Raw genomic sequence first — 144,179 nt, 5'->3', positions numbered from 1 at the left:
GTGCAGCTGTTCCTTGCAGCTGGACAGCATTTTGGGCATGAGGAAACAGCACTGCAGAGCTGCTGGTCTTGGAAGGATGATACCTAAAAATTAATGAGAATTGGTACAAAAGTCTGGAGGATTTAACCATGGCACTAGAGGGACCTGTGAGCATTTTACACTGAGTTACTTTTCCCCAAATGTAAGGGGTAAGAAGGCACCACAGAAACAAGTCCAGTACAAATATTCACTTGTCAGTGCAGGAAACCCTCCCCAAGTGCAGAGGCTCTTCCCAAGGATTTTATCGCATATCAGAGGCAATAACAATTTATTTCAGTGTCTTTACTGTTAGATATAATAGCCAAACAGAGGTAAGAAAGACCCAAGCTGACACTCTGGTTAAAATCTATTGCTCTGCCTAATCATTGTACAGCTGAACAACAAATCACCAGTGTGGCTATAAATCGTGTATTTGCATAAATAAATAAACCTAGTCTTGTGGAGCCAGGTTTCCCATTGCATAATGTGGTTTCTCTAAGACCCTTTTGGGGGCCTCTGAGTATTGCTTCTCAAGCTCCCAATTCTTCAGTTCATCAGGAATGTCAGTTTTCCTTCTGGCTGAAAAGCATGAATATTTTCTTTTACCTGGTCCAGGGAACATCTGTGTGCATTTGGGCTGATCCATTTTAGAGAAAGGAATTCAAACTTTACAGAAGAGGAAGGGTTTTGGACAAAAAAAAAAAAAAAAAAAGAAGAGATATCCTGGAAATTTGTGGACATGAAATAATCAATTACTCTCCTTACAAATTTAGAAGGACTCACTGGGCCCTGCCCCATCCTGCCTCCCATCTAAAATCTCCCCTGTAGCTTTTCTGTGGTACAAGGTTAAAAAGTTCCTGCTTTCCAGCCCACTGTGGAGGTAATTATTGCTATATATTCTCATTTTAGCACAGTTTGGTATGTTTGGGAAACAAAAGTCAGCAAGTGCATGTGGTGATTATCCACAGAGTTCATATTTTCTGGATAAGCAGAGGGAGCAGTGAGCTACTGATCACCTCTGTGTGAACCTTTCCATTCTGTTTGCTCTCTCTCAGTCTCTTTGGTGTTCATTATTGCTTTCTCTCTCTCCTGTTTGATAGAGTGAAGCAGACCTGGATATTCTGTAGTTCTTTAATAAGCTCAGTGCAGCAAAGTGCCTTCAGTTCACATACACTTCTCTTGATTTCAGGGGAGGAAAAGCAAAGTTAAGGGCATTTTTATTAGTGACTGTTTGCTGACTCAGTCCTTCCTAATTTTGCTCCAAATCCTTATAAGAGTTTATTAAATAGTTTTTAGTGTAGCTGAGTAATCACGTCCTCATCTCAAAAATTGTCCTTTGCCACAATGTGTATCTACAGAGGGTGAAGCTGCTTTTCCCCACACTCAGTGCCAGGATCTGCACTTTAGGTGAAAAGTACAGAACAGAGAAAAACAGGCTTGGCAGGGCACCATGAGAAAGATAATAGGACAAAGGGACGAAAGATTTGACAAACCTAAATCCCTTTTTTATTATTATTTAATATTTCAAATCTGATCATCTTGACTCTGTTTAGGTGTATGTGTGCATACTACACAGGTGTTTTGTTTTTTCATATTGTTCACAACATTAAACATCAATTGCCAAGTATCCATCCATAATAATGAAATTTATCATTTAAAAGACATCTCATTTATTATTCTATTTCTGTGGACACCATATGGCCCAAAAAGTAGACTCAATTTGTCTTCCTAGTTTAGAAATGGGTTTTTCAGACTGTCCAGCCCTCTGATCTGTGCCTGTTGTTCCAGCTCCTCCAATGCCAGGAGTCACAAGTCACAAAAGCCCTGAAGACCTTCAAAGCCAGTGTTGAGGAAAATAAGTGAGGGTGTTTCTTGTCTCAGGTTAAAGATACATTTGTGTGCTAAGCCTTGGATGTCGTGATGGAAATTTCAGGAGTAAAAGTGATTTTCAGCTGTTATTTTTAAGATTTCCTAAATAATTTACCATAGCGAGTTTTTCTGTGGAGCTCTGGGTAGGTGCTGCCTTGCAGAAGTGTGACATCCACAGCAAAATCCTGCCTCACCCATGACTAACCTTAATAATAATAGCATTAATAGCCCCCAGCAGGCCTCTGCAGAGGTATTAGCAATTAAAATACCAAAGCAATAATTTGTCCAATCATTGGTAAAAGCCAAAATAAGGTCTTGGGTCAGCTTCTCAGCCTCATCACATTGTGCTTTCCTGATGATCCTCTCCAAGGCTGTTTGCTGACAGATTGTTCCAGGTCTCTTTGCCAGCACTGGAGAGGTTGGATTCTGATCTCATTTTAACTGCCCAGCATACCTTCTCCCAACACAGATAGAAAAATCTCATCCTATTTCTTCTAATTTCAGAAAAGGACTCCACTAGCAACTGTGTCAGACCATGCCTTCTCTCAACCGGTCTCATTTTGACTTTATTTCCACCCCTGTGTCTACCAGATGTGGTCTGATGCTGGTTTAAGGAAGCCTTTCTATCACAGTCCAGCTTATTAATTCCAGCAGAAAAACTCAGGAAGTAATGCCAAACCAGTTCTGCCTGAGCTGGCCATGAGTCCCTAGGTCTCCTGCTGCCCTTTAACTCTGAGCTGTCCTCATTTCTCCCCACACAACTCCTTCCAACAGAGGCCAATCACCAAACAAGACCGACCAACCTTCAGTCCAGGTCCTCACAGGAGGAGATCACCTGCAATAAACAAGCTGGCCAACAAAAACCTCTACACTTACTGACTCTTATTGATGGTGATGCGGTTTTTGTTGGGGCTTTGAGTCATTTCATTGCTCACTTAAACAAGGCATCTCATCATTAGTGCTTTTGCTGGCATCTTAAGCCCCAGCTTGGCTACAGCTGTGGAATATTTTATTGACCTCTGCATTCTTTGGCCACATAGACATTTTTGCTTTGGGCAAAGTCAAAGGCTTTGTGCAAAGTCAGAGGCTTTGTTTTTTTCTACATTACTCCCCTTTCTTGGTAGTCCAAATCATGCATGAGAAATAGGGGTTTCAGCATAACTGCATGCCTAATGATGCTTGAAATTATTGGTGATGTCCACTGATGAATGAATAGTGGACATTGACCCAAATCATGGAGTTCAAGCCTTTTTAGTTCAGCAATTCATTAGCAGCAATTAGCACAGAGCATGTGGAAGCCCAGGTGTTCTCTGCTGCAGCAATCAGACAACTCCTGTGATGCCAAACACCTGGTCCCAGAGAGCAGCTCTGCCAGCACAGGTGGGGACAGCTCCTGGCCCAGACCAAGGAGCCGAGGAGGAGAGGGCACCTGCAAGAACCTGATCCTGCATTAATGAGATCTGCACATCTGTACTCAGTGATGAGTCTGCATCTAACCCAGGGCATCCTGGACTTGTCTTTCCTTGCTCTGTTCTTTACCTACTGAGTGAGGCTCTACTGAGTGAGGAGGTAACCCCACAGACATCCTAAGGCTTTCTGTGTGGGGTCTCAGTGCAGATGTCTGGCTGTGCTTTGATCTTCAGCAGATGTGTCCCCCTGTCCTGGTTTAGGGCAAATTTGGGAGAAAACCTCCAAAGGGGGCCCCTCCAGAAAGCAAACCCACACAGCCCCTCCTCCCTCGGGTTCGGGAAGGATTCCTCGGAGAGAAGTTGAAAGAACCTGTTTATTTAACAGGCACAGCACCCCCCAGCACACAAAATGAACAATACCAGATGACACCACTCTTGCAGCACTCTGAAAAAGATGACAAATTCAGAAAGTCTCTCTTGGGGATGGTCGCTCTGTTATCAGTCCCTCTGGTGCTGGGGCAGCTGCTGCCCAGAGTAGGCCCCGCTAGGCCACAAGGGGCAAACTCTCGGTGTTTGCCAGGTCCCAGTCTGGAGCAGGTTCGAGTAGGTCCAAAAAAGGGAAAGGAAGAGCAGTCCAGGGAAAAATTTGGACTGCTTAGCTAAACTAGCTAATGAGCAGAAGCAAAAAGCAAGAGCAAAGCAGCAGCAAAGAAGCAAAAAGCAAAAGCAACACCATGTACTGCCCCATCTCTGTGTCCCACCAGCCATGGGGGAGCAGCTGATAAGAAGCCAAAACAAAACATACACTCTTCAGAGCCAGTGTGGAAGGCACAGAACATGATATCCAGCAAAAACAGAACACACCAATGGGGATACAAGCATCACAACATCACCCTAGGACACTACCCACACCCACAGCTCAGCACAGCATCATTTCCATGCCATTGCCAAAGCTGGAAAAATAAGAGGACTCATCTTTTCTTTAGTTCTACAGGTATGAGAGCAACTATTTCCCAAAATGTTTCAACAGTGCTGTAGCATTTGAGATGCACACACCAAGCAATGTGCCAGTGTTTTTTCCAAGCTTTTTCCCAGCCCTTTCCTGGCCTTTAACCAGCCTCTATGAATCTTGCTGTCCTCTTGCATGAACAGCTTGCTCTGTTGGAAATGGATACCTGAATTTTGTTTCACAGAATGCTTATTCTCAGTTAGCTAATGGCTTGGTTCAGGCCTGGCAAATGCCTATTTGTAAAGTTTACACCAAGTTATCTGAAACAGAGCTCTTCTCACAAAGCAAACATTATCAAGAACCTCAAAACAGGAGATTAGAGGAATTTAATTGACCACACATGAAATACAGAAATCTGGGTGTGAAAAGTAGTTCTTTGTTCCCTCTGCAAAGGAACCACTAATTTCTCTCTGAAATTAGAGAAAGATAACCAAGCAGAAATGGCCAGCTGGTTTCCTGTGCCTGCCCACAACTCCTTCTCCAGACCCTTCTCCTTCCTCTTGTCCCTCTCCATTCACTTCTCACATCCTACAGCAGCTGGAACTGGGCCATGCCAGGTGTCCCAAGCCAGATCCACACGTTTTTCCTGGCCAAGGGGAGTGCTGAGGTTCAGGGACAGAACCCAGCTCCAGCCAAACTCAGTTAATCAATTCTTGTCTGCAGCATCCATTGTTCTGGATCATTCATTAGTGGGAGCATGCAAATCTCACAGCTTCAGCCTAAAATACCCCCAGACAACCTCTGTCAATATTAAACATTCTGCAGGAGGTTTATCTTAGAGCACATCAAAGTTGTAAAATAATGTCCAACACAGAAACAACACCTTTTTTTTTTTTATAAATCTATGGGAATTAATTAATTTAGAGTGGGGTTAATTCAATGATATTGGAGGCTGGTCAGACCCAGCCTATGGGAGAATATTTTTGCTTCACTGTGACGGTGTTCACAGGGGTTTTCAGGTGAGGGAAGAGATGAGAATGTTTGACTCCATGTTCAGAATGCTTGATTTATTATTTTATGATATACATTACATTAAAACTGTACTAAAAAGAATAGAAGGAAAAGGTTTCATCTCAGAAGGCCAGCTAAGCTAAGAACAGAAAAGACAAGAATGATAACAAAGGCAGCTGCCTCAGACTCTCTGTCCGAGCTAGCTCCACTGTGGTTGGCCATTAATTACAAACAAGCACATGAGCCCAATCCCAGATGCACCTGTTGCATTCCACAGCAGCAGATAACCATTGTTTACATTTTGTTCCTGAAGCCTCTCAGCTTCTCAGGAAGAAAAAAATCCCAAGAAAAGGATTTTCATAAAAAGATGTCTGCGACACTTCAGGATGGTGCATGTCACGGATGGGGGGGACTCAGGTAAGAAATGCCCCCAGACCATTTCTGTGTTTATAGATTGTTGTCCAGTAGAAGCTTTGAAAGCACAAGTTCCCAGAGATTGCCCAAGAGAGAAAAATTCATCAGATCTTTCAAAAGACACAAATATTGCTGAAATTCTTGTGGCATTAGAAGCTGGGATGGTTTTTAAAAGTAATGGTGCAATTTTGGGTTTCAATATTTTTTATGTGATTTGGCTTTGAGCAAGAGCTGAGTTGGGGAGTTTGAATATGTTAGTGTAACTGGAGAGCAGGGAGAAAAAAGGAAGCAAAGAGATAAACATCATGTCTGTTAATGTTGAAAATATTAATTTGAGCTTGAAGTCCAGGAGAGTTGTTAAAGATCCAGTTTTGCTTTTCTGGTGCCAGCTAAGCAGCAAGGAAGATGCTGGTGCTTTTATTGTATTTTAAATCCTCATCATAAAGCCCCATTCCTTATCCTTATCCAAAGAACTGTCTGGTCCTGGGCTGGGGGACATCTGTCACAGCTGAGAAGTGACCCATCAGGAAAGCAAATGCCCTGGCTTTTCCAGGCTGTCAGAGGTGGCATGGGGCTGGGGGAGAGCCTGCCCAGCAGGAGGGGAGGTCACCCCAGCTCAGCTGTTTTCCTTGGAAAGGCTTCCCCATGTGGTTTTGGGCATGCCACAGGCTGCCCTCCTATGAGGGGCAGTGCCCTCCTTGCTCGCCCCTCATGAAATTGCATCCCTAAGGAGTCTGCTCAGGAGGGAGGGGTGGAGATGGTCTAATCCATCCCTGATGGATTAGAAATTAGTCAGGAAACAGCCCCCACCAAATCAGCCTGATGAAAGTTGTGAGAGGAGCAGAGAGGAAGAGCAAAGGGGAGATTCCAAAGGTGCTGGTGCCAGAGGAGTCACTGAGTCTTGGGGAGGAGCAGCTGTCAGGGTGGGAAGGGGAAGCTGCAGAGGAGCAGGGGCAGCACTTACCCCTGCTGGAGGGGTGAAAGTCTACTGCAAATCACAGACAGGCTACATAAACTAGAAAGTAGCTCTGGGAAACTAAGAGGGAATGACAGGCAAGCGCTGAGGCTGGGGAAATCATCTAAAATATTGTCTTTCCACTTTGTACCTCAGAGAGTGAAATGCTCAACAACAACAAAAAAAATTGATCCTTTACTTTCCCATAGTGCTTTTTTTTCCTTTTAATTTTACTGCTTTTGAAAAGAAAGCACCTGACTTGAAAAAATAGGTGGCATCTTTTACTTCTCCAGAGGTATTCAGTGTTAACAGAGCTGGCATCTGCTTTCCATGTCTATCCCTGGGCAAGCAGGGCAATCCCAGGATAGGATTGAGTACCCACCAAACTGGAGAATCACACAGTCCAGATTGATCACAGAATTGTTTGGGTTGGAAGGGATCTTTACAGGGCACCTAGTCCCACCCCCTGCAGTGAGAAGAGACATCTTTAATTAGACCAGGTTGCTCAGCTCCCTGTCCAACCTGACCTTGACTGTCTGGGCAACTGGTTCCAGTGTTTCACCACCTTCATCATAAGGAATTTCTTTCCTATAGCTAACCTGAATTTACCCCCTTTTAGTTTAGAACCATTTCCTCTCGTCCTATCACAACAGACCCTGCTGAAAAATCTGTCTCCACATGTGGGAGTCAAGTACCAGAAGCTGGAGAGAAGGAGGCAGTGGAGACACAGCCTGCTACTGTGTGACTCTGTTGTCACAGTTTAGGCCCAGAGACCTTCTTTACTTTTAATTGGCAGCTGGGGATTACCACCCAGTCTTTCATTTGTGTTTGGAAGCAGAATAAATTCAAGCCAGCTGTGTGGGACCGCAGGAATGTTATTTTTCTTAGCCTGTGAAATATCAAGTAGTAATCCACTACTTGAGGTCTGTTGCAAGGAGTTCCTACAGCCCCTGATGTTAATTCTTTAGGTTAAGCTTACCCAGCTTACAGTTTTATCTCTGAATATCTACATGTAAGCCACTGCTGTCTGAGCTGCAATGGTGGCTGTCACAGGGGAACACATCCTCTCCCCTTTCTCTGTCCAGATAAAACTGAGATTGTAAACTCCCTTGGGAAACGTCATGATCTGGGCTAAATCTTTGCAGATACAGCCCTTTATGGCATGGTTAAGAATATGAAGTCTGCCACATTCCTGATCATGGCCATGTTTTCAGCATGTCTCTGTTAAATGTCACTGAAGTGAAGGAGCTGAACATCATTATTTCAATTAACAACTCATGCAAAGGACCAGCAATGCTGTGCTGCCAGTGAGCTCAGAAATTCCACTTCTGTGGCTCAGAGTTCAATGAATTCAAACAGAAACAGATAGGGAACTCCACCTCTGGATCACTTTCCCCAGCATCTCTTCTCCTGTGCCTGGGCCACCACCTCTGTCCTGGACGCTGGAGCACACAGAGGAGGAGATGCTGGTGGCTCTGGGACTTTCCTGCTCTGGTCTGTGAAGAGCTCAGGAGGCTTGGGAAGAGGAATCCACACCAGAGTGGGACCAAACTCATGGCAGTAGCACTTCATGTAGTAATATCAGTGTAGGTGGACCTGTCCTCCATGCCTGTCCTTGTCTCCACCATGGTGCCTGGGCAGAGGAGTGGCAGGGTGGTCTCAGGTTTTGTGTTGCTGAAATGGCTCCTGAGGTATTAAAGAATCTTTTTTCGCAGCCCCGTGACTGAAGAAGTCGAGATTCCTCAGCTCTGGTTCTCAAGGTTGTTTATTTTCTCTTATCTAATACATTCTTTCTCTGACCTGCTGATTTGTCAGGCAGGTTGGTTCGTGGCACACTGACTGCCCTTGGGGTCATGTTATCTTTTTTATACTAAAAACTACGTGTACTTTATTTATAATAATTTTCCAATACCTATCATCTGTGTTAGACAGTCTGTCTCTACTCTAAACCAATCCTAAAGTGCCACCATCAAACAGAAGATGGAGGACAAGAAGAAGAAGAAGAGCAGGACACGTCCAGATTCCTCCAGCTTGCCTCTTGAACCCCCATTCAAAAACCCCAAAATTCTACTTTTTTCACCCTGTGAAAAATAACTATCATCTACTCAAACTCTTGGGGCTTGTAAATCTTCACACAAAGTTGGTAATTGTTTCCATGGGTTAAAATCGAAGGCACAGGTGTCTTTAACTCCATGCCAAGGTCTCTGAGCCCCCTGCCAGAGTCTTGAGGCATACAAGACATTCAGAGGAATGTTCTGAGTTCTGACAGGGTGGCACTGGCAGGCTTCTGTCCCCCAGCACTGAGCAAGTAGCAGGTAAGAGACAAGGAGATAAATGAACGCAGTGACAAATTCAGCATCCAGAGGGCCTGGCAGCCTCATCTTGCTGGGGCACAACCTGCTGTCTGTCAGGAAAGCAGCACCTGATTTACACCACATCTTACACTGCCAACACTGTGTGTTAACTGGATTTTGCATAACTTATTTGCAAACGTTGTACAAATACTTCATGTCACCCAGCCTGTGTTTTGGTGTGGAAAGAGAGGGAAAGCACTTATTGCAGGAGAGTATTGGTACAAGCAGTATGTAGGTGTGGAAGGAGATCTGTGTTTCTAATTGTTATAAAACATTTTGTCTCCAGAAGCTTGTTCCTGAGAGTGCCATACGTTTTTACATAAACCATCATGCTTGGACAGAAATCATCAATACACTACTGGAATTGCTGTAGGTTTGTGCCAGCTGTCCAGGCCTGACTGCAGAGAAACAAGAGTAAGGAAAACAACCATTGAAAGCCCTGGATTTCTTTTCCTAGAGTCATGCCCAAAACTTCTGTGCTTTTCTCAAAGTTACCACAACTGTTGGATTTTCCATACAACTGAGATGCAAAACTACCAATTCTTCTGCCTCCACCAAAAACCCCACAGTTATGATATTTTGTCTTTAAAACTTTGGATTGCAGGTCCTTAAGATTTATGGAAATCTTGGATTGTGCTGGCTTTAAAGGAGTGAGCTTCTGCTGTCCAGAGCTGCGGAGAAGAAACTGCACCTGTAACTTCTCTAACACAGCAAAAGAAATAGCACAAATGCCCTTTCTCCTTTCTTTGGTTCTCCTTTGTTCCAAACAGTTTTAAGCCAATTTTTCTTTTTAACAGGGCCTGTCTGATGGTGCTTGGCCATCTGCCACCCCCAGTCCTGGAAGCTGGGAGAATGTGTACCCTGTGATTTGGGGGTAACCACTGCTCACGTTGTTCCCTTCTGTCACCTGCCTGCACTTCTGGTCACCAGGCATAAACATCAGCAGATGGCTTCAGCCTTGCCCTCCTGGGCAGCTGGAGAGGGGCTGCTGAGCCATGGAGAGGTCACTTCCCAGGGGTTTCAAAATGTCAGATGGACTGGAATGTTTGGGTAAGGAGAATGTCACACACACTGGGCTTCAGAAATGCTCCTGACATCACTCCCAGAGCATGATGAGGAGGAGGTAAAGAGGATGCTGAGTCCCTCTGAGCCATCAGGTGTCTCTGATGGCCACCCCCCATCCTCCTCCTCCTCACCAAACCCAGTGCTTGGAACTGCCACACCTCTTGGGGGAAAAAGTGGATGCTGGTTCCTGTGAGAGGAGCCATCCTTGTAGTATCTCAGCTTTATATCCCATCCTTATCTGATGGACTGTGGCCAGAGATGCATGAAAATGCAAAGTAATGAGGGACAGCTATGGCCTTTATTGATGGCAAAGGTTGAAACTGTAATAAAGCCTGACTTTGTGTCAGTTTGATGGATTCACCAGCAGCATTTCACTCCCATCAGAGCTGTACATCTGCTTCTGCAGCAGCTGCTGCCAGGGCACAGCACTGGCCATGGGCTGTCCCCAAATCATTCCTGTCCTTCCTACAGGATCAAACCTATGTATTTTAGGTTGGAAATGGGGGGGTGTATTCTATTGCCATCTGTCAGAGGTGGGGCAGTTATCTTCTGTTAATTGAGCAGTTTTCTTTATCTCTTCCACCACTCACCCTCCCTTCTTTTACCTGCTGGAGGTTTTGTGTTTGCAGGTGTTGAAGTTTACACAGTGATGAATCAGGGAGTGCTTTGAAAGAACTTTGAAAGAAGGAAATATCTTCTGTCCATGGCCACTGAGTGTCCCTGCATGGCTGATCCAATCCCATCATCCCATGGGGAGATGCTGCGCCCAGGGGAGGAGCCAAGCATTCCTACCTGGATCCAATCTGAGGTGCTGGAACAGGCCAGCAGCCTTTGCCCAGTGCATTGCCAGAGGAGCAGCTTCTGCTGCCCTGCATTGCCAGAGGGAGCCCAGGCCCATCTCCAGCAGCCCTGGAGCTGCAGAGGAAAACTCCCCCCTTGTGCAGGATCCCTGCTCCAGCAGAGCCACAGCTGGCACTGCAGGAGGGCTGAGCCCCCATGGGATGGGGCTGTGCCACCCCCTGACACACAGGGGAACAGGGCATGGTCTGACTGTCAGTGGAGTTTTTTGTGTACTGTTGCATTTTTAATTTTCCTGTTAAAGAGCTGTTATTCCTATTCCCATATCTTTGCCTGAGAGCCTTTTAATTTAAAAATTATAACAATTCACAGGGAAGGGGTTTACATTTTCCATTTCAAGGGAGGCTCATTCCTTCCTTAGCAGACCTGTCTCTTCAAACCAAGACACTGTGCCATGGCAAACTGTGTTTGCCAAACTGCACAGGAAACCATGCTGGCCTATGGCAGTGCATCATGTGGATTGCAGTTTTGAATAACCCACTCCATAACTAGATTTTAGCCCTGTCCATCCTATGCAATCTTCAGAAACAAGAAATGTATGAGAAGACTATTTTTTTCCCTGCTTGCCTGCTTTTGCAGTAGGTGTTGCCGGCACCTACCTGCTATTCATGGAAAGAAAAAAAAGTTCAACTAACTGTTACATTAACTGTACTAAAAAAAGTACATCAACTGCTAAAAAATTCATGAAATTCAGAAATTACTTTAAGAAAATTAAGTTATCAGTTAATGATTAACAGGTATTCCAGGATTTTGAGGTTTTCTATATTTATGCCACCATAGCTACAATCCTATTCAACTGAAAACATTCTTTTTTTTTCTATTTCTTTCACAAGTACTTAAAGATACCTGCTGCCTTCTGGAATGAATTGCTGCTAGATAGTCAGAAAACACATTTATTAACTACCTGAATATTCTCTTTGTTGATGCATTAGTTAATTTTTAACAGGTTTTTCATTTTCTGAATTAGCATTTTCATTTTAAAGGCTTTGCCAGCCTTGGTGTAAAGGATTGTGGAAGTAGCCTCAGCACCTGAACTGTGTTTATTCTAAATTCCTGCTGAGCAGAGGCTGAGGTGTGCTTGAGCCTTTGGGATTCTGAGTGCTGATAAATGTACACATGTGCATGAATTTAAAAAAGTAAATTACATGGACACAATTCCTCTGTTAAAGGATCTGTGAATGAGAAGGAAATTTTGGCTGCAGTCAGCACTGTCAAGAGCTCACTGCACCCACTCCTGTCTGAGAGGTTTTGTGCTGCAATTTTAGCAGATTGATGGCAACCATCAAAATGCAGGTCAGAATAGGAACATGAGAGCTGGATCGTCTCCTGAGCTGTCCACATGTCTCAGACTAAAATCCAGATGATCTTTTTTCATTTAGACAAACTTAGTGATGGGCTCAGGAGGAAATTTCCCAGAGGGAACAAATGCAGTCAGTACATCTGTCTTGAGGGTGATAGAATGGGAAATTTTTCTCTTGGGATCCCAGCAATTCCCTTTGCAAGACTCAGCTACGCCAAAGAAGCACTGAAGTGCATAAAAACATAAGTAGGAGCCTTGATCCTGTCTCTTGTGCTCATGCATCTCATCACTCTACATTCTGCAGTGAACCTGGGGACAGCAGCCCTGTGTGCTGTGCAGGAACTCATCTGGTCCATGTCATTTCCTTCCCAGTTACAGTTTTCTCCAATGCAAAGTTTTATTTTTTTCTGTATTTTTGTGTGCTTATATTGCCTACACTGCCACATTTTTCCTCGAAATGCAATTTTAGGCAGAATGAATTCTGCCTGTGAAATGCACCCCACTCCCTGAACTATAATAACTTAAATGTCTTCTCATTAGATGAATCAGGAGAGCTGCATTGTACTCAGAGCCACTCCCTGCTTACTTGGCCTGACAATAGGGATGCATTTGGTTATGGGTGTCCTAGAAATAAATTAGTCATGTATTTTCATGTACAGGAGGCTAAAGCCATGCAAGAAGAAGATCCAGCTTTTTCTCCAGGCTTGGGAAGGAAGAACCTGGAAGCCAGAACATCCTGTGGGTCAGCACCTGCTCTGTTAGGAAGGATCAACTCTGTCACATTTGCCTGCAACCTGCTTTGCTTGCCCTTGGCTACTGCACTGTGGCTTTTTTCCCCCAGCAAAAGGAAAACTCCATGAAAACAAACAAACAAACAAATAAACATACAGATAATCAATGTTTTACTCCACAAGTATCTAAATTACGTGGTGTAACACATGAACAGATATTTTTCTTCTGTGGAAAATAAGATAAAAAGATCTAGCAGAGTCTTGATAGAAGAATATTTAATCAATGGGGTTATTTCCCATCAGATTTGTCACTAAGAGATCTGGATGTGATCAGCACACCTCAGACACACAAAGACTTTGAGGAAATGGCAAACATACACTAGAAAAGAGGAGCTATTAAAATTACAAGCATGTGTCACAAGCTGGTGGTTTAAATAGGCATAGAAAAAACATAGAAAACATACAACAAAGTTTTCTGGGAGTGGTTCACACTAATACCCATGTCCTAGCCCACAAATACACAGGAATTGTATACCTAATACTTTATTGTACCTTTGCTTATTCATTCTCTTTTCAGAAATCTCTTGTTGGTAGTCATTCCCCCACCACAGAAATGTTTTCTTAGGAAAAAAAAATGTATCTAGATATTGTTTCTTTAAAAATGTATTTGAAAGCCACTCAACTTGCAGAAGAGTTAAAATTCTCCTTTCAAAGAACTCTGTGATTCATCACTGTGTAAACTCCAACACCTGCAAACACAAAACCTCCTGCAGATAAAAGGTTCAGGCAGATATGAAATCTTACACACAGGAGGTTCCCACAGTTCAGAAAGTGTACTTTCACACTGGAGAGCAGCCACAATGAATTGTTTATTGCTGTAGGTTCCTTCTGATAGCTCTATGATGTTCAAGATTGTAAAATTCAAACCTGCCAGAAGTCAAAATCCAAAGAGCACCAATAAGATACTTGCTTACTTAGCACTGTACAGTTGATATATAGAAATAATCTTTACACTGAGGCATTGCATCAGGCAAAGCAAGCACCCCCAGTTGTTAGAGGCTGGGGAAGCTGCAGGAACTTGTCTCAGCTGGCTCTGTCATGTAGAAAAGAGGAAAAGTCCAGAAAGGGAAATCAGAGCACAGAAAAATATGAAGTGAGATCCACAGTCAGAATTCTTGCTGATGGTGCTTTCACCTTGTGTCTTGGCTGAGCAGTTCAGCCTGTGCTGCATCCCCCAGACTCTGCAGCAGGTGGAGTAGTCCCAAATTTGCTCAGGAGGCGCAGAAAGCAGCTCTTGGAGACACTGATTTCCTCCAGCCCCTGTTGAGTGCATGGCAGACACACGAGAAAAGGTGCTGTGAATCACTTCTCTAAGCCAGATGCCTCCACTCCCAAAGGCCAGGGTAGAAATCGTGTCACCCTGGGCTGGCTGCTGTCCCCTGTCCCTGCTGCCCCCGTGGCACTGGCTGTACCGACTGGTGGGCAGAGGGAGAGCAGCCCTGGTGGACACTGCTGATGGAGCCATGCCTGTCCACACTGGCATCAGGTGGCTTCAGTCCTGCCAACACAAAGTCAATGTACGCTCCCATGAGTGTTTTGTCCCTCAGTCCTCTTCTCACAGGTGTAAGGTGAGGTTTGAACTCAATGACACCAGTGGCTCATAACACTGCTCACGAGATTGAGAACAACCTTTACAGTTCCTTCAGAAATACCTCAAAAAAATTGGGAAAATTGCACTGATCACCCTGTCTCTTAAATGACTCATTAGGAGGAGAGAGCCAATGTATTTTTCTAATGTATTTTTCTAATGACTCAGGAGCACAAGGAACCTGCAAACCTGCCTGCTGCTGCTCCCCGCACTCCCAGCTCTGTGGAGGAACAAGCAGCTTCAAGAGCTGGTAACACCAAGGACTTTGCCATGGGCACCTGTGCTGGCAGCAGAAGGGCAGCCCTGTCCTGGAGTGTGTGCCAAAGGCAGGGCACAAACACAGCTGCCTCCCTCTGCTGCAAATCTCCCTTCCATGTGTGCTGGGAGTTTTGGCTGGAGATGAATCACTGAGGCAAGAAGCAGCAGCTCAGGCTGAGAGCAGCTCTCCTGCCCTCCCTCCTGCTGCCCTGGCACTACAAATTCAACTCTGATTGCTTTGCTCTGCTCATATTGGGGATAACCTTTTGGGACCCTGCAGACTCACCCTGCCTGCTCTCTGCAGGTGAATGCTGCATCCACTTTTATTATTCAAGAAATTATGTGTAGGCAGGTGTGACAAATGCCAATCACTTGTTTTTAAAATTTTAAAAGTTTAATAGTAATAAAATGGTTATAAAAATAGTAATACAATTAGAGTAATAATAATTGGGACAATTTGGATTAGGACAATATGAGACAACAGAAACAAAGAGTTATGGACAGTCTCTGGTACCTTTTTCTGGGCAGCATAAGCCTGAAAAAGGACACACGTTAACAGAGGATTAACCCTTAAAAGCAATGGCCTGTTGCATATTCATACACCTCATACATGATGCATAAATTCCATTCAAACAAAGGATTCTGTCTGGTCAGTGTCAGCTTCTTCCTCTGGATCCTGATGGTGTCTTCATGGCTGACCAAGGCAGGAAGAAGTTCGTTTCTCCTGATAATGGAGCAATAAATTCTCTTTCTCTGAAAGATTTAGGTGTCCTGTGGCTGCTATCTTGGTATGAGTCCTTTCTTTAAAAAAAGTATCTTACATAGCATAGTTTCTATTTTAACCTTATGTTATAACCTAAAACTATATTTAACACACTACTTAAGAAAATTAATACAGCATAACTTTCTAACATAACACATAATATTCATTTTAATATTTGCAAAAAGCCAATCATAAAATATGCATTTTTCACACAGGGATTTCCATTTCCCTTCTGCTGGGAGTGGTTTGGGTTTTTGGTTTGTTGGTTTGGTTTTTGTTTTGTTTTGTTTTGCTTTGTTTGTTTGTTTTTGTGTTAGCTGGTAGTGACTGCTGCTACACAGAGCTCTGAGAAACTGCATAAGATGGTGCTGATGGATTTCATCACAGGATGCCCTCAGCTGTTTTTCTTTTGCAGCAAGCACATTGACAGACTTGATCCGAGATTATTTTTGGTTTCAGGGAGTTTTTAAATGGAGATGCAGATTAAGACATTTTTTTCTCTGAAGCAGTCAAAAAGTTTAATATGTTACATTAAACATATGTTACATATGTTAATAAGTTGCATGAAGCAGAAGTAATCAATATTATTTTAGAGAACGTTTGATATCACCAGATAGCAATAGTCACTATCATAAATACTGCTGAGACACTATAGTTACACCAGAGCTCAATGCACTTACTAACAATTCTCATGAATTTAACTTCAACCAATTTATTTACAGTTCCTAATTACAAAATCTGCTCATTCATTGCTCTGGCCAATTTCTAATAATTTATTATCCAAATTTGAGTGAGTGTGTGAGCAGAAAGGATGCACACCCCTCTAAGTTAGTTTAGGAATGAGCACAGTGTTGGGATCTGGGATCCTCTGTTTGGGTTTGCAAAAAGAAAAATAAGTAATTAACATTATTTACTTATTACAAGAATGTGATTCCTTGGGTCACACTAGAAAATGTCCTGCACCTAAAGGGTGACATCATTGAAAGACTTTAAAGAAAAGAAGGAATGGCACCTTAGAAATGACTTTTCTGTTCTTCTCAGCTCTTCTACCTGGCAGAGGTAGGAGTGGTGTCTGTGTGACTGATTTCTGCCTGGTGGAACTGAGGGGTTGCTGCAGGGAGAGGAGGGCTGGCAGAAAGGGTTGTTCAGCTCCCAAACCCCTGCACTAAATTTGCTTCTCAGGAGGAGGGCTGAGGGTTTTAGGTGTTTAGTGAAGCAGCCAATTATCCAGGAGAGAGATGAAATTGTGCTCATGGCTTCAGTCTACTGTGTCCTGTTCAGGATTTGCAGTGGAGAACAGCTTTTATTTCTTTTTGGATGCTTCTTTTTGGATGTAGATTCCCAGTGCTGTTTTACCTGATAGACAGTGAGAGGGCATGACAAATTTCTCTGATCTAGTTATAGCAAAGCTTTTTGATGCTTTGTTTGGTTTTGGGTTTTGGTTTTTTTTTTGTTATTGGCTGGAGTTTGATGTCTGTAAGTGCATTATTTATTCCTGCTAGTGTTTCTACCATGCTTTTTGCTCTTCCAGACCAAATCTTCTTTGCTATTTTGATGTCTACACTAATGATGTCCACTCATCTCCCCATATGCCTATAATGGCAGTTCTGCTTCTAAAATCCTGTCCAAGCTGCAGCCAGGCTTTGTGATCTATAACAAATCCTTGTTCTCCAAAGGTAGTATTATGTTCAGATTGTTGTTATCTCTTACACAAGCTTTGATCTAACCTCAAATGATAGCAGCAATCCATGAGCTATATCCAAGCCACTCTTTTATGGAGCTGGCAATTAAGGGGACATTTAGTTAATACCACTGAAAGTTCATTTTAAAACCTGATGCATAATTTTTTTTTTTTATAGTGGTGGTGAAGGGCATGGAGAAAACTTGATAGCAGCAATGACATTGCAGAGTAGAAATCTGCCTCAAGTGCTTTAAACAACAGAGCAAAGTCCAGCCCTTCACACAAAGTCCCATTCTCTGGCTGGGTCACACATTGTGCAACACCAACCCTTCCCCCCAAAGGTCACAGGGGTCCAAAACCTGAAAAGGGAGTCTGGGCAAATCAACAGGAGCTGCTGAACTAAGAATGGAACTAAGTCAATTTAACATGTCCAAAGAAAGAGCAGAGGTAATTCTGGTGCACAGGGACAGTCAGAGACCTGAAATGTGCAGGTTGAGTGTTAAACCCAAAGTGTTAAACCCATTGCTGCTGAGGGGCAGGGTCCAGCAGAGATGACACAGAAATTTCTCCCATTTCCCCGAGCTCAGGCAGCTCTGCCATGGCTGCTCCCTGCAGTCACCTGTTCCCCTTCTTGGGGTCTTTACGTGACTTTTGGACAAAAATCTTGCAGACATCTGCTGGAAGCATGAAAGCACCACGTGTCCTGCCCAGCAAGGTCTTCCTCCCCCATCAAGATGGGATGAAGGAGTTCCAGAGGTTTGAGGAGTGCCTGGAGCCCTTCTTCTGGACCTCCCTTGCAGGGTCTCCCCTACTGACTTCATATTGGAGCTGAAAGTGTCAGTGAAACAAAAGTTCCTGAAAGATTTATTTAATTTAACCTTGTTGAAAACATCTCAGGGCTTCTTTAACTTGAAAACAAATATATAGACATATACATATTTTTAAATCCTTATTACTCCAGTCAGTAACTATATTTTATCCCATAGTTATAACAATAAACTCCTTTTGAAGGCAAATGAGTCATGAAATAAATTAGAGAGAATGGGAAAGACTTCATCTGCATTGACACTGGCATTTGAACTAATGCACATAATTAAAGACAAAAAAGTAGAGAGCTAAAGAGATTAAAAATGAGTTACCAGCATAATCTTTTTTGTCACACATGCTAACTTTAACTTGAATTACCTCTATTTATTTTGTTAGCAGGAGATGTATCTGCAGCTATGTTTCTTTCACATCTTCTGAAAAAAAACCCACTCCCACACAGAGGGATTGTACATTTTCAAAGGCAACAATTGTATTTTATGATCATTTTGCCTTCAGAAGATGTTTGTCAAGAAGCAGTCTGAAATCTGTTGTTGCCACTGTAATGGAACCATGAAATTTTACAGGCATCTAAGAATCGTTGTTTTCTTTCAGGGAGGCTGTGTGTGGGAGAAGGCTGAGTCTGGAGAGAAAATGGGCTTGTTGCACTTCACCTGCTACTTCCTGGAGCATTGTGTTTGTGTCTGCTAACACCAGGAACAGAGCTCTCCTCACTCTGAACCAAACAGCTTCTCTGTATGAGACCTGCCTGGGCACATCTGGCTTCTGATACCTGAAAAATTGTGCTGTATTTCACCCACTGATGAAGCCTGCCTAATGCTCATCAGGAGGATGCTCAAATTTTGAAGAAAGTTTAGACATTTTTTTCATTTAAAAGTATTTGAAAATTCTGAGACACACAAGGGTGCTCAAATATTGAAGAAAATTGAAACATTTTATTCATTTAAAAGTACTTGACAATTCTGAGACATACAAACAGGAGTGTCTGATGCTGTTAAAAGATCAATAATTGTTTTAGTCAGACTGCACAACCATGTAGAGAAGTTACTTTAAAAATTTGCATGAGGTAATTCTGTCTCCTCAAAATTTCTTCTGAATTTTTGTACCCCACATGCCTAATTCTGTGGTATTACACAATTAAATAAAGAGTAGGAAATATTTTGCAAAATTAAATTATGGATGCTATCCTAGCAAAGAAAGAAAACATGTACCTAATTCTTTGATGGCTAAAAAGTACTTAAAATTTTATTCCACATTTCTGTAGAGCCAAAATACCTTTTGGCATCCTGAGGTAGCAAAACTTCATGCAGTGAGTACACAACAGGTTTCTCTGGGGGAACAGAAAGTTTCACTGCGTGTAGCTGAGGGCACTGCTCTTGAGGGAGCAAATCTCAAGCTTGTGTTTTGTTTTTTCTGTTCCCAGGTGTAGAGGAGCACTTTGAAATTTGAATTAATGTTTTAAACATATTCTAGTTTATTTACCTAAAGGCACTGAAGTCATAGTAGCTGACCTTTTCTTTATGGCTTTAAGAAAACTCCTGACATGCAGTTGCCTGTTTCTCCACTGCAGAATCACAGGATGGGTCAGGCTGGAAGGGACCACCATGGGCCATCTGGTCCCACCTCCCACAGCACAAGGCACAGGATTGTGTCCAGAGGGTTCTGGAATATCCCCAGTGAAGGAGACTCTAACCCTTCTCTGGACAGCCAGTTCCAGTGCTCGGTCACTGCACAGGAAATAAATTCTTCCTCATGTTCAGGTGAAACTTCTTTCCTTTTCTTCATTGTCTCCTGTCCTTGGCACCACCAAGAAGAGCCTGGATCTGTCTTCATGGCACTCCCTTTTCAATATTTATACCCCTATTTAAAGTTCCCAGGCCCTCAAATGCAGTCCAGTCACATAATGATCCCTTTTGCATCCAGTGGGGAGGAACTGAGAGCTTTGGAGCTGTGTAGGGGATGGAGAAGGGATAGGAAGGTCCTGCATCAATCAGGTGCTGAAGAGCAGGAGCTCTGCCAGTGCTGGGGGCTGACTCAGAGCATCCCACTCCCCTCATCCCTTCCATGTCCCACTGCACTCAGGACAGGCACTGCACCAGGAGGTTTGTGGGATGCTCTGTAAATGAGCCAGAGGGAAACATGGGTCAAGGAGAGGGTGGACAGTGAATTTTTGTTGTCTGTGTTTATGCATCAGAAGATTCCTGGTTGTGATTGTAAGGCAAAATGAACTAAACCAAATGCTGATAGCCATGACTGATGATAATTTTCTTCAAGGTGCTTATTCATTGATTAGAGTTCGGCACAGTGCCTGAAAAAGAGCTGGTCAGGAAGCATGAGATCACTAGCACTGTTGAAAACAGGCCAATAAAAATGAACACTGATGAATAAATATGCCACAGCCATCTTTGTGTACAAACCCATTTTTCATACCAGTGAAGATTGTTCTGCAACATCAGATTGGTGATGGTTTTCAGATGGTTTTGAATACACATCTAAGGAAGAAAATGATCTTGAAAAACTAAGAATATACATCCTAGTCTATAAAAACAAAGATTAATACTCAACCATGCCATCCACAGTTTACCAATTTGATTCTAACCAATTTTTGCCAACGTGTTGAACAATCTGTGACTCCCCAGCTGGGACCATTCCAGAGGATCTAGATAACTCTGTATTTAGGGGACCAGAGAGAGGTGAAAGGATTGTAGGAATGTTCCCTAAGGGACCTCACTGAGGACATGGTATCATGATGTTTTACTTTCAAAACCTACTTGGCAGTGCCATGGTTTTAATGCTTCTTGAAATGCCTCCAACAGGAGAAGTTCCAAAACACAAAAGTGCCCCAAGCACCCTGTGATGGAACAGGGCAGCAAGCACAGCCTGGAGGCACAGGCAGTGGGAAATCAATATAAGGAAAATAGGATTCACTCCGAGGGCGGCCAGACCCTGAAACCCACAGAGCTCATGGTTTTTCCATCCTTCACTGCATTCAAACTACACAAGCCCTGGATCTGCTTTGGGCAGAAGGCTAGGTTACCCTTTGCTATTAGTGAACATACATTTTCTCTCCTTCCTCTTGCACAAAACCCTTGGAGACAACGATCTGCTGCTGTTTGTTTGGAGTTTGTTTCAGAGGAAAATACTCTGAAAGCCTGGAACATTTTATGTAACTTCTTTTCCCCCTACTTATAGTGTGCAACATTGTCCAAATACCATGGTATTTTATGATCTCCCTTACTGTTAACTTGAGCAGGGAGAGGAGAAGGGGAAGGGGAAGAAAACCAAAATCTATAAGCATCATTAGCCATATAAATTACCTGTTGACCCTAAATTTAGCTTAAGATAGCCTAAGATACTGTTCCAAAATAGAAAAGTGTTATTAAAAATTACAGCATCACCTACAGCTGAGTTCTGCTCCACACCACGTGCCCTGTTGCCCTACAAAAGGGCTGCCAAAAGAACTACTTTGTCTGATTTCTGGGAGAGTTTATTTTTCACATTTTTTCACATTTCAGCTTGATGCAATCCACACTGCTAACCCTATAATTACCAGAATTAAAATGTGTGCAAATGCAAATTTCTGTGATTTAGGCTTTGCAAAAGGCTCTGGTGCTCCCTGGAAAGCTCATCTGAAGAGTAGAGTGCTAATCAACACAGATGATGAGTTAATGGCAAAAATTTCAGCTGACAGTAACAGTGAAGATGACAGGTTCTTGGGTACTTTAGAGGAGCTCTGTTGGTATCATTAAGATACAAGAATTACATGACTTTAGAAGTGGTTAAGTGGTGGTAATTATGACCTTGGTAATGGCAATCAGTCTTCCAGGGATAATGCACTCTTCACTTACAGCATTTAGGTTCTATTTACCTTTCAAAATACACTCATAAAAGAAGTAAAAACTAAAAAAAAAACTGTACAATATACATTTACAGATATTTAAAATATACAATTGTATATTTACAATATACAATTACAGATAGCATACTTTATTTTTTACAAAACCAATTTATTTTAATGCTTGAGATTTCCCCTATGCTTATGTTCTAATTTTTGGATGCATTGGCAAAATAAGTAACATTGAAATCAGGAACGAATGCAAAATATCTGTGTTTTTCACAACAATTATGACTGATTTTACTCATCATTTGGGGTATTGAGCAGATACAAAATAACTGAGGCTCTTGATAAAGATGTGAAAAGTTTGACTTCCTCCATTCACTAGCTGGAAAAACTGAAAGCAAATCACTGTACAATACAGGACTGTACAGGACTGTACAAAACACTGTACAATAAAGGACTTGGTAATACCACTTACTTTTGGATACTTTTCTTCATGTTCTTTGATCAAAAAATTGATCCATTTTTTGCCCATTCTTGGGGCTAGCAAACATTTTTGGTCGTTGCTGACATAGATATGATCTCAAGTGAAAGCTTTGTTCTTGATATTCCACTGTATTTCTCAGCAGTTTTCAGTATTTTTTTTTCCTGGCAAATTTGAAATTCTATGTCTGAGACTTTCTACACATTCACATTTATGATCATGCACATTCTGCAGGCTCAGCAAATTGTTGCTACAGATCAATCACTGAGGCAGACATAAATCAACTAGAGAGATTGCTAGGAAATGGTTTCAGCAACAGAAGCTTCCTATATTCATCCTTCAGTGCTGTTCCCTTGTTTTCTATACTGCATAACAAAGAGGGCCCATTGGTGAGCATTTCCTTCTTAATCAACTCTCCTTTCTGAGTGACAGGTGATTTATTTCCAAATAAAATTTTATCTGCTTGGAATTTCCTTTAGTGTAAGGTTTGGCATCCCTTTATTTTCTGTTGATTTCTGACACATTTCAAAACTTTTTTTAAAAACATGGTAATCACATTTAGAAGACGAGGATCACTCCCAGTATGAAAAATCACCTTCTTCCTTCCCTACTTCATGCTTTTTCAGCGAGTCTATTTGGTTTATCCTGTTATTCTCAAGCAAAGCTTCAGGGTTTATTTTTTTCCCTAAATCCTAGATGCCTGCAGGTCTGAGCTGAGAGAGAATTATTCTGAGTGCTCTTATTGATGCCAAGGACTAAGCAGTCACATGGCTCTGACAGGCATCGCTGCCTCTGGAATCTGTCAAAACCTGAGGTAACCCTTGGTAACCCCTCAGGAAGTTTTTCACTCTTTACTACAGTGGTTGAGCCAACAATTTGTATAATTCACAGTTGAATATTATCTCTCATCATTAGAGCTGGTCTAGAACCACTTCAGTCTCCACTGCCCTTTAACAAGATTCTTACAGCTCCTTTTAGCACTGGAGATTTGTTGGCAAGCTTATCTATCAGAAAGTTATCTAGATGCACACAAGTTTCCTGCTGTTATCACAAAGGATGTTTTTGTTCCTTTCTTCCAAACTTGGCTTCTGAATTATGAGGGAGGTGCCCCTGAGTGAAGCTGTTTATTTGTCAGATTTTCTGTGACCTGCCCACTGGAGCCAGCAGAGCTGTGGGAGTGGGTGTCCTTATCTCCCTCGAGAAACAGAGGCTTTTTTCTCCATTGAGCACAAAGTGGGTGTTGGTACATCAGGTTTTCTCTTTCAGAATCCATTCCACTCTCACAGCCTTGGTCCCTTCCCGTTGTGCTCCCTTTACCCTGGCAGGGAGCAGCAGCAATCACAGTGATGATGAGCTTCTGTGTCAGCAGATGATCTCCCAGAGCAGCAGGGATCTGCTGTTCTGCCTTGCTGCAGTGTCTGGCACTTCTGTGTCTGCAGATATTGCAACACACTTACTGAGCTCTGCACTTACACTTTGTAAATACCTGTTCTTATTGGCGAGGAAGATCCATTATTTGGTCTCCTGCACCGTTGCTTAGTGATTTATTGATGTTTCTGCATTCAGTCATAGAACCACAGAATGGTTTGGGGTGGAAGGGTCCTTTAAAGCTCAGCCAGTCCACTCACCCTGCAAGGACCAGGGACATTTTCAACAGAACAACGTTGCTGGGAGCAACCTGACCTTGAGTGTTTCCAGGGATGTGTCATCCATTACATCTCTGAGCAACTGTTACAGGGTTTCACCACCCTCACTGTAAAAAAATTACATCTTTATATCAAACCTAATATATATATATATATATTTCTTTATATCAAACCTAAATCAGCTCTCTTTTAGTCTAAGCCTGTTATTCCTTGTCCTACCATAACAGGCTCTGCTATAAAGTCTCTCCTCATCTTTCTCACAGTCCCCTTTTAATTACTGAAAGCCCTCAATAAGGTCTCTCCAGAGGCTCCTCTTGTTCAGCCTGAACCATCACAGCTCTTTCAGATGTTTCTCATAGGAGAGGTGCTCCAAACATTTTTGTAGCCTTCCTCTGGTTCACACCAACAGGTCTACATCTCACTCATCTGGACAATTAACAAAACCAAAAATCCTGTATTTTCCCTATAGAAGAGAAAACTGACTCATTTTGAAGAACACCAGCCAAAAAGTATCACAGTATTATTGCATTCACTGGTCATACCCAGGCTTGGAATTGCAGAATTGGGCAACTCTCAGAACTGATACCAATATTTAACATGAAACAGTGTTAGGATTTCCTATAATTGTGTGGACTGTATAGGTTTCCTGTACTTATTTGGAAGGGGATGGACAGGCTCTTTATTTTTTTCACTCCACAGAGATGACATTTACACTTTGGCAATAAAACCTGTATGAGCTGTAAAAAACGTATGGCAAGGAACATCACAACCATCGTGTATTCCAGAGCAGTAGTGGCAGCTAAGTACAAACAGAATTTTGGCAACCAATTATTGTTTCAGGCATTGTCTTCGGGAAGATACGTCCGTGGAAACATTAACCCCTTGTTCCCTGGCTCATGGATCAAGTATAACTTGATTCTGCTAAAGAGGTGAGGTTTGCAGGCTGCCATAACCTCTGCCTCCATGCATCTCCTCCTCCTCCGCAGTCACTGCAGGTCACCAGCGCGGGGTTAAGGGAGCGCTGGCTGGTTCCATAGGCGGCATCCCTCACCAGGCACGCTGCATCCCACCCCGGGAACGCTGCATCCCTCACCGGGAACGCTGCATCCCACCCCGGGAACGCTGCATCCCTCACCGGGAACGCTGCATCCCTCACCGGGAACGCTGCATCCCACCCCGGGAACGCTGCATCCCGCACCGGGGCACGCTGCATCCCGCACCAGGCACTCAGCATCCCACACCGGGAACGCTTGCATCCCACACCGGGAACGCTGCATCCCACCCCGGGAACGCTTGCATCCCACACCGGGAACGCTGCATCCCACCCCGGGAACGCTGCATCCCGCACCAGGAACGCTGCATCCCGCACCGGGCACGCTGCATCCCGCACCGGGCACGCTGCATCCCGCACCGGGAACGCTGCATCCCACACCGGGAACGCTGCATCCCGCACCGGGGCACGCTGTATCCTGCCTGCCTCCATCCCCCTGGCGTGATGGGGCACGAAGCCGGTACGATGCGCGCCCCGGGATGCGGTATTCCCAGTATCCCCGGTGTCCCCAGTGTCCCCGGTGTCCCCGGTGTTCCCGGTATTCCCGGCGTCTCCAGTGTCCCCGATATTCCCAGTGTCCCCGGTTTTCCCGGTGTTCCCGGTGCTCTCGGGACTCCCGAGCATCCCCCGCCTCGTCGGGCCGCACACCGAGCTCCGAGGAGGGCGTGGCCAGGTGATGCCCCTCCCCCGGACCGCGCCCATTGGTGGAATCGCTGTGGGGCCACGCCCAGGGGCGGGGCCGGGGCGGGCGGGACGGCGCTGCCGGAGCGCGGGGCCGGGACGGAGCCGCGGCCGTGACCGGAGCCGGCACAAGGGGGACAGCGGGGACAGCGCCATGGCCCAGAAATACGACGTGGTCGTGATCGGGGCCGGCATCTCAGGTGGGTCGGGGGGGAACGGTCCCCGGGCATCCCGCCGGGAGCGGCCCCGGAGCGGCGCCGGGCGGGGCGCGGGGGGCGATGGAAGCGCAGGGCCGGGACCCGGGGGCTTCAGGGGCGCTCGGGGAGGGACAGGGGAAATGATCCGTGTCGTGATCTCACAAAGCGCTGCTCCTCGCCTTGCTTCGCTCTTGGTGCGGGTCGGGAGGGAGGCTGGAGGAAAAGTGACTTGGCAGTGCCCGCAGGTGGGGACCAGGCAGGGATCCGGGGATCCGGGCTGGGATTGGTGCATCCAGGCTGGGATTGGTGCAGCCCGACAAAGGTGGTGGTTTGGCGTGGTTTATTCAGGTTGCCCATGCAGCGGTGGCAGATGTTTTGTTTGGGAAACTGCTGCAGAATAAACATCTGGGAGTATCTCTAGGTTTGGTTCTGCCGCTGGGAGAAGAGCTGTTCTAGAGGCAGCCCGATTCCCCAAGTGCCATGGAGTCCTTGCACTTCACCAGGCAACACTTCCCAAAATACTCTTCAGAGCTACTTTCACACCAGCAACTGCATCATGGCCCTCCCTTATGCTTAAAAAACCCCGTTAATTAATTATTTTTATGTTATCTACAATGAGAATGTTGCTGTGTTGGAGAAAATTAATGTTTAGGTTGTCCCTCAGGTCAATTTTGTGTTGTCAGCTTTGGCCAGGTCTCAGTTTTCAGGCAGTCCTTACTTCACTAAGGATTCAGAAAAGGTGAGCTTTGTGACTCTGTCACTTTTGTGATATTACAGCCATTATTGGTGTGGGTAAAGTTAGGTTTTATTAATATTGAGGAGTCAGAGGCTTTCTTTTGATGTAATCTGCAGTGAGTTAATGCATAAAACAGCAAATTGTTTACGTAATTATGTTATTTCATCTACTAAAATAACAGTAATTGTTTAAATAATTATTTGTGAATATGTAAATAAGCAAATAATCTGTAGCATCATTAAACAGACAGGATGAGTGTGGATCTAGATTTCCTTGCTTTTTAGTTTTACCAGATGTCTGGTAATTTTCCTGCTAGAATGAGACATTTGGTCTTCATCCTTAGGGTTCCTGTAATGCACAGAGTGTCCCTAGGGAATTGCCACCCATTCTGTGTGCAGCTGATGGTGACATCCTCTTCATATGGTTTTTAGAGCTGTGACAAGCTCTTGTTCCCTTCAGGGTGCCTCGTTCCTCCAGGTCCCCAACCTGTGGCAGTGTTTCAGAAAATGCTTTGAGCATTTCTATGTCGTGTCTTGCCTCACTCGTACAAAAACACTGAGTTACTTTGTAACACCTGTGCCTTGGACCAAAGCCTGGTGTGGGGATTGAAATGGAGCCAAGCAGAAAATTTCAGGGTGCTCACAGTCCCTGAAAAATTGTGGGTGGCATGAGGAAGACAAATAAACATGTCACAGCACTCCTGGGGTACAGGAACACTTTTCATGCCAATGGAAACCCCATGCCAGTGGCATAGACATTGGTGTCTGCCTGTAAGGAATTAGAACAGGCATCATTTTAAGAAAACAGCCATTGAAAAATAGACAATAAATGCCTTATTTATTAATTAATCCATTTTTACTCTACACTGCCATTCATAGCTGGGGGATTAAACTCTGATCAGCCTCTGGTCTGTTTTGCTTTTCTCACAGATTCTCTGTTACTACCATTCCTGCACCAATATGCTTACACCTCAGTTCTGCAAGAGGTTAGACAGTGCTGCTTTCTGGTCTTAAAAACAAAAAAAAAAAAAAGAGAAAGTAATCTGCATCTAGAGTTCTGCTTCTGGTGAAATACATAGTAAGTCATGCTCCAGTATGGACAGGATTTCCCCTCCATCTCTCTGATTCCAGTGTTGACTTGCTGAAATTGAATTTGCAGTTGACTCATCTGGTGAGATTTCTGTCTCCTCTCTTTCTGTTGTATTTTAAATACTACCTGGTGCTTGCAGGAAGGGGTAGGAAACTCTGAGATAAAATAATTCTTTACTGCAAATACATGAAATCTGTATGAGGTATAAGCAAAGTGCTTGTTCTATTAGGTGTGAACTCCCCAGCAGTGATGCTGTGGCTTTTAAAACTATTTGTCCAGTATTTGTGAAATGAAGCTCAAACCCTGACAGGCAGCTCTGGAGTTGTATACTTCTCAAAGCAAAGCATGGTCCTGAGAGGCAATTTCTGAGCAGTGAGTTTCTGAACATGTTTTGCTCATCCCTGCTCCTGGCCTCTGCATGCACATCACAATGTGGCCATTCCAGGGACACAGAATCCCCTCTGCCTGTAGGGAGCTGCAGGCTGGGGATGGAGGGAGCTTCTGCAAAGGGTGGTTTGGAGAGAAAAACTGGATTTCTTCTTTTGGAAGAAATCTCTGCTTGGGTGGCTTCTACCTCTGGGATTTTCCTGCTGTACCCCTTGGAATCTCCCTTAAAGTGTCCAGGCTGCATTAGCAAGTGCCTTTGCACCCTGCAGAGAGGGAGCTGCAGAGGTTGGGATAGATTCCTCTTTCCACTTGGGCTTGCATGTTAAAAATGTGGATAGTGGCCAGTAAAAGCTTCAGGCACATGTTTGTGTCACTCTTAATAGATTATGTCCCCTGTAATACAGTTAATATTGATTACAGCATTTTATACCCAAGCATATTAAATAAACTGGTGCCTGAAGTTAAAGACTTTCCTCATACCCACAGGGAGTTTTTATTTATATGGCTCAAATATTGCTCCCATTTTCTATTTATAGGGTTTTCTGCTGAACTGAAGAGTGCTGTTCTGGATTGATTTTGGCATGATTGATTTTACTTGATTGTGTGTTTGTTGAAACCCAGCAAGCTGATGGCAGAAAATGGTGTAAGGAGGGTCTGGGTGGTCAGTCACTCCTCAGGCACTGCTCATTAGCAACTGGACAGCATTAAGTGCTCAGAGTTTTGACAGAAACCTCAGATACTCAGTTTGTCAGATCTGAGAATGACTTCTGTGATCTGTAATTTCTCAAAACTTTCTAACTGACCTTATTGGGGCATATTTTCATATGGATAACAAAATGTGCCATGTTGACTCCAAGGTTACCTCCCTGCCAAATTTCAAGTTGCTGCTGCAACTTCCAAAAAATAGGCATTAGAAAAAGGAATGATTTTTCAAAATCAAAGAATATGTTTTCCCTAGACATTTAGAAATAGACAGTCAGTTTTGACCAAGATTTTCTAGCAGAAAAGAATCACAAAAAACCACACCCTGAAAAAACACACCCTGAAAATTCAACCTTAAATAGTTCCACATTTGGAAAAAAAAAAGTATGTAAGCAAAATATCTTAGCTTTTTTTCAAGGGAATATATTCATGTGCCAGCCTCAACTCGTGTGGACGCCAAGTTTATCAGAAGATTGCATGGAGAATTAATAATGTTTGTCTACATAATACAAACCAGAGAGACAGCAGATATGAAGAAGTATGTCCAGAAGCAGAGAGGTCCAAAAAATCTTGTATGCAAGTATGGTTTGGAAGAAATTTCAGCACATTGTGTTACAAATATAAAACACAAGAGAAAACCAGTCATAATTGAATCTTCCACTTAAGACTATAATTTGCTGACATGGATAGTTTTTGTTTCCACAGAGAAAGATGTTTGTTTTTATCTAGAACAAAGCTGAGATTTCCCAGCCATGTGCAGGAAACAGCACTGTTTTCTGCTGCACTTATGGAGGATTCCAAGGCCCACAAACTGTAGGAAAAGCTGGGATGTAAAAATAGTAGTGATTAGCCTTTATATAGAAATAAAACATATGATATATTATTAAGACATTTTTGTTTTTCTCTCTGTGGGAAAGCACTCTGTGTTGGCATCTCCAGCTCCACAGTGTGTGACTGACAGCCTCACCCCTCGAGCTACCTACGCCTTGGCTTTGGGCTCTGAGTGAGAGACTGAATAATGAGCAAATGCAGATTTTCCTTCTTGCCATCCTGGCAGCACAACTTCTGTTGTACACTGCCCTGTTTGTTTTGACAGCACGCCAAGCTGCTGGTGGGTGGTGGTGTCAGATAAACTGTCAAACACACACACAGTTGTTGGTGTGAGATAGAATCGCTCTGACCTGTGTAAATCTGGAGTAGTTTTCAATAATTTTTTTCCCCTGCTGTTACTTCTGTATTTACCTGGGATTTGACCTATAGGAATGTAATATTTGATTCATAAAATGTATTCTCTGATTATCACTTTGCATTTGCCCTGTGCTGGGTTCCGGCTACCTGGCTCCTTCCTTCATTCTTTCTGGAGCCAAGCAGAAAGCTGATAATGTTGTCATTTCATAGCAGAGATTCCTAAAGACCATTTTTTGGGATGCAGAAATAAATAAGAATGTTTCATAGAGCTCTGAGTTCCCAAAGTACTCCTAGCCAGCTGGCTGTCTTTATGACAAAAATTTACAGCAGGAACAAAAGTCCCAGAATTCCATACAAAGTGTAATGGATGCTTTATATAGTAATTGCAAATGAGCAGAAGTACCAATTTCCATTTGCCTCCCTCTTCATAATGTGTTCTGCTGGTTTGCTGTTGAAATCCTATGAGTATTATTTGCCTCAGCAAGCAAAAGAAATAGCCAAGTAGTTAGGACAGACCCCTAAAAATACCCTAACATAACAAAACCAGGCATGGGATAGGCATTATGTCTTTTCTGAGAATATCAGCACTGATGTTATTGGTATTTGTGGTGATGACATTGATCATAAATTAGCAGCAACATTTTTTTACATTCTTTTTTAGTTGAAAGTCACCATTTAGGTGGCAGGAATTTATTCTGGACAGCACTGACCAAAAAAATTGTCAATAACATGTGTGTAATTACCTTGGTTGTTTCTATTACTAGGTGGGATCAAACTTTCATTATTTTAATGTGTAAATGGAGGAAAGATACCTCATTTCCAACCCTGTGCTTATATTCATTAACTTTTTTCTGCCTTTGTTTTGGGGGAGGGCATTACTTTGGGGGAGGAAAGTTTACTGCAAGAAGCTGTGGACATGAAAAATCCCAGTGGGTGTGTGTGGAGTGATTTCATCCTTGGAATAGAATTCCCTCTTCCTGCCCACTGCATTTCTGCTAACATTGTCCATGAGAAAGTGTTTTTGTGCCTTTCAGAACAAGGCTTGCATCTGTAGGAAGCATTTAGACAGTGAAGCCATTGAGGCCAGTAAGTGGTTTGGTCTCATTTGGACAATGTACTTTGTAGTAGAAAATATTTATTCTCTTTTGGTTAAGATCTTTGCTGAATCAAGTGGATTTTTTTTCCTAGAAGGGAAAAAATACTGATGAAAATGAGATTAAATAGATTTAACTGAAAAGGACAAAATAGAGAGATTAACTCAATCTCTCTCCAGTGTCAAAGATTCTACAAGAAGAGACATGAAAGAAAGTATGGCAAGATAAAACATGGTTTCTGACAAGCAGAAAATTAGTGATGTTATGGTATTAGGCAACACTGAAGTAGAAATAAATGTAGACTTGTGATCCACACTCTGCATTTTTGCTCTTCTGTGAGGATTTAAGATGCTGTTACTGAATTAATAGCATTGTTGGCTTGGGGTCTTTTTATATTTTCAGTGGCAATTTAAAATCTTCAAATCCTTAGTCAGTGAAAGGAAAGTTCTTTCATTCTCAGCTTTCTGTGTGTTGTTGCCCATTAGTGGCTTCTCTGGTCAATTTGATGTAACTGAGCACATTTTAATTGTATTTTAAAACTTAAAAAAATGCTACGATGTACACAAAAATTCCAATGAAAGGGTAATCAAGGTTGCAGGAAAAGAATAAAGAGGTGAGGAAGAGAGATTTTACCCTATGGTAATGGCAGACATGTTTTGCATCTCTCATTGACAGGTTCATTTTTACTTGCCAAAGGGATTTCTAGCTCGAAAAATGAGAGCTGATTTTAAGGTGATCATTGCCAGGTTTAATTACTCAGTTGTGTTTAGAAAAAGTTAGGGTTTCCATCAATGAAACAGTAGAAATAATCACAGCATTAGGATGCCATTACATTGGAACTTTAATAATGATATATTGCCAATTCTCTTATTTTACTGATGTGTATTAGAAAAAATGAGCAAAAAAGTCTTAAAATTATTTCCCCACTCAAGATCATAAAAATGCAGGGATTTTACAAGAAGATTTTCCCCCTTTTTGCTCAATTAAATCTTGCTAGAACACTAGAGTAATTAGTTAATAGTCTTTCTCACAATGTGGCTATTCCATGCCATGTACAGTAGGGTGGATTAATGAGGATTTTATGAAGGAATGTTCTGTATTTACAGAGCCTAAATTTTGAAAACTAGAACTCTATACTGCTAGTATATACTCTATACTGTTAGTATACAAACCCTAGGATATTCCCAATAAAGTAACTTTTTAAAAACTCTCACTGTTTGTGCTGTAGAAAGCATCTCTGCTCATATGATATGCTCTGTATCAACCCCAGTATTGAGGCAACTTGGAATTATTTTCATAAATCTACACTTTTAAACACTTCCCTACAAAGCAGGGAACCATTTTCCACATTACAGGACTCCTCTGGAATCAAGTTCAAGTCTCTTAAGTCCCAGTGTTGTTCACTACCTATGGAGTTGAACTTTTCTTTCCTGTGAAGTAGAGATGGGCTTTGTTGTATTACAAAATTCAGTATTGTTCAGTCCTTATGTTTCAGTCATGGGGTGTGTCTTGTAGTCTGCAGGTTGGCATCAATTCATCTTAGTGTTTATTTTTTTTAAACTGTATATCCAGTGTTTTGATGCACTTCAAAGGGCTTTGCTCGTGGTAGCATTATGACAATTTTCTGCATGAAAGCAGCCACAGTATGATCTGTGGCAGCAGCAATTCTGAGTCCTTAATAGCACTGCAGAATCAATAGGAACAGAGCTTTCCTGCCTGGCATCTTCAGAGGAGGGGAGCTGCTTGTGAGATTTCCATAGAAACCCTTGTGGAGGATGTCTGGCCTTGTTTGTTCTCATTTTACAATAAGTGAATTTCCAGAGCAGAATGAGCTGTGGTTTTGGCAGACTCCTCCTGTCTTGCTGAGGCAAGTGGTGTATTTCTAATTCTTGGAATTAGGAGATATCTGGAAGGAGTTTGCTCAGTGATTTGGGGTGGTTTCCAGCTTTATCTCAGGGCTGCACTTGGGGGAGGTGGAGGTGACACAGCCACAGGCTGAGCTGTGACAGGGGTGTCTGCACAGAGTCACAGCAGCAGACACTGCAGTGCTGTCGCTGCCTGGTCTGAGCACTGAGCCCAGTTTGGCCTGGAATAATGTGCCTGTGAGGAATGGTTTGGATTGGAAGGGACCTTAAAGCCCATCTCATTCCACCCCTTGCCATGGGCAGGGACACCTCCCACTAGACCAGGTTGCTCAGAGCCCCATCCAGCCTGGCCTGGAGCACTTCCAGGGATGGGGCATCCACAGCTTCTTCCCTGCTCCTTGGGAGTTGCTGAAGTTCATGATGTCCTCTGGGATGGAGATGGTGTAGAGGAAGTGGGAGGATAGCTCCATGCAGCCTGAGGGGAGCCGAGCAGGCAGGGATGAGGCAAGGAGCAGGAAAAGAGAAGGTCTCATTCCTTCCTCTCTCATTCTTATCCCATCAATCAATCAATCACTCTCTGGTGTCCAGTCCTGTCCAGGATACTGGAACAGCAACAAAAGTCTTGAAAACTCAAGTTATGGAGAGGATGAAGGATAAATATGCACTCAATTTAGAGGTTGTGTATAAAAAGCACAGAGGCTTCATGACCTGTGGGGTGCTTCAGATGAACCTGTGGAAACACCTGGACCTGGTGCACTTGAGTCTGACCAGGATGAAGCTGAGGATGTGGGTCCAACAGACAGAGATAGAGACAGACGTGGAGATGCTGTGTGTGGGTGTTGTTCCTAGCCTTCTGTTTTGAGAGAAAATAGTTTCCATGCTTAGAGCAAGTAAATGTGTAGTAGTAATCTTAAATAAACATATTTTGTATTGTTTATACTTGTGAGTCATGCCCTCTCCCGGTTCCCAGTAAGGCATTTCTGTCTCAATTTATTTCTTGCTGTTTCCCAGTTTATGAAACTTTTCTCAGATGACCATTGGGTTAACAGTAATGAAACTTAACCACCTGTGAGTCTGGAGAACAAGTGCAATTTAACAGGCAAACAGGTTAGAGAACCTCAGTCACATTACAGCATGTTCTTCATCCCTTAGCAGCCCTTCTTTATTTGGATACATCCCATAATTAAGCTGTAATCCAGTAGTGAGCTTAACTTCCAACTCAGTCCAGTGTGACCATTATTCTTCCTAAACAACTGTGGCAGGAATGGAGCAGTTGTATTCAGCATGAAATTATGGTCTTAGGCACCAAAGATTGCATTTAATTTTTTTTTCATACCTAGGACAGATTTCTTTTGGCTTCATGGTCAATTCTTTCAAGGCATGTATATCTATAGTAAACTTTCTTACAAAAGAATTATCCACTCATGTGTGAGTGTCCAGTGGTATTTATAGAGAATAGAGAATTCAGCCTTTTATTTTGTACATGTAGGATATCCACGATGGTATGACAAAACCTTCTGTATTTCTTGAAATCTCATATTTCTGCTTATAAAAAAATATGTATTTGTGAGAAAGTATTGCGTTTTGTGGTTTCAACATCATGGATTTGTGTCTTCTACATTTATGTTGGAGAGAGAGAGAAACTATCACTCAATGGATTAAAGAATTAGCTAGAAAAATATTATTTCTAAAGTTTCATGGAGGAAAAAAATTTATCACTGAAATAAATTAGATCAATTTGTAATATATCCACTCCACTGAAAAATTGCTTGCAATTAAAAAACTTAGAATATTAACTAGATGGAAGAATTAGGTATACTTCTGCTCCAGCAGCAATCTGAAGAATATGGTGTAAGGGTGTAAAATTACTTTTAGATGAGTGTGAAAATTATATATATAATTTCTGCCTATATAAGACATTTGAACTTCCTCAGTTCTGGTTTCCAGTGAATGGTGTCCCACTTTCCATTAAGTATTCTATGCACAGGAGTTTATGGTCAATTTTGCATTGCCTTAGAATAAAGGAGTACATTTAACTCTTCCCAGAATGATTCCTCTCCCCTGGTCTTTCCAGACATGCCTTCTTTGTAAGGCTCACAAAAAGTTGATTTTAATCACATTTCAAGGTAGTGTAATAAACATGAGGGTAATATTGTTACTCCTGCCTGCAGGATATCTTGGAAGTGCTGATCAATAGGGCTGCCTTTCGTGTACTTAAGGAGGGGAAACAACTCCCAAGAAACAATGCTTCAGTGCCAAATTGGCCTGCAGGGCAGGGGCATAATCTGATTTCACCAACTCATGATTGCTTTTTACAATTTCAGCTCCCATCTGTCAGGAGCAGAGAGGTCTCCTGTCCTATTGAATTTTCAGTTGTCTCTAGTGGCTCCATCACAAAGTCCCATAATTAGATGATTTTTGCTGAGACCATAATTCCACTTATAAAGTATCTACATGCAGCCTGTTTGATTGTCATGGTCAAACTCCATTGCTGAAAATGAATCCTGACAGTGAAGCAGACTTTCCTTCTGCATGTGAATGAGGCCAAGGGACAGCAGAGGAGCAGAGTTGATGTGGCAGAGGAGCATTTTTGATGTCACTGCAGCACTGCAAGGCCCCCAAGCTGGGTGCTGCCTTTCCATAGGCTGCACAAATGGAGAGTAGGATGTGTGTCTGTCTCTTAATAATTGAAGTTTTGCTGCTTTTAAAAGGCCAAAATGCCAATCAAAGTAGGAAGCTTCAGTCTGTCAGTGGTTATAACATGCAACTAAGCAGCAGCCACATGATTTCTGTGGTGAGATACCATGCAAAGCTCCTAGCTTCTCTCAGGGATTTTTGAGAGCAATCCATTGAAATCTCTGACCTTGAAGCTTTGGTCAGTTTTTGACCATGAATGTGGCTGATTGCTGCCACTGGCTTTAATGCACTTTCTCCTTTTTTTTGCCAGGTTTGTCAGCTGCCAAATTGCTCTCTGATGCTGGGGTCAGCGTGGTGGTCCTTGAGGCCCGGGACAGAGTGGGAGGAAGGACATTCACTATCAGGGTAAGTGCTTCATGAGGTGTGAACTCCCTTTTGTGCTGGTCTACAATGGGACAGATGTCACTCCTGTTATTTTGACCCAGGGAACTGCAATTATTTTGGTCCAGGGAACTACAGCTTCAGCTCAATCCCTCAGAAGGTGACAGAGCAACTACTCCAAAAGCCATCAGTCAGCATGTGTTCACCAAGGATCCCTGCTTGGCCATCCTGACAGCCTTCTAAGGTGCAGGGACTGGCTTAGTAGATGAGGGAAAAATGAATATTGTCTACCTAGCCTTCAATAATGTGTTGAAAACCATCATCTGGGACCAAGAGTGTCAGAGCATTTCCCCTCTTTTTCCCATCTCCCTTTGCATACTGTAACAGGGATGATAACTCAGAGCCCTATAAAAAGCAGTCTGAGCAGGACCAGACATCATTATGGCTCAGACATATGTTTGAAAATGTCTTAAAATTATCTGAAATAACACTCTTGCTTCTAAAAATGAAATGCATCTTGATTTCCATTAGGAAAAAAAGAAAAGAAATGAAGAATCACTTGTGACACAGGTTAATGTAATACAGACATTACCTCTGCTTCCCACCCTGGAACTGAGGGAGGTGAAAATTATGTCAGGTGCCATTGCTGGGGAACCAGAGATAAACAGTGGTGTTCCAGCAGAAATCATTGTGTGTGAACCATGGAGCATAAACACCATCCTTCTGTGACACTGAGAGCGCCAGGCTGAAAATACTCACTATAAACAGTGTTCAAGAGTTCCTGTCTTGGGAGATCAGCCTGCTGTGATAGTGTGCATCCCTGAAACCTTCTGCTTTCCTCCCACTTCCCAAGTGAGTGGGGTGCTGGTCTGAGGGATGCATGGAGCACCTTTCGTGTCAGGCATGGCTGGGGATCCCTGTCCCATCAGCAGCAGGCTGGAGCCAAGAGAAAGGAGAATAATCTCCTGGAAAACTGCAGTGCAGTGCTCAGCACCTGCAGCACTAAGTCTAAGCAAGTATCTAGAGAGAGAAAACAAGCCTTGATGCTGGAGGTGGTTTCAGCTGCAGAAATGCTTTGCAATGACAAGAAAATTAATGTGAATTTCTTGAACATCTCCAGGGGTGGTGACTCCACCCCCTCCCTGTGCAGCCCATTTCCATGCTCAACAACCTTTCCCATTAACAAATCCATTCAGTATGGAATATTCTTTCTGCTTCTAGATGTTTGTATTGAGGAGCTTCCTGCACAGCTTCTGATTCCTGTATTCTTTGTTCCCAGAATGATAAAGTGAATTATGTAGATGTTGGTGGATCTTATGTGGGACCTACCCAAAACCGGATTCTGCGACTGGCAAAAGAGCTGGGGGTGGAGAACTATAAAGTGTATGTTGAGGGCCACATGTTCCATCACAAAGGGGTAAGTATTGCATATTGCAGATATTGTAAGTATATTGTAACTCCATGCTGAGGTACCCAAAGGTGGCACTGAAACTTGGAAATTGCTGACAGTTATCAAAAGGGTTTCATCTAAAATTCACCCTTAGTAATCCAGACAGCACCTGCTTGAAGTGTTGTTATTCTGTTTTAATTTGTTGGGAGTGTGACAAATGGTTCTTATTTTCTTTTTAAAAGTGTTCAAAACGGCAGCTGACAGCAGCTAAAAAACCTGGGATGCATTTGGTACATTGTCTTTGAACATACCCTCGAAAGGGGTTTTGCTTGAAATCCAGGAAATACTTGTTCAGAAATAAAAGCCAAATTTAAATTTAAAAAAAAGAATAGTATTGATGGATAGTATTGAATGAGGATACTGGACAACAGTATTATGGAACCAGCCTGGGAATAGGATAATATATTTTGCTCACATGACTGGATTCACATGAGATCTTTCCCAGCCCCACAGAGTGGGATTAATCTCACAAAAGGGTGTTAGGAAGTTAATCATCCAATCTGAGACTCTGAGCTTCCCTCTCTAGATAATGGTGCCACACAAGCCCTTCCCAAGAGTCACCAAAATGTCACCTCTGAGGTGTGGGGCAGCAGGAGTCCAGGTGGCCACTCTTGGGCAAGTCCTGGTGTGGTTGAAGTGAACAGGAATGAAAGTCAGAGCAGATTTCCAGCCCAGATCTTTAGTCCACTGATTTTTTTTGCACAGGTCCTACCCAGGACCTGCTGCCAAAACCAGTGCAGGGTGAGAGCAGCAGGGAGAAGGACAAAGAAAAGCCTAAGATTCATAGGTGTGAGATGTGGCTGTCTGTATCCATAACACAAAGTATTATTTTAATTTGCAAAGACCACCACTTTCAATTTTTTAAAGAATATTCTTTAGTTTTGGCACTTGGCAGACTCTGGCAGAACCAGACTTTTGAAGCCTGTGTGAGTTACAGTTGACATACTTGATATAGACAAGCCATCCTGTGTGAGGGATCTTTAATTGGTTTCATTTCTATTACCTTCCCAATTTTTTCCCTAAGAATTAGAGCAATGTGTTCACACTGCAAACTTTTACCATCTGGTTCTGCAAGCACTCCTTATTGGGCAGATTGATGCCATGCTCATAAACCAGGCACATCTTAAATAATTGCTCAGCCACTCCATAATGCTGAAAAACTTACTTTTCACTCCCTCATGCAAAATTGATGTAATTCTGCAGCAAGAGGGATGGGCTGGTTTGTACCATCAGAATGTTTGTCCCACTCTAATTTAAGCTCAGGCATGAATATCTCAGCATCCTAAAAGGCACTTATCTTCTTTATGTTAAATAAAAGGCTCTAATGGGTCACATTACTTCAAGCCCTTAATCCATTTTGACACCAAAGCTGCAGCTTTTTATTGTCCCACATTGCATTATGCACGTCTCTGCTAATGACCATGTAATTTTGTATGTTTTCTTTGAAGTGAAAGCATATTTCTAAGCAAGAGGCAGCATTATGAGCTATTCAGCTGGATCACAGGCTGTGGATCACTTCTGGATTTGGCATTGTGGTCCTGCTGAGCTAATCAGGGTCCCAAGGGAGCTGTAATTGTTGGACCAGGGTGACATCAAAGGGGCTTTAAGGTATCCTAGATTTAAGCACTGGATGAACAATAATGATGCCTTCCTCCTTTCTCCCACATCCTCTTCCCATGAATTGTAGCCCTTTAATTTTCTTTTCCTAAGATTTTGCACAGCTTTTTCTCTTTTCTTTTTCCTTGAGACATTGTGCAGTCAGCATGCCCTTTGATTTGGGGATGTGTTGCTGAACCCTCTCTCATATCCCACTTCTAGAAGAAGCTTTTTAAGCTCCATCTGTGCAGTCCTGGCTGTTGGCAGCTCAGTGCCCAGGGCTCTTTTACCTGCCTCTCTTTTACCTGCCTGCTGCACACTGTTGCCAGGCTGGATGCTGAGGTGCAGGTAGGGTTTGTGGTCTCCCAGCTGCAGATGCACCCCTCACATTCATTAAAGATGCTCCAGGAACACAAGCACAAATCACACAATACCACACAGTACCAAGTGGTATTTCCTAGATGGCAGAAAGCGTTAGCAAAGAGATTATTTGATATTAAAGGATGATATCAAACAGAAATTAAATATTAATCTGAAATATGGATGTTTTCAGCTTCTTGGCCTGATGCACCATCAGCCATGGCCACCTGCAGACCTTGAAAGGTCTGATTAAATCTTCTCCCCTTGTGTCTCAGCTCTCTGGTGCTTGTCTGGTGGCTGTCCAGGAGTGTGGAGCCAGGGCCAGACAGGAAGGTCTCCTCCCAAGAGCTTTCTCCAGAGTCTGCAGTGTTGTGTGGTTTTGTCAGAGGGGAGAGGAAGTTTTGAGCAATGACTAAGCACAGCCTTAGCTGTGTTTGTGACATCTGTATGTAATCTCCAGCACCCTTGGATTAAGAGATTTTTGGTCTTCTCTTCACCTTAACAATCAGTTCAGCTTGGCTTTTTCTGAAGATTTCCAGGATACTGCTTGGATTGAGCTGGGAGAAAGTGGGAAAATTACTTATTTGAGCAGAGGAAGCAGCCAAGAGAAAGTGAAAATCCCCAGAGGGATTTAATGAGCTCCTTTGCTCTGACAGGAATTTTTCCCATATCTCTGTGGAAAAATTCCAGATGCTGCAAGCTTTAATAGCCAAGTTGCTTCATTGGTGCAGGTTTCCTTTGTAGTTACAGTTTCTTTGAAAATACAAATATGTAACTATTGTTTAATAATAATAATGATAATGATAATAATAATGATAATGATAATGATAATGATAATAATAATAATAATATTATTTATTTATTTATTATTTATTTATTTATTTATTTTGCATCAGTTAGCATGGTAACATGCACACCTTTAATGTCAGTCAGGAATTTTTTTTGGTATCCTGTCCTTGTAAATCTGTAACTTTAAAACTTAAGTGTTTGTTATGAGCCCTCTTTTCAGCTAAATCCAGATGTGCTGGGTTCTCCCTTCCCTGAGCTGGCAGACAGCTTTTTGTTTTAACAGAGGTCCTTGAAGCTCTGTTTTCACCTTTTTTGGAAGAAGACCCTAGAAAGTAAGGCATTGGGCCTTGGTGTGGTATTAACCTTCTCTATAACTGCACTCCTCCAATATCTGGCAGCAGCACACACCCCAGAATATATAATATTACTTAACAAAGAATTATGATTTTCAGAGGGGGGAACACTTAATAAAATATGAGGATTTCCCTACAGTGCCTCAGATTAGCCCTGTAGTCTCTCTTTCCTTCCCCCTGCCTTTAGATGAAGAGCTCAGGGTGCAGTAGTGGCTCTGTGACTGAGACTGTGCCCATCACCCCAAACCTGCTGTTCAGACAGGGATCAGACAGCCCCAGGCCCAGCACTGCTCCCAGGGCCAGACCTGCTGGAGGGAAGGATTGTCACCTGAGGGATCACACCTTGGGGAGCTGCTGCTCTGTGCTGGCCTCAGCCCCAGGCAATCACAGCCCCTGCTCTGGGGCGTGGGGGATGCTCCTCCTGTGCTTCCTGATGTGTGCCCTGCCCCTGGCCCAGCAGGCAGGAGACAGACTTGCCTTTCTCTTGGTCTGGCAAAATTGTCTGCTCCTCTGGCACAATTTGAAACTTGGGGTGGTGTCACAGCTTAGGGTTAATTCCTGTAGTTTTGGCTACAAGCCCCAGCATAGCCCTGGGCAGGGAAGGGACCTTGCAGAGCTCATCTCTCACTGCCTTCTTTCTAACCACTGAGGGAAGGTGCTTAAGGATCGTTTCCTTTGGATTGGTGTGGGGTAACTTAATCCAAGCAGGCAGCAGGACTCAGATCTGAGGCCTGCAGGAAACCACTTGACATAGCAGGAAATGAAAAAAAAAGGGCTAGATAAACTCTGTGGGTCAGTCAGGCAGCCATGTGTTAGCACGGGAGCTAAGCCAGTAGGTTATTTGCTTTTCAGTTAAGAAAACAGTGGTTCTGAAAATAATACATCCAGAACACTATAAACTTGTTTAAAAATGGAATATTGCAAGACCTCCCCTGTTTGCAGTGAGCTCCTCTGTGAAACTTGCAGTCAGAGCTCTTCTGCCTAGCAGGGAGACAATATTAAAATCAAATTAATAACCAGCCCAGCTCACTGGGGCTGGATTTATTCCCTGATGTGGAGATACTTGTGCCAGAGAGAAAGTTGGAGAACTGATGTGTCTGAGGCTGTTGGGAAATGGGAATTTCTTGCCTGGAATTCGCTAGAGTTGGCTTTCCTCTGATCCCATCTCTGATAGGTACAGCCCCGCCACACAAGGGTCACTGTGTCTGGGAACTATTTCAGCTTCTCTGAATTCAGTCTTAGCCTCTTCCAGGTCTATTAGCACTGTTGTACTTTTCCAGCTTTTCTTGCCGTTGGGCTCCAGTCTTACTGAAGTTGTGGGGTTTTTGCATGCAGGAGAGAGCAACAAGTAACATGATTTTAGACCTTTTAAATTAAAAGTTGGCTTTTCATAGTTCTCAGAGAATAAAACATGTATTCCCATTGATCTCCTTGGGCTATGCCATTGACCAAAGGTGTTTTAAGCTAAGTAAGCTAAGGATAGGAGAGCTGTTTGCAAGGTACATCACTCTGTACAAGCACAGTCACTCATCAGAAAGAGTTTTGGAAAGCGATTTTCACTGAACAATGTAAAACTGGGAACTTTTTGCTGCTACTCCTGATTGGACACAAGTTTATCTTTCCCCTTTGCCCCCCTGCAGTACCAACAGGACAGAAGGGCAGGAATAACTTCTCACCCTGGTTTGGGTGACCTGGCAGCAGTGCTGCATCCCACCTCTGCTGAAGGGCAGAATTATTGGGGTTAAAGCATGTCAAGGAAGGAATGTGGATGGCACCTGTGTTCCCAACCAGAATAAAAAGACTAGCAATAAATGAATTTTGAGAAGCAGTGTTTGATGATCTTTTAGAAAAGCAAAATGTTGTGCAATAAGAATAAAATTATTATTAGTGTGTTACTGCTTGGAATCAGTATTTCCTAGTTTGATACAGCTTCAGTTTATGGCAGTAAAAGCTGTAGGATGCAGGATATCCCTTTGCATGCCCTCTTTTCTGTGGCTGAACACAGTGCTGCAGCCTGGCCCTGGGAAATTGTCCTCAAGGGAAAGGAGGAGCCAGTGTCATTTGGAGGATTCCCTGCTGGGAGCTCACAGGAGCATTTACTCTGCTCTTGCCATCGCAGGAATATTTTGCATGCAGGTGTGCACCTGGAGAAGGCTGGAGCAGCATCCCCCCTGCCACCTTCCTTCAGTGTAAGTCTGGAAAAGAACAAAATAGGCATAAAAGAGAGAAAAAAAGTATGTGGCATTCACATTCTCTGAAAAAATCCCTTCGCCCAGGATTTTTCTCCTGGGAAGCTGAGAAGCCTCAGAGAAAAGGAAAACAATTCTTATCTCATTGGCTTCTCCTGTGTTGTGCTCATGTGGAATGTGTTTGGAGATTGTTTACCCACAGGTGGTTGTTTCATTGGATTCTGGTGTGAGTTGTTTTCACTCTTTGGCCAATCAGGGCCAAGCTGTGTCGAGACTCTGGAAAGAGTCAGGAGTTTTCATTATTATCTTTTAAGCATTCTGTAAGTATCCTTTCTGTAATCTTTAGTATAGTATAGTATTCTTTAATATAGTATAGTATAATAAAGTAATAAATGAGCCTTCTGAGAACATGGAGTCAGATGCATCATTCCTCCCTGCCATGGGGGTCCCTACAAATACAATAATGGCTCACAAGATTGAGGTTACATACCCAGAAATCCAGAGGTAACCAACCACTTCCGGGTGACTTGAAAGCACATCTGCTGAAACTTAAAAAAAAAAAAACCTTAAAACATTAAACTTGTGGATCTCAGGCTGAACTAATTGCTGAGATCACCAGCTGGTGCTTTGCTTGGCCTAGAGCAGAAATTGCTGAGTCTGGATGGAACAGGAAAGTGGCTTTGCTGCTGCCCTCACTGAAGATGGTGAGGAGGAACAGCACAGAGTGGCCTGGGGCACTGCTGGAGCCCTGCTCTGAGGAGACAGCACCAGGCAGTGGCAGCCAGGGCTTGCTGTGCTCCCTCACCCACATACATTTGCCTCCCTTACTGTCCCTATCCTGGGGCTGACAAAAGTTCACCAAAGTGTAGGAATTTCAGTATTTTACTGCTTTTGCCAAGTCTGAAAGCTCACTATGATCACTGAGTTCTGCCTTGCACCCTTTATCTTACGATCTTTGCAGAGAAAGATGTTCTGCAGAATATCAGAAACCCAAGTGTTTTTACACACAAATACACGATTATCAGTGGGGAAGATCAATCAGTTCTCTCTCAGCAAGTGTGAGGAGGGTGTGTTTAGCTCCTGCTTTGTGTCTCTGTCTCTGGGTCCCCATTTTTTGCATTTGAATCACTGCAGCCTCTCCCTTGGTCTGTGACTCCACCTGCCAGGTGTGATGGGCTGGCACTGAAAACCTGGCTGCAAATTGCTTCAGCACCACAGCTCCTGCCTGTCAGGCTCAGAGTGTTCCCTGCATCCTCACACAAACTTCTGGCACAGCTGGAAGGGCAGAGAACAGAGAGGTCTGATGAGAAATTCACCACTGACGTACGTGGAGGAAGGTTCAAAGCAAATTAATGAAATGTTACCTGTTCATCCAGTCTTGTTTCAGATTAAAGTTATCACAAAGAAGCAGCTGCTGTTAGATTGTTTCTCTTATCATTATTTCACAGGATTATCTGAAACAGTTTCAGATGATAACAATTTCAGCCGGTGTTGTTTCTCTTATCATTATATCACAGGATTATCTGAAACAGTTTCAGATAATAACAATTTCAGCCAGTGCTGCAACTCTGTGTCACACACATTGTAAGTACTGACACCATTTTTGCAAGTGTACAATATTTTTCTTCCTGCAGCCAAAAACTTCCTGTTTTTTTTTTATAGGCTAGTTTTCTTCCATGGAATAATAAAGAGGTATGTTCGCTTTTAAAGTGAGATGTACCAGAAAGGTGCTTAAATAGTTTGAAATGCATTCAATTTTAGACCCACACAAATTTCAGGATGCACATTTCAGCAGCAGGCAAATAGAAGATTCATTTAAATGTAATAATGAAGGATGCTTGGGAACAAGAAATGTTACCTCTTTGGCCATGATTTGAGTATCCTTAGCCCAGAATTTGACAACCTGCTCAGACCATATGTACCCCTCCCCACCCCTTCAGAACAGTAAATATAAAAAGGTATTATTGTCCTTTTTAATGCCAGTCCAGCTGTTTTTATCCCTCCTCTTTAGCAACATGCATTCCATTGCTTGCATTCATATGCAGGACAAAAAAAAAAAAAAAGGAAAAACCCAAAAACCCAGCCAGGTCTTTTGGGGCAAAAGGCAAATGTGATGACTGAGAACTTTGTGTTCTTGAGTAATGAAGATCTGCTCTGTTGTATTTCAGTTGTTTGTGTTTTTATGTGATTTCAGGGAAAGTCACGAAATTTCAGGGACATTTGCCCTTCAACATGGAATCCCTTGGTTTTTCTGGATTACAATAACTTCTGGAGAACCATGGACAAGATGGGAAAAGAGGTAGGCTGTCAAAATTCTGTGTTTCCTACAATGCTCCATGAATAAATATGAGTTAATTTTTTTTTTGTTTCTGGCAGGGTTTTTTATTGCTTCTTTAATATATTAAAAAAAAAAAAAAAACCAAAACAAACCAACAACAGAACAAAACAGAAAGGAAGCATCCATCAGAAAGATTTCTGTATTGCCCAGGAGCTGTCAGAAATAATAGGTTTTCCTCAGTGAGAGTGGGGAGGTCCCTTCCAACCCAAACTATTCTATGATTCTATGAGAGGAGACAAAAATATCTGGAAGAGTCTAAGATATCTGAAAAAATGAGGTTGAAGTCAATGTAAGTATTTTCTCATGACAGAAAAAAATATTCCATGAACTGCAAGATTAGAAGGGTTTTTTTCTCCTTCCCTCATGACAGCATTTTGAGTAAAGATGATTTTTTTGGTTTTGTAGCTGCCTAAGCTGGGCTCCAGTTTGACTTCACAGTAACTTTATATTTAAAGTTCAAAATATAAGCAGTACAACTGCAGCCCCTGGAGCATTATACTCTCTTTCAAATATTCATCAGTTTCCATATAATCTAGCAACAAACCAAGGGCTTTACATTATAGAATCTTCAAGCATAACTCACCGTACTCCTGCCAATTCCAGTGGTTTTATGTGGTTTTGCAGAATCAAATTTATGTATTATACTGCACATTTTTTTTTTCAGTAGTACATTTTTTAAAGATTTAGGGATATGGTGGTATCCTCCACATCACACTACTTACATGCAAAGAATTATTACTAAGAATTTAACTGCCTAAAATATTTCAAAAGTATCTAGACATTTTTTCTTACTCTGCAATTAGCAGAGAGCCATAGAGGCCTTTGGATATTCATCTTGGAACTGACTGGAAAAAGAACTTTCCTCTCAATTTCAAGAGGACACCAAGACAACTAAATTGGAATTGCTTCTGGATAGCTAAAAGCCAGATGAGTGCCAGCACAAGGAAATGGTTCACTGGTCAGCCAAAGACAGATTTGGTGGTCATGGTACAATTCATGCCCAAAGGTGTGAATAGAAACGATTCAATTTAGTGAATTTGTTCCAAATTTATATCCATGTGCAGGGAAAAAAAGTAACTCCTGGCCAACAATTCAGTAAAGCCTGTGCTACTCTCTAGCACACCGGGCAATGGTGAAGTACTGAATCATTCCTTGGATATTTCACCTCTGTCTCCAGATTCCTGTTGATGCACCATGGGATGCTCCACATGCTGAAGAATGGGACAAAATGACCATGAAAGAGCTGATAAATAAGATTTGCTGGACCAAGTATGTAAATCTTTATCTGCTTTGAGATTCCAGCTGTGAAATGATTGTGGCTTTTTGGGCAGATTCTGTGGTGCAGCTGAGGACAGATTGTTTGAGATGGGCTTTGGTTGGCTGGCAGGTGGCATCAGAGGTGCTGGGGGAGCCTGGGGTTTGCTTCAGCAGGTCCCTGCACACAGCAGTGGTGGTGTGGGCTCTTCCCACCCCCCTTCCACTTCTAACCATTGGATCCTTGAACTCCAGACAGCTCTCCTGTGGCTCTCTGCCTTACAGTGGAGTTTCCCATGAGACACTGACATTCAGGGCCTTGAGAAGGATGAAATCTGCCCTTCCAAATTCCAGGGTTGCAATTCTGCCGAGTGCTGTACTCCTCTCAGGATCTTAAATTCCACAATCTCATGGCCACTGCAGCCAAGGCTGCCCTTCACCTTTGCATCATCCCACAGATCCTCCTTCTGTTGGATCTGTTACTCACAGAGTAACAGGACAGCAGAACATCCACAATAGTTGGTAGGAAGAGGGCTCAAGGTCTTTTATCATCTCTAAAATGACCAGTGTGGAAACCCAGGGCACTGGAATATTTCTGTGTCTGCTCTGGGGTGCCCTGACCCCCAGGGGATGCACTGACTTTGACCCTCATTCATGGAGAAAGTTTCCCAGACTTCAAGATAGACTGGAATCCACAAAAGTGTGCAATAGATTATAGAGAGTAGTGTAGGTGCATCACTTGGTGAGAAATTGAGGTTTTGGGATTTTTAGTGTGTTGTGGATGGCAGCAAGATGGAGGGCACAGGGTGTTGTCCTGGGTTTCTTCTTCATGCTTCTTCCTCCTCCTTCTCCATGGGTTTGGGTGGCATTTTGTAATTGGGCAGAAAAGTCCCCATTGCAGCTCTTTGGGGTCAGTTATTGGGTGAAAAGGGAAAATAATCCAGGTGTCAGTTCTTCATTGGATAGTTCAGTCTTAAAAGTCCTTGTACCAAGAGATTGTTGGCCATTTTGTGCCTTCTAATGAAAAGCTGCAGAACTCACAGTAGTGAGACTGTTTTACTGTTAAGAAGTAATAAACACCTGAGTCTGAAAACGAATTACTGTCTCAAGTGCCTTCAGTCCAGACCCAGAGAAACCCACAACTGCTACCCCCACAGACCAGTGTGAATAAATTTTTATTTGTACAGTGCAGTCTGTGAAGGACTGCACTGTACAAATAAAAAAAGGAAAAATGTTCAGTACATTGAGGTGATGACAACTGGAAATTTTCTTACTTTCCTTTCTCTTTTCAATCATTTCTCTTTATAAGGCAAAGAGAAGTGTGCTCTTATGAGCACTTGTGTCCCCACTTGCTGTGCCAGCCCCTGTGCTGTTCTCTAACATCTCCTCCCTCCTATTCAGTGTCTTTTATTGGTGTGGCTGTGCTCTACTTGCCCTTTCATTCTGGCTGCAGTTTAGTGCTGTGCCTGCAGCTTCCTGACCAAAACTCTCCATTTGAAATTCATTTTTATGGCTTAGGTCTTGCTCCAGCTCCATGGGATATGCTGTACAGCCATTTGGACTGGCTCAGGCTCCCTGTGGCATTGGAGTTTTCTTTGCAATTAGTTTTATGAGCCTTTTGCCTGCAGACTTGGTTACTTTGAACTGCTGTTGCAAGTGCACTGACTCTTTCTTTTCTAGTTTTTACTGCTGCTTTTAGCCATGGAGCTGGTGGAGCATAAGCAGGACTGGGTTTGTAGTGATCCCTTCTTTAACAGGCTTCTCTGCTGGGCAGCTTCTACTGCCATGTCAGTAAAACATCCAGTTTTAATGGATGTGCTCAGCTGAAATGCATTCAAAAACTCAGTAAAAACCCATTTTAGATCTTTATGCCAAGCCACATTTTTCTACACACAGTTAAAAAACAGAGCTTAAACAGAAAAACTCTTCCACAGCATTTTCTGTGTGACTCAGGGCCAAGATTACAAAAGATTTGTTTGCCCTGTGTCACAGATCAGCATCTACTGATCTTGGAGACTTTTTTCACATTTCTTAGGCCTGAACCTGCTGCATCTATTTAGTGTCTTGGTGCTCTCAGAATTGTCACAATTGTTCTTGTGTGCAGGCTGTTTTCACATCCTGGCTAGTGAAATAGGGGTGAATGGACTTCATCCTTTGGGAAATGAGGTTATAAAAGTTTATAAGTTACATATTTTAGCCCAGATAACTTGCAAAGTTCCTTCCTTTATCAGATGATTATAAGTTCATGTTGTTTCATGAAGCTTCATTGAAGTCAAAGTCCTTTTCCCTTCTTTGCAAAATGATCTCAATTTTCTTACAAATCTGTGGCCACAAATGCAAGAAATGTGAATAGCCAGATCCTCTGTTGCTGCTGCTGTTTCTCTGTTTATTTCAGAGGATGAACTGTGGTAGACAGGTGACCCTTTCCTTATTTTTATGGCAATGATTGCCAATTTGCTTTTCTCTGTCTGGGTTATTTACCAAGTCTGATTCTTGATTTCTCAAAGGATCAGTGCAGCAGTGTTACATGCCAGGTGGGGAATGTCCAGGCTGTGGGGCTGCTCAGTCCCTCAGGACCCACCAGACCCTGGAGCTGATGTGCCCAATGAGCTCCCCATGAGAAATGCAGAAAAGTTTCACTAACAGATTACAAAAAATGTTCTTCTGCTGAGAAAAATATTTATTCTGATGAATTGACTGGCAGCTGGGAAATTATTTAATGGAGATGAAATCAGTGGGATTTCAAACTAAATGAGTAAATACTTTGGGAGGGAAGGAGATGCTGGTAGAAACCCATTTAAACAGACTCACTATAGACTGAAAAATTAAACAAATATTAACCAACTTGACTTTTCTGACTTTGGGAAAGCAGCCCTTGTTTAGTATGGCAAATAAAATCCTGAAAGCAGTCAGGAAGTCATATTTTCTCACAGTCTTTTCCTGGTGCTGTGTCTCACACAGAGCTGTCAGAGACTTCGCCACGGTCTTTGTGAACGTCAACGTCACGTCTGAGCCCCACGAGGTCTCTGCCCTCTGGTTCCTGTGGTATGTGAGGCAGTGTGGGGGCACATTCAGGATTTTTTCTATCACCAATGGGGGCCAGGTACAAAATGTCTCATTTCCTTCCTCCTCTCTTGAAACTGTAATGAGCAAGTGCAGTGTTGTACCCATCAAAACCCTGCAATTAATGAAAAGATGAGACCATGTGGCACCAGAGAGAAATGTGTTCTCATGGGGTGACATAACCCTGTTTAATGAAGGATTTTATTAGCTAAGATGTGGAATAAATTGGGACTATTTAAACAATTGGGGGTTTTCTGCATTCACTTCAGCACAGTACTGTTGTTGCAGTTGTGTTGCTTTTTTTGCCAGTTTATTTTCTGTGGGTTATTTGGCACATTTGAATGTTTACAAGAGTTCAGAACAAGTGAACTTCAGAGTGAAATGTGGATGTGTTTTTGGTGCTGAAGCATCTAATGACAAGAGTTGGAAGTAAATAGCAAAAGGCCCTTCCTTCTTGGGTCAGCTCACATGGCAACAGTTTCCATCAACATCTGTCCATTGTGGTAAGGACAGACAACCACGTGTCAGGATGGATGTAAGCAGTGCTGATGCTGTCCTGTGGTAGAAGCCAGACCTGGCTAAGAGCCTTCCTCCTCAGGAGCCCCTCAGTCATGTTTGCTGTCCCACAGCAGCAGCTGCTAGCTGCTACAGCAAGAGTTAAAAATAAAATTAATCCCAAGATACTCATAAATGAAACATGTGGAGAAGGGAAAGCTACCAGGGAAGAGCATTTCTTTTCTTTGTAGCTGGATGGGAAAATCTGTCTTTGTTCCTATCATGCTTCCTTCTTCCCTCACCCCAATCAATTTTAGTTGAGCAAAAGCACTAAGGGTTTCTGGCTTAGTGGCCCTTCCAAGTCTTATAAAACCTGCTTGGGCAGCCATTTCAGTCTTTCAGCACAAAACTTAATGGATCCTTTCCTCTCTGCCAGCATCTTACATGTAAAAGGGAGCTGCTTTACCTACTGCTGGTGGCTGGTAGATAAAAGAGGTTTTAGTGCTTCCCTTGGCCCTCTGCATGGACATTACAGGGAAATGTGTGGCACAGATTGTGCTTTCTTTCCTGGCAGCACTGTCTTTGTGTCTTCCCAGAGAAAACAAAGGGAGAAAGCTCATTACCTTGAGACCAGACTCAGTTAAATATCTGTCTTGCTTCTGGGCTGGCACAATATTTCATTTTAGAGTTGATTTCTTTGTCACACTTGAGGGTTTTTGTAGCACTGTGGTGGGTAAAGTACTCAGAGCCCATTTTGAATTAAGTGATATGTTTATTTTTGCTAGAAAGTCTGCATTATATGTGCATGTTCTCTAGGCTTAGAGTCTTTAAACCAGGTCGTTAAGGAAGCCATTGCAAAAGTGGTTCAGTCAGTAATCCCCACTGAGGCTCAGGTTTATGCCCTCACCCTTCTGGAAGTCTGGGTGTCTCTATGCATCCTTAGGACTTGAAGATTTGGCCTGCAATTTTGTGATGGTGAGCAGAAGTCACATTCAATGTCATTGTGATTAATGCTGTTGATTTTTTTTGTCTGTGTTTCTTTCCTCTTTGTTGTTTTAGGAGAGGAAGTTTAAAGGGGGTTCTGGTCAAATATCGGAGAAAATAATGGAACGCCTGAAAGGCAGAGTTAAACTGGAGAGACCTGTGATCAGTATTGATCAGACAGGGGATAATGTCCTTGTGGAGACTCTAAACCATGAGATATATGAGGTAATTCAATCAGAATAAAAGTAGAGTATGCATTTAGCAGGGGAATATATCTGCTGTATCTCTTAGCCAGCTGTAATCAGGAAATACCCATTTGTGTGTGTCTGTTTCTTGGACTATGCTGACACTCCATGGAACCTGCTTTACAGATTTATTTATGACTGGTTCTCTTCTTGGTGTTCTGCTACTTGGTTTCTGTCATTACTCTGACTTCTCTGCCTTAACTTTCTATATCTTCCTATATTTTTATGTTTTAGTTTTGCATTGAGACCACTTCAAAGGAAGAAAAAATAACCTTCCTGTTTGTGTCTAAGTTTGTAGTTCACAGCACAGAAAAAAAAAAAAAGCCATTTCAAACACCTTTAGTAAGATTTTGCCTCTGTACTGGGTGCTTTAAAATGCTCCATCAGCACATGATGACCCACAGGGCACCCTTGGGGCAGCAGCAGCCCCACCAGCCTGAGAGCAGCAGTGTTGGGATAAAGTGTCACCCTCCAGAGTCCTGCACTGCTCCAGTCAGACCCAGGGCCTGTGAGAGGGATGGAGCACATTCAGGAAAGCTGGAATCACCATTAGTATTCCTTGTGCTGAAGTAACATCCTGTGAATGTGCACAAATATGATTTTTTAGCACCTTACAATTGGGACAAATGTGGGTCATATTTTCCTGGAGATGATAAAGGCAGTTTTACCCAGGCCATAGGATGTCTCTTGTCCTATTTCCCCACCTGTCTCCAGCCAAGTTTCAACTCAGGTCTGTTTTTTCCAGCTCTGTGTTTCTGAAATGGCAGAATTACTTTTGTCACCTGGAAATCTGTGTGTGGGAAAGCCACCTAGCAGGGTCAGGAGTGGGAAAGCTGTTGGCAGCTATTAAGAGTGTCTTTCAAACCTGTCCTGTGGGATGAGCTCGTGGGGAGGCAGTGCCTTGTGCTGACTTTGTTCTGCATTTCAGAGCAAGTATGTGATCAGTGCCATCCCTCCAATCCTGACAACAAAGATTCACTACAAACCAGAGCTGCCACCAAACAGAAACCAGTTAATTCAGCGTTTGCCTATGGGGAGTGTCATAAAAACCATGATGTACTACAGGGAAGCCTTCTGGAGGAGGAAGGGTAGGTGGGGAAAGCAGAGGACTTGGGAACTCTGCAAATTTTGAAGCTCTGCTGTCTAACAATCAGGGAATAAATCCAAGGGAGGGTTAAATGTTCAAAACCCCAAAATCAAACATGCAGAAAAGTGAAAAGTAAAGCTCCTTAGAAAAACAGAAGTCTTTCTCTGAGCTTGAGTGCATGCCTTGTCCCAAAGATGAGTCCAGACCCAAACAGGATCCCAAATCTCATAGCAGGTGGCTGAGGTGGGATGACCAAGAGAAGAAGCAGTGTTTCCCTGGGAAACCCTGCTGAAACCTGCAGAGCACAGAAGCATCAGCTTCCCTGCAGCATCAGCTCCCTTCTTCTCCTGCTGGGCCCAGTTAGGTCAGCCAAAGAGAATTTACAGCAGATGACAAGCAGAGCTTAAGGTGTAAGCAAGACCTTTCCCTGATTTTAATCTTCTGTTCTGCAGACTTGATATCTCAGAGGACTGGGAAAAGTAGGTTAGCTTTTTGTTTAGCTCAAAATATTTTTTCCATTCTGTAATATTTTTTTCCTCAGCTTTAACTGATACTATTTTCAGAACTACTTCTATGAACAGATTAATTCCACTTTCTTCCTAACAATATTGAGAATCTTAAAAATATTTCTTAATCAAAGTAATATAATTTTTGCATGTTTCAGGGCATAACCTGGCCATTGAGATTAGGCAGGAATATAGTCAGGCATTATCATCTAGATGAGATTTTTTGCATGTTCATCTGAAACATGTCCTGATGTGATCCTAGATTAGACATCCCATGCTTCTGCTGCATTACTGTTATGGAGCACCATTCCTAACAATCTTATCACCACCAAAATCAAAATAGTGGAGATTTGAGCCTGCAGTGACCAGATGTAATTACATTGGGTTTTGTTTTGGTCAAAGTTACTCATGGAATGAATCACCATAATTCTGACTAGATCCATTTATTTTTAATGTTTATTCTCCCCAAAACAGAAAGCCAAAGGGACTTGCAGCAATCCACAGAAATTCCTTGTTAGCTAACAATGGAATTTTAAAGATTTTTACAAGTCTGTGTACACAATTTCCCAGAGTCAGAGAGAAGAGAGAAACTGTTACAGAGACACTTCAGACACATAGGTGTTATTGGTAATAACAGAATTACTGTACAATTCCTTTTATGGATCATTTTCCCTGCTCATTCCTAGCAGAAACAGTGATCATCAACAAGTTTTTCTAACAATCATCTTGGGGTTTCTTTCCCCTCAGGTTATTGTGGTTCCTTCGTCATTGAGGATGAGGAGTCTCCAATTGGAATAACCATAGATGACACAAAACCTGATGGAACTTTCCCTGCCATTATGGGGTAAAAGCTGCTGGGCCACACTCACAGATGTGTATTTCCTCTTGTAAGAGTTAGTGGGAGCAGGAGGGAGAGGGGAAATGACCAGGTTACATCAGTGTTTCCCACTTCCACAGTTTGCACAGATGGAGGAGAGCACTTCTGCAGAGCCTCTTGTGCCTCTCTAGTCCATATAAATTTTTGGTGAAGGTTCTGCTACAAAGAGCCTAATACAAGGATGTGGTTGGGAAAGATTTGCTGAATTCAGCTGTGGTCTTTTTAAGCAGTCACTTCACATTTGTTTGGGTTTTTTTGCTGTGGAGTAGATTTAGAAATAAATCCCTGCCTTACCTATCTGTTTGAGCCTGTATTTGGCTTATGTTGGGATTTTATGTTTAGTGCCTGGTCCAAAATGACAATGCAATTGTCCAAGAAATTCTCATTTTCTCCTCTCCCCACTGAGCTGAGGTAGGACAAGGAACATCAGCTGCTGAAGCAGGGAGGCAGCTGTGCAGTGAAAAAAAATCAAGATTCTGTAGAAACTGACAAATTAAAATGTTACAGTTTGAACAAACAGGTGGGAAAATACATGACAGCATTGACTGGCTTTTAAAATAGCTGAAACCAAGTGAACAAATAATCTTTACAAGTGTTTCCACCATAATCTGAGGTGACACTGCCAAAAAAGGCCAATATAAATGTCAGGCAACTGCTCCTTAAGTGTCTGGTGGGGAAAGCTCACCCCTTCTACTGAACTGTACATGTTTATGGGCATGTTCAAGGCTTGAAAGCTTCCATGACCTGAGAGCAGCAGACCTCCTCCAAACCCCACATGGCAAACAATTTCCAGCTTTCTTTTTCCTCATGGATTTATGTGACTTTCTAGAAGAGTGCAGGAACATACTTCATCCCCTGGATATCTCCACTAGGGCCAGATGAACTAATTGTCAAATCTGTTTCCTTCAAGATGAATAAATATCAATCCTAGTTCTTGCAGGAGTGATCCATGGCACTGTGCAGTGCCTGTCAGGGCAGCAGGCTGCTGTCACTTACTCACACCAAGTGACACAGGCAGCTGCCTGCTGGACTTTAAAAGCTTAATAAAGCTCAGAATTTCAGTCCTTCTGGATCAGACCTAGATAGGGAATGCACACCCTCCCTTTCAATTAACTCTGCAGGTTACCCTGCACGGGCTTTTTCCCCTGTGTGACCTCTAATTATTTGATGTTGAGGTATGATGGCAAACGTGCAGCTCATTACATACCAGTAAAGAGCTTTACCAATCCCTTTTTAGAGTCATTTTGAGCCTGCAAATCAGCTGGGGTGATGTTCATATTCCTTATTTTTGTTTTCAGTTTCATCCTTAGCAGAAAGGCTGTCAAGCTAGCCCATCTCAGCAAGGAAGAGAGGTAAGAGTTCAGAGGCTGTAGGTATTCAGAAACAAGTTGTTTATTTGGGATGCTTCCCCACAGGAATGTGTGTAAATATGTGTGTGAATGTGCACATTTATACATGCTCAGTGCAATTACCAGCACTGGAAATTGGGGCAGAAATTGAGATTTTAGCATAAACAGGCTGAGACACTAAAGCTAATATTCATCCAGTTATAGATATTTCTAAATTTCCAAGTCTTCTATGCTATGACTTGCCAATTCTGGATCTCTGTGTGAATGGAGAAGATTTTTCCAACCATGTTCCCAAACTACATCTCCACTGAATGATGCTTTAACCCAGGGATACAGCAGTGCTGATATGTCTCCTTTTTTTCAGATTCAGACTGGGTGAAAAAAAATTTAAATTTCTGTGTTTATAAAAGTATGTTTTCCCCATTAATCAGTGAAATGAACAAACAGTACTTTCTAAATGTGCATTTTGGTACAGTGCAAGTGAAAGGGGAGCTCTGCTTAGGAATGTGAGGAGCATTCTTCAGCTCATATTTTATTCCCAGCTATAGTAAATCTGTAGGGATTTAATTGATTTATATTGCTTTTCTTCTGGTCTTACATCAGTGAACATGAGGATGAATTGGCTCTGCATCCTAAAATAGCTGTACAAAGATTTATTTTTTTAGAGCTCATTGCCAAAATCAACCTTCATTTCCCATTCCCTGGGTCCATTTTTGACGTAACTTTTAGGCATCAGCATTTGAAATATGTATGTTAAGATAAGAACTTGAAATCTGACTTGAAAACAAAGCCTAACCCAACTTTCTTTCCCATGTGTTGCAGTAATTTTGGGTTTTTTATAAGAAAGATGAGAGTGGAGAGGTTCCCCCCCACACCCCCCTTTTTTTTTTCTGACTCACTCTGATTTTATTTTCATACAGGAAAAGGAAGATCTCTGAGGCATATGCCAAGGCACTGGGGATGAGAGAGGCTTTACAAGTAAGGAATTGATGCCTGGTTTTGTCTCTGTTGTACAATATTGTTGCTCCTTTGTTGTGGATGATGAGGGCAAAGTTCCTGGCACCTAAAATGTGTACCTAAAGTTGCATGTTGGGCCATTCATCAAGGGGAGGACAGGACTGAACACAAGAAGAAAAGAACTGCCAGTCTCACCCTGCACAAGAAAAGAGAAGGCAGTGCATATTTTAATTTGTCCTGTCATGTGCCTGTGGGAGACTGGTGTTTCTGTAAAAGCACAAAAATTTGTTTTGTGCAGATGGATAGCATTAGCCAGATGACATGGCACTCCTTTGGCAGGTATTCTTAGCCTGTTTTCCCCCTCCTCAAAAGAAAGATATTCTTTATTTCCAGTTTCTCTGTCAGTGTTTCACTGTTTTCTCTGTTGAAACTCACAGCCTGTGCATTATGAAGAGAAGGACTGGACCATGGAGCAATATTCAGGGGGCTGCTACACAGCCTATTTCCCACCAGGCATCATGCATTCCTATGGAAGGTAAAACTGAGAGTGCTTTGCTTCCTAATTCACACTTCTTAGCTCATGTACAATGCTATACTTTATGCAACACACCCATGGCATATTTACAATATCAGGGGAACTTCAACCCTCTTTCCACTCCCCCACTCCCCAGCTAATGAGGCTATTGCTGTTTGCTTTACTAAGAGCAGAGTTTCTCTTGTGGCTTTTAAGGAGATGAAACACAGTCACAAAGGGACCTGCTAAAGCCACAAAACTTTTCCCCTCTGGATTATTTACAGTAGTCTGTGCTATGCAGTATTTGCAGTGGTTCCCTCAAGAGACCCCCAAGCCCTTGAGGACACACATCTTGGACAGATGAAGAGTCTCCAGTGATTGTATAGGTGGAGCATCAGGTTCAGGAGAGGCCCAGGAGCTCCTCAGCATCTCCAGCATGGGGTTAGACCCTGCCTGAGCTGCGATCACGTGGGGAGGAGCTGTCCCATGTGCAGTCATTTATCTCTTGTCATTTATCCAAACACTCAGGCAGTGATGGGTGAGGTGTCTGGCCTGGGGAAGCTGCTGTCAACCAGACTGGGAAAACCTAATGGGTGATTACATGGGAGCCCTTACACCAGGCACATTCCCAGTGGGAGAATTACCTACAGCTGGGTTGGCTGGAATGCTGTGCAGCACTGCAGGGCTGAGGGACTGCCTTTATGACACTATGGGGGGAATGCAGCTCCCTAAATGCCAGGCCTTCAGCAGCCAGCCAAGTCCAGCCCCCAAACAGAAGCTGATATTGGTGATCTAGCACTGCAGGAACATCATCCCCATGCCACTGTAACAGCAGGATAACAGCAAAGCTGCCATGCAGAAGACATCAGTCTATCATCTGCACTGCATTGCTGCAGGCTGTTAGGATTATCCCTTACCCAGCACTAAACTCAGGCCTGTATAACTTTTGTGGAAGCTGGGAACACTGATTCATGCCTCAGGTTTTTCTCTCTCTCAGATACTGAATTTTGAGTGCAGAAGCAAGCGGGTGGTCCTGCAGGGACAGCTGATCACCCCTCAGCCCAGGTCTGCAGGGATTCTGGACTGCTGAAGCCCTGTGCTCCATCAAAGCCATAAATTGCTTTTAGAAGGCTCATCACCCTCCTGTCACTTGTCCCCTGACATTCTCCCCTTGTTTTGAAGGATCATTCGCCAGCCTGTTGACAGATCTACTTTGCTGGCACGGAGACAGCGACGCAGTGGAGCGGATACATGGAGGGAGCTGTGCAGGCAGGAGAGAGAGCAGCCAGAGAGGTACACACCCTGCTCTGCTCCCAGCATCTCTATCAAAAGGCTGCAAAGGATTAAGTACTGCTGGGATAGTCTGATTTAGTGCAAAGGCTCCTAGAATTGGCACGGAGGGATACTAGAAAACAACATGACATTTTTATTTTTTAAACTTACTTTATTGGTTATTGAATAAAGTGAAGCCAAGAATTTCAACCAAATCAGAATATTACTGAACTGGAGACTTAAAATAAAGCTTATGCCATGTACTGCATGTCTAGAGGAAAAAAGCCTCCAAAAACCCTCCAACCTGATGCTGCTTGTAGATACACTACCTCAATTTCTAACAAATTAATCACTGCGTGTTTTAAAACTCATCTAAGTCATTTCAAATGCTCACAGCTATTTCCTGTGCAGAAATCTGAAAATCTGAACATTGTTCTCATTTTTGATCTATCCCTTCTGCTTCTCCTTTTACAAGACAGTCCTGTTAGCTGAGCCTTATGAAATTGTAATGTGCAGCTCTGATAATGTCTAAATCTCCTCAGAATGACACACATTGGGCTGGGTTCCCAGTCACAGTGAAATCCCTTTACGACAACCTGGAGGGAGGGGAAAAAAGCATTTAAGGGTGCACATTGCAGTTACAACTGCATGGCAAAGCCACAAAGTTGTTATTTAAAGGAAAATCAGTCTTTTACTTCCATTTGACAGAATGTCATATTTGCCTTATAACTGTTATTACTTGCTTTGTTTCAAGTCACCTAATTTCTCTTTTCTCCATGTCTGTGAGCAGTAGTTACAAAGACAGTGAGCTGTGTTCTGGAGGCATTCATTTCCCCTCCCAAAATCCCCATGATTTACTGATTGAATCAGTTTATTCTCAAGAAAAATCCTTGATAAGCTTTGTACTGCCTGAATAGGTGAGGGAGGGCTCCATAATTCTATGCTGTGAGAGCCTCAGAGTTGCATCTCTCCTCTTTCTATATCTAGATATATCCCTATATCTCCTCTTATCTATATCCCTTTCTAACAGGTTTTGTGTCCCAAGTGCATGGCTGTAACCTCACCTTGGTATTTCTCAAACTGCCTTGAGAAAAAGCTTTTTTACTTTTACTCAGAAAAAAACCAAACTAAACCAAAAAAAAAACCAAAAAAAAAAAAAAAACTAAAAACCTCCCACAGAAATATTTAGAGAAGCTCTAGAAATCTGTAGAAATCACTGTACATTTTCTGGTTCAAGGGACTTGCAGCTAGTCATAGTAACACCTTTTATCAATGTCACTTGCTCTGACTTCCTCTGTTTCTCCAACACTGGAAGTATTGTGGGTTATAATTTTTTCACATGGCACAAATAATTTTTTCTTCTAGGTACTGCACAGTATGGGGAAGATCTCCAAGAGTGAGATTTGGATGCCAGAGCCAGAGTCAAAGGTGAGCCAGAGAATCACTGTCACCCAGTCAGGCACACACCCCTCATCAGGTGTGTCCCTATTTCAGTGACTCCTGTGCACCCTGCTCCCAGGCAAGCCTTTAGTCACTTCACATGCTGATGGCATTATTTTTGTGAGTTGTCCAAGGAATATTGTTACCCCTGTCTGAAGGGTGGATGACTAAGAGCCAAGCACACTGATCTCAGAGCCTGGGGGACTGAAAAATGCAGCCTAATTCTGCCCAGTCCCAGTCTATGGTTTAAAGCCAAATAGAACATCATTCCAGCCACAAGTAACTCCATCTTCACTGTCCTGTGGCTGTTCAGGATGACAGAACACACATCTCACAGCCATGACTCTTCTCCCTGCACCACCTGGGAAATACCTGTCACCTCCCCAGCCTCAGGGGGGGCATTTGCCACCTCAGGGTGAGGGGACACCCTGTGGAGTCACCATCTCCTCTCTCCCCCAGGATGTCCCAGCCCGACCATTCTCCAGGAGCTTCTGGGAGAGGAACCTGCCCTCGGCACCGGGGCTGCTGTGCCTGCTGAGCTGCACCCTGTGTGTCACCTCTGTGGCTGCTGTAGGGCTCTTGGTCTGTAAAAAGGGACTTGCTTGCCGGAACTAGCGGGGACCAGGGGGAGCTGCACACCCCCTCTCCTCCCCTTTCACCAGATGAGTGTTATTTTGGAGAGAAGTGGCATGGACAGCTGGAAAGAGCCAACAATTTTTCTCCTTGTGATTTTTCTTTTTAGTCCCATAATTAATGCATCGAATCTACTGCAGTTAAACAGAAATAAATCAACTGTGGGGGCGTTTTTCAAACTTGTCCATTTGGTTTTGGTTGGACATGATAATATCAATGATATATTCCTAATACAGGAAGGCAAAATGCAAATCACACCTTTTCTGAGTTGCAAGGAGGTCTCGGAGAACGCTTTTGTTTCCACTCAGTGCTTTATTTTTCACCACACAAGATAGTAAATGCCCTCATGCATTCACCTCAGAACATCCGAGGTTGTTCCCATACCATCCCCGCTGCACAGAAGAGATTAGCATGCCAATCAGTCCTAGAATTGCCAAATTAATTTTCAAGTGCATTTGATTAATTATTAATCATCGCAATGTGAAATTTAACCCCGAGCTGGATGAAAGGAGGTAATTAGCACAAGGCACAGCACTGAACAGGGAGAGAGGAGGCATGGCTGGACTTCATCCTGCCCACTGCCAAGGAAACATCTGTGCACATCTGCTCTGCAGGGTGCCTGCCCTGAGAGCATCCATCCAGCCCAGCCCTGTGCTGCCACAGCACAGTGAAATGAATTAGCCAAGTTAAATTCCTCCCACTTGCAGCAGGTGCTGGCTGTTATTTTCCAAATGGCAGCAGCTTCCTGATTCCCTGTCCATTTACTGCCCCTCATTTTGCTGCTAATCCATAGCCCCTCTTCTAATAAGGAGAACTGTATTTGAGGCTCGAATTACTGCCTTGTAAATTACAGTAATTGGATGCATCTGCCTGTTCCACTCTTATTATGTACATGATACTCTTAAAATAATCACTTTAGTGTTTGACTGAAGTCTGGAATGTATGTTTCACAATGTGCCATCATTATGTGATCTTTTTGCCATGAATTTTGAGCGTTGTACGTGTCCATGAGCTCAGCTGTCGTTCAACATGGGTGAAATGTGCCTTTCAATAGTCCTGAAACCTTGATCTTCTTATAAACTTTTCTTCAGATTCTGCCTTGCTTGGTTTTTTGTGAGTTTCCTGAGTTGCTGATTGACTCGAGGGCTCCCTGCTGAGTGTGCTCTCCCCAGCTCCAGCCATTGCTGAGCAGGAATTCCTGTGCACAAGGAGTACCCTGGGCATGCAGCCTGGCACAGCCACTGTGCCTCCTCAGCGAGGGAGCACAGGCTGCTGAGGAGCCTTTTGTGGTCTGAAATAGTTCTACACTGCCACATGCATTTCCACCATCTGAAAAAAACTGCCTGTACCTGTTCAAAAATAATTTATCCATAGGTGTATTTGTAGCAATTAGAGCCATTCATTTTCAGGCTTGACATCAGAACTTCTGTGTGCACATGTAAAAGGGACCCCAAATCATCTGCAATACACCCATGAGCCAACATTGTCCAGCTTCACTTTTCACCTTTTCCACACACATTTCTATTGAAATTACTTTGGGGTTTGAAATACCAATGCAATTCAGCTGAATTAATCTCAAACTGTTAAACAGGGCCAGGTACAATGTTGCCACTTCCCAGGGAAAGGCACATCTCACTGCTGTGGGATTGGCAGGCAGCAAATGAAATGAGTGAGATTGATTAAAACTGGCATTTCTGAAACTCCTGCAGCTCCCAGGCACCAGGCAGCTGCAGAGAAAGGGCAGCATTTGTCAGAGATTATAGACCAGTTCCCATCCTGCTTTAATGCCCTTTCTGACAATCAGACCAATTTCCCTGTTTAAACATTAAACATTTAGCTTAAATATTAAACAGCCAGGCATCTTTCTTAAACCAATTTTGAAACAGAATGGGACTGAGTTTATCACCACTGACAACTCCCCAAGTGAGCTGCTGCTGGTATTAAAGCTGGGAGATTGAAGCACCAGGGAAACACCTCTTTCTTTTGGGGGCCAAGCAGAGCCCTCACCCAGGATGGGAATGGGAAAGCCTTTGGACACCTTCCCAAATCAGGGGTGCTCAGTGCCCCATTTTTGGAGTAAGAGCTTTGCACTCCTTTGGCAGAAGTGGGAAATGTTCTGTCCTCTTTGAATACAGGGTGAGGTGGGAGAGGCTGGGGTCCACACCAAGTCCTTCAGCACCAGTGTGGGAACTAAATTGCATTGACACCCCTGGGAAACAGGGAAAACCTTAGGTGAAAGGGCTGTTGGAAGTAAAACAAAGACCAGAGCAAGCACTGGCAGAAGGAACAGCAGAGGGAGAAAACTGTGGAGCATTCCCTTAATGCTCCACAGTATCAGTGAAATAAGAAACACCACTGAGCACACAGATCAGGCAGTCCAAAATAAGTAGGTGGGGATGATATATGTGAGGAGGTCTGCCTCTTTTTAATCAAGTTGCTGGGTTTGCTTACAGAGAGCATAGCAGCTTTGCCCAAGCCCTGGGGATGGAAAAATCTCCTGTGAGACTCTCCCTCCTCCTTTCTGGCCCACTTCCCTTGGCTGCAGCTCCTGCCTGCAAAGGGTGACAGGGTTGTTCCCCCCTGGCTGCCATCAACCAGCCCATGGGGACAGGGACCCTGAAACAGGATGCACTGCTGGATCAGCAGGGGCTGGATGGGCAGGAGGTGCAGGAGAAGAGCCACTGTTTGATTTTTAGCACCATCAGCCTAGCAAGGCTTTCCTTCCCTCATTACCTGCAGCCCACAACCTCCTGGCAAGGGAACTGACAACTCAAACCCCCCTGGTTGGAAAGCACTGGGTCACAGGTCTGGGAAGGGGCCACCACCCCAAGGAAGCAGTGCCAGGTTGCAGGGGCTCCATGTTTTGGAGCAGTGAATGTGGATGTCCCCCAGGGACACAGTGGCCTTCCAGTCATGCTCCTTGTGTGGGACAAGGGCGAGATCTGACCAGACACACCCAGGTTGCTAAAAAGGTACATCCAACCTCAAAATGGTGAGGGGCAGGATGCCCAGAGAACTGGGGCATGGCCCATTCCTGGAAGTGTTCAAGGTTTCCCTGGATGGAGCCCCAAGCAGCTTGTTTTCATCAAAGGGAATTGGAATGGGATGATCTTTAAGATCCCTTCCAACCCAAAACATTCTATTACTATGTGAAAATCCATTTTGGGAAAGCAAGAGGTTGTTGCCTTCACTTGGCCTCTTTGCTAGTCCTTCACCAACAATGCTTTTCAATTCACATTTGATTCAGCCCCCATGAGCCAACACTGGCTTTTGTGGGGTACTGTTTGTACTTGATCTCTTTTCCCAGGATCAGAGATACCCCCCAACTACTGGGAAAATTAGCATTATGTTTTTGAACAAAAATACCAGCCAGGGTGATGTGCCAGCACAGTCTGACACATCTCAACCTCCAGTTTCCCACCAGTGGGTTCCCACGTCCCACTGACCAGGTTCTGGTGCCTGACAGCAAGGGCTTTCCTCAGCCAGGAACCATGCTGGGGTCAAGCTGGGGACTGGTTTTATGCTTTCTGCACAGAGTTCAGCTCCCAGCTCCACAAAAACAAACAAAAACAAACAAACAAAGAGAGTCCTCTACTGTGAAACGTGGCTAGAGTCAGCTCTCTTCCTTGTGGGCTGTTTCTCCCCTGCAACAGTTGCTTTTCACACACACACAGAGTAAGGAAATTTCATCTTGGTGAAAATCCAGGACGGGAAATCGAATGTGCTCTTTGTGAGTGAACTGTAACTTTTGCTCTTCCCACTCAGCTCCTGCACTTGACAACAAATACTTTGGGCTCCAGCTACAGTTCCTATTCTGTTCTTTATTTGTAGTACTTGGATTTCCAGCTTCTGTTCCCTGTTCCTTGCTCTCTTTGTTTTGGTTTTTTTTGACTCATCTTTGTCACTCTAGGACACAAAACAGAAAGACACAGACACTGGATTTTCCAAGGCAAAAAAGAGCAAAGTTTAATTCTGACTCCAACATTTATAGATTTCCAAAAGTGACAGTGGATTGGAGGGTGACAGTCCCACCTCTCCAATGACACTGGACAAAACAACAGACCATCAGCTTTCTCCTCCTCCATAAAAGAATGCAAAACAATAAGTTATTTACATAAAGTGTGTGAGAAAGTTTGTTACAAGAATGTAAACATCAGAAGCCTTAGAAAAACTTGCAAAAACAGGGTGACACATCTTATATAACAGAAACAGAATAACCCAGGACACATAGAAGGAGCAGGGAAAAAAGTTTCCCAAATGAGAGCCCATTACACATGAGAGGAGAGGGAAGCTTTAGCAGGGGTGCTGGCACCTTGCTGGGTGCCAGAGGAGGTCAGCAGGGCCTTCAAGCCACCCATCTGTTCCTCCAGAGTCCCAGGGATGTGGTGTTCCCTGGTCTATAACGAACAGATCAGACATGGGCATGAATTTGCACTGTCTCTAACCTTACCAAGCACAAGAAAATATAGGACAGATGCCCTTTGCCATCTGTATCTTCCTACAGTTCTTCTTTATGAAATACGCCTGCCACTCACAGTACAAGAGGGCAGCTGCCACTTGAGATGAGGTTGAAAATGAAGGAAAGGAGATTATTATTGCTTGTGTTGGCATTTGGACTTCCATGACCAGATCACTCACTTGAAAACTCCTTGGATTATAGCCTGAGCCCCATCACTTTCATCAAAACCTTGGTGAAATCCAGGACACCTGGCTGAATTCCAAAAGGGAGAGGCTGGCATTTGAGGAGGATTTCTGTCAGCAGACACCAGCTGCAGACAGCATGGCCAGCTCAGCAGCATGGCACAGGCTGAAACAAAGCCTGTCGTCTTCTAGGCTACCTCATAGCAGTATTTTATCACCTCACATAAAAAATATGTGTCAGTAGCTTCACGCTTTGGTTTGCAGAAAGGTCTCTGTGGGCATTTTTGCCCTGGTGTTCACCCTTCTTGTTAAACTCTGGAAGAGAAGCACACTAAAGGGAAATGATGCAAGTCCCCAGCTTTAAAAAATAAATTCTCACCCATCTCTAAGCTCTGATGTGCCACTCTGAGGAAGCAGAGGCTCCATCCCTGCAGCCTCTGGCCCTGGCCAGTCCCTGGCAGAAATCAGGGCAGTGAAATGGCAGAGGCACCAAGCTCCTGGCAGAAATCAGGGCAGTGAAATGGCTGAAGCACCAAGCCCCTGGCAGCTCTGCAAAACTTCCTCCAAAGGGCAACTCGAGTCCTGTCTCCTGCTGGGCAGCATAAAGGAGCTGGAAGAAAAGTGTGAGCACAGATCCTAAGTGCTCCTGGGCATTCCCCTTCTCAGGGAAGGGAGTTTCTGTGGGGTCAGTTTGCTTTGCAGAGATGGATAGAGGTGCTGGCTCAAATATGCACACTCTGAAAAATTGCTCTGGCCACACTCCATCTCATAAAGAATTATTGGGAAATAATATAGTTTCTAATTTAGTTAAATAGTCTTGTTCCACTTTGGACTGAATTGGCAAGTGGAGGCTGGAGTAATGTCTTCCCTTGATTTTGATGAAGTACAAGAATGCATTTCAATTGTTTAAGATAATGACTGCACAGCCCAATGGGACACCTCCCTGCCTCAGACCTGGAATAGAAGTTTCTACATCTGAAATTATAATGTAATTTCTGCTAAATGCAACACTGCTGTGCAAAGTGTTTTCTTACAGCTTGGAGCATATGCAAATTGGGCACAGCCTGAGGGCTGACAAGGATGCCTCAGTGCATTATTGATATGTTTCCTTTTCCCTGCTCCCTGCCAGCCAAGCACCAGAGCATATTCGAGTGCAGTGTTAAATCCCAGGAGGCAGAGGGGCAAACAGAGCCACTTGACAAACCAAATCATCCAAAGGCTGGTGTTTCTGCTGGGTACCACTTCCTCAAGTGCTTCTTGGAGTCTCTGCTGCTGCAGGGACTCAGAGACACTCCCCCTCTCAAAGACATTGCTAAAGTTCCATGACGTTATGACCTTGGGCAGGTGAGGCTGGTCTGTGTTTGCTCAGCCCCTTTCTGCTGTAGGTCAGTGTCAGAACCCAGGACATTCCTCTGGTTGCCCTGGGTGATTCGAGACTCTGGCAAGGGGCTCAGAGACCTTGGCATGGAGTCAAAAACACCTGTGCCTTCAATTTTAACCCATGGAAACAATTACCAACTTTGTGTAAAGAGTTACAAGCCACAAGAGTTTGAGTAGAATGATAGGGAATTTGTAACAGGGTGAAAAAGTAAAATTTTGGGGTTTTTAGAATGGGGGTTCAAGAGGCAAGATGGAGGAATCTGGACATGTCCTGTCCTTCTTCTTCTTCTTCTTGTCCTCCATCTTCTGCTGTGATGGTGGCACTTTTGGATTGGTTTAGAGTAGAGACAGACTGTCTAACATAGGTGATAGGTATTGGAAAATTATTATAAATAAAGTACACATAGGTTTTAGTAGAAAAAACTAACACCACCCTGAGGGTGGTCAGTGTGCCATGAACCAACCTGCCAGACAGATCTCAGCAGGTCAGAGAAAGAATGTAAGAGATAAGAGAAAATAAACAACCTTGAGAACCAGAGCCCAGGAATCTCAACTTCTTCTTTGGTTGTGGGGCTGGGAAAAAGAGACTCTTGAGTACCTTGGGAGCCATTTCAACCACAGAAACCTGAGAGGCTGGATGAATGGATCACTTGGATTTGGATGAGGCTTTTTTTCCCCCACAAAGCTGCAGGGATGGTGGCAAGGAGCCTACAGAGCCTGTAGATGTCAGAGTAAATGGAGCTGGTTGGAAATGGATTATTTTGTTGGGGCTGTTCTGCTAAGAAAGGATTAGAAACATTGCTATCAGAAAACTCACTGTGCACACAGCAAAAAGCCAGCCCTGAAAGAAAGCTAATACCTTTTGGTTATAAATTAGAAACAGCATCTCACCTTCTGTCAAAACAGAGGGTGAGACCAGCTTGGACTCAAAACAGCTTGGTTTGCCTCTTTCAGCAGTGCCAGGAGGAATGCAGAACTGGGATGAGCCAGCTTGGCACTGGGTCAGTCCCAGAGGATGAAGCAGTGTGTGTTTCACAGGTATTTTGACATGGACCTGCTGGAGTGGGCCCAGGGGAGGGTCACTGACCTGATGACAGGACTAGGGTACCTCCCCTAGAAGAACTGGCTGAGAGAACTTGGGCTGTTCAGCCTGGGGAAGAGAAGGCTCTGGGGAGACCTCAGAGAACCTTCCAGTACCTAAAAGGGTTGGAAAGGGATTTTTTAGCAGGGCTTGATGTGATAGAACAAAGAGGTTAATACTAAAAGAAGACAGACTTAGATTAGATATAGGGTGAGACAAGGGAACTGGCTGCCCAGAGAAGTTGTAGATGACCCATTCCTGGGAATGTTCAAGGCCAGGCTGGATGGGGCTCTGAGCACCCTGGTCTAAACAAAGATGTCCCTGCCCATGGCAGGAGGTTTGGGCTAGGTGACCTAGAAAGATCCCCTTTCTACATCCCCTCCAACCCAAACTATTCTATGATTATTTTTTAAAATTATTTTTTGAGCTTTTTCTAGCCTAGCTTCAGAATAGCTTATTGCTACTGACTGCACAAATCATGACACACTAAAATCAGCTTACAAAGCCTCTTACTCAGGTGTATTTTTTTGCAGCTTATCTTGGCACTCAGCTGCTAACTGAAGGCTTTTCTAGCAAACTCTGCTAATATTATGACTAGAATATCATGGCTCTGTTTCTAATGACAAGCAAATTCATCTACAGCCTGCCTGGGTAAAGGACAGCTGTGAATTAACACATTATATGTGCAGCTACCTGTTAACATGCACCATGTTAGATTCACAGAGCCCACATCATCCCCAGTGCATTTCTTCAAAGCTAAATGCCCCCAGAACTACCTAATTGCCATCAGCAGCTGGTCGGAGGTAGAATCTGCCCAGTTTGGTACCCAAAAATCATCTGTGCTCCAGGGCAGGGCTGGTTTAGGAGGTTTCTTGTAGGGGGATACAGGATGGGTAAATGAAGATGGTATAGAATGTAATCTTATCCCCTAAAGAGTTGCAGCTGAAACAATTACTAAAGATTGGGAGCAGGCCTGATGTTAACAGGCCACACCTGTAGCCAATCAGAAGAGTGTTATAAAAGAGTGGATTGGTTGGTTGAGGAGCACTCGAGTTAGTTGGCTGCTGTGAGGACAAGGAGGAGTCAGTGCCTAGAGGACCTGCCTACCCGAAACATCAAGGAGGTATGAAACTCTGCCAATATGGAACCCTTGCAATATAATGACAATAGAACCCTTGCAATATGTGACAACAAATGGTGATCCCGATGTGATTTGGAAAAAGGATTTGAATACCAAACTATATGACCCTGTGATTTGGGAAAAAGGACTTGAATACTAAACTATATGACCCCGTGGAATCAGGACTAAACTATATGACCCCGTGATTTTGGGGAGACAGGATTTGACTATATGACCCCGTGGATTTGGGGAAAAGGACTTGAATACTAAAATATTGGTAAAATATATCAATTGTAGCTATTAGTGTTTGTTAAAGAGGAGTATAAAGATTTTGAAGATAAGTACTTTGTAAACTGAGAAAAACTGCAAAACTGAACCAACACTCAGAAATATATATATATATTTGTACTGTATATTTGTAATATGTTGTCAGAACATCTGTATAACTCTTGGTTCTGAATGAGATATATGAATATGTCATAATGTTAATTTATTTGAATATGTACTTCTAGAAATGCTGCAACTCTGTAATTAAAAGAAAAAAGGGAAACTGTAGGGGGATACAGTATGGGTAAATGAAGGTGGTCTAGAATGTAGTCTTATGCCCTAAAGAGTTGCAGCTGAAACAATTACTAAAGATTGGGAGCAGGCCTGATGTTAACAGGCTGCAGCTGTAGCCAATCAGAAGAGTGTTATAAAAGAGTGGATTGGTTGGTTGAGGAGAACTGGAGTCAGTTGGCTACTGTGAGGACAAGGGAGAGTCAGTACCTAGAGGAGCTGCCTACCAGAAGCATCAAGGAGGTGCAAAACTCTGGCAATGTATGACAACAGTTTCTCTTGGGCCTCTGGAAGAGCTGTCTCCTTTGGGGCAGCAGCTGGGGCTGAGCAAAGTGCCCTTGAATGTCTGAGAGGCACAAGACAACTGAGTTTTAGCTCATGAATTGCCCTCTACGTGGGCAAACGTGTGATCTTTGCAGAAAAAGTGAGATGCAAGTAAATTCCATCCAATAACTGAATTTCAAACTCCCATCCATCCCTTCTGCGTGGAACAGAGAGAGGAGGACATGTCTGTAGGAGTCCTACAGTACCTGGATGGGTTCAAACAGCAGATGAGGATGAGGAGCCTCCTTCCACACCCACCCCACAGAGCAGGACCAACCTGAGAAAAAAAAGTCTTTTTTCCAGCAGATACCAAACTGTACTTTGGCTCTACAATCTGAAGCCTATCATTCTTGGATTTTTGGTTTTTTCTAAGGCAATTCCACATGCTCAGGGAGAATTTATCCTGTCTTGAGCCAGAAGGCAAAACTCATCAGTCCCTACATCATTTTGGGATCTGCTCCAGATAAGAAATTGGTAGAATTACACAAGACAAGAAGAAAAAATTGTCAGCTCTTGTAGCACTGGGTTTTGCATGATTTAGCCAAATAACTTGCGCACACATCCCATCCCCTTCTAAACAATGACTGGGATTTCTAATTGGTTTCTTGGGAAATCATATTTGTATCTTTTACAGATGTTAAACAAAATTGATTTCTTCTGTATTAATCTGTTCACATTAATTTTCTGTGCACTGGACTGATGGAAATAATGAAGCACCTCTTGGCTGACACAGTCTCTTTGAAATGCATGCTCAAGTTTTGTGAATAACTAAATTAATAATATTACCATTTCAGGTATGTCCTCTGGGATATGCCTGAACAAAGGGTTAAAAAGGTAGGTCAAATCTGACTCCACTTTCCACCCCTCACCTCTGTGGATCACATATTTAACTGTTTAAGAACTATCATTAAAATCCACATCCATCACACAACCTGCACTCACATCAACAAAACCAATCAAACAAAGGAAGAGCAAAGTTCCCCACACAAAAATCAAAATGACATCATCACAACACAGAACAAAAATTTTCAATTCACACAAAAGCCACCCCTCGTGCCTTCACCACAGTTACAGCAAAATCCACCATGAATGTTCTACTCTCTAACAATGTTTAGTCCATGCTTTGCCCAAACTTTCCCAATTACCATCCTTATCTCAAAGTCTTCATAATCCTGGGTTTCAGCACCAAAAACACTGGGGTGGTTTGATCCTGGTTGGATGCCAGACACCCGCCAAAGCCACTCTGTCACTGCCCTCCTCAGGTGGACAGAAAAGTGAAAATATAACAAATGGTTCATGAGTCAAGATAGGACAGGGAGATCACTCATCAAATTCCATCATGGGCAAAACAGGCTGAGCTTGGGGATAGTAATTGGATTTATTAGCAACAAAATCAGAGCAGGATAATGAGAAGTAAAAGTAAATTACAAAAATAACTTCTTCCCATCCCTCTCTACTTCCCAGCTCTCCCTCCTCTCTCCCCTCAGTGGCACAGGGAGATGGGGATGGGGTTATGGTCAGTTCATCACTCATTGCTCCTGCCACTGCTCAGGGAGAGGAATCCTTCCCCTGCTCCAGAGTGGGATCCCTCCCATGGGAGACAGCTCTCCATGAACTTCTGCAATGTGAGTCCATCCCACAGGAAAGTTCTCCATAAATTGCTTCACTGTGGGTTATTCTTCCATGGGGTCAGTCCTTCAGGCCCAGCCTGCTCCAATGTGGGTCCCCCGCAGGGTCACAAGTCCTGCCAGGAAATCTGCTCCAGGGTGGGCCCCTCTCTTCATGGGCTCACAGCCTCCTCTCAGCATCCCTGTGCCCCATTTTGGGTCTCCTCCCCGGGCTGAGGTGATCTCTGCATCCCTGTGCCCTCCTGGGCTGCAGGGGCACAGCTGCCCCACCAGGGTCTCACCAGGGCTGCAGGGAATCCCAGCTCCAGCCCCTGGAGCAGCTCCTGCCCCTCGCTGTGTCCTGACCTTGGTGTCTGCAGGGCTCTTCTTCTCGCACATCCTCACCCTGCTCTTCTCTGGCTGCAATTACATCTGCACTATAACTTTTTGCTTCTTAAATTTGTTATCCCAGAGGTGTTACCACCTTTTCTAACTGGCCCAGCCCTGGCCAGCAGTAGGTCCATCCTGGAGCTGTGAGGGATTGGCTCTGCTGGACATGGGGGAAGCTTCCAGAAGCTTCTCACAGAAACCACCCCTGTAGCCCCCCTGCTTCCAAACCCAGGTCATGCAAACCCAATACAGCAGCAATGTTTTGGAGGCACAATCACTTGCTGGCTGCTTTGAGGGATGTGAAATGCATTGCTGGTGCTGACATGTGTCTTAGGGGACAGGTGCTTTAGAAAGTGTGCGAAGGATTAGTTGAGGGTGTTTGCTTTCATTGTATTTGTGCTCCTTTATAACTTGTAATGCTGAAAGTTAAGCCTATACAAAGAGCACTGCACACTTCAGATGTTTTTCACATGGATGGTTACACTTTCTCCAGTATTCATGGCCAACAGTTTTGTGCAACACAGGTCCCTTCCCTGGAGCAAATTTGTTCTTCAGTTCCATGATCTCTCTAGCACTGACACTGAGCTAGTGGGTGAAATTGATTTTGGTCACTCTTTTCTTCTCGGGTTTTTATGTTTACATCAGACAGTATTTGGTACAAGGTCTGTTTCTTCTTATGTTCAGTTTGAGCCACCTGCCCTATAATAGGAAAAATTAATTCTTAAGTGTAAGAGAATTATACTATCTATACTTATAGTATAGTATCTATACTACTACCGAATGTGGTTTGATTTTTTTTTTTCAATTGTGTATTTAAGGGGTTGAATGGGGGTTTTTTGCACTGTTTTGAGGGGCTGCTTGGCTGAGTTTGTATTTTTTTTCTTTTATACTGTCCTTTTCTTTACAGAGTTTTCTTTACTAAGAAAAGCTGAAGTTACATGTTTGAAATGCAAAATGCCGTGTCGGTAAGTAATGCCACTACAACCAACTCAAAAGGGGCTTCCACAAAAGAAAAGCCTCAAACAATACATGTGACATGACAATATTTATTGATTCTAATTAAGGTTAAAAAAATTTCACAGCTGTCAGATAAAAATATCTGCAAGAGCCTATTTAAAAGAGAGCTGAAGAAGGAAACCAAGGGAGACAGTCACCACAGAGGCACTTTAGAAAATGCTACAGTTATAAAAGGCACAAATTCATCACACACACACAGCATATATATTCCTGCAAAGTGAAGTCACTCTTTTTAAATTTATTTTCCAAAACACAGAGGCAGGCACCACCAGGAGCACAGCAGACACGCCACAAGCGGCAGTTTAAGACAACGCCTAAAGGAATTCACTGCAGAGACACTTGGAAAGCCAGGCTGCTTTGGCTGTCTCATTTTTACACTCTGTTCTTCAACAGAAGGAAGATCAGGGTGATCATAAGTTGGTGGAGACAGGAGAGGGAATGTTAGTTGGTTTGAACATAGGTCAGGTTTATTTGTGAATGTTTGTCACCTGTGATTTGAGGCGGGTTGCTTCTTGCCTGAGACCAGTGGCAGGTCTGTTATTTAATCTTGGCTCCCTAGTATTTCTGGAGGCCATACAATTCCTTCTTCCTCAAAAATATTACTTTTTCATGTCTCAAAAAAGGGAAAAAATTCTTAAAATTTTGGCAAGTCTGTAAAGCCTATTTCAGTGAAACAACAGTCCCACAGTGGACACAGAAAGATTTCTTTAAAGCCCCATAGTTTTTTTGTCCAGGCCATGTGATTGACAATGCTCAGAGAGAAACTTAATTACATGATTCATGTCTTTCTATTGAGAGCAGCTGTGTTATTTGGAATCAAGAGCTGCACTGGGGAAAAAAATGCACAAATTAAAGGGAAGACAAGGGGGCTGCCCCAGATTGCTCATATCCTTGCGATTGTTGAGTAGGTTGTACAATTAGATTTCAAGTACTTTGGTTAACACAGATTTTTATGCCATGACCCATCATTCCTTGCAATGTACAGTGGCTATCAGAACAGTGTAGAAGAAAGTAATTTTTTTTTTGTAAACTCTTATGAGCATTACAAATACAAAAGATTCATGGTAACCCAGTTCAGTTTGTAAGAGACAAATACAATTATTTTCATGGTTGTTCCTATAGTACATTTTACAAAGTTGGTAAACTCTTGGAACCTTAATGATAGCAGTTGTCTCATCAAATGTGTTAATAAATTAAGAATACAGCACGACTGGTTATCCATTAAAACAGACTTCATTCCTCTCTTCAAAGGGTTGGCATGAATTTTTATCTCAAAAATATGAGCCAGTGCTAACAGTTCCTCCAGCCACAGGAAGCAGCTTGATTCTCTACCTCCATTTGTCAATTCCCTCATCGTGCTGGCATCCATGTACACAAGGTGCCACGTGTTCCTTTTGTGTGGAAATGTTGAGAAAACAGTGGCAAATCCTTTTTTTATCCCATAGTGGTGGGAAAGGTCCACAGCACAATCATAGCAAGACACGGCTGTAAAGACAGAGAGAGCTTTCCAAAAGCTTTGGCAGTCTGCAAGGAAGAAGACAGATTTTAGAGTGTTAATACAGATGTCACAGTTCAGACCTCCTAGTTCCAGCCAGATTTGATTAGAAATCTCAGGGAAACCAAATTTATTTTGAATAAATCCCTGTCTCACCTACTTTAGTTGTGGCAGAATAAGATGAGAAATGCTTTGTGGGATTGCTTTATATTTTTTCCCCCATTTTTCTTTCACTTTGAAACTAAGAAGAAAAAAGGCTTATAAGTATAGAAACTTTTCAATTTTTTTTTAATTGGCCAATCTCATTAAAAGCTTAAGTTATGATTCAGTTCAGTTTTAACAAATTTCTGGTTTTGATTGGAATTTCTCCCCCCGTGTCCCCCAGTCTTGTTAAACTGAAAAAAACTTTTGCCAGGTTCAGGAGCAAAGAAGAGAGAAATACATTTTGGATGTGAATAAAACCAATTTATCCTCATGAATTTGTTCCCCTTTAGAGAATGTGTATTCTAGGGCAGAAGCAGGACCTGAATTCCAAACAGTTTTGGCAGAAAAATCATCTGCAACTGAAGCAGTTCTTTATATTTAATCTATGGATTCACTGTCTAGCACTTACAAATATTTGGGCCAGGATTTCAAAAACGCCTTCCCAAATTTAGGTTCCTGTGTTTATTTCTGGCCTGAGAATTGTGTGAGTTGCCAAAGCTCTGAACTTCCCGTTCAGCTTTCAGTTCCTAATTCATGTAGTAAATAAATCACAGGGAGAGAAAGCCACGTAGAAACTCTGCAGGAGGCAAATGTCCCAGCAAATTAGAGCTCCATGTGATACAACCAGAGAGGCCATATGCACACTGCTGCACTCCTCCTCTGCCTTAAAGATCTTTATGCCTGAAAAGTTCCCCCATGCATTTTAAAAGGCTGTTATGAGCCTATTCATTTGTGGTAAAATCCAAGCTGCTGCTCCGAGATGATGTTTAACCAGCACATCAAGTTAAAAAGAACAAAAGCTAAGGGCCAGAAAGCGAGGTGCTGCTCACAAATATTACAGCTGTCCAAGCAGTTCAGTGCATTTCCAGGGGCCTATTTGGAGAACAAAGTACTGCTCTACACAAGTAAGATCAGATGCTAGCCCAAAAAGTCTGCCTGAGCCTGCTGATACAGCTCCTCACCGTCTGCTCACACCAGTTGCTGAAGTTATTATTATACTTCCCTCCATGGCTCTCTACTGCAATCCAACATTTTTTTACATGTAAATTGCTGCTCCTTGAAGGGAGAAATGCAGTAAACAGGCTCTGAAAAATTCCAGACATCTCCAACTTCATGTGCACCAGATCTTGTTCTCAGCCACACCTGTGTCTCCCTGTTTCATCTTGTGCACAGGTAACGCAGCAGAAATATCTAGAACAAGGTACCAACACACTGACAAGGAGGCACTGAGGTTTTGGTGGGTGGATTTTTATTTTTCTTACTTCTCCCCCTACCTCTGCATACTGCCCTATTTCTATCTTCTCTTTTTCTTTTTTTTTTTCTTTTTTTTAACAGTACCAAGCTGTGGAGAGCAGAAGCACTTGCATGTGATTCTCCAGTCCACAGTTCTCTTTGATCTCACTATGATTTAGATCCCTTATTAGATATCAAAAGTGCATAGTCAGTGCAACACAGCACAGCAGGCAGAAGTGGAACTGCTAATCCCATCAATATGGTTGTTAGGAAAGACCAAGAACTCTAAATCAGCAAAACTGTGCTCAGCATGAAGCAAGAGTTTGGGGGCAAATAAGTTGGGTTGGCTTTTTTGGGTTTTTTTGGGTTTTTTTTTCTGTTTGTTTTGTTTGGGTTTTTTGTTTGTTTTCCCTTTATTTTGTTTGTTTAATGCCAACACTACATTTTCAAGCCCATTGTGCCTTAGCAGACAAGAGACAGGGTCAAGGTGCTCACAGGGACAGACAGACTCCACTGGACAGGAGCTCTGCTGTGCCAGGCAGCTGTGGACACATCTGGGGAGCCTGAAATTCAACCACATTTCCAAACACAGCAGAACTATTGCCCTTTAGCTCACTGTAGGACTGCCACTGGAAATGCCAGAATCCTGTGGCTGCATAGTTCAGATGGATAAATTTAGCCTGGATTGTCCCTTAGGTGCTTCCTGGGTAAGAAATAAAAATACTAATAGTTTCTTACCAGACTTGCATTAACTATCTGATTATTCTGTAAGGTGTGGGTTTCTTTTCTCATTCTACCCCACAGGAAGGTAGAAATCCTTTGCTTACAACTAGAGATGTTGTTCAGTACAGTAAAAATAGGGTCTGGGGAGATTTGGGGTTCAGGGTCTGATTCAACATAAGAGTAAAACCAACCAGAAATCTCTCCAGAATAGGCTTCAGAGAGATATTTTGTCACTTCTGGTCTGAGACTTGCATCAAAGCCTCAAGATGATAACACTTGGTACCCCAGAAATCCAACAACCAAGTTACTGCTAAAAGAAGGGCTGGACCCTATGGGTTCTTTTTCAATATGGATCCCTTTACTATATCCCTTCCCTCTTGCCTATTTTCTCTAATGTTTTCACCTCTTCCTCAGATTTTGGAGACAGAAAAGTACATGACCAAAAAAAAAAAAAAAAAGAGAAAAAAAAGAGAAAATCCCATAATTGTGAGGCATTGAGCTGGCACCTTTTTTCAGTTTCGAACCAGAAGTCCCTTTTTGTAGGCAAATAACCCAGCTGCAGCCACAGAGGTGAAGAAAGTGGAAAATCCAATCAGCTTTAGCAGTCCTGGCACAGATGGCAAGTTCCTCTCCCAGAAGGTTGTAGTGATGGGCAGAGCTGGCACATCCTGTGGGGAGAGCATCCATTATCCACATCTCCACTGTGAGGAGGGATATAAATTAAAGAGATTCTTGCAGGAGGAACAGAAGTGGGTTAAAGCAGTAATATCTTATCAAGAAGCAATATATCCAGATTTTCTGCTCAGTTAAAGGAAGGAACACACACATGGAAGGATTCACAGCCCAGTCAAGAACTGCAGCTCTTTCCAATCCTGCCTTACAGTCTTGTCACATGGGTTTCTATCCTCTTCCTTTTTTGGGGAAGGGAAATTTTGGTGAAAAACGGGAAGTCTATTGCAGCTTTGATTCAGTGAAGTTATATAAAAACAGACCAAAAAAAAAGTATCTCATCAGCAAAACAGCAGAAAAAAACCCCAATCCACTTAATCTGCATAAATACTTACAACTGATTCAGGTTCTGGCTTCCAAATTTCACTGTCTGGGATCTTCCTCATAGCAAACAGTATCTGAAAACAACCAACATTCTCAATAAGTACCACTGATTCTTCAAGACAGAAAAAAAAAAAAACAACCTGGCTTCAATTGTTGTTTAAAAATGGCACGACTGAGCACATAAATCACAGTGTATTCAAATTTTAAAAGAAAACTCAACCTTTTACAACTTATTTCTGTAGAGGGCTGATATTTAATAAGACACTCCTCCTAGTGGAACATAGAAACAGAAAAATCTCTTTATGCTTAGTTAGTCCTTGCAAGATATTGGATTTGGCCAGTCCCAGGGGAACAGGATAATGTGATTATGACTAAGAGTTAAGCAGACCCTCATGGCAAAGTAAGGCATGAAGACACCAGCTACAGGGAACAGCTTGTTTTGCAAATTTTATCCTGATGTAGGAAGAGAAACAGCATCCTGGGAGTGATGACAGACCACTACTTTCAGCCAGAGAAAAGCAAAATTAAAACTAAAACCTTTGCAATGGGAAAGTTCCCATTCAAAGTATCAAAGATAGCAGAGATCAGTAGGATAGCAAAGACTGTTTGAAATTATATTCAGAGAAGATAGCAAGATTAGTTTCTTCTACAATTAAATAAAATGGAGTTGGTGATAATAATGTTTTCTCTATTCCAGGCATTTGTAGATTTAAGATTTAACATATTTTAGAAGGGGCTTTTAGTGTAGACAAGACTCATGGAGAGTGTGAACTCTTCAATGCAGGAGAGTGAGAAGCACTGAATTTTCAACATGTTTTCCTTTCATAAGTAAAATAGGAAAGGAAAACACCAAAATTTTTACCAGTCAAGTGCACCTATCTAGTCCTCTGCTGAGGAAGCTCTGTTGTAATGTCCTTATATCAGAGAGGTCATGAGACCTCTGGACCTTTTCAGGAGCACCTTAGGTATAATTTTCTCAAATGGGATAATTTATGAACAATTGATCTCTGTCTCTTGGGGCAGAGGCATGGGCTAGATGAACTCTCCACATTCCTTCCAGGACAATTTATGTTCTTGATTAGTTTTTAGCCACAAGGTTCCTTCACCTCACAAAACAAAGATGAAATTTCTTTTGCTGCTCCATAAACTCTAATGTTCTGGAAAACACTGAGGAAATCGGCATTTTCTCAGAAGAAAAAAAATATCTAAGTCCTTGTTTAGGGACTCTGTATTAAGGTTGTCTCAGTGGAGCATCACTGTGTTGGAAACACTGAGGAAGGGCCTGGCTTGGTGTGCAGAGCTGCAGGACTGAGCTGTTCCAGGATCTCTCAGTACAATGATAACAGATTTGGGAGAAAAATGACTGGAGGAGAGTTTTGGACTTCTGTAAAAGAAGAAAGAATTTAATCCTAGAAACAAGGGGACAGTTTGACAAAGTAGCCAGAGCCCTTCCTAACATTCCAAATCTAAGTGCAAAACCTTCATCCTTTTTGAAGTCAATCCCCTTTGCAGGGATTCGCATCGAGATTCAGAACACCCGAAGCAGTCAACCCTCAGTTCTCATTTCCCCTCCAACCACAAGATCTTTAATTTTCCACAGGACATTTGGCAGTGTCCCCTGAGCATCTGTACCTCTCTGGCTGCTCTTTCTCCAGCCTGGACAGCCCCCTCCATGTACCCACTCCACTCAGTGGCTGTCTCTGTGCCAGCAAAATAGATCCTGCCAACGGGCTGCCGAATGATCCTGGACGGGCACAAGCAAAAAGTCACATCAGCTGTATCAGGAGAGAACTGAAATAGCTGGGTTAATGCTGGAATAGAAATATTTTAAATGACAGCAAGCACTTGAAGATAATAGCACTGGGTGAGTGGAGCTGGAGGAGAAGTCTGGGTTGCATTTAATTTCTTACAGTGAACACAGCAGTGTTCACATTTTTAAAATGTTTACACTGTTCATAGGTGAAAATGACAGCTACAGGTGAAAAGGACAGCTATTTTGAGATGAGACTTACACTGTCTCACAGTTCCAGCCTGTGCCATAAGTACCAATGCCAGGCCTTACTGGCACAGTGCAGCATTCTGAAATATATCCCTATAATATTTGAAGCAATAAATCAATAAACAAAAAGCATTGTTTTAACTCTATTTTTGCCAGAATCTGCAATAGTTATAATTTTAAATTCCTCAAATACTAAGGCCTCCATAAGCTCTTTGTTATAACTGCTTTATTGCTCTAAGTTACTTTTAAATTATAAGAATTTAAACCTCAAAAGTACAGCTCTTCTACCCCATTAAAACCTGTGTATCTAAATCAAATCACTAGTCTGAAATAAGTCTTTTTCTTCTTGGTAAATCTTATTTTCATGCAAAAACTTAAGTGGGAGAGGACTGTATACAATGGTACACTGATCACTATATTAAGCTTTCACTGCCAAAAATAAAGGAATGGTCCAAAGAAATCACTCATTACCACCAATGTCAGCAAGAGCTAAGTCTCTGTCAGTTTTTTTAATCATCAGCTAAAGGCGTGCTTGAAATGGCTAAACTGATCTCAAAATCCCAAAGCCATTTTTGTAAGCAGACTATGGAAGCTTCCCAACTCCCTTCCCAGAACCTCCTCAGCTGAACTCACCAAACAACAGCAGTGAATAAAAGCCCCTCATGATACTGTACTCATCCATCATAGAGCCCAACAGAGACAAGTGGAAGGTTATCCCATTTCAAACATCCCCCAGTGAGCTTAAAGGTATGAAGTGAACAGTGACAGAGGATTTATGACCCTTTCTGAGGATATTTATTAACTTGGTCTTATCTTAGCACTCCAAAGCCCACTATAAATAGACACTGTACCTTCCATACTGAGTCATTATGCCTGGTGGGAAGTAGGCTGTGTAGCAGCCCCCAGAATACTGCTCTTCACACCAGTTCTTCTCTTCATAATGCACAGGCTGTAAAACAGAGATTAATTCACTCAGGGAAAGGACAAAGTCTCGAGGAAGTTAATAACAGAACTGAGCAGAGAGCAGGGAAGAACAGTTTATCATTTGTTGCATGTCAACATATGACAAGATGAGCACATTTAACAAATCTCTTAATGCAGCATGAACTCAACGCAATAAGCCCTGAGTTTTTAAAAATAAGAATACACTGTCTAAAAAACTAGTTAATCTAGCCATTGTAGAGCATAATCCTCTTAATCTGTCAATGTTAATTTATGCCTTGTGCACATACTTTGAACCATGTAAAGCAAAAGTAACCTCCAGTGTATACAGTTGTAATACCTGTAATGTGTATATTAGGTACAAATATACACTGTTAAAAATGCAAACTGTGGCACTTGCATGGTTCTGTGTACAATATCATTGTGTTGAAAATCATGTGTTCTCCAGGTTGGTCTCTACAGCTTTTAACTCTGTAAAATTGTTTTTAAAAGTATCAGTGGCATTAATCACATAATCTAAGTGTGAGATCACACAAGTCCTAACAGTCCTTCACCTTTACAGAGAAGAGAAGGCAAGGGAAAGGCCAAAGAACAACAACCCAAAGCATGCAGCAGTGGATCTTAACAACTAGTAAGAGAGAAGACACAACATGGACAGAGAGGGAAAGCCAGCCTGTCACCTGTGACAGCAGCTGAGGTTTATGGCAGCAAGCACTGAGAATCCCAGCCGTGGAGCTGGTTAAGAATATATCAACAAAACCACCTTTTAATGTTTCATTTATGTTCATAAAGCTTTTTCTTATCCTCACTGTCAAACCCAACCCAATCTTCTCCCATTCTGCCATAATCTTCTCTCCACTCCCCTGGTGAGGGCAGCAAGTGCTCCCATAGCTGTTGCCTTTCCCAAAGGTGCCTTTCCAGGGATTTTGTGCTTACATGTAAAGCTTCCTCTGATCCCAGAACCTTTGCATAGAGCTCACACAGCCTCATCTTCCTGAGAAAGAAAAGCAACAGTACACTTCAGTGTGAGGAAAAAGAAAACAAATCACTTCTAATATACCCTGCCTCTAAGAGGACAAGTATTGTATCTGCTTGAATTTGAGGTTCCAGCTTTTGAGGATCTATCCCAATTTGTCAGCCTCCGGATCACTAGAAATAACCCGAGCTCCTGTGCTGCATAAGTGCTGGTTTTCCAGCAGTTTTGCAAGCTGTTATCTAGAGATAACTCCATCAGCCCAAACCCTCAAATTACCCAAATGGTCTCCAGCCTGTCAGGAAAAAAAAAAATAGTAAGGCATTGCACTTTTTTGTCTTGGCACATAGTCTAACTTACAGTTTGTTCCTACAAAGATGCAGGTCTCAATATACTGCAGCTCTCAGGGAATCAGTACTTCATTTCTGTTTATATAAAATTTCCTCCTGTTCTAAGTTTATGAGTCTATAAATCATTGAATGTACTTCATTCTTGGGTCTTACTCTTAGCCATGCTGCACCAATTCCCAAAAGCAAGAAGATCAGGATGAAATAACAATTATGGAAAGCAAGCACAGCTCTGGAAAGACATTTACTTCTGGAAGAAAATCCAGTGCTCCACAAAAAGCCATGCTGGGCACAGAAACACAGAAGTCCCAGCTCTGAAACTGTGAGGGCTCCTCTTTCAGCTATAAAAGCATGCGAGGAAACCACACATGATTGCTGCAAGAAGCAACCCAGCTCTACATGAGCCCAGCTATACCCATGATAAAGAAATCAAAGAATGCCATGGAAAGAGGATGAAGAGAAACAGGATAACTTGAAGGGCCTTGAAGGTGGCCCTCACATGCAGGTTGGATATTGAGCAAGAAAGTGAAGGTTGCTACAGCTCAGGAGGAGCTGCGGCCCTGGGTGGGGTGGTTCTGCTGCTGGCTGGTGTCAAGCCCAGCAGCATCAGGAAAGGAAAGGAAACAGCCCCTTCCTTCTGCCCCAGGGCACAGGACCAGGGTCAGCCTGCTCCAGAAGCAGAGACAGGCCAGCAAGGCTCAGGGAGCTCCAGGACCTGAATATGAACATTCCCCTGCAGTCAGGGGTGACACAAATCCAGCAACAGCCCCAAGGAAAGGGACGATGTCCCAATTTCTGCATAAGTGAGGTGAGCACTGTGCCCTGCAGACCACCAGCACCTACCCAGTGCCTGAACAGAACAAAATCATTTTAACAGCAGGGTCCAGCTGATGTCTCACAAATGCCACCAATTCCTCCTTTCAGGGCAGGTCAGAAACACCTGAAACAGGGCTCCACAGGAAAGTGAATTATCACCTTGGGACCCATCTGCTCCTCCCAGCACCATGCTAGGGATGAGAAAGACCCCTCCAGACCTGCCTGTGCCCTGTCCTTTTTCCACAATGACTTGCAGACCTGTCACATTGACATTTTCTGAAAAATCCCTTCACCCAGGACTTTTCTCCTGGGAAGCTGAGAAGCCTCAGAGAAAAAGGAAAACAAATTCTTATCTCATTGGCTTCTCCTGTGTTGTGCTCACTTGTGGAATGTGGTTGGAGATTGTTTACCCACAGGTGGTTGTTTCATTGGGTTTCTGTGAATAATTTTGGCTTATTGGCCAATCAGGGTCAAGCTGTGTTGGGGCTCTGGAGAGAGTCACGAGTTTTCATTATTATCTTTTTAGCCTTCTGTAAGTATCCTTTCTGTATTCTTTAGCATAGTTTAGTATAGCATTCTTTAATATAATGTAGTAGCATAAAATAATAAATTAGCCTTCTGAGAACATGGAGTCAGATTCATCGCTCCTTTCTGCCACAGGGGTCCCAGAAAATACAATACAGACCCTCCAGGGAGCCTGGAAATGGCATACCAGTGACAGGTAGGTATTGTCACTTGTGGCCAGGTGCAGGGCTCCATGAAGGTGCAAGTTCACAGCTGTGTGCTGAGTGCATTGCAAACACAGATTAGTCAGTTCAAGATAGCTGTGCAAAGGAAAATATTAAGCTTCATGTCAAGGGCATCTTCAGACTCTTAAGAAGTGCAGACATTGGAAGGAATTAGTCATCAGTAACAGGGTATTATTTGACAAGAAAAAAAAAACAACAAATGAACAAACAAAGCAAAAACCAACAGTTTCTAAAGGATTGAATTATATCAAGATAAATCAATCACTGAGGACATTACCCCTAATAAAAGCAACCTTTGCATCTTGCTGGTGTCTCTGCAAGATCTGCATTTTTTGTCCAAGAGAAGTTTAAGGAAATTCTTATTAATGGACTTCTAGTCAATGCTAGCATGGAACATAATAGCACTACATGGAGTAATATGCAGTGAGTAAAATCCTCATTTCTTGGCTTTGGGCTCAGCTGGGAAATTGCTATAAGCACTAAATAAGAGGAATGTTATGCCTGGAGCTCCCAAGGTAGGCTCCTGTTGAGAGTCACACTGTGCCCGGTGTGGAGGAAGCACAGGCACTCAGCTCCTTTCCTGGTCTCTTACTCCTCATCAGCATGTGATGCCATGGCCTTCACTGCACAGCTCTGAAAGGCAGGGCACAGTCTCACCACTGCCACCCTGACCTGGGAAGACCAGCTGGGAGGCAGCAGTGAAATTTACTCCCTCCAGTCTGGCTTAGCTGTAAAAAGATTTCCATCCTCTCCCACAGCTTCCAAGTCATGACTTAGGACAGCTGCCACAGACTCTACATCCTACTCTGCATTGCCAAGGATTACCAAAATCCTCACCCTGTCCTCAGCACCACGAAGGGAGAGCCCAGGTTGTGTGGAGCACAGCATCTCAGCAAGGTTCCCACGCTGCAGGGTGTCACAAGAAGCCTGTGCTCAGAACAGATCCCTCCCTGCAGCATCACAGCCCTCATCTAAATTATACAAACGGTTGCACTCTGAGTGTACACTGGGAGAAGGTCTGGGCTCATGCTCTGCCTTCTCCTGCACCCCAAATTCCATTGGAAGGAGAGTTGTGCTCTTGGGGAGGACAGGAGCTGTTCCTGCCTTTCTGGCTGTGGCCAAGACTGCTGGAGCCAGAGGCAGCCCTGCTCCAGGCTACAGCCAGCACATTCCTGAACCATTCTTTACCAAAGTCCCTCCTAGCCCAAGGTTTATTCCACAAAAGAGTTCAAAACTCCTATATAAAACCTGGCTGCTGGCAGCAGCAGAGTCAGGTAATTGTGCCAGTGCTTTTAATGCCCAGGGAAAAAGGATGGACCTTTCTTGCAAACAGTCAGGACAGACCCTAATTTCATAGAAAGAAAAGCTGTTCTCAAGGACTGCAAATGCTCAGTTGAATTGAGGGTACTGACACACAGTGTAAGGCACCAGTTGGTGTTCAGGATGGCTCAAAATTTTGGGCACACTGGGTTTCAGAACACCTACATTAGTTTTATCACCTGGCACCTGCTGGGCCTCTATCTCAAAGCCTCACTGCTTGTCCATTCCTGCCAAAATTAAAAGGGCTCTGTGGTACCAGGCTGTCATTTGAAAAGGCTGGGACATAAACTGCTCCATTTAGACCCATTATCCCCAGACTGCCAGACTATCTGAGATGACTGCATCTTCTCTAGTTAGACCAGCTATTACTGTAAAAATGTTTACTTGGGCACACTGCTCCTTTATCATATTTTAAAATCAAATATTTTTTCTCCCTGTCAATCCAAGGCTCTCCTCATAATTCACAGTTTCTACTTGCAGCTTTCATTTGATCAGATACAGTGAATCAGTGTGATGGAAATAAAAAAAGATCATTACTTTATAAATTCCATTTTAGTAATATACCAAAGAGCACTACTCTATGCAGAGATTTGTTTCAAGAAGACAGTAAAATGACCTTCATCTGTGCCTGAAGGGCAATTTTTTCCCCACAGTGAGGGTCTAGAGATGGAGGCAGCTTTCTGACCCCTCAGTCATGCTGAAGCTTGCTCATGGCAGCTACAGGTTCAAGTTGCACTAAGTTACAGATACTGAAAGGACCCTCCAGGGTAAACAGAAAATAAAGATCAACTCAAACACAGAGGCCAAACCTTTCCCTTCTGACAAGCTTTCCAAGAGCTCAAGGCAGCTGCAGGAAGCCAGGGAGGCAGCAGTGGGAGGAGGAGGCTGGTCCTGGACACTTTCCAGCAGATATCTACACTACTTTCATATTGAGAACCCTAGAGCTGTTCCTTAGAAAGAGTCACATAAACACAGAAGCCTTGTGGGAAAATAAGAACCAGGACCAGAGAGTTTCCAAAGGGCAAGAGCTGTGTGGGAATTTCATGGGTCCTTCATCCAAAACCAAGTAAGGCATCTTCTTCCCTAATGTCTGCTACTGGCACAAGCTTACAGACAACTTCCTTCAAATCAGGGCCTTTTTTTCCTGCTCTGGTCATTTATAACAATATTTTGACTCTAATTCCACCCAGATCTCCAGGGTTTGTACTTACCTTTCTTCTTTGGTGAGACCTGTCAGTCTTCTGCACTTCCGAGCAAGAATGAAGCTGGAAGACCACAAACAATTTACTCCATTATGCTGCTACATCCCCTGCATTATTTAAAATGCCAACAACTTAGGATGAGATCCTGTGATTCACAGTAATTGCTTTAGGGTCTCTAATAAAAACATCTATTTCACCTTTCTGCATAATGCTCTACCTGCTGCTTGCAGGACTCATTTAGGAAGGAACCACTCTGAAATTCATGTTAGAATATTTGCATGAGCTGTTTCCCAATTACTTTAATTTCATACAGCCTTGGGTGCAGGCATATAGCAATGACACAACACCTGGGATTGGGCTGGAAATAGTTTTTTAATAAAACTTTTAAGACTGATCATATTCTCTGGTCGCTAAAACAACCAGAACAAAATAAAACTTAATTCTAGAAAACAAATTTTCATTTAAAGAACTGAAGTACTTAGAAGTACATTTTTGGCAATCATCCTCTTTTTCTTCTCTTTCCTTTCCTTTCTCCAAGTTTGTAATTTGCCACACACAAAGGCAAAAGATTACAGTGATAAAAAGTAGAAAGCTAAGTAGAATTTAATTTTTTTAATTAGCAAAAAATTGAAGTAAAGCAATCATAGAAGATCACCATACACTGAGAAATTCAACTTTTAATTATTTTTAAGTATTTCCTTTGAAAAGCATCATGTTTTCCACTTCAATTGTTGCCTCTAAGACAAAATAAAAAGCATTAACTAGAGGAGACACTTTCTTTGTTCCTTACCCTATTATGGCAGGAAAGCTGCCATCAGGCTTAGTGTCATCAAGTGTTAGACCAATTGCAGCTTCCTCATCTTCAATGATCATGGTACCACAATATCCTGGTAAGAACAAGGTGGAAAAGCAGCCATGATCCATGAACCAAAACACAGGAGCTTCCAAGAAGTTGTAAAATACAACCTCCTGCTGACCCATGCCAGGACTAATAGCCAGAACATGACAGGAACCAGAACCCTCAGGTTCATTTGCTAAGGTAGGGGGTGGGTGATATTTGTAGGCGAACAGATGTGGGCTCATTATAGCCATTAATGAGAAGTGGGTGTTACTGCATTGCAGTTTGCCTTGGATTCAGTGAATTCCAAAACAGGAGTCATGGTGGAAGCATTCAGCATGTGAGGAGCCCAGGATGACTAGCCTACCAGCTGGGGATGTCTGTGGGAAGCCACCTTCATTTAATGCTGACCAGTCCATCCAGAAAGCAGCATTTTTGCAGACCCTTCCATCACACATCACTGGTACCTTCACAACCCTGCACAACTGAGAGAAGCTCATCCCATACCCAGGTGCCACTCAAGGAGAGGACCACAGAACAACCAAGGCAGTGAGCAACAGGAATGAATTCTCCCTTTATGACTATCTCCTTTTCTCGTTCCCTCACCCTTCCTCTCCTCCCAACCAAACTCTCACGCTTCTCTCACAGGGGAAGGCGAAAAAGGCATAGAAGGTTCTAAGGATTAGCATGCTCTGGACAGAGAGTCTGTTCTGTTGCCAGGTACTCTCTTCCCTCTCTCTGTCACTACTATTCCTTTCCATTAAAATGCAATACCCTTCTTCCTCCAGAAAGTTTCCTTGTAGTACACGATGCACTTGATGACTGAGCCCATGGGGATTCTGTTGATGAGCTGGTTCCTCATTGGGGGCAAAGGTGGGTTGAAATGAATCTTCAAACAAAGAGCTGGGGGAATGGCACTGATCACATATTTGCCCTGAAAAATAAATTATCCATAAGCCAAATACATTCTCCCCTGTGGCCTTCACATTCTCTGAAATAATTCCTTCACCCAGGATTTTTTTTCTGGGAAGCTGAGAAGCCTCAGGAAAAGGAAAACAATTCTTATCTCATTTGCTTCTCCTGTGTTGTGCTCATATGGAATGTGTTTGGAGATTGTTTACCCACAGGTGATTGTTTCATTGGATTCTGCTGTGAGTTGTTTTCACTCTCTGGCCAATCAGGGCCAAGCTGTGTCGAGACTCTGGAAAGAGTCACGAGTTTTCATTACTATCTTTTTAGCATTTAGTAAGTATCCTTTCTATATTCTTTAGTATAGTATAGTATTCTTTAATTTCTATTAGAATATTATATATTCTTTAATATATAGTATTCTCTAATATATAATAATATATATTAAAGAATAATATATATTGAAAATATAATATATAAAAATATGTATATCATATAATAAATATATAATATAAATATATTAAATAGATATATTTATTGTAAAGTAATAAATTAGCCTTCTGAGAACATGGAGCCAGATGCATCATTCCTGCCTTTGTCGAGACATTCCCAGCAAATATAATACTCCTCTACTTCAGCCCAAGTGTACTGCCCTCATGGTCTTGGAGGACATGTGGGGAGGCTGCAGGATGTATCTTGTGGAGCAATTTTGGCATTTTGCATAAGAACTGCAAAACTAAACCCTCACAAAATGCTGCTCATTAAATAACAAACAAGCATTACACAAACAGCCATCTGTTCAAAGGGTGGGCAGCTGCCTTTCCCCTGGTGTTTAAAAGAAAGCCCTGTGCTCTAAGAGTCCACCAGTCTCCCTTCCATCTGGACTCCCCTGTTACAACTTGGAAGCAAAGCTTGCAGTGTTTTTCACTGAAAGTTTGTTGCTAAATTACATTTTACACCTTACAATTACCCTCTAATTCAGAAGGTAACTGAACACAAAGAGAGGCCAGGAAAGGAAAAGTCTGAACCCACACTTTGCTCTTAGGCATCACTTTAAAGCTCTGTTAACTGGCGTTACTTCAGAACAATGAGAACGTGTGACTTTCTGTCATAGCCACTTAAATCTCTGCTGTATTTTGTGCTTCGGAGAAGTCAAAAAGGAAAAGCTAAAGGTTTTGTAGCCACCACTAATGAGTTCTTAGTGGACATGTGTAAGTCTCTGTCCAAAGTTTCCCTCATCTGCTTCGTGATTGTCATGAAAGGGACAGAGACTGGGGACCACTGAAGAAAAAGGTGAAAAGAAAAAGAAAGAAAAGAAAAGAAAAAATTTCACACTTCGTGTGAAATTCTGGCCCTGCTTGCCAAGGACCCTGAGGCCTGAGCACAGCTTCTGATATTTATAAGCTACTGTTGTTCACAGGTGTGTTTGCTGTATGCTACACTGAACCTGGTGAAAGGAGGAAAGGGGCACTTTGCCCTTTTGCAACAATAGCCTTGGAATTTTCCCCACCTCTCGGCTTGGCTGGACCTCTCCTGAGGTTTTGGGTGGTCCCCACAGAAGACCCCTCACTTGTTATACAGCCACCGTGACAGACAAGCTGAGATGGAAGAAACCTCTCCATCAAGGACTGAGACATGAAACCCTTATGTGAAAAGGGGTCCCCCCACTCTTTCCAAGGACTGGGACTGAAACCCCCAACCTGGGGGAGGTGTGTGGGGGAGGCAAGCTGACCAAAGCAAGATGGAAGTTGCAGGTGTGAGCAGTGGACCAAGAAGACAATGGTTCTTGCCCACTGCTGAGAATGTGGACTGTGTGTACCCTTCTCTAAATACCATTTTTTCCTAGAAAATACAATAGACTACCTTTGATTTGGTTTCAAGATTCATTCCCTTCCCCCATCAAAAAGGAGTATAATAAGAGCTTGAATGAACTGGAACCTTGAGATCTCCCCGGACGTGACCTGGTGAACTCCATCGGCTGGACATCGAAGGACTTCACTGTTTCTAAGTTTGGTAGCCATATACCTTTCTTTCTCTTCTTCCCTCTTTTCCTTGTTCTTCCCTTTCCCCCCAATTCCTCCCCAACGCATTTTGCTGTGGTCATTCAATAAAGGTACATTGGTTTTTGATTAATACTGCAAACCCCCCTCTGTGCCATGTCAGTTTTTTTCACTCTGAGATCAATTCCAAACCATCACAAAACCCCTTCATAAGGACGGATGGTGACAACGTGGCATCACCTCATACAGCTCATGGTCCAGGGTCTCCACGATGACACCGTCCCCGGACTGGTCGATGCGCACCACGGGCTTGCGCAGCCTCACCCGCCCGCCCAGGCGCTCCATCATCTTCTCACTGATCTGCCCAGAGCCCCCAACAAACTTCCTCTCCTGAAACACAGACACGACAGCTCAGCAGAGCAGTGCTTGTGGAGCGTGGACCATGGCAAGCATTGCTCTCAGCATTCAAAACAAACGCCCTTCTTCCACTGTTATTGAAACATTTTAGGGAATTTTTGGGGTTTTTCATCTCCTGAAACAGAATTTCTTCTCCTGAAACACAGAATTTTTTCCTCTCCTGAAACACAGACACGACAGCTCAGCAGAGCAGTGCTTGTGGAGTGTGGATCATGGAGAGCATTGCTCTCAGCGTTCAAAATAAACCCCCTTCTTCCATTGCTATAAGAACATTTTTGGGAATTTTTGCAGTCTCTGGAAATGCACCCATTTTACTTTCTCTTTCCAGCTTCTCAAATCCTTCCCGTATTTGACCACCATTTGAACTCTAGTCAAAACTAAAAGTAATAGCAACTTTGGAAGAAAATCCCTTCTCTAAATGTGGTCTCCAAAAAGACTCTACAGGCCTGTGTGAATCAGCAAGACTTCTGCTTAAACCTTCAAACCTTTCTCTGAGCTCACTCATCCCTGCAGAGCTCTGTGTATCAGAAGCAGGAAACCTGATCTACATAATAAATAACAAGGTGTAAGAAGTCACATAGCTCACATCAAAAATGTCTGCTGCACTATGTAATTCAACCCAACTTAAACTGCAATCATCTCTAACATAATACAGAATTCAAATAATATTTAATTAAACATATTCAACTTAAATTACCTACAGTAATTGCTTATCTATGCATATTTATGCATTTTAATATAGTTAATGTATTTGCATTTTTATTTATGATTAAATAATTAGCATTTCTAAAAATATATCCATTTCTAATACAATTAGTGAAATTTGCACTTCTCAAGTAGAAGACCATTAACAGTGTCTTTACTTTCTTCAAATGCAGAAGCAGCTCTAATGTACCAGATTGCAAACATTTCAAAGCAATACCATATTTAGGGGTGTTCATTTTCTTTAGAGTGATCTTAAAATCTTAATGGCGTTAATGCTTAGAAATTTGCATCTTAGGAACCCAGCTCTGGGCCACATTTTTAGTATTAACTTGCAGCTGACATTGCCATCTCCATTAAGTGCTTCTGCAGTGCTTAGGATGGCTCCAGCCTCGTGACAGAAATAAGCATAAGTAAAATTTTCTCTTTTCAGTGAGGATAAACAAAGCAAATGCTTTAATCTTCATCCAAAAAAAAAAAGCCAGATACAAATCTCCTCATCCCTGGGGGCAATGTCATGAGTAGGGAGCAATCTTCAACACTAGTTTTGCAAGATCCAGATAAAAGAGTAAATGAACAAAACTAGTTATCAGTGTGCTACTTGCTCAAAAGTCATGGATGCCTCTGGACTAAAATAAACCAGCAAAAAATGAAATTAAACCAGGGCCTGCCAAGAGCTGCAGGAGGTGATGGCTGACAGTACCAACCTGGCCCCCGTTGGTCGTGGAGAAAATCCGTGCTGTGCCCCCACACTGCTTCACGTACCACAAAAACCAAAGGGCAGAGACCTCGTGGGGCTCAGAAGTGACATCCACGTTCACAAACAGAGTTGCAAAACTCTTGGCAGCTCTGCAACAAAGACAAGAAAGCTGGTTAATTTAAAAACAGAATAATGCTGACAAGATTGTTCCCGAGTAGGCAGGAGCCTTTCACTGTGGGGGCAAAGGATTCCTTAATTTCAGCTGAAGTAAGGAATTATCAATTCCTTTTATGCAACCTTTTTCAAGTAATCCTGCAAAAAAATATTAATGAAACACTCCTGTATTCCATAAAAATTAGGACACTGAGAGACAAAGCCCAAGATTATATCACTTTATGCTACTAATGCAAAGTTAGCCTGTCATCCTAGCCTCAGGACTAAGCACAGCAAGCCCTCCTGTCTTCACTGGACTCCAAAACCACCCTGTCCCCAGTTCCTGAGTTACAAACCAGATCTGCATCTCTCTCTGCCCCTGCTGGATGCCTGTCCCCTCAAGAACACAGCACAGAGGTTATTCAAAACCCACCATAAAAAAAGTTAGAGGTATTTTCTAAGCTAATTATCTAAGATCTGTGGATTAGTCAGCATCCATTCACTGCCCAATCCTCTGCTCAGGGAGAGTTTTGCAGCTGAAACACAGCAAGGAAAGAAATGTAAGTAGGAAGCCATAGAAGAAGTGACAGCAATCATGCCAGAGTCTGGCAAAAAAAAGGAAAGGATACTTCTGGTAGGTTAAGTCAGTATTTAAACAGTGTCCTGGTATCCAGTGGCAATGAACACAGAAACAGAAAATTGACCTGTGTCTGAAAAGAGATCACTGCTTTATGTCATGTAACCTGTTCTTTCATAGCAGCTCTACTGTAAATTACTGTGTAAGCCTGTACAAGATTTTGGAGTGCACTAAGACAGAGGATTAATTAAGACTCAGGGAAATATTCCTCCTGTTGTAAGTAAATACTTCCCTCTGCCTTCACTCTGAGGAGGAGTTTAAAGAGACATGGACAGGAGTAGGAGATTCCCAGTTTAACGGCATTGTAACTGATAGGAATGGAGATTCTATAGATACTTCATATGCAAAGCATCAAAGCCAGTGCAGAATCCACTTCTGGTAGCTTCTTTCTTTTTTTTAGTCTTCAAAGTTAAAAAAAAAAAAAAACAAAAAACCAACAAACCTAACTCTAACATACTGTTTCATAGAGCCCTAGATCTATACAGAAAAAAGGAATCTTCTTTCCTTTCTAAAAATGCAAAGTCCCACTCAAGTACAAAGCTGGTCCATTTTCTGAAATATGGGTGCATTGTGAATTCATTCTTGATAGCCAAAAATAATACAGAAATTTTTTACAAGTTTTTCATCTGTATAAACACATACTGTAAAATACTATTAATTCTATAAGATATTTTGCCTGATGTATTTATTAATATTTTATAAGCAGATGCTATTACATGGTGGTTACACTCTATCAGATTCTGCCACCTTTTCCCATTGCTTTTCAATTCCTGATGTTTTATCTAGAAATGGCAGTATGATTTCAACCAAGAGCACTCAGGATATTTCCAGCATGTAGCTCTAGCCAAAAGCAAACCTGTACAGTCTGTTAGATAAGAGGAAAGAGTAAAAGATTGCCCTTCTGGATCATTACCTTCCAGGATGGGACATCGCTGCAGCATGCTACCTCAGTCTTGAACAAACAGAGGAAATCAAGCCAAGATGAACGTATAAAATCTGAAAAGCATCTTCAGCTTATGCCAATATTCAGGTAAAATGTCAACTCTTATTCCATCAGAGCTGGAAAAAACATGACTATAGTCACATGAGCTATTGGATGTTGAGTGAGCACCAGTTATGAACCAGAAGATTGCAAGTTTTTGGACAACAGCCTGTTTTCCACTAATAATCACAGAACTACAGAATGGTGAAAGAATTGAAAGTGTCCTTTATCACTTCCAGCTCCCACCTCCCTGTCATGGGCAGAGACACCTTCCACTAGAGCAGGTGGCTTCCAGCCTGCCCTTGGGCACTTCCATGGATGGGGCAGCCACAGCTTCTCTGGGCAACCTGTGCCAGGGCTTTATCACACTCGTGCCAAAAAAATTCTTCCAAATATCAAATTTAACCCTGCCCTCTTTCACTGTAAAGCCAGAACCCCTTGTGCTATTAGTAATGTCCTTGTTCACAGTCCTCTCCAGCTCTTCTGTAGCCCTTTTAGGCACTGGAAGGTGCATTGGAACCTTTTCTTCTCCAGGCTGAACAATTCTCTCAGCCCATCTTCAGAGCAGAGGTGGTCCAGCCCTCAGATCATCTTTGTGGCCTCATCCGGACTCACTCCAACAGGCCCAACATGAACAATAAAGGCCATGTTGCTCTCTAGAGGCTGCTGAAGCCATAAAAATGTCCCATAAAAATGTCAGTGACAGCACCAGCCCTAGTGGGCACCAACAGGTTTATTCACCAAGCTCCAGCTCACGGTAGCCATGTGTTGGATACGCAGCAATTCTGAAGAGGTTTCTGTAGAAATCAATCTGCTCTTCAGCAACCAGGATTAATGGGCTTTTTTTTCCCTTCAGTGAGAAGAAAAACAATCAAACTGCTGTTGAATGGCAAGTAAAGAAAAATTGCATTGATGTATACATAAAACCAGGAAGCATTTTCAGTTTCCCTATAGTGCAGCAGCTAAACAATAGAATGATGAGTTCTAAAGTGATTTAGGGCTACTGAAAGACAAATGTTATCTTTACAGCACTTTGGTAAAATCAGCTGCTCCAGCACAGAATAAATGTGTGTTGTTCCATCAAAATTTGATTCAAAGACCTGTTGTAACCCTAACACTTTTCTCTGAAAGGCTGAACACACAGTAAAGAGCAGGAAAGTGCACATAACAGATTAGGGTACTATCCATCTCTTCAGAAATAACCCTTCCCAAATATATTTTCTTTTTATTTTTGTCTAAAAAGTTAGGGAAATGTAACAGAATCTACTGAGTGTGCTGAAAGGTGTCGTGGTCCATTATTACAGAACTTTCTCACCCCTTTTCTTTGAAAGGGCTGCATTTTAGTGATCGCTATACCTGTTTGAAAAGCAGTGATGTTTATTTAGCTGTAAAGTATATAAATATAAGCCATTATATTTCACATTAAAAAGTTTCTTACTTTGTCCAGCATATTTTATCTATGAAATCTTGCATAGTCATTTTGTCCCATTCTTCTGCACGTGGAGCCTTCCATGGAGCTTCATTGGGAATCTAAGGAGACATAAATAAAAGCATTTATCAGCAAGTGAAGGAGTGCCAAAGAAATACAAATAATCTTGTCTTAAAATGCTAATTCAGCCTGCAAATTTCTGGCAGGTAACACTTGTCGCTATAGGACACAAAGGAACACACGCTCACACCCTTCTCAAGGTGAAAGAGAGAAAAGGGCCGTTTATTTTCTGACTCCAACATTTATAGTTTTCCAAAAGTGACAGTGGATTGGAGGGTGACAGTGGCACCTCTCCAATGCCACTGGTTAAACCAACAGTCTATCAACTCTCTCCTCCTCCATAAAGGAATGCAAAACAATAAGTTATTTACAGAAAGTGTGTGAGAAAATTCACTACAAGAATGTCAACATCAGAAGGCTTAGAGAATCTTAAAAACTCAGGGTGACAAACACTGAACTTAACAGAAAATGCTTTTGTGGGAGGGGGTTTGTTTGTTTGCTTGTTTTAACTTTTTTTTTTTTAGATTGAAAAATAGAGAACAGTTTTACAGTTAAGAAATGTCTCTAAGTCATTCCATATCTCTCACATTTATCTAGACAAGTAAGAGCAACCTCTTCTCAAATTTTGTAGCTCAATCAATGGAAAACCAGTAAAAAACCAGAACAACACAAGAATGAATTCTACATATGTTGAATTTCAGAGTAGAAAAGGGAAAATGTTTGAGTTCTGCAAGCCTCTTAAGATATTACTTACCAGATCATCAGGAAAAGCGGCAAAAATCAATCACAGGCATAAACTTTGACATTTCCATAGCCAGAAAAACAAAGGGATGTGTGCAGACAGCCTCAGCAGCACAGGATTCAGAAGAGCTTGCCAGGAGGCCACTCTCAGATGTGCTCTGTCCATCAGTGGGTACCAAAACGTGTGGCTGCTCTTGCCAGCACTGGGTTTGCTCAAGGCAGAGTAGCTCTGCCTGTCTGCACCCCAGTCCCTCCCCTCTGCCCCTCATGGAGACAAACTGAGCTGATTCAGCTGCAATGCTCATGCCATACCTCCTTTCCCATTTCATCCATGGTCCTCCATAGGTTGTTGTAATCCAGGTAGGCCAAGGGATTCCACATAGGAGGAAACGGGCCTTTAAAGGTGTAAGATTTACCCTAAAAGATGAAAAACAAACAAAAACATCATTAAAACCCCAGAAGACAACCATAATCATGGGTTCCATGTGTGGGAAGCGGCACCAAAAGGTTAAGTGTTCACAAAAAGCACAAATTTAATCAATCCATGTGACAGCTTCTGATGGGTCACTGTCTGTGCATGCAGGACACAGGACAAAACACAGGAGGTGCCTTCTGAACATCAGGAAATGCTTGTTCACCATGAGGCAGCCTGAGCACTGGCACTGATTGCCCAGAGAAGCTGTGGTGTCTTCCATCCTCGGAGACACTCAAAGGTTACCTGAACAAGATCCTGGAAATCAGCTCTAGGGGGTTATTCTGTTATTCCTACCCTTCTGCACGTGCAATTTAGTGTGATGCACAGCTGAATTAGCAAGCCAGACTTCAGCAAGCCAGTGCAGAACTGATACTTTACCTTCAAAGCTGCACACTCAGCACTTCTGGGCAACTAAACTAACACCCTGTATTAGAGTCACTAATATCAGACCAAATAAATGAGATAAAACAGCACTGTTTGACTGAGTTGAAAACTTGGCTATTTGGTACTGAAAAGGAGATGATTTATTTCTTTATTTATTTTAATTTTTCCCCACCTAATTGTTCATAAAAACACTTAACTGTTAATTGCATTTAGCAGTTTGTTGTTTTTTTTTTCTTTCAAAATCAGACAAAAGTGGTTGTGGTCACCTTTATTATACATTAAATCATAGCTCAGAGATCTTCCTGGTGAAAAAAAAAAGTCTCAGCGAGCCTAAAAAATACCAGCACTGCAGAAAATGTAGCATTTACTGAGTAGACTTATTTTTCTAGCCCAAGACCCCTAGCTGAAAATTACAGAGTGGGACAGGGCAATACCAATGTCCTAATTACACTGTTACATACTTAATAATCATATTTTTTTGTATCTAAATCTCCATTACTAGATGTTCAGAAAGTCTAGCTTAATTAAGAGTGGAAGACAATGGGTAATTTGTAGAGCTGTTTTATTTACATGGGATTTCCCTGTCTGACTATATGGATGGCAGCCTAGTAGCAGCCTAATTTAAAAATTCACAAAGAAAGGCTCATTTGCATTATCTGGGTACTTGTTTTTTCCCAATGCACTATGGAGTCCATAAGATAGATGAATAATAAAGGCCATATTGAATGCCACAGCTGATTTTTCAAAATTTAAATTAAATTATGTCTTTAAGTGTGGACTGCATGAGCATGAATGTCAAACAGTAGAAGTACTAACTTTTAATAGATATTTGATCCAGTGCCACACCAATCCATCATTAAAAAAGTATTTACACTGGCTTAACAAAATCATACTGCACCAAGATTTAATATTTATAACCAGGTAACAACAACAACAACAGTGTCTTTTTGAAGAGAAGTATCCAAAGACCACTCACTCAAAGAAATGTCAGGCCTGATTTGATTTAGGCTCTTTATTAATACTGCAAAAGAAGGGACACAGAGCACATTATTCAAATCTTCACGTGTCTGCAAGCACCAGAAGATACAGTAAAAGGGAACAAAGGGATCCTGAAACACTCAAACCTTGGTCTAGAAATAAAAAAACGAGATATATCTTTGAAAAATGCTGGCTAATAACCTTGAGGACTTTCAGTTCAAAAAAAAAAAAAAAAAGGATATACAATCAGTTAGAAAAAAAATCAAACCTATGCATAAGAGAAAATTAGTTTACAAAACTCCCGAAGAGGTCAGAGAAAATGAAGAAGAAACTGTTTTTCACCTAAGAAGACCCTAATGGAATCCTTGTCAAAAACACCAAGGCAATGAAAGCTAGGAGGAAAGCAAAATGTAGAGGAAAGGATTTAATTATTTGGTAAATAGACAAGAAGTAGCTACGAGGAAACAATTTAATTCTGCAGTGCTTTGGAGGATAAATTATTGTTTTTACAATGCCAAAATCAAATTTTTTGAAGTTTTCAATCAGAAGTTTTGTCACAGCCAGAGAAGATCTCCAGTCAGTTCATGTGGCAGAGGCACCAAGGTTGAAAACCTTCCACTAAACCTAGCACTTCCAATTTAAGGATGGACATTATGGCACATGTTCACCCAGAAAATGGAGGGTTGTCTTTATTTTTTTTTTTCATTCAGCATGAAATCAAAGTGCATTTCTATATTTTTTGTACTCAACTGTATGAAAATATTGGAATCAGGAAAACAAAATCTGGAATCAGGAAAATATATCCCTGTAGATGGAGATGAACAGAAAAAGTTTGCTACATCAGAGGCATTTGGTTCCAGCATGAACATGTAGGTATTACTAAGAAATCTCTTCATGTGGAATCAATTTACACTGGGGCACACATCAATTCATACTTGGCTGCCAAAGGGCTGTGAGAAAAGAGCAAAACCTCTCAGACCAAGTGCCTTCCTGTCCCATGTGATAGCATCTGAACCATGTTGGAAATTATCTTTTAGATATTTGGGGCACATTAAAATTCCATAATTGACCCTATGACCTCAAAAAATCAGTTTTGCTGTGGCTTCTTCTGCACTCTTGAGCCTTCATTAGTGTCAGCATCCTGCAAGTATCCAAAGCCAGAGCTTATCAGTTTGGTTTCAAGTACCTGCTATTTCCCAAATTTAGCTTATGAAACAAGCATACTGCTGTGCTCAAGAAAACCAGGACAGCATCAGAATGGGTTATTCTAATTATTGATTTTGTTCTGAGCTTCCTGATCTGCCAGAGGCAACCCTAACCCAGTTATCCCCTCTGAGTGAACTCAAGTCTTATGAATTCCCTGCAGTGCTTCCTGATGAGCGCAGGCTAAGAGACACACAAACCATAGTTCTGTTTTACTGTTCTTCTATTTCACTGCATTTGAACTGCCAAAAGCAAAAACTTGGCTATGTCTCTTGTGTAGGAATCTGGGGTGGAAGTCTCATAAAGAACACGAACTCCTACCTGAAAAAAAATAAAAACAGCCATCAAAGTTAGCGAGTTTCCTGTGAAAGTTATTTTCAAGATCTCCTAAGTCATCTCCTAAGGCCTGATCCTTATTTCTTGCACAAACAGAACTCCAGGAGCTGTCAATCAGACTTTTGTTTGAGAAGAGACTGCCAGACTAGGCTCTACACAGAAGCAAAATTAGCAGCAGCAAAGAAAGACTACAGATGGCTCTGAGTAGTTACCAACAAACCAAAACATTTCAGCTTCACTCGTGCTGAATTTGCATTTTTGCAAACACAAAAACCTTTTTGATATTTAGGCAGAATTTGCTTATTTGCTGGGAATAGCATTCTCTGTGCCTCCTGGTGGTTTGTAATCTCTAAAGAATAACAAGGCACTTGCATGCCCCAAGATGCACAAAACATTTCCTTTTAAAGTATTTTTATACCTAAATCAGAGCTGTATAAAACTGTCAACCATAACCACCTTTCCAATCATTTGACACGGTATTTCAACATCAGTTCTATGATGCTCAGAAGTATTTCTTGCCCTTTTATAATTTGCATGTAAAATTTTAGAAATGGTTTCATGATGCCACTTGCAATGCTCCAAAAAAACCCACAGCAGCAGCATCAGCACTGCCATTGCATGGATCACTTGCTGCTCACAAAGGCTGTTGCTGCAGTGGGGGCTAAAGCTCACTGAAGAAGATGAAACTAAAGGGAGGAAACTCTTGCAACCCAGCTGTCCCAGGAATAAACCAGCAGGGAAATGAGAAACCCAGTGTTTGTCACAAACTTTACAATTCCCAATAGATTTTCCTCAGCCATCTGCTTCACGTCAACAGACTTTCGCCTGAGTTACGATGGACCCGTGTAAGTGGTGCAGAAATAAGATTTCTTTATACACCAGGTCCTTTTCAGTTCAAATATCTGACTTAAGAAATGGGTTATTACAGGGGGAAAAACCCCATAACATGACAGCTGAATATCAGCAGCCCCTTCAATATCAGCCCCAGCACTTAGGGGGGCACAGGGACCAGATCTCATGTGCCTTCTCCTGTGAAGGTGACAGTGAGCAAATGGGAAAGGACTGCCAGGAAATATCAGTGTCCTAATGCAGAGTGGGATTCTCAGGAGAAAATCTGCTTTTGCAGGCCCAGGACAGCTTCAGGCTCCCCTAAACATTATGCACCCAGGTAGTGGCAGAGTGAGATGCAGCACTGTGAACTGAAGCCCCTGGTGACAATGATCCATGCATTTTTCATAGCACAGTATAAACACCTTATAAATAAAGTCAGCTCTCACTGAGCACAGATATTCCCCCAGCTAAACCATCTAAACCTTGGACTAACCGAGGCTCACTTCAGCAGGACTGTCACTCTGCATGCTAATTCACAGCCAGACAGGTTTATTGGCACGTAGTGCCCTCTGCTGATTCACAGCACTGGTACAGCGCACACATTCCATTTTCCCAGATTAAAATCCCAGTAATGCCATTCATACAAAGCTCAGGAGCCGTAAAACCCCAAGCTGTGACAAGGAAAATCAGAAACAGAAAAGCATCAATTCAGGCTGTAACTCTGTACCTGTCTCAGATGCTGTTTCTCATCTGCTGCCTTATGGAAAAGTATAATTTTGGTTAGGTTTTTTTGGGGAGGGCTTTTTGGGGTTTTTTGGGGGGTGTGTGTGTGTTTGTTGTTTTTTGGGTGTGTATATGTTTTTTGGTTTTTGGGGGTTGGTTGGTTGGTTGGGATTTTTTTGTTTTTAATTCTAAAAAGACATTTTTGAGACTAATCCTCTTGCATAATCATAATTCTCAATTAAAAAATGGAAAGTAGCTGGACCAAAATTAGAGGGATTTTACAACCAACTTAGAAACTGTAACAGAGCTGAGCTTCAATAGAACTCCCTTCATTGCAAAACTGTTCAGGATCTCAAATGCTCAGCTGGTTACTATACTGACCATACTATTCTAAAGGTAAGAAGATCTATAGGTTAGAAAATTTAATTGCAGCAGAAAAATCCTTATAACTGATGGTGCAAAGCTAGAACATTAAAACATGCCAAAATGTCATCCAAATATCTTTCAATATTTAATTTGAGTTCATCAGCTGTGGATGCCAACACATCTTGGGAATTTCATTAAGAAAACTAATTCCATTTTAAGTGTTGCAGAGCCAGACACAGTGGCTTGAAATATGCATTCTGAAAAGGAAAGGAGCTAATTGGGAACAACTTGTTTCTGTTGTATTATGGAAATAAAATCCATCTTCACTCTGCTGCACTGGTCATGCAATCTGTTAAATACTTGTCATACTTGAAAAAAAGCAGAATTAGAGAAACATCACTGAAGTGATATAGATAGTGAAATTGAGCATCTTGAGGATCTGCTCTGAATTTAAAGTCTATATATAACTATGTATACATAACTATTTGTTCCAATCAACTCTGAAAATAATTAACCAACTCTCCTTCCTACTAGAATGAGATTTTTCTTTTGTTTTCAGACACTGAAAAACACCTTTAGAAAAAACATTAAGGTATCTTATGAAGCACAGATTTATAGGGACTTTGTTTCTAAATACTCTTTGATACTGGGCTTGTATGTGGCTTTCAACACCTGAATTAAACCAGTCAACAAAATGAATAAAATAATTTGAAAACTATTCAGCATTTCTAGAATAAGTCTTAAGAAAAATTTTCCTTCCCTTCTAAAAAGCAGGTAAGTGGGGCATAAATAAATAAAAACAAAGGAAAAGTGGAGCTTCATTTGAAAGAAAGCTTCAAAAGAGCATCTGCCCACAGCATAACTGAGTAGACACACTGTCCCACAACTAGAACACTGGGTTTATGTAGAACATGACTGTGGGGTCACTAAAAATATGAAAACTTACATAAAATTTTACAGACATGTGAGACCCAGTATGCTCAGCCAGTTGTTCCAGTATTAAACATACATTTCTCTAATTCTGTTTTCCTGTAGACATTAATCAGCTTCTCAAGGGAAACAAAAATCACCTCTACAATCAGATGCAATGAAGCTTTTCTCCCAGCAGCCTCAATTAAATAATCTAGGTGGGAGCACAAGTCCTCTTCCTTGTCTCCTCACCAACAGACCGTGGAGTCTGGGAAAGCTAAGACTCAGGAAGATTTTTTTCCCCTCAAATTTAATTAAGAATTGCATACTTTATCCACAGTTCATTTTTCTTACTGCTTTCATCCTCATGCTACTATTAGGTCACAGCTTCCAGCCTTCCATTCAATCTTCCTGATCAATAAACATCCCTTGCAAGACCCTGCTTTACAGCCCCCATTAACAGATATCACTTTATAATTTTCCTGTCCATAATTGCTTCTTTTAAGCTGCTTTAATCCAAATATCTTTTGGATTAATTTAATTTAAAAAGTCCTAATTAGGAGATTTCTTTTTGCAAATACTGCTAGCTGGCTGATGTGGAGAAAAGGGAAGATGCCTCTCTATTCAAAGGGCAGGTCCAGTGAGACCAAACAAGTCCAGCCTTTCCTACACTCCTGCCAAAAGCTGCTCTTCATTCTCTGACTGAAGGGCATCCCTTCTGGGGGTCTGGAAGATGCTTTCACCAACTTGAGCTTGACCACCTCAGACTCACTTTTGAAGCTACAAGTGGGTGTGATAATGACAGAACATCTTGTGGCAGGAATGTCTGCATCCCCATCTCCAGTAAAGGGTTAAAATAACATAGATCTGTGTTCCAGTAATGACACCTGACACTACCAAGGCCCTGCAGCAATTTAAGTGTCCTTGAATTTACTTGGCTTCCCTTTCAAGAGAGCAGATGCCCAGCTTCTTCAACATTCAGATGTCTTCCCAGTTCCCCAAATTCTTGTTCACAAATTGCCACCAAAAAGGAGAGAAAACAACAGACAAGAGGCCATTTCACCTCATATAAACTGATAGCCCCCGAGTCTCACAGTCTTTTCATTCTCTGACTGCACTCTAATTGACATATCCAAAGAACAATGAAAGCACTTTTATTAAGCCATTCAAAAATGCACTTAAGCAGTTATGTTCTATACTACAGACTATGCCAGAAGATACTGCCCTCAGACTTGCAGACAAGGCAGGTGAAAAGCTTAAACAAATCATATTGCTTAGCTTCAGTGCATATATCACAGATATCACAGAAGAAACACCACTAAATTCTGCAGCTTTAGACACAGCAGTCACTTACCAGCTGCTAATTAAATTCCAATACAACATGACCATCATATTTCTAATTCATGAACAAGACCACTGCAAACTGCATTTTAATAAGCACAATAGTGATGAAAATGAATGACACCCAAGAGGGCTGTAAAATTTTGTTCTGCAAGTCTACTGTAGATCAGTAGGCAACCTGGCAAAATCAGCGCAGATTTGGGGTCCTGGTTAAAAGTACTGTGTGCATAGGATTAAATATTCACCCTCATGAGCTGCTGCAGGCAGGGTTCCCATTATCACTCTCCCCAGAGCTGTCAATTATTAATCTTTGGATGAAAGTGGTGCCAAACTTCAAGTGGGCATGACATGCATTCAGACACCTCCAGCCAGGGCTGCTGGCACAGGGATGAGCATGAGGAAACTCCATCTTCTTACAGGGAATTTAACTGAGGGAATGATGGGGTGGCAAGTTGCTGTCAAGAACTTTTCCAGTGACTGGGGAGGGGATGCTTCATATTTCCCCCAGCATCTTAACATGAAAGACCCCCAGGATGGGTGCTGGGGCCTTTTTAATGAAAAAACAACCAAAGAAACAACTCAATTATAACCACAAGAGGAATATTTCAGGTGCAACAGGTTGTGAAAATACCAGTTTCCTCAGCCAGCTGTTAGCACTATCCACTATCCTGCCCTGAGACAACACAGAGATTAGAAGGAACAAGTGTTTCTACCATTTTTTATAATAAGGAATTCCCAGGAAGCATAAATGGCATTATCCCATAAAAAGATCTGATAGAAGATAGGATCAGAGGATGTTCAGTTGGCACCACAGCTGGATAAAGAGTGGATCATCCCCACAGCACATGAAGGAAACATGTAAAAACATTCACTGGGCAAGCCATTCATACAAATAAATGTCTCCTGACAGAGATTTAGGACTGCAGAGCAAACCAGTTCCACAGGTACCTTGGAGAATGGACCTGTCTTACAACTAAAAATATGGAAAATTTGTGTTTTAAAATGCAGAAACTTGGCATAGCTAATGAGACTCCACAGAAGTGAAGTGCAGCTTGAATTAATAAGGAAAATTTGTTAATTAAACCCCCACAATAACTGGCACATTTTCATATTTCATTCTTTCCAGAGACTGTTGCATGGTAAAAATTACTGGGACTATATGCTCTTAGCTTTGCTTTTTAAAAAAGTCATTTTGGTGAGGAAAATAAGCACCACTAGTCAAAAGTAGCAAATGTGCATATCTAAGGTAGGACCCTGAATCCTCTCCTGGGCACCTAAGAATTTCTTCCCATTTTAAGAAGCATTTTTACAGATTTTACATCTGCCTACCAGTCCAGTGGGAGAACTGTTAGGAGGTGATGACTTCTCAGACAGTTCTGCTTTTGCTTCTTAAATCTGGATTTATGAACCTACTTTCAGTTAGGCTATTGAAAAATCAGCGGTGTTCAGGCAACAATTTGCCTACCAAATACTACTTACAGAGCTATACTAATTTTCTCACTAGGGCTGATGAACCAGTATTTATAAAAATGAAAAGAATATACTAATCTCTTTTCAAAGACCATGAAAAAGGCTGCTTAACAAGTGGAGGGAAAAGAAAAAAAAAATTAGGGCAAGAAACATAATTTTGAGTTTCTGTGAAAATATCACACGTCATATAAGCAAGACCAAAAATAATCTCACAACAGAACCAGGCATTAAAAAAGATTAAAGGAGAAAAGAACCATGCAACCCAATCAAGCTGGTAAAGCCTAATTAGCAGAGACCCACCCAGAGATCAACAAAATGCATTCTTTTCATTTTGCAGTACAAAGAAGCTGCATATATTACTTGTATTAAAAAAGCCTCTAAAATGAATTTAATTAACCATGAAAGGCTTTATTTTGCCTTTGGGTATAAGTAAAAACAGTGGCTGATTTTACAAGATGCACTGTGATGCCTGATTTTTGTGCAGCAAAAAGAAGAATTTAAACGTTTAGGTTTCGTTGCCTCTCTGGGCTCAGATAATTTTGTGGTCCAGAATTTAATTACATTTGACCACAGTCACAAAGCTTGGGTCAGCATGTGAGTTCAAATTCACACAGGGGACACAGCCCTTTGTGTATTTTGAATCTACAGCTTGGGAGCACTGCCCAGATTTCAAGGAACCCACGAGCACTGTACATTTTCAGGGAAGCCATGGACAAGCCTCACGGTTCAGGAACCTGCAAGGAATGTGTTGAAGATACATGAAATGCTAAAGATTTGGCCACAAGACAGTGCATATGTTTATTATATAGTGCTCACATGCCAATTATTTAACTGTGAGTAATTCTTCACCTACATTAATGATTCCCCACAATTGTATAAACACAGGAGGAAAATGGAAATAAAGGATTTTAAATGAATGAATTCACAAAATGCAAAGGATGTGCTGCTGACTGTGGAATTATCTCTTCTCTTTACCTCTTGCTTGGCTAGCAGGGAGTTCTGGCACACAGTTTTCTCCCTCCTCTATTCAGGAACTCCTACAGGCAATTGACCCTACAAACTGTTTCCATATAACCTTTAGGCTCTTAACATGGCTTGGGAGTGCCCAGCCAGCAGCTGGGATCTCTCTCCTTGGAGACTTTCAACACTTGACTGGGAACAACCCCAATAAACAGTGATTTCTGGCAGTATTTTGGAATGCCACCATGCTTTTCAGGACAGCAGGTTGCCCTGAAGAGCTGGGCATCCTGACTGGCCATGTCAAATGTTTCCCCTTGTGGCATGACCTCCTATCACTGTCAGGGAGATTTGAAGGCTAAAAACTGTGAACAAACAGAAAATTTGGCTTTGAAAACAATGCCAGAGGCATACAAAACAAAGCAGTGTGGAAGTACCCATTAGTTCTACCACAGAAATTATAATTACAGACAGTCACCATAGCAAATCACTTTGAGAACACTTTTTTTTAATAACAATTGAGTAGAAAAAATAATGGAAAACATGACAGGACATCTTTTCTCTGTTGCTGTTTTAAAAACTGTCAATGTCTTTAGCCTTTGATCAAACATCAACTACAAATATTTTGCCAGTCATTGCCCAATGGCTTTTCCTAAGCATACAATGAAATCCAGAGTTAACTTCCTTGGTCTAACAAGGAAAGTTTCCTTTCTGTGCAAGTGCAGCACCGGTCTATATCAGGAAAGGAGAAAGGATGCTCTTTTGGAGAATGACTACTGAGAATACGTGGGCTTTTTAACAGCTTTGCCATAGCTGTTCTATTTCAGACCATGTGGAGGCTCAGATCTGCCTCCACAAGACTGTCTGATTCCCAGAGCCTTTTGCAGTTACTATTTTGCTACTCTGCATGTTAAGTCTCCCCATCAGCACAACCAGACATAGCCTTTCACGTTCCTTTCATCAGCATAAAAATTGTCACTGGTTCAGGAAGCCCATCCTGGGAGACTTTCAGCCTCTGGGAGATACCTCCAGGACTTCTGAAAGGGATTTTCAGACACCTTGGGCAGTGCATATCAGAGCTGACCTACACAGAAGAGTCACAGTTTAAAACCTGTGAATGTCTTTAACCTTTGATCAAACATCACCGACTAATATTTTGCCAGTCATGGCAGAATGGCTTTTCCTAAGGACATAATGAAACCCAGAGTCAAAACAAGGAAGTTTTTTGAGAGCTTTCATATAACCTGAACCACAGCACGAGCTAACAGGAGGCACCCACAGGGTACACAAATAAATATGTGTGTGTGTCATAATTTGTACTAGTATAGTAATTTGTTGGTGATTTCATTATCAACGCACTTATTTTTTTAACCAACAAACTCAGATGCTGCCTACTCAAACAGGTATTCTCCACTGCAGCAAGAGTAGGAAACAAGGAGAAAGGACATCACTACGATGTTCATGTTTACAGCAGCAGCTTGAGAGCGTCTCTTACCTTGACATGGTGAATCAGGTGCTCAACTTCATTCACTTTGTATGTCTCTATTCCCAGCTCTTTAGAGAGCCTCAGGAGACGATTCTGTGTTGGCCCCACGTAAGCCCCTCCAAGGTCCACATATTTAACTTGCTTATTCTGGTTTATCACACACAACACACACAAAGGGGAAGAAAAAAGAAAGCAAAAGCAAAAGAGATAAGCCCTTTGTAAATAGCACCCAACTTAAAATCCATAAGAATGAAATGAAATTAAATCCTCCCAGGGCATTTTTGGCTAAGATTCTTCTCTCCATGGAAAACAAATTCTTTGGTAGAGTTCTGGTGTGGTGAATACTGAGTTCATAACCATCATGTTGATTATAATTTGGAGTTCATAACCAAAACAGGTGACCCATTGTTACATTACAGCCTTAAAAAGAGGAGAGAGCCTGGCAGGCAGAGAGAGGAGAGTCAGAGACATCTGTGCAGCTCTTGCTCAGTCAGGCATCTCACCAATGACCAATTTAAAACACACTGTCCTAGGAAGCAGCACAGGCAAGATTTTCTAATGGGCAGAATGAGAGGGAGCGTCTCACATCAAGACAGAGCAGAAGAAATGAGTTAAAGGGGTTGTTCTAGTTCCCAACTAGCCCTGCCCTAAACCACTCTGTATGGGCCATGCCACAGCTCAGCTCAAACTCTGCACAGCATAGTTGGCCTCATGTGTAGTTCTTCCACAGAGATTTCTGCAGTGTCTTTCCCCAGGAAATGAATTTGGAACTTAGCTAATTGTGTTCTCCATCCCAGGTGGATGACTCCAGAGCCTGAAGATCACAGAAATATTCTGTCCCCACCATCATACCAGTCTTTCCCTTCTCTTTTTGGTACAAGATGAGGAAATTTCCCACCTGCTGGTACTCTAGAATTTTTCCCCCACATGGCACACTCTGTAAGTATGAATATGTGGGATACAAATGGCTCTGGGGATAATTACCCTTACGGTGAAAGTTCTTCCACCAACTCTGTCATTGGCTTCCAGCAGCACCACATTCAAGCCTGACTCAGTCAGTAGCTTGGCTGCTGAGAGACCTAAAAGATAAAAAGAAAAGCAATTAAAGAATACTTCTGTGTATACACTGCACAGCTCCTGTGATTTGATATGTAAATACTCTCATAGCTGTCCATCCAAATCCTGAATTTTTCATTCAAACACTGTGCCAGAGTGGTGAGGTGGTGGAACTAAAACCCTCAAAACCCAATAATCATCAAAAGGAACTGAACCCACCTAATTAAACAGTTTGTTGTCCAATTTTACATGTGCTGAGCAAGTTTTGCACCACATGCTCAGGAATTCTGATGCATCAGCCGGGTCTTGGTACAATGGTCACCCAGCCAGGCAGGGAACCTACAAACTTTACTGTTTGTAAACAGAAAGCTGTCCTCTCCAACATTTCATTTTTATATAACCCCAAAAACAACAAAAAAGGAAGAAGTATTATTAGGATTGTCCTAAATTAATGAAGTTTTCCTGACACTTGTTCTATGTTTCTCTCTTTCCAGTTCTGAATATTTTTGAGCACAGTAGCAAAGTTCCCACACACAGTCAGGTCAGAGGTTTCATCTCCAGAAGAACACATGGTCTGACTAAGAGATAGAATGTGCAGCTGTGTGTGACAACAAGAATTAAAAATATGGGTAAGTCTACCACAAAAAATTGCTTTTTTCTCATCCATTTTTTAATACATTTTATTTCCATCTTGCGACTCTTGAAGCTGAGACACCCAAGTGAAGGAACAGTAAAAATAGAGGGGGCAATATCTCTTTTTAGTTGTGGATGTCATAAATCCTCACAATCGCAGTGGAAAATGTCAGAGTCAAGCCCTGCAGCAAGTGTGTCAAGCTGCTGTGGGAATGAAGAGAAATAGAAAGGGTGCACATGGAGGGAACCCAGCCCACAACCTCTCAACTTCCTAAGAACACCTCTGCCTTTTACTTCAGCACACAAGCTGAGATTTAAATAAACCAAGGTGCTTACATTGGCTACAAGTGAATTTCTAGTAGGACAAGAGCTATATTCTAGCAGGCTGTATCATCCTTTTGAACCAACAGGATGTGTTGAATAAAGTTCAGCAAGAGGCCAGGCTGGAAGCTACACTCATACATCATAATTTATCTCTCCTTTTGGCTCCCTGCCTCGTTACCATGAGAATGCAATCAGCTCCCTCTGTGTGTCCTAGTACATGCAGTTTTTGTCATCCAAACAGATTGTTCCAAGCAGAAAGCAGCCGTGGAAGAAATGGCAAAAAGAACTGACAGCAAAAACAGATGGCTCAAGCTAACATGGCAGGACTGAATGAAATGAAAAGGAAGAAAATATAGCAGTCCTGGGGAGAGGCTACAGAACATTCTGGTCACCAACTCATGGACTGGGGCTAGGAGAACCCAGTCCTGTTCCTAGCCCTGTAGTGAAACTGCTGCAATGTGCGGCAGTTAAGCTCGTTCTTTGTCCATCTGAAAAAAATAATAAAAAATAAAGGAAAAAAAGTTACGATAGTGTAGACCTATCTGAAGAATTTGACATTTTCCAAAGAACAGCTGCAGATGTTTCCATTAAAACATCATACCCTCCTGCCTTTTTTTTTTTTTCCTAGTTTCATGGCCTTATTTATCTTGGGTTTTCACGTAAATGTTTTGTGAGAAAACCAGTAATGAAACTGATAAAGGTCTTTCCATACTTCCTACTGAGGAAATTATATTGCAAAAACATCTGGCTGGATCAGTGGCCTTGACTACACTCAAAAATATTTGAAGAGACCAAGGAAGAACATAATACAGAAACAGCCATGCTATGTAAACATGGACCACCCCTTCAAAAAACTTGCAAAGAGAGATTGGCTCCTGGAGAAAAAATAAGCAACAAATCTCCTAAATAAATCTGGCTTATCTGTCAAAGAAAAAAAAAAAGAAGTTACTTCTCAAAAAAGACAAATATTTCATCAGCTGGGAGAGGATCAATAGTAGTTATTAATAATTTACAGAATGAATGCATAAACTGAAGGCTGCTGTCACTGAAGGTCTCTGCTGGCTTTTCATGCTAACAGGTATTGAGTAATCAATTAATAGCATTCAGTTACCAACACTGATTAAGGGATATGAGATTTGACTTTCTTTATTAAAATCTAATGAATAAACATTGCAGTGCAGCTGGTAACAAAAGCAGTTTATTCCCAGGACCTGAACCAACAGAGAAGTTTGTAAAAGGACAACTCTCTAGATTCCACTGAACTGCAGCTGATTGGCAGCCCAGGTACCACCTCCTCGTTTCCTCCTGCACCTTTCATCCACCTGACTGCACCTACCCAGTATTTACTCCCCATTTTGGGGCATGTGCCACCTTTCCCCCACCCCCTGCCACATACACACATGGACCTGTTGAGATGGACCATGGGAGTTTCCTCTTCCCTGAAGCAAAATCAAAATCCAGAACAGTGTTGAGGGAAGGATCAGGCTCATTAATATCTCACTGCCCTGTCCATGCCCATCCTCCAGCAGATCTGATCTCTGCAGGGGCCGGGATGTGTCCTTGGGGCTTGGAAGATGCAGTTTGCAGGGTTCCAAACTAAGCATCACCTGATCAGTTCAAGGGCTGCTGGACCCCCCCTTCCTCTCAGCCACTTCACAGCTCTGTTCTGGGCACAAGTTTGCTGCAGAAATCATCACAAACACATAACAGGAAAAAGATGGAAGAAGCAAAGGCAGAGGATCAGGAGGGTCAGAGGGCACAGCAAAAGACAAAAGTAGGTCTCTTAGCACACACAGAACAGGATAACTCAAGGCTGCTGGTGACAGAGACCACATCACAGTGCAAGTGTCAGGTGGAAATGTTGCTGGTTTTGGTGCCTCACACATTGGGAATCACAGTACTGCCACATCACTCCATACCTGTTCCTGGAGCTGACCCAAGCCCCCAAATGGGCTCTTGGACTGTCACTATAATAACAGTGAGGGGAGTGGATGTTTGGGAGGGAGAGCTCTGAGCCAAAGTGGTACAAGGGCAGGGAAGGCACCAGGAACAGCAACAAAAGCATATTAAAAGGGAAATGAACACTAAAATGTGAATACTGGGGCGTGAGGTTGAGGTTTGCTGCAGAAAACCCCACAAACCACAGCCTCTTTTCTGGGCAAGTGGCAGAGTGGTCTCTCTGTGCCTCGACTGCCGCAAACAGAGCACACACAATACCTGTGAAGCAAGGCCTGGAAGAATCAGTCACACACGATATAAGGTCTCCTCTCGAGAAGTTTAACCCTTCACATGTTTCACATTCCAGCTCTGCCTCTGGCTTACCTGCCACTTTAACACATCACTAACAAAAGGCAGGTATTTGATATTGTCCCCATTCTTCACAAGCAAGGCAAAGAGCTGCATTCAAATGCAAAAACCATCCAAAACTGTGACTGATGCTATTATTGCTCCTATGTACAGTATTCTGTCACCCAGAGGCAGATTCCCCTGCTCCCCAGGAGCATTTCAGTAGAATCAGATCTGAATTGCAATATAAGGGCTCAGCCACTTTTGCCACCACTTCACAGAAGACAGGAATTGGATGCAGTTTCCAGCACAGGTCAGCTTTCTCCACACAGAGAGCCATATATAGATATTTAGAGAGAGCTACAGCAGAAATCAAACAGTTAAGCAGCCTCACCTGCAGTTCTGCTCAAAGAACCAACAGGCAGGTAATTAATGCAAACAACAAAGAAGCAAAGATGATAATTTGAAGCCCCAGATTGAAAATACCACCGTGTTTAGAGGATGCTTAACCGGGCAAGCCTCCATCTGTCACCATGGCAACCTGGTACCCAAGGCAGCCACCCAGAGATGCTGGTGGGAGATTGCCTCCCCCAGAATCTTATAACACAAGTTCAAGTCACGAAAATCATTCCTCTCCCCATCGTGCAGCACTCTGCATTCACACAGAGTGGACTCAAATGTAATCATCACAGTAATTATTTCATCTTCAGTTCCAACTTCTTTCTTGCTTGATGTCTCTGTACCTACTAAACACCTTAAATTGCACCATTTCACTAAACAGTTTCATTACAACCTCACTTCCTAACATCAACAGTTTTCTTATCCTGAGAGAATGATTAATTCAGATTTTTAATTAGTTTTTAAAACAGAAAATCTTAAATACCTATTCTAGGGCAAAATATCCAAACTGCTATTTAATAAAATCATAGCATCATTAAGCTTAGAAATATTTCCAAGATCACAGAGTCCAACCTTTATTATATATATTTATATATTTGTGTGTGTGTGTGTTTATTTGGATTACATATACTTGTATTATATATAATATAAATATTATATTTATATTTGAATTTACAAATGTGATAAGAATCTCATTTTTCATCTGACCCCCATGTGCCCTACAATGTAGCCCTATGATCAAATATATTTGACTATCTAAAGAGTATTTTGAAGCATATTTTCTAAAATACCCTGAAATTTAATAACACCATTCTATTCTGCCTGGAATCAGCAATTTTACTGAAACACCCTTTAATCTTAGCATTTCACAAAAAAAAAAAAAATAAAAACACTAGAAAGGACATGACTGGAAGTTGCATCTCTGAAAAGCTGTAAATTTCTGAAGGCATTCCTGTTGTACTTTCTCTGCATTACTCACTACTTTATCATGTTCCTCCATAATTATTATCTCCTTTCTAGGAAAAAAAATTGCTTCTCTTATATAATTATTAAAATCATCTACGAGTTCTAAATTTTAATTCATGGAGGGAGCAAAGAAAATTCTGAGCCACAGGCACTCAATTGATAGCTTCTAAAATGGCTGGCACAAAAAAAAAATTGTTCACCTGATAACCATAAAAATTCCTCCCTCTGACTAAAATTGTACATTGAGCAGGAAGAAATGCTGTCATTGTGCCTGTGCTGTATTAACTTGCAGATCTTAATGCAGGACTTCCTCCAGTTCATGGAATTTGCCAACATTTTCCTCCCTGTATTTATTTTGACACAGAAGATATGTTTGCAAAGGGTTTTTTCTTTCCTGGTTGTCAACCTGTTCAGCCACATCTAAATGACTGAGCCTGCAGAGATGTCAGGGAGCAGAGGCTGCTTTGCACAGGGCCAGAGGGCAGAGCAGCCTTGGTGCAGCCCAGAGCAGAAAACAAACATTGCACCAGGCTCAGCATCAGGATGTGCCCAAAAATGCACCTTGGAAATGGGATAACACTCAGCCTGCAGAACAAGCACAGTCCTCTGCCCTGGGGTTAATGGAGAAATTGTGGGATGCAGAAATGTTTCACAAGACGGACAGCAAAAAAAAGGAAACATTTCGCAATTGTTTATATACAGACAAATAAGACTTCAGTTCAGGGTCTAAGGTAGGTGAACTCAAGTATTTTTAACACAATTATTCAATTATTCAACAGATGGATGTCCATAGATTTTTAGCACATTGAAGCTGTTATTTTAGTAATCTTCATATTCCTCTTCTTTATCTTGAATATAAGTCTCATTTTCACCAGAAAAGCCACTTCTTTTCTTAATTTAGGTGATGAGTCTCAAAGAAAAAAAAACCTAAAAAAAAACCCCAAACCCAAATAAACAAATAAAAAAATCCCCACCTGAAGTATCTAAAATGTTAAGAAAAAAACCCAGGAAATCTGTCAAAACCTACAAAAAGTTACAGAAGCTGCTATTGCTGTGGGATCACATGGGAAGTACAACTTCCCTCACTATTAGATGTCTTTGTACAGTATCCCTGACCTACCATTGATGCTCAGGAATACTTGCAAAATACATACAGCAAATAAATGAATTTGGCCAAAACTGCTGCACTGTACCCAAAGAAACAAAATCCATCTGTTAATGCTGCAGAAGGACATTTGGAGAGAACACCAATTTAGTGGTCAACGTAGCTGCAGTGAATGAGGTCCATAAGAAGAAACTGAGAGGAACATGCCCCAAGCAGGTGAGGTAAATTGTGGGGGAAAGAGAAAAAGCACTCCATCAATCAGGAATTAAGTTTCAAGCATGTAAAAATCAGATCAGTTAGCAGAAGAATCCAGTTTGCTGCTGCTTAGACCTAAGTACTCAAAAATTCAAACAAAAACCCTCCTTGTTTATACTCAGGGCTCTCTGACCTCCTTCTGAGAAATGTCCTCACCACATCCTGTAATTCAGTGCCACCAGCATTAGTGACAGTTTCCATGTCCCTGTGTTCCTGGAGGGACAGAGGGCAGGAGCAGGGAGAAGACCTCACCCACAGCCAAGCAGACATTTTGCACCAGTGGGATTTCTCCTTGGTGCTCCACAGCTCCTTCATTGCATTGCTGTGCTAGAAACTGCAATTTAATAGGAACTGCCTTGGTCTTGTCTGTGCTCTAATGGGCACAATCTGATTACTGTTCCACCTCTGAGAGATCGAACCTGGCACTGGTCACCTTTAGCTCTGTCACCCATCATCAGCCAGACAAAAGGTTTTAATTGAAATAATGGCTTGAGACAATAATGCCTGCAAGGCATTAGAGATATGGATTGTAAATAAAACAAAAATCAAGACAACAACAGCAACAAAAAAGCAAAAACCCAGGGTCTGGGTGAGTTAAGGTGGTACAGGATTGTTTTGTAAGGTTCCTCACATTACGGAAAGGTTGAGGAATTTTGCTCTTGTGAAGAATTCTGTGCCTTCAGTGTGAAGGCAACCTTTTAACTTCTCTAATTTGGGCCATCTCAACAATAGTAATTTAGATATCTGATTCAATCATACCAAAGAAAATTCAAAAATTATAGTTCAGAACCTACAACCATGGTAGAGCTGGGCCAATGTAAGTTGTCACTCTCAGTCATGCCTTACCTTCAAAAGAATACAAAAAAGACCAGAAAAGCAACTCTTTTTTGACCCAAGTATTTTGGCCATGGGGAGAGATCTTCTGTTTTCCTAAACTGTATCATCATGCTGCAATTAATGCCATTAAAATGAATATCACTTACCTAGAACATTACAGAGCTAGGGAAAACAACAAAATTACAGTTTCAGAAACCCCAAGGAGCAAAAAGAGACATTATCAACCTATCTGCTTAAAATGTACATTTACTTAAAATATTTGTACAAAAGACCTAACATTTCTGGCTAAGATACAGCACTCTATGAGCAAATATAATTTATTTCTGTTGGCATTTCATTGTCTAGACAAGCAATGAGTTTTTCTCTCTGAACTCTAATTCTGTAATTTTGTAACCGAGGTCAATAAGAGCATCCCCATGAGTTAATGGGACTTCATGGGAGCATAAACTCTAGTCCCAGCTTTCTGTGATCTCTTCTCCCTGTAAGAGCTCATGGATGATCCATTCACGGTGCAGGGAGCAGAATTTATTAAGCATTTATTAAGTTCTTAAAACCAGAATTGCAAACATCCAGCCTATGCTTGTCCCAAGCTTTGCAGCTGGTTAAGTGATACAAAGCCTGGGCAGATATGAGTGAGATGACCAAAGCTGAGGGGTGTTAAGCTCAAGCCCTGCCAAGCATGGGATGAAGACAATTTGTGACATTTGGGTGGAAACACAACACATGTGGTACCTTTTCAGTGCTACCCAGCCTTATGTACTGAAGACAGCTGTTCTGCCCAAGGCTTCCCTCATTTCCACTTCACTTTTACATCTGAAGTTCCCCCTGAAACTTCATATTGACAAAACTGGGCACTCCAGATTTTCAAAGGTTGAGTGTTTCTGGTATCAATCATTTACTGTGTTCTCTTCTTTTAATGGACTTGTCATGGACAGCCATGGCCACCTCACACTTTAAAGCATGTCAGAATTCTTCTCCTAAGCTTCAGTCAGGTAAAAAAACCAAACCCAAAAACCTTCTGCATGTCCTTTGCTATGGCTCCAGGATATACTGGAAAAGTTCATATTAATAATAATATTAATAATATAATTATCATTTATACTCTGATATTATCACACACCCTCAGTCCCAGGGCCTCCTTTAGCTTAGATCATCCCTTTCTGCTAGTTTACCATCTGGGCTGCCTCAAAACACAACAGACACAATAGAGGGGGGAAAAAAAGAGAGAACTGAAAGTACTACAGCAAACAGATCACAGCACTGGATCAAATAAAGCTGAGCACAGTGGACTGGCTGAGGGTCTACACAGGCAGTTTCCTAAAGGCATCCTTCCAGGCATTACTATTATGAAGAGATCTACAAGCAAATAAAATGCCAGTCAGATTTACTCTGAAGAATAGTTTTGCCTTCCATACACAGCAATGTGGGGAAAAAAAAGACTAAGCTGCATCTGGAAAATTTTGTAAAATTATGCAACAGTTGCCTCAGAAGAGAAATGCTTATCTGTTTTGCCAAGTCTTGCTTGTTCTCTAGCAAAGAATTCTTTTTTTTAGTCCTCTGAGAAAAGTAAATGCTCAAAACAACAAAATCAACTGGAAGAAGTGAACTTAAAAAATAAACAGACTATCATTCTCATATCTTGACATTAAAGATTGACTTGTAATTTCCCAGATTTCTCAGTATCTAATGACTCACAGGTGTTCACCTAGGCCAGGCTGGGCAACAGCAAAGCCCAGCAGACCCATCATGTCCTCATTCCATGGCTGCTCATTTTGTTTCACATTTTAATTGATCTTCAGCTAATGGTTTTCACACAAATAGCACATAATAATTACAGATTTAAATGGAGCACCTCTTAATGTCACTTCCAAACAGCCATGCCCCAGAGACTCTTTGGAAATTCCTACCATCATCACAGCCCACAATATAAAGGGGTGCACACACACAAAAGGTGTGCACACACACACAGAGGCTAAATTGTAAAGCCTACAAGGATTTGTGAACATTTTATTTATTTGAAAAACCAAAAAATTAGGATGAACCCTGCTGAAAGGCCAAACCATTCTCCAGGTGAGATACAAAAGGCTGAGAATGTACATGTCATCTAGAGAAGCCCAAAAGAGAGGCACTAAATAAGATGACTTGTGACTTCCTTCCATCCATCCATCCATCCATCCATCCATCCATCCATCCATCCATCCATCCATCCATCCATCCATCCATCCATCCATCCATGTCTAAGTGCAAGCAGGAGGAAGTTTGAGCCAAACAGTTCATAAAAACATCACTGCTGTGAAAGAAAAAATGCTGCCACTAGAATGGTACCATTCTGATAGAATGTGTAGGGGCAAAAATGGTGAAGGAAACATAAAAGACAAATATCTAAAGTGGAAAAAATGCATTTACACCCTTTTCCTTCCCTCATTTGTGCTTGTTATTTAGCATAACACTGATTCAGCCTCTGGCCAAGCTACCTCATAAAAAATTAATTCATATTGGAACAAAAGAGGTGTCTTGCTCCAATATTTCATACATTCAAACACAGATTTATCACTCAAGCAAAAATGAGCCCAGTTTATACTCAAGCTATCCTAGTAATCCAGGTAATCATGGTGCACAGCATGAACCTGCTGTTTGATCAGCTGTTGCTGTGTGCAGTCAACTGAACAGACTCAATTCAATGTTTTATATATGAATTATACCATCAAGATAAGGAGCAGCTGCCTGGGAGGCAGGAGGCTACAGGGGCATCTTTCCTCCCACCCTCCTCACTTCCAGCTGGGTGGAAACTGAAAAGCATGAAAAAGTTGAATAGTTCAAAGTAATATCTGTAAGATGAGCAGCCTTAAAATGAATCAAAACTTCAGGGAACTTTGTAAACACCTGAAAAATGAAGTGCCAACAGAAGCCAGGTCACCACCATAACTTAATATTTGCAAGATGCCCAAGCCCCTAATGAGCCACAGCCAAACTCTTCAGTGGCAAAAATTAATGCATCTGTGATGTATTGTGCCAGATGTGCCAGTAACTCACAAGATCTCAGACTCTCCAGACTAGGCCACCCATTCTTCTAGGGCTGGTTTCACTTTGCTTTCCCCCATCCTATCCCTTGCTCTCCTTTCTGCTACACAATCACACACAGACCCCCTACAAAAATCCCAACACCCATCATTTCCTTGGGCAGTTCCTTGCTCTCCATCCACTGCTGCTGCTGCTCCTGATGCTGTTAAGAGCCCACAAAAGTCACACAGTTGAGTCCTGTGGGGCTGTGGGTGGCACAGGAACAGAAACCTACTCTTCCCATAAATAATATTATCCCTATTTCTTGATTAGGTCAATGCAACTCCTCTCTGACTTGACAGGCACCTCTGACTTTTCAGCACCTCTTTTATTACTAACTTATCCAGAATTCAGGGTCTCCCCAAATGAGACCCTGATGGCCATTCTTATTTCTCTTCCCTTCCACCCCAAATCTAATAATGGTTTATGGAGAAAATGCAGTTTTCTGAGTGACTTTATACTGGTTTTTCTTTAAAGCAAGCTGTTTGAACAGAAAACTGACAGGACAGAGAAGTTGTGCAAAAATGCAAGAGCATGGGTGGGTTATTTAGAAGAATGCTAGTCATTCGTGGTTTAAATACCAATGGCCTATAGTGCAGACCTATCGCTGACCCCTGAAAACAGCAAAAAAATGTTAAACAAGAACAATGCAGCATTACAAAATTATAAACCTTAGACACGAATCAGTCCACAAGGGGAAAAAAAAACCAGTGGACTAGATGAATGACCACATTTTGACCATCCTTCAAAGCAGCAATGATAATAACACCTGACATAAGTTTACAAGGATGAAATAGGTTATCAGCCCAGAAGGAAAATCATGTTAAGCTCAAAAATGGCGATATAAAAATTAAATGATTGAAACTTTAATGAGATGAATGGAATGTGCTCAAGAAACCAAAGCCTGGCTGAAGCCCTGGAGTCCTCACCACAAAAAAGACAAGGACCTATTGCAGCAGGTGCAGAGGACGCCCATGAAGATGGTCCAAGGGATGGACACCTTTTCTATGAGGAAAGGCTGAAAGAACTTGGGCTGTCCAGCCTGGAGAAGAGAGGGCTCTGGGAAGACCATATAACAGCTCCCAGTGCCTAAAGAGGTTTACCAGAAAGATGAGGATGAAATTCTTAGTAGGGCCTGTCACAATAAGACAAGGGATAATGATTTTAGACTGAAAGAGAGTAGATTCAGATTAGATGTAAAGAAAGTAATTTCTTACAATGAGGATGGTAAAAAGCTGGAACAGGTTGGACAGGAGAAGTGGTGGAAACATTCAAGGCCAGGTTGGACAGGGCTCTGAGCAACCTGTCCCTACTCATTGGAACAGAAGGTCTTGGAAGAATGGTCATTGGAAGAATGGCCTTTAGAGAATAGCCCAAACTCTCCTATGACTACAATTCCTCAGGAATGATGACTGATTTTAGAATCATCCCTAAATGGTTTGTAAGGGCATCAAGACACACTGTCAGCAAAGGAAATCCAAAGGAAGGTCTTCAATAATCTAGGACCCTGCTCAGTAAACTTTTATAAGCATGATAAACTTCAGTGCTGTATCAGTGCACCCTGTGAAATAACTGCTGCAGAACAGACAGAACACAAAGGCAAACACTCCTCTTTTGGGAAAGGGCAGAGAGACAACATGGCTTTTGTCATGAAATAACATAACTATTTAATTACAGTTGTCAGTTGTGTTACGGAGAAGGAAACCGTGGCAGTGGGAAATGTGCCAAAATCCCCCAGATTGTTTACATACAGAATAATAACTTCTGAAGAAGAAAAGCCTTCTGAATTGATTAAATTATGTGCAAGGCCTAATTCATTGACATTAGCTGCTGTGTAAGATATATAAATACTGAGCAAACTCTCTGCTGGTTTACAATAATACAAGCAGCACTGGAAGTTTACCTCTGGGACTGTCAGGGCTGTGTAAGCCCACACTGCTCAAGCTGCCTCCTTAGGCAGTGCAAACATGAATAAACAGCTTTTTGGCACATCTCTCCAGCTTTGGATAATACTACATACAAACACCACTAAGAGCACCTCCAGCAGTCTACAGCATCCTTGTCAACACACTCCTGAGATCATCATAGACAGCCTGAGAACTCCAGGACGGAACCAGAGCAGAGGGCTGCTCCTCACAGCCACTGGGACCACAGGCACCAGTGTTTAACCCAGAGCTGTGCCACTGTGGTGTCTGACATGGTGCTGCTTGCTGGAGACTGACACTGATCACTCCTTACAGCAGGGGAAGCACAATGAATTGCATCTCTCTAAAATAACTCCTGACCTGATGGTGCCAAGGAGTAAAACGAGCAAATCGTGATTCATAAATATGCAGAATGTGATCTTTTGGCAACCTCTTGATGCTGCAAGAAAATGAAAGAAAGAGAAGTAGGCAAGGAGAAAGCAAAGAGGATGGATGTAGAGGATGCAGGTGCACATCTCTGGTCCAAAGATGACCAAGTGAATAATTTTTAACTGTGTCTTCATGGAAGGAAGAAGTGCACAAATTGAAATACTCACTCTTTCCATGTCACTATCTTTGACCAGGGAAACTAAGATTCCCAAGACAACCAGCTGGAAATGTCTATGTGAAAAAATAGTGCAGAAAGAACATCACACACTTGATCTGAACCAACTCCCTAGTGCAGACTAACACCACTCACCACCTCCAGTGTGATTAGGTTCTAGTCAAGTGCTAGACCAATCTCTCACATCTCACCAACTAAAAGTACCCCTGCAGGTGGTTGTCTAAGCAAATAATGCACAGAACTTCCTTACAAAGAGCTTTCAGGCTCTCCTGAAAATCTTGTTAGTCAAAAAAAAAACCAAAAAAGGCAATTCAGCAGCATAGATAAGAAAATCCTGTAGACTCTCCAGTTTGTAACCTGAACACCCACTGCTGCACATAAACTTTGGTTCCCTACCAAGTTATTTCCCTTAATAGCTTAACATATTTCTTATAATACCACTTATTTCCCTTAATATCTTAACATATTTCTTATAATAACAGCAATTCCTTTCCCAAAGTTTTGCCATCCTAACTTACCTTTTTTCTCCTTCCATGGCAGTTCTCACATTTTGCTGAACATACTGAATGAAGTTTCCTTAACAAAACCCTTTCATAATGGTTAAATAAGCTAATGAAAAACCTTTCCTTAATGAAGCATCACCCTGAGCCCTGTGAGATGAGATGGCTCCTGCAGGTAGGCTGGAAAGCTTCTTATCAAATCAACTCTCAGACCAATTAGGAGGTCTCAGACAGTGAATTACAAGAGCTGTCCCTGCTGCCTAGGCTACTAAACCATTTCACAACATTATGCAGGTGCTTTCTGTTCTGTTTACTGTGCATTTCCAAGTTTTTTTCTGTGAAATGTCCAGAAGTCAAATGCAGATTCCCCCTAACTGGCTCCTTCTGCTGTAGCCATGAGAGGTTGAGTACAAAAGGAATAAATTCCTGCTGTCAGATACAGAGACAGGTGACTGAAAATGGGAACCAAGAACCTCATCATGCCAACTGACAGGAAAATATCCTGGATTCCCTTTGCCACAAGTGCATCCCAGAGAGGTGACATTCCCTGGAGAGGGTCAGAGTCCTCCCACTGACCAATCCAACCTGGTTCATCATGAAAAGCTGTTTCATCCATGCCCTCAGTTTGGTTTTGTGGGGTTTTTTCTTCTCCAAATGGACATCTAGCATAGGACTCCCAGACTAGTAATGTTCTCCAAAAACATTGTCTTGTTTGGTAAACCATCTTTTCAGAGGAGGAGCATTGAGACATTGACATTTACTACCAGAGGGCAAAAAGAAACAACTCAATCTACTCAGTGTCTATTCAGTATCTACTGAATATTATGTATTTCATCTATAGTTTTCTTACAACTTATCCCAGATTTGTTTTAAAACACAATTTTGCCCTCTGCATCAGTCTGTTTTTAAATAGATAGAATACCATCAGATAATAGCCCTCAAAACACCTGATCTGTTTTGGGATGTTTTGGGATGTTTTTATTTTTAAAGTAACTTGACAGTGGTTCACAGGTGCAGTGAGAGCTACTGTAATTGTACAGCACATTAAATTGTCACACAAATTGAAAGTGAGGCTTAAGAAGAGTAGAGAACACAGTGGCACCAATGTAATGCAAGAATAGGTATGGAAATATTTTTAAAACCCAACATAACAATAGAATTCCTTTATCTTATATTATGTTTTGGTTCTAAGCTTACAGGAACATGGCAGGTTGCTTGTGAACAGCAAAACACCAAGCATTACTTCAAATAACACTATAATTAACAAAAGACTTCACCTTTAAGGAAAAAAAAAAATCAATTAACCTCACTTTGATTGTAAAATCTGTGCACTAGAGATTTAAGAGAAGCATTTTCTTAAGTAGGACTGGCATAAGATTAGAATAAAATCTGATCATTTACTTGAAAACAAAACCAGGAAAGCAGTTCCCAAGACAAAAGCAGGGACAAGAAGACACTTTTGAAAACAAAAGGAGAAAATCTGTAAACAAAACCTCTGAGCAGATTTCAAGATTTTATTTGAAGTCATTGGTGTCTCAATTTAGAAGACAAACAAGTTTGATGATGTCACTTTATAGTTTTCTCATAGTTGTTTTGACTCTCGTGCTTGAGGAGCCCTTCAAAGTAAAAGAGAAGACTCCAAGCAAAGAGAAGAATCTGTCACAATGCACATTCCAGCTCTAGGAGGGTCTGTTATGCTTCTGATCTAAATATTCTTTAGTACCAGGCATACTGCATGCAATGTGTGGCTAAGCATTTTCATATATGCCTTTTGATTCTGGGAAATTTTCTTTTACAATATTTCTTTTTAATCTGCACCAGTTGCAAAAAAATTTCAAAAGCTTTTGCTGAAGTTTTACCCATAAAAGAGAATCTACCCTAGTAAATCCTCCTGCTCCTCCAAGGTCTTCATTATCCTCAATATTATTGAGATTACCTGACATCTTCAGAAAAGCCACAGACCATTACTTTGACTTGAAAGAAATGAAGACTAATTTTGAGTAGATTTTCATTACATAAAATTTAAACTGCTCCTTAGTTTTATTGTTCCCTTTTATCAAACCTACAATAAAAACTGCTAAAAATTATTCAGCAAAGGAAGTGGCATCTTCAGATAAAAGAACAGAGACCCACAGGGTTGTGAAGGCCTCTGCACTGTTATTTCATTATCAAGTTTTCAGTCTTTAAACCCTACTAATTACATCTGGATAAAAAGACATGCAGAGCTGCTGCCAAGGAGGGACTGAGCCTGCAAATGCACAGCTTGCTTTACCTGCAGAAATAAAGAGAAAGGAGATGGCCAAGGGGCAGCTCTGACACTTATTTGTGTGTGTGCATCCTCCTGCTGGCACAGCAAGTCTTTGTTTGCTCTGCAATCCCCTGCTTTGCTGGGGCTGGAGCACACCTCAGTGTGACAAAAGCCTTCTGCTGTTTGTTTTCACAGGCAGCAGCCACAGAGCCTGGGCCAGAAGAGCCTCAGGCAGCTCAGATCCAGAGACTTTCTGAAGGAACACACGGGAATTGCGGAGCAGCAACAACCCTGCTCTCCAAGGGGCTGCCTCATTCTAAAAATCAAACACTTCACTCTCTGGTGGACAGGAGCAGAGATCTCTGCAGCAGCTGTGCATGTTAGCAGGGGTTCTAAATCAGGGTAAGGAGATCTAAAACCACAGTTCCATCACCTGGCTGCAAGTTCAATGATGTACAGACCAGTGTGAATCAGAAGTGAGCAGGGGCTGCACACAACAGCTATAGGAAAGGGACTGAAGAGGGGTACTTAGTCAATACAATTTTTGTGCCTGTATATTTTTCCAGTCTTTGTGGGAAGAGAGGAGAAAAGTTGCTACAGCACAAAGCAGGAGCATTTTGGTGGGTATTTAGTGTAAAGAGAAGTAAATAGAAAACTGTTCCCCCTGCCACTTGCTGCAGGTGGCAAAGAGCGAGGTACACGATTGACCAGAGCTCAGCACTGCTCCTCTGTCCTGATGCTCTTCCAGAAAAACCTGAGTGGGCTGTGCAGGCTTGCCATGAAAATATTCCCATGGCAACCACGGATAACAAGGGCAGTTTAAAAGCTGTTAGACTGACTCTTTCACTCCAACTCATTCAACAGAGGGAATGCAGCACTACTGCTGTACAAAACCATGCCACTGGAAATGTTTTTGTTTACAAGGCATGAACAGACATTTACCACGAGCTAATTACTTTAATTGAGTTTCACTGTGACACACGGTGTAAGTTAAAAATTAGCCACAGCACTGTGTTCAGAATCCACTGTGCTTTATAGAAAAGCACTGGTTAATTTTTGCTGTTTGTATAAACATACTTGAAACAGTCAAACATTATTCAGCAGTTTGTTATCAGAGAATCATCCTTAGGAAATAATGCCTATGATTTTTTATCTGTGTTTTGTATATCATTCAAATTGCATGCTACACACCTTAACATGATGGTTAAACAGACACCTAGAATTACAATAAGGAAATAGTGGAAATTAAAAGCCATATGAAAAACAGATGGACAAAATCACATTTAGTAACAGATCTCAAGTAATTGTTTGTGGTTTGGCAGGAGATACTGCTGGATCTGTGATGTGTGCACACTCCTCGTGCTCTGAGGAGATCACCAATGGGACAGGAGCTATCACTCCAGACCTCCCTATGCTAAGGGGCCAAACAGCAACTGTTGATATGCCAAAGGCATAGGGGAAAAAAAATCTACTGCCCATGCACAATTTATTTGGCACATGGATCTCAGAACAAAGTGCTCAGGGGAGAGATTCACTGTGGGCAGGCACAGAGGTTTTCTAGCCCACACTGGGTTAAAAACTGATTGTCACTCAAGTGCAAGAAGGTTCCAGGGCCCCAGTGCTGTCTGTCCATTCTGCCAGGCTGCTCATGCTCTCAAACCCATACCTGTGCTGAAAGGATAACTAGAAACTTCCTACCCACCCAGCTGATTTCAGGCATTTTTCCTTTGTGCCTCCACCTGTGCTGAACAAAAGGCACCCAAGGATTCAAATTAATCACATGTGACTGAGGGCCTCTACCTAACACCCCTGGATGGGGTGCAGAGGATGCTGAGTGCTTCCAGCCTGGCTTGTCCAAAAGATCCAGGGTAACTGGAAAAAATTGCACAGGTTCAGGGGATGCCAGGACTGGACAGTGGAAGAACCAGAAAAATAAAACATAAATCTATAAAATAAAATTGAATTTTAAAAAAATTTATTAAAATGAACAATAGTAGTAAAAATGACCAGTAATGGACATAAACTATAATAAAAATCGATATAAACTATAAAAAATTTATCGTTTATATCAATTATAGTTTATATCCATAAAAATTGATATAAACTATAATAAAAATTTATAATAAAAAGTATTTTATTCTAAAAATACAATATAATAAATAATAAATTATATATTATAAATATCATAAATAAATAATGGTGGTAATAAATAATAATAGAAAAATTAATAATAAAATAAATAAGAATAAAGATAATAATGATGAATCAAATAAAATAATAATAATGAATAAAAATGAATAATAATAAAACCAAAGATAAAGTAAAATACAAAATAAAAATACGATAAAAATAAATAAAATTAAATAAAAACATGAGAAAAATAACACTACAATTGACATTATTAATAGCTTATAATAACAAAACACTGCCTGCACCATACGGCACCGACCGATGGGGTTGTGCCCAGCCGCTTGTACCGAGCCGGCGGGGATGCGCTCGGGCCGGGCTGGGGTCGCGCATCCCCCGCCGCTCTGCTCTGCCCCGTGCCCTCCCCGCCATCCCCGCCGCCCCCGCACCCACCTGAGATGCCGCCCCCGACCACGACCACGTCGCATCTCTCGGCCATGGCGCTCCGGGGCTCGCTGCTCCCGCGGCGGCTCCGGCCGGGCTGTGCCGGTCCCGCCCCGCGCTGGCGCCGCCCCCGCTGCGGGACCCGGCCCGGGCGGTGCGGGGCTGCTGACCGGGGATGCTGCTGCTGCTGGTGCTGCTGGTGCTGCTGGTGGTGCTCCTGGTGCTGCTGGTGCTGCTGGTGGTGCTGGTGATGCTGGTGGTGCCGGTGCTGGTGGTGCTCCTGGTGCTGCTGCTGGTGATGCTGCTGCTGGTGCTCCTGGTGCCGGCACTGACCCACAGCCAGGGACAGCCCTGCCGGGGAGGTCTCTCCGGTCTCCCTGCACGGGCTGGGCAGGGAATTCGGCTCTGGTGGAGCAGCGCGGCTCCCAAGGCGCAGCAGTGCGGGCTCTCTGCTTGGTTCTGTTGGAATTCGCTTCTGCAGCCACCCTGGAGTGGCTGTGGCTGCCGAGGTGGGGACTCTGAGATGTATAGTGCTCCTGCAGACCGGCCTCAGAACACAGAGCTGAGGGTGACCCCCAAGAGGATCACAGACCCACAGGGCTCATCCAGAAGCAACAGCGTCGTCAAACCCGCTGGGATGCTTTAGGCTGGTCCCCTACACACCCAGCAGGGCCTTCCACTGCTCAGGTTTCTGTTTTACTGAGGGTGGCACCAGGAGAACTGAGTTTGGGGATGCTCAAAGCATGGAAATAAGTTTGGTCTGATGTATCTGTAGGGATCCCATCCAGCAGTTATTTCAGTCATACCTGATCTCCCACACCTGTTGCCCTGTTTCTTCAAGTTTTTCTAAGCCTTCTGATGACATTCTTGTATCTTCTTGAATCTTGATCGTTTACATTCTTGTAACGACCTTTCTCATGCACTTTATGTAAATAACTTATTAGTTTGCATTCTTTTATGGAGGAGAAACTTTTGATAGACTGTTGGTTTGTCCAGTGTCATTGGAGAAGTAGCACTGTCATCCTCCAATCCACTGTCACTTTTGGAAATCTATAAATGTTAGAGTCAGAAATTAAACTTCCCTCCTTTTACCTCAGAGAGTTGGGTGTCCTCATAGTTTTATTTCATGTCCTATAGCGACACACACCCAGCAGACTCCAGGCAGAAGGTTCCCAGCTCCAGGACATCCTCTGAGCCAGACACTTCAGTTTCTGTCATTCTGCATGTCCCAGAGCTGTACATTGCAGAAAGCAGCCCATGAGAGTCTGGAGAGGGCTCCCTGTCCCTCTTCCATAATACCTCAGGTGAGAGTTTATGGGGTCCAGAGACAGGGAATGTGATGGAAGTCACAAATATTGACTAAAAAGGGTACAGTCCTACAATTTTAGGCAAAATGGGAGGGAAGAAAATTAAAGGGACAGGAAATAGAATAAAGTTAGAAATACATATTTTTACTCTGATTGAAAGAATCTGTCTGATTAAATCAAATTCCAAAACTTCTTTATCCTGAGAGAGACACAATCATCAAATTATCAGAAATAATGGTTGCAGAGACATTTCAAATCCCATATGAAACACTCAAAACTGGGGAAGGCTATTCCAAAAGCAGAAATTGGTAATTTTATGGACTCTTGTCAAGGGTAGCTATGGTTATATTTATGTATTTAATGCCAGGTGCCACAACCTCTTAATGTTCCCAACATATATCACTTCTTCCTGGGATTCTTCTGGTTCCTATTTTTGTCTCTTGTGGCTCTAAGAATCAATATCTTTTTTTTTATTTATTTTTTCATAGGTGTGTTTGAAACAGAAGGCTGTGTTGCCTGCATTTGAGGGTACTGTGGCAGAGGACCTATGAAGGCACAAAGCCCTCCAAGGGCTCCTGTTAAGACACAACAGAGCAAACATCTGTGTCATTAAGTCTGTTTCTGTATGCTCATGGACACATTACATAATCCTGCTAGTGAATAAATCCAGTACTGTCTAGAGCAGGCCAAACCTCTCCCAAAGCCAGGTTGGTGTTTTTTCCCTCCTCTCTCCTGCAATCAGTCTGGTTCAAAGGTCCTTTTTTTTTCATCTCAGTAGCTTCTGCTTCTGAAGTGTGATGGTAACTCCAGCCAGCACAAAAACTAGCACACCATGGTACATTTAAACAGGTTCTGCTTTCCCCTCTTTGCTTTTCTCTTTGCAATGTTGTGATGCTTGTCAAGTACTTCAGGATCCTCAAATATTGGATACACCTTTGCTGATCCTAATAACAATTTTATACACAGATCCCAGTCCAAAAGTATCTGTTTTCAACAGGTGTGAGCAGAATGGTGTACCTAACTCTAGTAAAGCCTCTGATGGCATAAAGATATTTTTTTCTTTTTCTTTCTTTTTTTTTTTTTTTTTGGTCTGGAACCCTCACATCTAATCCCTGTTAGGATTCAGTTTCTTGTTTTCTTGTTTTTATGGTCCCATTACTTCTCTCATGTTGTTCTAACTAATTAAATAGATAAAGTATGTTGTGCCTGGATTTTGGCATATTATCCTTTGAATGAATTCATGATGTTAAAAGCAAAGCAAACTTTCTGTGAAAACACAGCAGCTGAGAGCCTCTACCTTTTCTCACATCAGACTAGAGCTTGCCTGAGATAAAATACATTGTTGTCATAAATTTTCTTAGGTTCTCTGACACTGTGGCAATTAAATGGCATAATAGCTATGGTGTCTGGTAGAAAATGTACTGACAGCCAGGGACTAAATTTTGAGGACTTAGTGGAAAGTTGATGGAGTAGGGGTCAAAGCCAAAGATCTCCACATTTTAAAAGTGTTAAGAGGTAGAATTTAGGCACATGATTCATCACTGGTCAGTGACTGGTAAAACCACTGTACAGCTTTTTAAATTACACATCCTCTCAGTTTTTACTCCTTAAATAGTAGTGCACTTTAAAAAAACAGTTTTTTGTTGTTTATGTGTTGCAGTTTTTCTTCAATATGTTCAGGGGGAAAATGTCTTCTTCAGGACAAGCTGGTTCACATCTCTGAAATTTCCTGCTGGCAAGTAAATGGATGTTAACATCATCTTCAGTCAAAGCATCCAAATGGATTCCTCTGTTACCTGCAGACTATATTAGCACCTGCTTCAGGGGCAGGGGTGTGATTGAAGCCAGGAATTCTTCTAAATTCCTGGTCTGAATGCAAACTCCCACTGTGCCAGGTCCCTGTCAGCGATCCCTGGGTGTTCATCCTCCTCCCACCCTTTTCCACCACTGTCCTGATGTAACCTGAGCATTCCCTGAGCCTTGGTGCTCTCAGGCCCCCAGTGAATCTGGTGCTTGCCCTTCATCCCTGGTGGAGAATCCCTCAAAGGAGGGATGAACATGGCTTGACACCTCCCTCATCTGCAACCAAGCCATGCTGTTCTCCTGCTTAGTGCCTTTGTGCTTGCTGGATACTGATGTTGCAGAAGACAGGCAGATTTAAATACCTTGCTAAACATATATTTTACACAGCTTCAAATTTCCCTCATGCAATCAGTGCAGAAATTGTGAAAGCACATCAGTTATTTTGAAATACTGCACAATTAAATGAGCATAAGCTGCATGCCAGGCTTTCCTCTAGGGGAAAACTGCTGCAAGGTGTCTCAGCAGGTTGTCTGCTCTGTCCCTGCATTCCACAGTGGCATCAGCCATGACTGAAATGTGTCATGATTAGCAGTGAATGCTAACTGGAGAGGTAAATGTTAATAGCCAAGAGTTTTAATCCAGCATACAGAGCCTGACATTCACCTAGAGCTAATAAGCACAAATTGAATATTTTATCAATCAGATTGCACTCAAAGTAGGACTGCTCATTAAATGTAAAACCCACAAGATTAGGCCTATTAGTAGAAGCAATGACTGAATGTAAACATTCACATTCTGAGCACACACAGAGCCACAGCACAAGAACAGAGCAAGGGTCTGACTATCCCAATGCAGCCAGGCCTGAAGTTCCCTGGGGATAGGGACAAGGATCATGGGGACCCCCAAGGGAAGGTGACAGCCCAGGCCTGTCCCACCCCCAGGCAGGAGCAGCTCCCAAAATTAGGTCCCTACTGATGCCATAATTATTTAATACGAGTGCAAAGGTTTTGGAACAAAATAATTTTAGCTTTCTTATTATCATCATCTGTCTGTGTGGATTTAAGGATCTTCCTGGTCCAAAGGGTATAGAGGCACCTTCCCATTCAGTGGAGGGAGGCCATGTAGGCTCTAAGACAACAAGGAGTCAGTCACATGTGCCCTCATTAGATCTCACAGAGAAGCCATTCATCAAGACTGCTTGTGTAATGAAACCCCAAGAAGGAGTGGAAGAAAACTGATGTGATGTCTCAAAGCATTCCAGATATCCTACTTCATAGTCTCTGGCTTCTTTTCCATCTGTTTATCCTAATGAGCCCACTCTTACAAATCTGTGACTGTGTTACCACCATTCTGATGGAAGGATTAAAAACAATAATGGTAATCATGCAAATATATGCATACTTACTAATATAACCAACAAAGAAAAAACAGGGGAAAACCCTTAAACTATCTAATTAATTTATAATAAAAAATTATTAAATTTTTTTATTAAAAATCTAATTAATTTTTAATAAAAAAAAACTATCTAAATTAATTCCCCAATGTCAAGCTCATCCTAGCACTGTGCTAATCTCTTTCTGACAATTAGCTACAGTTCAGGCTGATCCAATTTCCCATTGCTTCTCTTTTTTTGCAAAATTTTCCTCCAAAAGAAATCCATTTTCAGGTTTGTGGTGGTGTTCACTATTGCTATTAGCATGAATACCTGCATGCAGAGGTGCTTGGCACTGCCATGGCATCTGTGATGGGGACTTGTGCCAATTTGTAAAGACACTTTGCATTTGTTCATGGGCAATGTCAGCTCCTGCCATGCAGAATTCCTGGGGAATGGGCCCACAGGTCACCTATACAGGCAAGGATAAGGACAGAATGGAAAGCAAGGTTTTAGGTAAATGTAAAGGAGTTAGAAAATTAAAGTACTTTATAAAGTACCATATTGCTGCTTCAGGCAGAGACAGACTTAAGGACAGACTTAATCAAAGGGTGTTGCTCAAAAATAATCAGTGTTTTTAAAGTAGTAACCAGAAAATATGTTCTCAACTTTGCTATGTAATCTTTGCTATGTAATACCTATTTTTTTACTGACCCTTGTTTAGAATCTGTTTGAGCTCAGTTCTTTTTCTCTTGAGCTAGGTGAGCAAAACCTAAAGATGCAAGGCAGATGAGAACAGTGAAATTCCATCTCCTACCACTAAACAGACAATGCCCTGTGCAAATGCACCGTCACGCCTCAGAATTCATGAGGAAATGGAACACTTTCATCCCTTTAACAAAAAAATCTACCATGTCCTTCACCAATTACCTAACCTGAAGAGTTCCTGAAGAGACAAGTTATGCATCTCCCTCATGCCAAATATTTTCTTGTGAATAATGGCCGGTGACATTTTTCTCTTGATCATTATGGTCCTGCTGCTTTGCATCTTTGGAAGTCGCAGCACACTGTTGCCATCTGTCACTTGAAAGAAAGCCCCCTTCCAGTCTGTCCACGACCAGCCTTCATTAGCAACTCATTGCTGGTTTATTTCACCTTTATGGGAGCCAAAAGAAGCTCCTAGGCTTGCATTCCTCTGGTTCCTCATTCTCTTTATCTTCCTCCCCACGTTTCTTCTGCCTCACTCCCTAACTTTTAGCTGTGGTGAAATAGCCCATCACCAGTAGCCAACCTGATGTTATCCTGAAGGAAAAAAAACATACAGGAGGATATTCCAGAAGCTCCTACAGTGCAAACTTGGGAAAGAATTAAAGTAATGAACAACAGGACCCAGGCTATCATGTATTGATAAGGAAGTTATTGTGCATATATAAGGTGTTACAATGTGTGTACATGGCAATGCTGCTGTGAATAATGGGGGGATATTGTTCCCTGCACATTTCCACAATCCAAGATGGGCCTGTATAAACTGGAATGGCTTCAGCAAAAAGCCCCGAAAATAGATAAGGAAATATGCTTGCTAGTGAAAAGATCTAAATTTAAGGAGGAGAAGGTAAAGATATTATTGTTATACAGATGAGATTTGTGGTATTTTTGGGGTCCCCCATGGCAGGAAGGAAATGATGAATCTGACTCCATGTTCTTAGAAGGCTTATATTATTATATTATATTATATTATATTATATTATATTATATTATATTATATTATATTATATTATATTATATTATATTATATTATATTATATTATCTGTACTAAAGAATAGAGAAAGGATACAGAAGGCTTAACAAGATACTAATTAAAAACTTGTGGCTCTCCAGAGCCTTGACACAGCTGGACTGTGATTGGTCATTAAGTCAAAACAATTCACATGAAACCAATCAAACAATGACCAGTTGATAAACAATGTCCAGACCACATTCCAAAGCAGCAAAACACAGGAGAAGCTAATCAGATAATTATTGTTTTCATTTTTCTCTGAAGTTTCTCAGCTTCCCAGGAGAAGATATCTTGGTGAAGGGATTTTTCAGAAAATATGATGGTGACAGTGATTTATTTCATCTTATGCTGCTCATCTGCACTGGCTCTCAAGATCCCTTCTCTGGGCCATGGGAGTGACAAGTAGTTCTAGAGACTGATTTATACTGTACTAGAGTAGTTAATCAAGACAGGCAGGACAAGTTTCCTCCTGAGGTTCCTGGCTCTGACAAAGGGCACTTAATTGACCTGGGCTAAATAAACTTTAGATGATTAGAACCATTGAACTCAGTCTCACCCCAGGTATGTGCTTGAGGAGCAAAGAGCTGCTCATACAGCTCTCCAGTGAAGCTGACAGAAGTGTATCTAATAATTCTACCCTAGGAGAAAGGGAGAAACCAACACAAAGCTTCCCTGGAAACTTACACTGGGTTTATTTTGCACAGACCATAGGATCTGTGCTCCTGAGAAGCAGCAGGAGGCTGTGAGCTCAAGGTGACCTGGTTCTTTGCTCCTCCAGGAAGGTTGGGATTATCTTGCAAAGGTCTGTGTGGTCCTGCTCATCCTCAGTGCCCTGGGGCAAAGCTGAAACACCTTCCTGGGTGGGCCCAAAGGACCCTTTAGCGTGAGAAGGCTGGAGCCTTGCACATTTTTAATGTCATTGCACAGATTTTATGCAGCCACAGACAAAAGCAACATGAGCTGTGTGCTGGACCAGAATCAAGTTTTAATCTTTTAATTGCCCTTTGCACTCTGTGTTTTCTAAATACTCAAAATCCCAGCATTGCCAAGTGCTGATTTTAATCCAAATCTTTCCATGCTAAATCTTCTGAGGTCAGGGCTTGATCCCATTCTCTGAGGTTTGGTTTAGATTTTCCATGCACATGTTATATTTTTTATTCTATAAACAGTTTTCATTCTTTTCAGGTCTAAACTTCATCCAAAATCTTTAATTACCCTATAAATTCCAAATTCCAGCTCCTCATTAAATTTTCCTTGTGTACTTCTTCCTTTAACTCATTTCCATAAACACAGGCCTCCTCTAAACAATTTAAAAATTGCATATGTATCCTCTTACTAGATGTACAATAGTTTAAAATTCATAGAATCTGGATCTGGCAACAAGCAGGGCTTTTCATATTCATGCTATTTTTCATGCCTCAAAGTATGCTTTGCTTATTGTCTTCCATTTTGTAGGTGTCTCCTTTGGAGGTGCTTGGTTATTTTGATAAGCTAAACTTGCAAAGGGGCTTTGTTTATATTAGCACTTCTGTGTTGGGCAGCTAGGATCACACACAAGTCTCTTTGTTTTCTGCAAAATGAGGCTGCTGTTTTCATTTTATGTTTACACATCTCCTCTTGAAGGCAATCTTCTAGTATCAATGTAACAAAAATGAGTTTGGATACATCAGAATTTTAACTACTGTCCATGCAGACACTGAACAATAGTTTTCAAATTGAAATATTATTCAATCTTCTCTCACATTTCTCATGATCAGTACTTTGGTTTCGTGAGGTATCTAGCACATAGTTAGTGTTACTGTGGTTGTATTTTAAAAATACCAGATTTTAGAGGAGATGATCAGTACCAAACTGGGCATTTTAAAGTGCTGCTACTTTACAGATGTGATCAAGAAGCCAGACAGAATCAGGGCCCCTTGTTGTGTCCCATTCCTCAGGTGAAGGATATAGAGTTTGTTGCTGCTGGTGACTGCATTGAATGGAATTGCCAGGGCCAAGGGCAGCTTTGACTATTTTACTTAAAGACCTCACCTGGTCCTGGCTCTGTCTTCATGAACTAGATCCTTGAACCAGAATATCACCCAGAATCTAGAATATCAGCTGGAATCCAGAATATCACCTAAAATCTAGAATATCACCTAGGATCTAGAATATCAACCATCTAGGTTGCAATGTGAAAACAGAAGCTTTTCATGTTTAAATACCTGACCCTACTGTCTGCAGGCTTGGGAGAAGGATTGCAGAGACCCTCCATCTTCTGGCGATTGTCATTTCATGGCAGATGGCAAAAATAAAAGAAATCAAGGCGAGCCTTCTGCATTTCCTCTGTTGGGATTAAAGTCTTGCTCCTGAGCCACTGTGTGCATTTTTCTGACTGACTCCTTTCTGCAGGCAGTGGCCATGGCTTTCCCTCATGCCTGTCTAGGGAATGGTTGATACCTGATGGGGATGTGTCAGGAATTTGTAAATCTTTGCGTGCAGGCACTCAGCAGTAGGGTACTCTGCAGGGCCATTTCCATCCATTTTCCTAGTCCAGACACTGTTTTGTGTTAAATCTTAGAATTGTAGAATATCCTGAGTTGGATGGGACCCACAAGGACCATCAAAGTCCAACTCCTGGCCCTGCAAAAAGCCCCAAGAATTCCACTGTGTGCCTGAGAGCATTGTCTAATGTTCCATCAAAACTCCAAACGATGCCCTGGGGTCAGACCATGCACTGATTTGGGTCTGTGCTCTCTTCGAGGTCTTGCCTGCTCCCCTAACATCCTTTTGGTCTGTCTTGGTTTGCATTATTTCATTCTGGTTCCACATTATTGGTGTTCTCTCCTTTTGTTGTGTGAGCCTGAACTCTTCAGTCTTTGCTCCCATTCCCTGTCTGTATCTGCAACATAAGCTCAGTGGTTGGGAAAAATGCTGTGGCATTTTGCTAGAGCAGTGACACTCCTTACTGCTCTGTACTTGTGGTTTGTTCAGCTGAGGGGTGATTCATCCACTGTGTTTCCACCAGTTTGGAGATAGGTCACAAAATAAGTTTCATTGTTGGGTGGTTTTAGTCTTGCAGACTGTGGTGGGAGGGGCTGGTTTGTCTGCTGCTTCTGCCACATATTTTTGCTTGACATGTTGCAGATCACTGATGTATTTTGCAATTTTGTTCTGGTGACTGTCAAGGGTCAGTGGAGAGATTCCTGCTGCTGTCAGGGACTGCCTTCTGAAAGCCTCTGTTATGGTTTCTATTGCTCTTCTAAAACAATTTAGTGTGAAAAAAAAAACCTGTTTTGCTTTTCAGGTATGATTTTAAATGAAAAGAACATTAATATGTGCAAGCAGACAGACATTTGTTGTGTTTTCTGGGACCTCTGTCATTGGAAGGAAGGAAGGAATGATGAATCTGACTCCATGTTCTTAGAAGGCTAATTTATTATTTTATGATCTATATTATATTAATGAATACTATACTAAACTATACTAAAGAATAGAGAAAGGATACTTACAGAAGATAATAATGAAAACCTGTGACTCTCCAGAGTCCGACACAGCTTGGCCCCAATTGGCCATTAAGTCAAAACAATTCACAGCAGAATCCAATGAAACAACCACCTGTTGGTAAACAATCTCCAAAAACATTCCAAAGCAGCAAAACACAGGAGAAGCAAATCAGATAATATTGTTTTCATTTTTCTCTGAGGCTTCTCAGCTTCCCAGGAGAAGAATCCTGGGCAAAGGGATTTTTCAGAAAATATGATGGTGACAGACATTTGTCTAAGTCACTGTGCTTTCTGGAACTGGCACCTGTTCAGAAATTCCTGGACAAAGGTACAAGAAATATCTCATCTGGTAATTCTTCTGACAATTAAATATGACTTTTAATCTATGTCAGTCAAGTGAAGCAATTGAAGCAGTTCTGTCAGTCAAGTCTTCTGAATTCACAGTCATAAGTGCCTTAGCACTGAGGTAAGATTTTAATAAACCAAGTGTATTTGCATAATTTCATACTTGAAGAATGTGCATAGACAACACCAGAAAGAGCTGGCCTTTTGAATATTGGTTAGTGATTTCAAATGCCTTGAGTTCATTAGAAAGTCAGCATTTCACCTGGGATTGACTGACCAATGGAAACAGCAGCCATCAGCAAAGTAAACACACTCTGATTAATTAGCAAATATATGTGGTATTTTGTATTTCTGAAAAAAAAAATCCTGACATTTTCATATGAGGCTCTGGGATTGCACATTATATAACCATGAGGTTTGCTTAATGAAGGAAGGTATTCTGAAATGAGATGCTTTGATGTGCCTGTTATCTTTTACCCTAAAATAGCCACATCCCCATGAACACTGGCCTTTGCTACATTATATCATTCCCTTGAGAAGCAGGTACAGCTTTCCCCCTGAACCAGGGGTTGTACAGCATGGAATAGCACAGCTCCTGGAGATCACTGTGCATAAAACCCTCTTCTAAGTTCATGGAATAGCACAGCTCCTGGAGATCACTATGCACAAAACCCTCTTCCAGGTTCATGGAATAGCACAGCTCCTGGAGGTCACCGTGCACAAAACCCTCTTCCAGGTTCATGGAATAGCACAGCTCCTGGAGATCACTGTGCATAAAACCCTCTTCTAGGTTCATGTGGAATAGCACAGCTCCTGGAGATCACTGTGCATAAAACCCTCTTCTAGGTTCATGGAATAGCACAGCTCCTGGAGGTCACTGTGCACAAAACCCTCTTCCAGGTTCATGGAATAGCACAGCTCCTGGAGATCACCATGCACAAAACCCTTTTCCGGGTTCATGGAATAGCACAGCTCCTGGAGGTCACCATGCACAAAACCCTCTTCCAGGATCAGCACCTCTGCAAACTGGGCTGGCCAGCAGTGCCTGTATTTACTCAGGCTGAGGAAAAGGGCAGAGATAAATTGACCTTTAAACCCATGCAGGCTTCATATGAGCCCTGTGTTGGTGGATTGCCACGCCTTAAACCACAGCAGACTCTTTCCAGGGAAATCTGTTCTGCCTAAAAGTTTGGCTTTTCTCTCCCAAGTTATTGTCTGGAATTTTTCACAGCTGGTTTCCCTTTGTGCAATTCCTTGTAAACTGCAATCATGTCTTCTAATTGTGAAATTTTGTTGTCTTGTTTGTCATCTAGTGGTGACATGGCAGTGCTGCTGAGCCTGCATCCACTGTGGTTTGCTGCTCCTGAGGAGGAGGTGGCAGATGTACAGGACTTTGGCAGTGACCAGCACACAGGGTGATGGAGGTGAAGCTGATTTATGAAAGATTTTATGGTGGCAGGAACACAAGTACTGGCACCTCTACAGATACTGCAGAGGAGTGCAGGTAGTGACATTTAATTGATCCAGATGTGGAATATTATCATGACAGCTGTTCAGTCTTGATTGACTTCTTCATTAGGAATAGCTGTAATTTGTCTTCCCTCCCCTCTGAAAAGTATTGATGAAAACAGCCTATGCAAGGTGTCCTGGGCTCCAGATGAGACTTGACCAACAACTGCAGAAACAGGCATGGCACCTGTGAATAGGACATGCCCTAATAATGCCAGGCACAGGGAGGTGGAAATTTAAGGTCCCTTCCAACCCAAATCATTCTATGATTCCACAGACCCAGGACAATCTTGCAGGCAAGCAGTAAATCTTATGTGGCCACTTCTGGATTTGAGGACTTTCTTAAACTTTGGAACCTGTTTCTGAGGTTTATATTTTAAGATGGATTTATGCATTCATGATAATTCTTCTCCAAATGACTAAGGCTAGATAATCATAGAATCATTCAGGTTGAAAAAGACCTCTTATCATCATTGAGTCCAACTGTTTATGTGCTGTAATGGACAGGAACTGTATAATTCCTAAAAAACTGTTTCTAACATTCATAGCTTGCCTTCATCATTCCACCAGCTGTAAAGTGCATCCTGAACAAGGACCTGATAATGGCGTTGCTTGTTGGTCACCAAATAATCTCATTCTGAATTCTGAAGTCTCCAGCCCTGGCCAGGGATTATCTTCACTCCTGCCCCTGGCACAGGGAGCACAGCCCACAGGTCAGGGATGGTGATCCCCAGGAGAGGTGCCTGAGCTCTGGGGGAAAGTCACCATCACTCCTGTCTCCAAAAGGGGCAGCAAGGAGCACCCAGGAAACCACAAGCCCATCACCTTCACCCTCATGCCCAGGAAGGTGATAGAACAACTCATCCTGGATGTCATCTCTAAGCCTGAGGAGTCATCACAGGTCAGTAAAAGGTGAAGGTGCAATATCAGAAGTCAGTGAAGCTGCCCAGAAGCCTCTGGAATTGGGATATCAGAGCTACAGTGCTTTAGCAGGGACATATACCTAGGGAAACACTTACCCTTGGCTTTTTGCCTTCAGCAGAGACCCCAGGGCTGCCCTGGGGGTGTAGCTCCCTGTGCCTGTTCTCTATGGAACCAGCATTTGCCTCTTTTTTTTTTTCTTTTTTTTTTTTTTTGTAGTTCCCTATGCTCACCTCCACCTTCTCCCCTAAAATATTTTCTCTTTGACTGTTTTGTGAGGTTTCAAAACACCTTTTTGACCATCTCCTTTCCTATATAGCTTCACAGCTATAAAGCCTAAGTCTCTTATGATCTGGACACTGTACTTCAGACCAGTGGCACAGCTGTTTAGAATCATCACTCCTGGAAAGAAAAAGTGGGGGGAAAAGGAGTAAAAGCACAAGTAGAGAGGCATCTTCAACAGTATGTATCAGTTTCTCTGGGTTTGGAACTTGAGACAGTAATTCATGTTCAGACTCAGGTGTTTATTATTTCTTATCAGTAAAACAGTCTCACAACCATGAGTTTGCAGCTTTGCATTAGAAGGCACAAAATGGCCAACTATATCTTGTTACAAGGTCTTTTAAGACTAAACCATCCAATTAAGAAAGGACACCTACATTATTTTCCCGTTTAACCCAAGAACTGATCACTCAAAGCCCACAATGAGGACTTTTCTGTCTTATTACAAATCACCCAAACCCATGAAGGAGAAGGAAGAAGAAGGTAAGGAAGAACAACCTGCCTCCACCCTAAAACCTCCATCTTGCTTCATATTTATTTCTGTATTCTAAAACCCCAAACTCTAAGTTTTCCACCCTGTGATATTACACACTTCTAACCAACTACACACCTGTGATCCCAGTACTATCAATTTGGAAGCCTTCTTCACAGCCTCATGTCAAATGCAGTGTTCTCTTGTGGGTCTGTGTCTTTAAGCACAGAAACTTTAAAATTCTCAGCATCCAGGGTTCCAATAACTATGGCTTCAGTCTGTCTCAGACCTACAGCCCCCTGCAGCAGGCACTGAGAGCTCATGCTCACAGCTGCAAACCAGAGCTAGATTTTCTCTGGCCAAGCAACAATCAGAAAAAATAGGGTACCTGGGCCCACACTTTAATGTGCCAAGTGTTGCCAGGCCTCTGCAGGCTGCCCTGCTGTGTGAAACAAATTCACAGTATATTTACTTTTTCTAAATTTTGTAGCTCCGCTGTCTTTTCAGCTCAGTTTTGGTGGCAGCTTGCAAGTGATTCTCCTTTTCTGCTTCCCAATCAGAGTCCTGTTGCTGTAATTTTTCCTCAGCAGCCACTCCACCAAGGACACGATCCTTGAGCTCCTCTCCTTAGTTTGGTGGCAAAATTGTTATAACCCTTAGTTGTTTTAACCCTCTCCTTGGAGTTCATGCATCATGAGCTTACCCAAAGAAGATATGAAAATGGTCATGATGCACTCTTACACACAGGGCATGGAAAGAAACCTGAGGAGATCATTTAATTAACTGCACCATCTGGAGGCAGGATTGGCCATACCTAAACATTTATCTAAGCTTCTTAAAGGCACCTAAGGGTGTGTCTTAACAGCCACCTATGGTATTTCCATGTTTTCTGTGCAAGAATGTTTCTTTCATTATGGATACTCTGAGTTTTATCCCTGCAGCTGCTTATGTTAATATTTTCAACACATTTTTCCCTTATCCTTCTCTTCTCTAGGCTGTACAGCCCAATTCCTTCAATTCTTTCTTGCAGGCAATGTTTTCCTGCCCTCTGACAAATTTCTCTCCTCTTTACTTTCCCCAGTTAGTGAACATCTTTTTTGAGCTCGAAATTGATCCCACTAATCTGGTTGAAGCATCACTAACACTGAATAAAGTGGAAGGGTTGCTTCAGGTACCTCACAATGCTGCCTAGCATTGCATTTAGCTTTCACATAACAACATAATGTTGACTTATGCTCTGCTGTGACCCACCATAATCCCCATATCTCCTCCTGGAGTGGGTTTGTATTTGTACTGCTGATTATTCTTTCCTGTCTCACTGCATCTTTCAGGTTTCCCTTCTGTTTGCTTTAGGCAGTGCCTTCCATTTGTCAGGATTGCTTTGAATAATAATTTGTATTTGCAGCCCCTCCTGCTTAATGCCACATGCAAATACCAAAGGCATCCTCTCTATTCCATCATCTCAGTCAGCAGTGGAAATGTGAAGGGCCTGAACTGAGGCAATCTCACACTTGGACAGTGTTTGTGAGTGGCTACTCTTGGTAGGTGCTCTGGGTGCTACTCACCTCTCAGAAGATCCATCTAGACCATGTTTCCTCTTCTTATTTGTTAGGATATCAGCAGAGATAGACTATATTAACAGCATCTCTGTGATTCCTATTGGTCTCCACAGCTGCTGTATGGCTGTACATGGATCTCAGTTCTTTGAGTTAAAATTCTGCCCTTTTTTTCTGTATATTGTACTGTATATTGATCTGCATCTGTGGCTTTCTGCTATAAGAATGATAGTAAGATAATAGATTAGAGTGATGGAATTATTCCTCCTTTTTTTTTTCTTTTTTTTTTTTTTAAGAAAGAAATAGGTTGATTCAGCTTGAAGATAAAAACTGGAGAGTATTTTTCTACCTCTGCAATGGGTGTCTAATATCCTGTTATAGACCACAAGCATCTGGTCAGAACAATCAGTCTAAAAGGCTACTCAGCTCACCCAGAGATATACACTGAATGTCTGCTCAGGTGAGTGGACTTTAGGCTCAGTTGTCTCACCTGGATCCTCTCCACCTGCAGTAGGAGGTCAAACACAGGCCTGATTCTGGGCCCCTTAATTCAAGAGCCACATCCTGCCTGCTAAATTCTGTGTAACACAGAGGATAACATGCTGTCTTCAGGATGTTCTAGTCAAGTTTTGCTGAATATTTTTAGAATGTAGAAGAAAGCCAGAGAAAGGATAATATTTACAGTGCAAGTTGGAGTAATGCTTCAGCACTGGAATTTGTTATTGCTGATCTCAATAGATGTTTACAGTGGTGGGTAGTGATCTGTAATGTGAAAAGGGTAGTGAATCATCCTAACTGAGCTAAGACATAATCTTAAATTACTAATGTTGCTTACAGGTTCATTAATTAGGCATTATCCTGTAAAAAAACCAAGGGGCTGGGGAGAAAAGTAGAGTAGTGACAGAATGAGAAGCAACACTGTTAAACTTTGTTTCCCTTGTAACTGGAGTTCCTTTCAAAACATCCGCTCTTGAGCACATGAGGAGGAGGTCAGGGTGCTGATTGTGAGAAATTACAAAATAGTGAAGAACTTTTCGCACAGATGCAGTTTCAGCTGACCAAGTCTTTATGGGAAATTTACTAAATGATTTACTTTTCACAGATCTTCAGACCCATTAGGGTGTTGGGGGGTAGAAGATGGGACTTGTACTTCCTGCACAAGCCGAGAAAAAGATGAGAAAGTTACGAGAATCCAACTGAAACAAGCAGGCACTAAAAAACAAGAAAGAAAAGCAGCATCTACTGATCACTCTGTGATATCCATGCAAGATCCTCACTGAGCTGCCAGCAAGATGCCCTCAGTGTAAAGTTGCTTCTGTATAAGTTTGCTGTCCCAAACATCTGCTTACCCCAGGAAACCCTTGAGTGTATGTCCTGGATTGCCAAGCAAATTGTATTCTATTGCCATCTGCATGGCAGCTGTCTGCTGTTCAGTGGGCAGTTTTCCTTATCTCTTCCACACCCACTCCTCCCTCAGAGGGGACATCTGCTGATAACAGCTACTGAATGTCACTGCATGGCTGATATGAGCTACAGCATCCCATTGGGAGATGTGTGACCAGAGGGAGGAGCCAAGCATTCCTGCCTGGATATAATCTGGAGATTCTGGAACACCAGCACAGCTTCTCCACTGGATTCCCAGAGGAACAGCAGCTGCCTCTTCCCCTGGATCTTCAGAGGAAGAACACATCCTTCTCTACAGGATCCCTGCTGCAGCAGAACCACCCCTGACACTGCAGGAGGGCTGAGCCACAATTCCAATGGGACTGCTGCCAACACCCTGACCCACAGAGTGTCAGGCTGGGTTCTGACTCTGTCAGTGTTGTTCTAGTGTACTGCATTGATTATTTTATCCTTTTATTTTCTTCTTTAATTAAGAACTGTTATTCCTACTCCCATATTTTTGCCTGAGAGCCCCCTTAATTTCAAAATTTATAGCAATTCTGAGGGAGGAGGTCCATTTCAGGACCTGCCTTCCTTAGCAGACACCTGTCTTTCCAAACCAAGACAGTGTAAAAACATGGTAGGCAAAATTTGAGGTCGTCTCATGATTTTCTGTGAGTAGGGTGTGATGTTGCTGGCAGCTGTATGGGTAAGAAAAGTGGAATGCAATGATTTGGCCTCTTCATATTTTGCAGATTTAAGGACCATTCCTGTCCCCTACTGCAGTCTGGACCTTTCCCCTGGTGCTACCAAGGGCATTCTCATTCTTCATCCTCCTAAAGCTGACACAGGCCCTGCCTGTGATGCCTGGTAGGACTTTTACAGTGTGCTACCAGTTTTACTTTTACAGGTAAATGGGTCTTTACAAGCCTGGCTTTGTTAGACAAAATGTGACTAATTGCAGTCCCCAGTTGATGTGGGGTTTGCTGCCAGCACAGAGTTTTCCTCCACTTACTCCTGCTACTGCTCTCCAGCATGCCAGATCTCACAGAAATGATGGGGGAATTAGGAACCACACACTTTGCAGCTGATTCCCTATGCTGAGCACAAATCCTGCCTTCCTGTCCCAGTCACAGAGTCTGCCCTCCCTGTCCCACAGCCCAGTGCAGCCTTCTCCAGCCATCCAGTGGAATGTGCTGGGTGCATCCCCTGTCCTGTGCTCCCATGCTCACAGCACCTCCAATCTCATTTTTTAAGTCGTGAAGAGCCTGGCTATTAACTTGAGCTGTGAAAATCAGATTATTTCTGCTTTCTCTCCTTGCAGGGCTGGCCCAGGCCAGCTGTGTCCAGCAGGAAAAGCAGTGGTAAGTGAGCTCCACCTAAAGGCTTATCCTCAGCTCTCTCCCAGAAAGGAAGGAGGGATTCACAGGGATTTCATCATGCCTGAGCCTCATGCTGTGCTCCACCTCCAGGGGAAAGTGTAGGTTACTCAGCAAAATCTAGGAGCAGTCAGTAATGCCTTTTGCCTGCATTGCAGCCAGGTGTGCTGCAGACCTAGTCTCATTTTGTATTTATCACCTCTTATTTTATTGCTTTCAAGGTAATTCATGCAGTTATTTTGTCTGACAGCCATGGCACTATTGAGGCTTAAATGCATAAAAATGCATTTATGAATATGTAAAGTGGGGTTGTGCATGTCTCTGTATGTTTCTCTTTTATAACTCAGTGAAAGACTGTAATATAAATAATTTCAAAAAAGCTATGGTTATCCAAGTCAAGGCTAGAAACTACAGCTTTTTGCATCCCAGAACAAACACTGTCTCATCTTCCCTGTGTGTGCACATACACATCATATTCCTGCATCTATCATTACAGTTTAAGGGGAAAATATCACAATGTTGTGTTCTGAAATTCATGGTGCCTGCAGATGAAAAGCCAGAATTAACACATATATTTCCCCCTTGAGGCTGTTCCAAGCAGGAGAATACAGATGAAGAATGTTGAACTGTCTGTTCCTCATTGTTCAAGGCCCTCCTTAAAGAAGGAATCAAATATAAACAAAGAAATAGCACAGGAGAAATCAGGGAGCATGGGGATGGCTTCTCCCAGTGCAGGGACTCTCTTGTGCATCAAAGGGAATGAAATATGTGAGGCAGGAGCAACTCTGGTCCCTGGAGTGGTAATATTTGAACATATGTAGCTCATATAAGATTAGAATTGCTGTAAAGTTTGCACAGTCTTGCTGCAGCAGGTCCCAGTTACTGGGAGTGTTTGGGCAGTGTGGAGATGGGTCTGACATCAGCAGGGTGATTGTTCCCACGTGTTAAGAGGTGCAGGGTAGGTGAGGAGGAGCAAGGTGGGTGAGAGGGATGAAAAAAAAAGAATAGATCTGTGTTTTCCTCAGTTATGAGCAGCTGACTTGTGAATATCTGATGCTGAGGGCTGCCAATATCCTGAGCAGGTTCTTTGCAGGAATGGATCCTTCCCTCCTTGCCTCCCCCCTCAGCCTCAGGCAGGAGGCTTTGCTGACCAGGCTTTGCTCTCCCTGAAGTTGCTGATTGCTCCTCTTCTGTGTGAATGAAGGTAGAGTTAAGTCAATATTGAGCACCCTTGAAAAATCCCACTCAGATTTCATTTAGCGTTTATTCAATTGAGTATTAATGGTGGGATTCCTTTGGCTAGAGAAAATTCTTTACTGTCTTTTCATTGAAGTCTACAATATGGTGTCTTAGTTCCCCCAAACATCCTCTGCTGTGTTTCATCTTCTGATATGTTTTTGCCCACAATTACAGTCTGTAGAAGAGAACTACCTTTTAAAATATTTTTCCAGATTTGAGAAATGGCACAATTTCTCAACACCATAAAACAATTTTGTTTAAGTTCCAATAATCTTTGTCAGTGCTGTAAAGGAGAACAAAGCAAGAGTTGGGAAAATCTGCATTTAAAAAGAATTAAACCCATAAAAAGCACAGATGGGAAGAGTAAACACAGACATGCAGTTTTGCATGGGGTCACCCCGATCCCTTTTCTACAAAACATTATGTCTGGAATATTTATTTGGCTCCAATGAGTGACCCCTGATGTGGCCACAGAGAGCTGAGGGACCTGGGAGGATCTGAGCACCAAGTGATGTTTCACTTCAGGAGGATGATGAGTGATTC

The 144,179-nt window shown here is 42.3% G+C and overlaps 2 protein-coding genes across 2 annotated transcripts; one reads left to right on the top strand and one right to left on the bottom strand.

Moving 5' to 3' along the window:
* The first annotated feature begins 25,901 nt into the window (after positions 1-25,901).
* Positions 25,902-60,930, top strand: LOC118691073 (amine oxidase [flavin-containing] A-like). Its single transcript, XM_036390115.2, is given in 16 exon segments — positions 25,902-26,008; positions 36,014-36,108; positions 37,364-37,501; positions 45,016-45,120; positions 46,337-46,428; positions 49,375-49,516; positions 51,031-51,180; positions 52,129-52,288; positions 53,541-53,637; positions 54,969-55,022; positions 55,940-55,997; positions 56,414-56,511; positions 57,673-57,695; positions 57,698-57,783; positions 59,128-59,190; positions 59,662-60,930. Coding segments are annotated over 16 exon segments (1,563 nt in total). The 5' UTR covers positions 25,902-25,962; the 3' UTR covers positions 59,818-60,930.
* Positions 60,931-71,966: 11,036 nt separating this feature from the next.
* Positions 71,967-124,995, bottom strand: MAOB (monoamine oxidase B). The gene is made up of 16 exons (XM_036382144.2): positions 124,815-124,995; positions 107,021-107,115; positions 106,046-106,183; positions 94,890-94,994; positions 93,786-93,877; positions 90,583-90,724; positions 88,997-89,146; positions 86,622-86,781; positions 85,800-85,896; positions 85,019-85,072; positions 80,539-80,596; positions 79,512-79,609; positions 78,294-78,405; positions 76,673-76,735; positions 76,115-76,276; positions 71,967-73,477 (listed from the first exon to the last, which is right to left on the bottom strand). Exons 1-15 carry the CDS (start codon positions 124,858-124,860, stop codon positions 76,121-76,123), a joined length of 1,566 nt encoding a protein of 521 aa, XP_036238037.1. The 5' UTR covers positions 124,861-124,995; the 3' UTR covers positions 71,967-73,477; positions 76,115-76,120.
* Between the last annotated feature and the right edge of the window lie 19,184 nt (positions 124,996-144,179).

Source organism: Molothrus ater, chromosome 2 (assembly GCF_012460135.2).
Source record: "Molothrus ater isolate BHLD 08-10-18 breed brown headed cowbird chromosome 2, BPBGC_Mater_1.1, whole genome shotgun sequence".
Taxonomy (NCBI): Eukaryota; Metazoa; Chordata; class Aves; order Passeriformes; family Icteridae; genus Molothrus; species Molothrus ater.
This window is presented reverse-complemented; position numbering and strand designations above follow the sequence as displayed.

Excerpts from the sequence above, each read along its gene's own strand:
- MAOB (XM_036382144.2), bottom strand. The coding sequence starts at position 124,860 with ATGGCCGAGAGATGCGACGTGGTCGTGGTCGGGGGCGGCATCTCAG. Across the intron at positions 106,184-107,020 it reads GAAGAACTTTCACCGTAAGG|AATAAGCAAGTTAAATATGT; the intron begins GTAATTATCCCC and ends GTGATAAACCAG. Across the intron at positions 90,725-93,785 it reads GATAAAATATGCTGGACAAA|AGCTGCCAAGAGTTTTGCAA; the intron begins GTAAGAAACTTT and ends TCTTTGTTGCAG.